The sequence below is a fragment of the Oreochromis niloticus genome, linkage group LG20, assembly GCF_001858045.2.
Source record: "Oreochromis niloticus isolate F11D_XX linkage group LG20, O_niloticus_UMD_NMBU, whole genome shotgun sequence".
Lineage (NCBI taxonomy): Eukaryota > Metazoa > Chordata > Actinopteri > Cichliformes > Cichlidae > Oreochromis > Oreochromis niloticus.
Window position 1 is genome coordinate 4,222,913 of NC_031984.2, and position 107,727 is coordinate 4,330,639.

General features: G+C 41.8%; 4 protein-coding genes across 9 annotated transcripts; 3 read left to right on the forward strand and 1 right to left on the reverse strand.

Annotated features, from left to right (window-relative positions):
* Window positions 1-10,101: 10,101 nt before the first annotated feature.
* On the forward strand, window positions 10,102-16,990 carry LOC102076042 (vitelline membrane outer layer protein 1). The gene is made up of 4 exons (XM_019349923.2): window positions 10,102-10,369; window positions 11,455-11,564; window positions 16,297-16,410; window positions 16,706-16,990. Exons 1-4 carry the CDS (start codon window positions 10,211-10,213, stop codon window positions 16,887-16,889), a joined length of 567 nt encoding a protein of 188 aa, XP_019205468.1. The 5' UTR covers window positions 10,102-10,210; the 3' UTR covers window positions 16,890-16,990.
* Window positions 16,991-24,771: 7,781 nt separating this feature from the next.
* LOC109196230 (vitelline membrane outer layer protein 1) lies at window positions 24,772-33,811 on the forward strand. The gene is made up of 4 exons (XM_019349922.2): window positions 24,772-25,040; window positions 28,180-28,289; window positions 33,041-33,154; window positions 33,527-33,811. Exons 1-4 carry the CDS (start codon window positions 24,882-24,884, stop codon window positions 33,708-33,710), a joined length of 567 nt encoding a protein of 188 aa, XP_019205467.1. The 5' UTR covers window positions 24,772-24,881; the 3' UTR covers window positions 33,711-33,811.
* On the reverse strand, window positions 33,642-71,232 carry LOC102082561 (retrovirus-related Pol polyprotein from transposon 412). 6 transcript variants are annotated; one of them, XM_025901632.1, is made up of 4 exons: window positions 71,162-71,232; window positions 70,931-71,018; window positions 48,808-49,751; window positions 33,642-47,673 (listed from the first exon to the last, which is right to left on the reverse strand). In XM_025901632.1, exon 4 carries the CDS (start codon window positions 45,352-45,354, stop codon window positions 40,714-40,716), a length of 4,641 nt encoding a protein of 1,546 aa, XP_025757417.1. In that variant the 5' UTR covers window positions 45,355-47,673; window positions 48,808-49,751; window positions 70,931-71,018; window positions 71,162-71,232; the 3' UTR covers window positions 33,642-40,713. The 6 variants fall into 6 exon arrangements, 3 of the variants coding, with proteins under 3 accessions (XP_025757417.1, XP_025757416.1, XP_025757419.1); XR_003215497.1 differs by having other exon boundaries at window positions 47,482-47,673; window positions 48,808-53,386; XR_003215495.1 differs by lacking the exons at window positions 70,931-71,018; window positions 71,162-71,232 and having other exon boundaries at window positions 33,642-39,635; window positions 40,182-47,673; window positions 48,808-52,086.
* An 11,416-nt stretch (window positions 71,233-82,648) lies between these two features.
* LOC102079354 (vitelline membrane outer layer protein 1) lies at window positions 82,649-90,507 on the forward strand. The gene is made up of 4 exons (XM_019349924.2): window positions 82,649-82,963; window positions 86,112-86,221; window positions 89,731-89,844; window positions 90,220-90,507. The coding sequence occupies exons 1-4, from the start codon at window positions 82,787-82,789 to the stop codon at window positions 90,401-90,403; spliced, it is 585 nt and encodes a 194-aa protein (XP_019205469.1). The 5' UTR covers window positions 82,649-82,786; the 3' UTR covers window positions 90,404-90,507.
* Window positions 90,508-107,727: the final 17,220 nt, after the last annotated feature.

Consider the following 107,727-nt stretch of genomic DNA (forward strand, 5'->3'; position numbering starts at 1 on the left):
TTCTTCTTCTTCTTATTAGGGCCCGAGCACAAAAGTGCGAAGGCCCTATTGTATCTGCTCTGTTTATTATTATTATTATTATTATTATTATTATTATTATTATTATTATTATTATTATTATTTCGGCAAATGAATCGGCCTTTTGAGGGCCTAAACATGCTCGAAAACTCATGAAATTTTGCACACGCGTCAGGTTGGTGAAATTTACGTATTTTAATGTCCGTAGACATGTCCAGGGAAAATTGGCTCAGTAGCGCCACCTAGAAAAATGAGAAACGCGAGCCCCCGAGATGGGTATGACCTACATGTATAAAACTCGGAACACATATCTAACGTTCGGAGACGCACATAAAAGTCTATTATGGCCATGTCCTAAACCCAACAGGAAGTCCGCCATTTGGAAGTGAAGGTGACATTTTGGCTCTAATTTTGCCATTTCCATGCCTCGAACTTTTGCGAACTCCTCATTGGAATTTCATCGTACAAGCTTCATATTTGGTCAGTGTCAACTACACACCTGGGCCATGTTAAATTGCGGAGCTTTTGAGTTTTCGGGTTACTGTGAGGCCGTGGCGCCACGGCGAATTTCGATGACTCGCCATGAAAATCTTATTGCCTCTCGTTCTGTCATACATTGTCCGACCTTGACCAAAGTGGACACATATGATAAGGCTCCACCCTGAACATATTTCAACTGCCATATTTGACACCAGGGACAGCGCCACCTAGTGGGAACAGGAAATGTCATGTTTTACACTTTGGGGTACAGTATTGTAATGGGTGACATCTGCAGCCTCAAATTTCTCCAGGAAAGCCTTAAGGAGTTGGTCTTGGGTTACAGAGAAAACTGTGAGTTTTCGCTGAAGGGTGTGACCCCAGCAGCATGGCGAACATTGAGGTCTCGCCATGAAGAAACAAATTAGTGTAACTCAATGAAATCCAATGTGATCAGTACCAGATTTTACAGGGATGATGTCAGACCCGCCCTGAACAGATTGATATGCCCATTGTCAGGAATACGTAGAGCGCCACCTAGTGGCACCAGGAAATGTCATGTCTTTCATTTTGTTGTACTGATTTTCACAGGTTCATCGTGGCCACCTGAAAAGCGGTGAATATCACCATCAGTCCCTCTTGATGCTTCAGTGAGAAAATTGTGACTTTAAACTGAACGGCGCACCCTGGTGGCAACGCAGTTCACCATGAAAGATGAAGTGGCTTTTGAGGGGCTTGAAAAGTTTAAAAAGTCTTGAAATTTGGCGCACAGCTCTAATGTGATGAGGGATTTCTTTTTATATGTTCATTTTCCTTGAACAGCGCAAAATGGCTCCACAGCGCCCCCTACAAAATTTCAAAACAACAGCCCCTGCTCTGTGTTTTATGTATGAGTTTGAAACCTGGCAAGCTTATTGGAGATATCAAGATATACAAAAAAGTCTCTTGGAGCAATATCCCAAATCCAACAGGAAGTCAGCCATTTTAAAATTAATGTGTAAATTTGGCGACATTTTCCCCTCTTTTCAGGCCTCATACTTTGACGAACTCCTCCAAGGGATTTCATTAGATTTACGCGATCTCCTGTGTGTGGAATCTAAAGACCTTTGTGATGTTAAATTGCGAAGCTTTTTACGTTCAGGGAAACGGGGTGGTCATGGCGGCACGTGGAGTTTCAATCACTCGCCAAAAAGCAGTAACCTGCTGTCGCTCAAAAACACAATGTCCAATCTCTCCCAAAGGTCGCAGGCGTGATGAGACTCGAGCTCGGAAATGTTTGTTATGCCATTTGTCAGTAATGGTTAGAGCGCCACCTAGTGGGACGACTATAACAATGGTTGAATGAGATGAAATTTTAGCTGGTGGTTAAATGCATGAATTCCATCAATGTGACATCAGATCGGAAGCGCTGGTTTTAGGTGTTGGGCTTGGCTCGACGCGCCGGGGGTGCGAGGGCCCTCATATCGCTGCTTGCAGCTTTAATTATTATTATTATTATTACGGCAAATGAATCGGGCTTTTGAGGGCCTAAACATGCTCAAAAACTCATGAAATTTTGCACACGTGTCAGGTCTGGTGAATATTTACGTATTTTAACGTCCGTAGACATGTCCAGGGAAAATTGGCTCAGTAGCGCCACCTAGAAAAATGAGAAACGCGAGCCCCCGAGATGGGTATGACCTACATGTATAAAACTCGGAACACATATCTAGCGTTAGGAGACGCACAAAAAAGTCTGTTATGGCCATGTCCTAAACCCAACAGGAAGTCTGCCATTTTGACGTGAATGTGACATTTTGACCAAACTTTTGCCATTTCCATGCCTCGAACTTTTGCGAACTCCTCCTTGGAATTTGGTCGTATAAGCTTCATATTTGGTCAGTGTCAACTACACACCTGGGCCATGTTAAATTGCGGAGCTTTTGAGTTTTCGCAATACGGTGAGGCCGTGGCGCCATGGAGAAATTCGGTGACTCGCCATGAAAATCTTATTGCCTCTCATTCCGTCATACATGGTCCCATCTGGACCAAAGAGCACACATATGATAAGGCTCCACCCCTGAACATATTTCAACTGCCATATTTGACACCAGGGACAGCGCCACCTAGTGGGAACAGGAAATGTCATGTTTTACCCTTTAGTTTACAGTATTGTGATCGGTGACATCTGCAGCCTCAAATTTCTCCAGGAAAGCCTTGAGCAGTTGGTCTAGGGTTACAGTGAAAACTGTGACTTTTCGTGAGAGGGTGTGACCCCTGCAGCATGGCGAACATTGATGTCTCGCCATGAAGAAACAACTTAGTATAAATCAATGAAATCCAGTCTGATCAGTACCAGACTTTAAAGGCATGATGTCAGACCCGCCCTGAACAGATTGATGTGCCCATTGTCAGGAATACGTAGAGCGCCACCTAGTGGAAACAGGAAATGTCATGTCTTTCACTTTGTTGTACTGATTTTCACGGGTCCATCATGGCAACCTCAAAAGCGGTGAATGTCACCATCAGTCCCTCATGATGCTTCAGTGAGAAAATTGTGACTTTAAACTGAACAGCGCACCCTGGTGGCAACGCAGATCACCATGAAAGATGATGCGGATTTTGAGGGGCTTGCAAAGTTTAAGAAGTCTTGAAATTTGGCGCACACCTCCAATGTGATGAGGGCTTTCTTGTTATGTGATCACTTTCCTTGAATAGGGCAAAATGGCTTTACAGCGCCCCCTACAAAATTTCAAAACAACAGCCCCTGCTCTGTGTTTTATCTATGAGTCTGAAACCTGGCAAGCTTATAGGAGATACCAAGATGTACAAAAAAGTCTCTTGGAGCAATATCCCAAATCCAACAGGAAGTCAGCCATTTTGAAATTAATGTGTAATTTTTGTGACATTTTCCCCTCTTTTCAGGCACCGTTCTTTGACGAACTCCTCCAAGGGATTTCCTCAGATTGACCCGATCTCCAGTGTGTGGAAACTAAAGACCTTTGTGATGTTAAATTGCGAAGCTTTTTACGTTCAGGGAAACGGGGTGGTCATGGCAGCACGTGGAGTTTCAATCACTCGCCAAAAAGCAGTAATCTGCTGTCACTCAAAAACACAATATTCAATCTCTCCCAAAGGTTGCAGGCGTGATGAGATTCGACCTGGGAAATGTTAGTTATGCCATTTGTCAGTAATGGTTAGAGCGCCACCTAGTGGGACGACTATAATAACGGTTGAATTAGATGAAATGTTAGCTGGTGGTTAAATGCATGAATTCCATCAATGTGACATCAGATCGGACGCACTGGTGTTAGTTGTTGGGCTTGGCTCGACGTGCTGGGGTGCGAGGGCCCTCATATCGCTGCTTGCAGCTTTAATTATTATTATTTTTCATTGAAATGAATTGACTTTTTGAGGGCTTTAACATGCTCAAAAACTCATGAAATTTTGCACACATGCCAGGTCTCGTGAAAAATTTCGTATTTTAATGGTTTTACATATGAGCATTGGAAAATTGCTCTAGAGCGCCACCTATGCCTTATAAAATGCAGCCCTACGAACACGTGGTTTGAGCTACATGTATGAAATCTGGCACACATGTGTATCATGCCAAGTCGAACAAAAAAGTCAATGGGACCATTGACACAAACCCAACAGGAAGTCCGCCATTTGGAGGTGAAGGTGACATTTTGGCTCTAATTTTGCCATTTCCATGCCTCAAACTTTTTCGAACTCCTCCTTGGGATTTGGTCGTATAAGCTTCATCTTTGGTCAGTGTCAACTACACACCTGGGCCATGTTAAATTGCGGAGCTTTTGAGTTTTCACAATACGGTGAAGCGGCGGCGCCACGGCGAATTTCGATGATTCGCCATGAAAATCTTATTGTCTCTCATTCCCTCATACATGGTCCGACGTGGACCAAAGAGCACTCATGTGACAAGGCTCCACCCCTGAACATATTTCAACTGCCATATTTGACACCAGGGACAGCGCCACCTAGTGGCAACAGGAAATGTCATTACTTATATTTTGTTGCACTGATTTTCACAGGTTCATCGTGGCCACTTCAAAAGCGGTGAATATCACCATCAGTCCCTCATGATGCTTACGTGAGAAAATTGTGACTTTAAACTGAACGGCGCACCCTGGTGGTAACGCGGTTCACCATGAAAAATGAAGTGGCTTTTGAGGGGCTTGGAAAGTTTAATATGTCTTGAAATTTGGCGCACTCCTTCAATGTTATGAGGGTTTTTTTGTTATTTTACCATTTTCATTGAATAGCGCAAAATGGCTCCATAGCGCCCCCTACAAAATTTCAAAACAACAGCCCCTGTTCTGTGTTTTATGTGTGAGTCTGAAACCTGGTGAGCTTATAGGAGATGTCAAGATGTACAAAAAAGTCTCTTGGAGCAATATCCCAAATCCAACAGGAAGTCAGCCATTTTAAAATGAATGTGTAATTTTGGCAAAGTTTTCCCCTCCTTTCAGGCACCGTACTTTGACGAACTCCTGTAAGGAATTTCATCAGATTGACCCGATCTCAAGCAGGTGTAATCTAAAGACCTTTGTGATGTTAAATTGCGAAGCTTTTTACGTTCAGGGAAACGGGGTGGTCATGGCGGCACGTGGAGTTTCAATCACTCGCCAAAAAGCAGTAATCTGCTGTCACTCAAAAACACAATGTCCAATCTCTCCCAAAGGTCGCAGGCATGATGAGACTTAAGCTCGGAAATGTTTGTTATGCCATTTGTCAGTAATGATTAGAGCGCCACCTAGTGGAACGACTATAATCATGATTGAATGAGATGAAATGTTAGCTGGTGGTTAAATGCATGAATTCCATCAATGTGACATCAGATCGGACGTGCTTGTTTAAGGTGTTTGGCGTGGCTCGACGCAATGGGGTGCGAGGGCCCTCATAACGCTGCTTGCAGCTTTAATTTGGTTTTGTAACCTTGTACAAGAGTTTATTAGGCAGAGTTTATGTGTTTTTATCTCAGAAAATATATTTAAAGGATTTGTACTGTTTTGGAAATATGTTTTATTTGGCCTGCACAAAAACTAAAGACAATTCAACTTTGATAACAGATATATGATTAATTTGTTAATTTTAATGGCTAAATTTCATATTCACTAGTCCAAATGTTTAGGAAGACATCCCTCTTTTTATGTATTCTCCTTTGAACTTGTACAGTATCTTAACTCAATCAAGAACTCCACTAACCCAAAAGCTATAAAAACTATTGGTGTTTGTGAAAAAATCAAGATCTTTCAATCACTTTATTCTTTGGCTTGATCAGTTACTTTCCCCTAGCATATTTATATTGTTGGTTCTGAATACTGTTCTTGTATTTGTTTGTCTATGCATACTATTCTTTTGTAAGTACAACACCATTATTGTGGTACTGTTTAATTCCATTTTGTATTGTACTGATGTTTAAATAAAGGTTTGAGGGGAAAAAAAAGCCAGAGTCAACGATCCTCAAGGGTCGCGTACTCAAAGACCGCTAAGGCCGGAAGTGAGAGGCTTGTGAAATGGGACGGTCTAGCCCAGGGGTGCCCAATCCCAGTCCTCGAGAGCTACCGTCCTGCAGCTTTTAGATGGATCCTTGTTCCGACACACCTGAATCAAATGAATGGCTTGTTATCAGGCATTTGCCAAACTTGATGGCATGCTGAAGAGGCAATCAAACCATTTGATTCAGCTGTGTTGGAGATTGTTGGGCTTCATTTCTTCTTCTTCATTATGGCCAATATTATATTTATTGTCAGATTATTATGATATATTACAGCAGTGAGCTTGAACTCTGTGTCAAAGATTAAAGTTGCAGTTATTTATATTTCCTATCACCTTAAATCTTCACTCAAAGGCAAGTATCTTTGACAGTGTATATATAGATGTATTATACATAAGAGACAAATATTGTTCATTTAATATGGTGGCATTATTAGCTCAATGCTTACATATATGTGTAAAAACAAAATGTATGAGCTGTGAAAACTGTTTCTGATAAAATGAAGAATAGACGGATATATTAAATATTCCTTTATTGGATGAGAAAATCATACCATGTTATAACTGCTTTAAGTCACACAGAATAGATATCAGAGCCTTAAACAGGCTGACTTCTGCTAAATGGGTCAAACTGGGCAGAAAGTACACAAACACATCCGAGATAGCAAGACGACATTGAATTGATGTTGATTTTTCATCCGATCCGTCGTTATGGTCATGGTTGAAATGCCAATGTTGTAACAACATTGAAATACTGTGGTAAACCGACAGTCTTACTATAGGGACGTTGTAATGATGTTGATTTACCGTTGTTTTCTGGAGGATTGAACCCACAGCCCTACGACTGCTCTACCTCCTGAGCTATAGCTGCCCCCTGCAACTTAAGCTTCTGAACCACAGGTGCTTATGTCCATTACACTGACTAACTGATGACAGTAATAGCATTAACTTTTCTAATGTTGGGACTTTCATTTTAGTTTAGGCAAGTCCTATAGGAGCAAACATATTTTCAGAAACCTCCAGTTCACATGCATACAGTTGCACATCCATCGCTGGGAGCTGCAGAGTCTCATTACAAAATGTGGCTCTGGCCACCAAACAGCTGAAGTTAAATGGTTCAGGGCTCTTGCCACATGGCACTACAAAAGAGCTACAGTGGTAATGCAGACCCTGCTTGGCATTTCTGCAAAATGAAAATTCCCAACTCTGGACAGAAAAAGTGAAAACAAAAAAAAGATCTACTAAGTAAGAGCAGAAAGGGGAAGAACTGGTTAATAAGCATTTGTCTCTTTTTTAGCTTCAGATTTTTATCTCTACAGTTTGGCTGATGGTAAGAAGAACGCTGGACAGAACAAAAAGAGCCCTAGGACACAGTTTTGCTCTAAAAGCTGCAGAAAGAGGCAATGAAATTTTATTTTTCGTTTACATTTCAGCAGACACTTTTACTCAAACTGGCCTACACACCAAACATGTTCTACAATGGAGTCGATGTGGGTTAAGTGTCTTGCCCAAAGACATTGACCGTCTGAGCCAAGATTTGAACTTCCAATCACCCAATTGCCAGTATTTCCAATCTACAGCCATCCCCTTTTGTCCTTTGATTACTCCAAAATGCTACAAGTAACTTCAAAATCTTACACCTGAATGTCAGTAAAGCGTCAGATAAATGTGTGAGCTGAATGCTGTTAAAAAATACTCACAGGAGACTTGATGTGTGCCCCTCGAGTGGGGCAGCTTTAGCTACAGATTAGCAATACTGATGACACAGACATACAAATATTGCATAAGTGTTTATGTCCACATATTAGGGAGCTCTGCTTTATGTGTCCAAGTCAAAACATATCTTTAGCTGAAGCTGCATGTATGTAATCATTTCAATATCCTTAAACATGAAAAAGTAGGGATTAGGCATTGCACAGCCTCGAACACAAAGGTTTTTGTGTGCCAGGCCTTTGGGTTATATATTTTTTGTTGAAGCTTGGCAGGCGTTTATTTGTGCTGATAAGTTTTAATGATTGTTTTCTGTTTGCCCAACCTTAAAACTGCAAGCATGGGACTGACTGGAAAAACAATTACTGCTCTGCTCTATCAGGATATTTGCTCACACATTTTATCTGGATCAGTCTATCATTTTGAACCAATTCCCGTCATTTTGAATCTGAAAACACGGACTGGAAAACTGGTGACCCTGTGGCTGGTCTAAAACCAGAAACTATCATTGACTACGTCTGAATGCAAAGGAACTTTCTGATACTAAACTGAATAAGACTGTTTACCAAATAATTGCCACATTTAACTATGCAATAGGTGTTGATATTGTAATAACTTGAGCAATCTAAAGTTAATATCTGCTGTCAGTGTAGGAGAATTGCCCTTTGTGTTTAGAGTTTGTCAGCTGTCTTCCGGTAAACAACACAATTGGACTGGCTTCAAGGCTTTAACCCAGATACAGACTGATTTTGTTTTAATTAAGTTAGTGGTTTCCAGTACAAGGTCAGTTTGAGCAACTCTTGACCAATGTTCCCTCTAAGCTGCGCACGTGCGCAATTGCACACTGTTGGCACAATCTCTGCGCACAGAAAATCTGTGTGGCGCAAAAACAAAAAAACAAACAAAAAAAACGAACCTGAATTGAAATTAAAATTAAAACTTTAACAATTCTGTTTTGCAGTGTTAGTCAGTAAGTGACTGGCTGCTCCCGTATGGGATTAGAACGATGCCACCTTATCCCATAGTCCAGCCAATAATGCGATTCACATTCGTATATACGCAGCTAATCAACGTCGTTGACAGGCTATGACAGCGTCCTTATTTGCCCTAGCAAAGCGGCGTGACTGATGTGGAGTGAAGCCACGTCAATGACAACGTGTACAAACATTGGAGATGTTTGTACACGTTGTACGACGGAACAATTGACAGAAGAAGTGTGGACTTTATACCAGTTTTTAAATTGCGTTGATAGGCCACGTAAAATCAGAGTTGTGATTAAAAAAAATGCAATGTTTGGTTTTCCTGAATACTATCATTGTTTATATTTAATGTGGTAAGAAACTGTAAAAACTGCCTTTTATAAGGAAAACGCTCGAAAGTGCTCTCCGCCTGGGGGGAGGAGGGAGGGGTTATGAGTGATGGAGGTGTTTGAGATGTGAGAGATTTGAGACGTTTAGCGCAAATCTTGTGTAGTTAGTGTGTAGTTAGTGTGTAGTGTAGTCAATAGTTTTGTTGTGTGCGTCAGAACAATGAGACGACTGCTGAATGTTACAGGAGTGATACATCTCCTGTGTCAGGCCTGCAGGTATCAGGCTGTTGTTCTCCTTTATCTCATAGTGCAGCGGTCCCCAACCTTTATTGCGCCATGGACCGGTTTATGCCCAAAAATATTTTCATGGACCGGTCTTTAAGGTGTCGCAAATAAATACAACAAAATAAAACTAGTACCGGTAGCGAAAAAAGAAGATTTATTCATAACACACGTGAAACGACCCAGAAAAACCAAGTAAACGACAAAAACGACAAAAAATAATGCTAGAAACCGATAAAAACCCTGAAAACCATACATTTCACACCCGAACCTCAACTCTCGGTTCGGCTCAACAACTCACGGACCGGTACTGGTCCGTGGCCCGGGGGTTGGGGACCGCTGTCATAGTGGACAGAAATTATTTTTTTACTGGCACAAATAATTTGTGTGGCATCAAATGTGATGCAGAACAGCTGATTGTTCTGTAAATATTTTGAAATGATTGTTTAGAAAAATTCCTTGGCTGCATTTTTAGGTAAACAGTTGCAAAAAACTTTGTTTGCTTAACTCAGTAACTTTTTTGATGAAGTAACTATATAATTAATTGCCCAACAGGGAAGAACTGGTTAATAAGCATTTGTCTCTGTACAGCCATCCCCTTTTGTCCTTTGATAACTCCAAAATGCTACAAGTAACTTTAAAATCTTACACCTGACTGTCAGTAAAGCGTCAGATAAATGTGTGAGCTGAATGCTGTTAAAAAATACTCACAGGAGACTTGATGTGTGCCCCTCGAGTGGGGCAGCTTTAGTTACAGATTAGCAATACTGATGACACAGACATACAAATATTGCATAAGTGTTTATGTCCACATATTAGGGAGCTCTGCTTCATGTGTCCAAGTCAAGAGACCTGTTAGAGATATAATTTTTCTGTTCGTTATCCTTCCCGCTTTGCTCTTGTCCATAAACCGCACAGATGCTGCGTCTGAGTCTGAGCACCACATGCCTGCTGCTGCTGTCGTGGGTGCACGTGGTGCCAGGACAGCTTTCTGTATCGTACGGCATGCCATGGGGCAACTGGGGTTCCACGGAGATGTGTCCTGTAGGCTCTTACGCTGTTGGCTTCAGCATCAAGGTGAGTGGTGAAGAGGATTCACTCCTGCTTTAAAGTCTCTTGTAATGGTTTACCTATAACAACACCTGCTCAAACCACTCTTCAAGCTGATGTTGGTAACCTTCTTATTTATGGTATGGTAATAACACGGTACATGGCACATTACTCTGCTCCATGGTACTTAAAATGTGTAAGAAGAGGATTGGTACATAAAAAATGTTTTTTTTATGTCTGTACATATGGGTTATTAAAAAGGGGTATTGTGTTTTCATTGGCGAATAATGGCGAATAATTCTTATCTCATAGCATGTTGAGATAAACTTCTTCTGATAAAGAGAATGAAAGAAAATGAATTACAAGTAAAAAATAAATAAAATTGAAACAATCAGGACAGACCTCAACATTAACATGTCCACAATATAATAATAAAATTTAAAATAATTAAATTCTTAAACCACGTCACAGCATTTTTTAAAAAAAAAAAAATCATTTAAATAAGTTTTAAAATCTGAATTTCAAACTAAAGTACCCAACCTAAAAAAAAAAAAGTTTGTAAGTCATCCCAGTCTGTGGTTGCATTGACTGAAAGGGCCGAGAACCAAGTGAGGAGGGACTGTTACCATGATCAGGTTTGCAGAACTGGTTTTGGACCTGCTCTGTCAGTCTCTCAAAGATAGCCGTTGTTACAAAGTCTAAACGTCATCAGCTTAAACTGCCGCAGCTTCTTGTCTATAGTGTGCATGCAGTTATTGGACAAGCACGCTCTGCCAGCTCTACTTGCCAATAACCACTGCGTAAATCCAGGTAGCTGAACAAAAGCCCTAGTAACAAGGTCTTTGATATTTCACTTGATTCTAGAGTTGTGGTTTGAGCAGTTCTGAGTATGACACAAATCTTCCATCTCAACAGGTTCTGCTGATTCAGGGTTTTATGAAACAGATTTAACTGTTGCTGTCGCTACTAACTTGTCCACACTCTGTGTCATCAAAGCTCAGTGCATGATGCGTCCATGTTTTGTGATCTGCTTGTGATGTATGAGAAAGTGCTGTCTAACGAACACCAACCATGATGGACTTCCTGTGGTTCTCCCTGTGGCTCTGTCTCAGGTGGAGACTTTTCAAGGCTCTGGAGACGACACGGCTGTTAACGGGATACGCTTGTACTGTTTTGACCCCAGCAGCAAACGGCGGACCACGGTGGAATCTGCTGTGGGGAGGTGAGGCAGCGGCGTCCTTCTGAACCTTGAGCCGTCGGTCACACCATTGACTGTATAAGAGAACTGGAGCGAGTGAGTGTGACGTCATCCATAGAAAATGACTTACTTCTCGAATGAAGCCTTTTCAGTCGCCCTTTTATTTCTCCGCCTCTTGCAACCAGTAGGTCATTTGTCGAAGTCAGTGAAAGTCATGATTCCTATGGCAACCACTCTGCCAATCAGGAGGGTTTTTTTCTTCTTGCAGCCAGCGGGCACTTTCAATGTGGATCACGGCGACGTCACGCTGACTGGGTCCAGCTCCTATATACAGTCAATGGGTCACACACACATAAACAGTGCAAGAAAATAAATAAGGTTCCGGTCCTCCGGGTATATATGGAGATATTTGATAAACGCAAACATTTTTTTCTGTTTTGCTCTTTCATCCACACAAAAACTGAGAAATTCATCATCAAACAAACAGAGAAATCTAAAAACTGCGGCCAATATGGAGATTTATAAAACCTTTGGATCTGCGTTTTCATGTGGATGCAAGGAGATTTACATCACAACCAGAGATATTTTAATACCATTACATCACTCAGCATGCATGGTTGCTAGGCAACGGAATGAACACCTGTTGGTTGGGCTCATACTAACACTTTCCAAATATACCTCTAAATAGTCCAAATATCTGTAATTTTTGGGGGCTGTCAGGTGATTAAATTTTTAATCACGATTAGTTGGATTTTGTTTGTAATTAACTCCTGATCAATCTCAAATTAATGGCAAATTTTTATATTTTCTTATTGTTAAAAATGTACATTTAAAATATATTTATCAGTTTCACATTGTGTATTAAGACAATTAAACATAAAATATGAAAAATATGAAAGAAGATGTAAAATTCAAGCCGAAGAGCAAAATCAGATTAGTAATTGAGCAGAATGAAACACCACATAGTCGACTACCACAATATAATGTAAAGTTTCAAGCATAAAGATAAAATGAAGAGCTGAAAACAGCTGAGCGCGTGCAACAAAATCACTGGTCATTCAAAGTTCACTTACTGAATCTTTTCAACTTAAACTAACTCACCACGACTGTGTTTAACCCACATTGATGAAAATACAAGATGATCCAAATAATCTAAATGAATACATATCTATGTTAAAATATCACTATGAGTGTAAGAAGCTACAAACAGAAAAATGGAGATATATCTAGAGATATACCCGCATACGTGTGAACAAGTCCTACATCCTGTAGGCGATCGTGGTTCAAGAGTTGGGAGTTCGCCTTGTAATCGGAAGGTTGCCGGTTCGAGCCCTTGTGTCCGTTGTGTCCTTGGGCAAGACACTTCACCCGTTGCCTACTGGTGGTGGTCAGAGGGCCCGGTGGCGCCAGTGTTCAGCAGCCTCGCCTCTGTCAGTGCGCCCCAGGGTGGCTGTGGCTACTATGTAGCTTGTCATCACCAGTGTGTGAATGCGTGTGTGAATGGGTGGATGTCTGGATATGTAAAGCGCTTTGGGGTCCTTAGGGACTGTTAAAGCGCTATATAAATACAGACCATTTACCATCCTTCATATATACTGTTTAAAATGTTTTAAAATCCAGTTTTCATGAAATACAATGAGGGGTCAAGTGTTATTTGTGTCTTAAACTGGGGAATAGGAAGAGGTGGAGCACTTTTGTGAGCTTGTGTGTGTGTGGATGTATTATGGTGTGTCTGTTTCTTGTTTTATTCTATATTTTCTTCTTTAAACTTCTTTTAAACTTAAAGACACCTAGCACTGCCCATAATAATTTTAAAAAATGTGTGTCATTATATTTCCAGTGTCCTGGTCACATATGCACATGTTAGCTGGTTGTGTTATTCTTTATGTAAAGCCCTTTGGGTTTTACATTAAAAGATACTCTACAAAGCCACTGACTGATTGGTTGATTTGGCACCATACTCTGAAATATGTTGTTAGCAAAAGAAGCGAAGTGTTCTTCTTTACTGACAAACTGAATCAAAACTTTTCTACAGCCACTGAGTATATTATTTATTTATTTTCTATTGTGTTTGGAGAGGGTGCAGAAAAGCATTTCACCACCTTATGAACAGTTAAAAGTCATTTGTTTCGATTTTTGAACTGCTAATTTTATTTGTATGTTTTTTAATGATAATTTATATTAATGTTTGGTTGTTGAAAGAACCTTGACAAAAACACCAAACCACCTGAACAACTCACAGACATCCTCAGCCTGTGGTGGAGCTTTGTTGTTGGACTGGAAGATTGATGGCGGTGGCTCAGGTGGTTGAACAGGTTGTCCAATGATCAAGAGGTCAGCAGCAGTGATGGGAATAACGGCGTTACAAGTAACGGCGTTACTAACGGCGTTACTTTTTTCAGTAACGAGTAATCTAACTAATTACTATTCCTATCGTTACAACGCCGTTACAGTTACTAACAAGGAAACGCGGTCCGTTACTATTTTTCAACAAACAGACGGTTAAAGCTGTGTTCAGCTTACTGCATCTTATATCAGCTGCACGGAAGTAGCTGTAAGTAATCTGGACGCTACAGCTTTAAGCAGCTGCGCGCTCCCGCGGACGCTAATCACGATCACTGTCTAGCACAACACCTGGAGCTCAGGGGGCAAAACAATCGAGTGCTGCTGTTTGACTGAGGAAGAATAAAGTAGTCGTGGTAAGTCAATCACGTGACCACTTAAAGACAAAGCAACAAGGTGATATATACCAGTTTTTAAATTGTGGCGATAGGCCACGTAAAACCAGAGTCGTGATAAACAAGATATACGCGACGTTTTTTCCTCAATAGTTTCGCCACATTAGCGCTAGCAAGCACTCTCTGCTTATGAGCAAAAAAACTAAACAAAACAGGGGAAGTTTTAGGAGTGACGTCGAGAGAGAGAGCAGAAAAAGAGAGCGAGTTTTGAGATGTGAGATTTGTGACGTTTAGCGTGTTTGGAGTGTGTAGTTAATGTGTTGTCTTGTGTAGTTAGTGTGTAGTGTTGTGGATAGTTTTGTGTTGTGTGTCAGAACAATGAGGCGACTGCTGTCTCCAGGTAGAAACAGCAGTGATACACCTGCTGCTGTCAGACCTGCAGGTATCAGGCTGTGATGTTCTCCTTTATAGTGGACAGAAATCATTTTTTTGGAGTGGCACAAATAATTTGTGTGGCATCTTATTGAAGAACAGCTGATTGTTCTGTAAATAGTTTGAAATGGTTATTTAAAAAATCAAGGTAAATGGATGCAAATAAATTTGTTGTTTGCAAAACTTGTGCATAGGATTTTAAAATTGACAATTAATATTTGCATTTAAAGTTATGAAATATGATTCATTAAAGATGTTTGTGGTTGTTACAGTAAAAATATAACTTTTTCTACTCTGATTTTATGGTTTTTGTCTGATTTTTAGATCAATTCTGGTTATACAGTATGACAAAATGAGAACATAACTGTAAATTCAGGCACGCAAGGTTGTGCTAAAAAGAATGATACCAAACAAGGCAAAGTGAATAGTTTTTAAAGGTAAAATGTGGAGGGAAAATCAAGAGTAGTAAAAAAATGGCCAATTATACCCTGGACCCCAGGGGGTTAAACGTTCTTTGTTTTTTTTTAAAGTAACGCAATAGTTACTTTTCCAAGTAATTAATTACTTTTAGAATATTGTAACTCAGTTACTAACTCAGTTACTTTTTTGAAGAAGTAACTAGTAACTATAATTGAATTACTTTTTCAAAGTAACTTGCCCAACACTGGTCAGCAGTTTGAATCCTACTCTTGCTAGTCATGTTGTTGTGTCCTTGGGCAAGACATTTAACATTCCTTGTCTCCAGTGTCGGCACCACTGGAGTGTGAGTGTTTCTCGTGATGGTCCTGGAGTTTCTAAAAATAGTTTGAGAGGCAGAGCTTTTAGTTTTCAAGCTTCTCGTTTGTGGAACCAGCTCCCAACTTTCATCTGTGATGCTGACACCTTGTCTATTTTTAAGACTAGACTTAAAACTTTCCTCTTTAATAAATCTTATACTTAGGAATTTAAATTTCTGCCATCCTCTCTCTGACTCAGCCTCCTTTTTCTTCTCTTCTTTTTCTTTCGCCCCTCTACTCTCGCATCTCTTTTTCAAATGCTGGCATGCCAATAAGCCTAACCCACCTGGGGAGAGTTTAGTCTATCCTGACTTCTCTCCTTGGGCATGCTAGCGTCTTTCTCCACCCTCACACATCATCGCACAGACAGTCATCGCTATCTTTTATTCTATTATTATTTAATCACGCCCACCCCCCTTAGCTCAGTTTTGCTGCTATAGGACTGACAGACTGCTGGAGGACAAACTGACCACATTTCTTTTCTGCTCTCTCTACTCTTTTCATATCTATTAGTCCTAATAATTATTACTGCCATTAACTCTGTTTCTCTCTCCATAGAAATGTCGACTGGCCCGCCTCCTGTTTTTGTGTTGGTGTGTCTCTTCTCTGTCAGCTCTGTAGCTCTGAAACAACGTTCGCTGTGAATTAGCGCTATATAAATAAACTGAATTGAATTGAATGGTCAGGGGGGGCCGTAGGCGCACACTGGCAGCAATGCTTCTGTCAGCCTGCCCCAGGACAGCTGTGGCTACATAGTAGTTTAGCATCACCAAGTATGAATGTGGAGTGAATGAATAATGGATACACCCTGTAAGCACTTTGGGTGTCTAGAAAAGCGCAGTATAAATCTAATCTATTATTATTATTCAGTTGGGGGGACTGGACTGCGGTAAAGAGCTGCGCCAGTGGATACCTGGACTCCTTTATGCTCCGCGTCGAGTCTTTCCAGATCGGGGATGATGACACATCCGTCAACAACATCAAGTAAGTGAACGCATCGCCCAGAGGAGACCTTGGGACGAGTCAAGTATGAAACTCTAACTACCTATGCTAATAAAGATTTATAGTGACTGTACAGTGTCAGTATAGTTTTCAAGCTCCTCTCAGATAGTTTTGAAACGTGAATAGGCCGGGGAACTCTGTAATCACCGAACCTCCCCAGAATCAGAAAAGAAAACTATCTGGCTGAGTTGGTTGGCATCTGAGAGGACAGTAAAGAGACAGACACACACAGAAAAACACTGGAATATCTGTCACCATTCAAAAACTTCTGTCACAGATTCACCTGCAGCGGCACCGGCGCTCAGCTGGTGGGTGATGGGATGCCGTGGGGCGAGTGGGGACACTGGAGCAGGAAGTGTCCCAAAGGCGTCATCTGTGGGCTGAGGACCCGCGTGGAGGATTGGCAGGGCGGGGGCGATGACACGGCGCTCAACGACGTGCAGTTCTTCTGCTGCAACTAAAAACCTCTCTGATGCTTCTCACACGGCAGCAACAGTCAAAAGGAGAGATCCTGACTGTGCAGTTTGTAATCAATAAAACCCACAGCTATGCTGGAAACCATTATGGACTCAGTGCTTTGATTTGACTGGAGCTCTTCCTCTTGTTTTGGACCAATAATCCACTAAACCACAGGTGTCAAACTCAATCCCTCAAGGCCAACACCATCCTGGTTTCCTGGATTTAATTGTTGTATTTCCTGCTGATCAACTGGGCCAGGTGTGTTTAAGCCAATAAGAAGCAGAAAGAGGAGGTTGGTGGAAAGCACAGTGGTTAGCACTGCTGCCTCATAATCAGAAGGTTCCAGGTTTGATTCCCAGCTGGGCCCTTTCTGTGCAAAATTTGCATGTTCTCCCCATACATGCATGGGTTTCCTCTGGGTACTCTGGTTTCCTCCCACAGTCCAAAAAAACATGCTGTAGGTTAATTGGAGTTTGTAAGTTGTCCTTCAGTGTGAGTGTGACTGATTCCCTCCCCCTGCACTCCCAGGGCTCCTTTGACAAAGAGATGCCAAATCTCAACAGGACTTCCCTGGTAAAATAAAGGTTGGAAAAAAAAAAAGAGGGCTTTCACTTTTATCCTGTTCCTGCTTTTAACTGGCTGGACACACCTGACCAGGTGTCTACAGATCCTTAAAAGGTCTTCAATTTAATTTAATTTAATTTAATTTAATTTAAATAAAGGCCTTAAAAAGTATAACATTGTCTCAAATTCTGGGTAACTGAGTCTTTCTTTTTTTGTCTCGTCAAAGCAATGTGCCTTCCTGTCACTTAAAAAACTTGAGTATGTGTCGAGGGCGATTTGGAGGCTTGAAATTAAGAAAGAATTGTAACAATAAACATTCTGATTACAATCTGGTCCTTGCGGTCCAAACTGATGCTGCTGCTGCAGGGCACAAATCTTCAAAACAATCAGTGTTTGAGTTAGGATTTTTTTAATAATATTTGAGAGGTGCTACATTTTCTGCTTTATCATTTCGACCTGTTCTTAGATTACTTAGTGTTTATAGATGTATGTCTGATAACCAGACATGATCTTTCTTTTCTGTCTACATGGTCTTAAATGAGCTTTTAAATGGTCTTAAAAAGACTCAAATTTAACTTCTATAAATCTGTGCACACCCTGTGATGGTAGAGCAGGTGTTTAACATGTTCTTGCTGATAATAATTTTTTTTCTGTGACATTTGGTATTTAACTAAAGTTATTCAAGTTATTAACTGGCAAATCAGATGCCCCAATAAAACCACCTTGGGGAATGTTCCAAAGTTTGGCCAATCACAGCAGGGCCTCTGTCAAGTTTGCTCCTGGTTGGCAGAGCAGTTGCCCTAAAAACAATGAGTCTCTCTGACTTGGAGCAATGAGTGCTGACTGATGTATTCTGGCTCCAACATGGCGACTGAAATAACCTCGTTTGATGAGCTGGAAATAAAAGTCATTTTCTTTGGGAGACGTCACGAGAGTTCGGCTCAGCTCGTAGATACAGTCGATGGTTTGCTCTTTACACTCAAAAAGGGTTTCTTACTTACATTTGGAGTTCATTTATATTAGTTCATATTATCACTCATCATATCTACTTTAAAAAGAAACACCCATAAGCAATCCCACGAGACAAACGTGCTGGCTGCTAATAAAGTTTACTTTTAAAGAATATTACTATCAGTCAAATACATAGTAAAGTAAGTAAAAATACAGATACATCAGTTTCACATGCTATTTCATTAAAATAAAATTAAAATGTGGATGGGCTTCCTCTGATGCTTAAAATTCAAACTGAAACGTTTGTTGTTTAAATAACAACAAATAATTATTCTCTCCTACCATAAACATGGTTCCATTTTACTTTTTGGCTTAAAATCGCAATATTAATAATAAAAATAAAAGAGTGTTAGGAATTAGAAAAGATGGATGCACAGGCCATCGCATCTTGGCCCCTCCAGCCTGCTGCCTGAGACCCAAGTCTCCCAAAGGTCTGTTTTGGAGAAGCAGGTGTCCAGGAAGGGACCCAGGATTGGGGCCGGAGGAAGAGTGAGGACTATAGTCAACCAAAAGCAGGTAAGTCTGGGTCCCGGTCAGTCAGGGTTGAGACAGGATGATAGGGTTAGGGCAGGTGGGGTAGGAAGGCGAGGTAAGGACAGGTTAAGGCAAGGGCACGGTGTCAGAAAAATAAAAAAATAAAAAAAAAAAAATAAAATAAAAATAAGAATACCAGGTTAACTGTCAGTCTGTGGGGCTACTTAAACTAGGCTTAAAAGCTTCCTTTTTGATAAAGCTTATAGTTAGAATGGCTTAGGATAATTATATATTTGTATAATTATATTGAAATGACTTTTGTTGTAAAGTGCCTTGACATGACATTTGTTGGGAATTGGCGCTATATAAATAAAAGTGAAATGAATTGAACTTCTCATTCAGGCCTCTGGGGTGAACGGTGTTCAGTGTGTTAATCCACAGCCTTTCAGATCTCCTCCTCTGTGCCGTGGACCACTGTGGCCCTCACATTTTTCCAACAAAGTAGGTAATGAGAGGAACATGGTTATCCTTTTGGGGGTTGATGTTATACCTGTGCTGTGTAAATCTGACCAGGATGGTGTTACCAGTCTCTCCCACATATTGCAGTCCGCCTTGCTGACATGTGATCAGATATACACAGTTTTTGGAGTGGGGACTGCCTCTACAACGGGTCAGGTACACATTTTTGTTTACTTTGTTTTGTAACCACTCCTTATGTTGAAAAAAAATTCCCCTTGAGCACTTGTTTTGGGGTTAGATAATGTTTTGAGTTTAGCATGTACTAAATAATCCTGTAAGTTCTTATTCCTCTGAAAAGCAGCAATGATTCTGTTGTCCTTTCAGAGGCTGGACTTAATTGTTTTTAATCTGTTTTACCAGCTGAACTGGTGAGGAGGAAAAAGTTGTGACCAGAGGCAGCATGGGATCCAGATTAACAGGCTTGCTCTGAAGGAAGACTTTGAAACAGCTCCTTAGGAAGGAGCGTGAGTACTTCTGGTGGACAAAGCTGAAAACAACACCTTAGTGGAAGTTTTAAAGTCTTGACTGCTGAGTGCAAATTCTGTGGAATCTGAGTAGTTGGGATTTGATTAAGACAGCATATGTGTGCTTGAAATGATAACTTGATATGTAAAGAAGTGCATGTGTGTCTGTTTTTTTGAAAAAGACTTTGTGTGTGTGAGATGTGTGAAGGTTAGGGCCTTTGTGAGTGTTGGTGTCTAAAAAATCAACTGATGTGGGGCTAATAGATTTTAATTTGATTGAGGGATTATCTGTGTTCAGTGTGTCCAGGAACTGTTCAAAGTCTTCCTCCGAGTGTGTCCAGATGCCCCAGATGTCATCCAGGTATCTGAAATAATGCGAGAGCTCCAGTCTCCCATTCATCCACAAAAATATCGGCATACGCTGGTGCAATTTTCTTTCCCATGGCTGTGCCTTTAATCTGCAAGAAGAATTCCTCCATCGAACTCAAAATCATTTTTAGTTAGATTGATCTCCAGCAGTTGAAGCAGTTCATTATCAGGTCTTTTTTTGTCAGGATATTTCTGGAAAATGTTTTTGACTGCTATCAGGGAAGAACTGGTTAATAAGCATTTGTCTCTTTCATATCAATGTTAGCATAAAGGCTGTCAATGTCTATTGTGAAAAGGAAGGAGTCTTCAGGGATTTTAGCCTTTTTGACTTGAAATCATGTCTTTTTAACATAACTGTCATGTTGATTAGAAAGAGGATTAAGAAAATGGTCTATATATTCAGCTGTGAAATATGTTTCACTGTTACAGTTAGAAACAATAGGTCTCCCTGGAGGGATTTCACCTGGTTTGCTCCTCTTTTCTGGTTCTTTATGGATTTTTGGTAACATGTAGAAGAGCCTTGCTCTTGGCTGTGTGGACCCCAGTAAATAATATTTTGTTTTGCATTGATAAACTTCTTATTATACAAGGTATCTGTAATATTGGTTACTATAGGGATTGTATCAATATATATAGGCTTGTTTAATTTGGAATAATAATTAGCATCATTAAGTTGTCTATATCCCTCCCATAAATATCGTTCCTTGTCCATCACAACTACAGAGCTCCCCTTATCTGCAGGTTTGATCACAATATTAGGATTTAGTCACAATTCTTTGAGAGCAGCTAATTCCTCTTTACTCAGATTAGGCTGGACTCTGTTCGGTTTGAATTCCTGATCAAAATGTTGTAGATCCTTATCAATTAGATGGAGCAACTGGGAAGGGAGCCTGCTGGCTGCTGGAGACCAATCGGACTTTAAAGTAAACTGTTGAGGCTCAGTATCAGGTTCATTTTCATAATAAACTGCAAGTTTAACCCTTCTGTGATATTGCTGCAAGTCATGTCTATATTGAAACATCATCTTTTTCTTGCTACAGCCCGTTGTGGGGATAAAAGTTAGACCCTTCTCTGACAAGATAAGCTGTGCATCAGTCAAACAGAGTTTTTTAGACAAATTGATCACTCTGTTATTCCCCTCCTGACCCATAAGGCTTCTGGGGACATCTATTTTACATGATCATACCAGTGGTTCAGGATGTTGGATGCTGTTTTGGTCCAGTGGATTAGGTCCTGCTCTGTCTCAAAGTCCCCCTGCAGAGCTGGAATGTGGTTATATGTTTTTTAGAATATAGTTATTCATGTGCAGTAAAACCATTTGCTCTCTAGGTGGAATAGAGGAAGAAAAGTTTATGATTGGCACAAAGACATCAGCTTCAGGACATTTCAGTTGAGCTGCATAGATTGCTCCTATCATGTCGTTAACAGCTGTGTCTTTATCTGACTATGATCTGTTATTTATGCCAAAAGACAAGATCAGTTTCTTGACCGTGCGATTGGTCGACATCTTATCAAAGATAGCCTGAGCATGTTACCATTTGGCCCCTGGGAAGCTGACCGTTTGAAGATCAGGAGCCCTAAGAGATGGAAGCGTGCTAATGTTAGAATCCCCCACAATAGCATGTTTTTTGTGGATGGTGAGTGACCAGTCAGTTGTTTTATTAAATGTGGAAGGGTGTCTGGTTGGCTTACTCACCCACTGTATTGTTGGTGGGCGATTATAGCATTAACTTTTCTAATGTTGGGACTTTCATTTTAGTTTAGGTAAGTCCTATAGGAGCAAACATATTTTCAGAAACCTCCAGTTCACATGCATACAGTTGCACATCCATCGCTGGGAGCTGCAGAGTCTCATTACAAAATGTGGCTCTGGCCACCAAACAGCTGAAGTCAAATGGTTCAGGGCTCTTGCCACATGGCACTACAAAAGAGCTACAGTGGTAATGCAGACCCTGCTTGGCATTTCTGCAAAATGAAAATTCCCAACTCTGGACAGAAAAAGTGAAAACAAAAAAAAGATCTACTAAGTAAGAGCAGAAAGGGGAAGAACTGGTTAATAAGCATTTGTCTCTTTTTTAGCTTCAGATTTTTATCTCTACAGTTTGGCTGATGGTAAGAAGAACGCTGGACAGAACAAAAAGAGCCCTAGGACACAGTTTTGCTCTAAAAGCTGCAGAAAGAGGCAATGAAATTTTATTTTTCGTTTACATTTCAGCAGACGCTTTTACTCAAACTGGCCTACACACCAAACATGTTCTACAATGGAGTCGATGTGGGTTAAGTGTCTTGCCCAAAGACATTGACTGTCTGAGCCAAGATTTGAACTTCCAATCACCCAATTGCCAGTATTTCCAATCTACAGCCATCCCCTTCTGTCCTTTGATTACTCCAAAATGCTACAAGTAACTTCAAAATCTTACACCTGACTGTCAGTAAAGCGTCAGATAAATGTGTAAACTGAATGCTGTTAAAAAATACTCACAGGAGACTTGATGTGTGCCCCTCGAGTGGGGCAGCTTTAGTTACAGATTAGCAATACTGATGACACAGACATACAAATATTGCATAAGTATTTATGTCCACATATTAGGGAGCTCTGCTTTATGTGTCCAAGTCAAAACATATCTTTAGCTGAAGCTGCATGTATGTAATCATTTCAATATCCTTAAACATGAAAAAGTAGGGATTAGGCATTGCACAGCCTCGAACACAAAGGTTTTTGTGTGCCAGGCCTTTGGGTTATATATTTTTTGTTGAAGCAAGCATGGGACTGACTGGAAAAACAATTACTGCTCTGCTCTGTCAGGATATTTGCTCACAGATTTTATCTGGGTCAGTCTATCATTTTGAACCAATTCCCGTCATTTTGAATCTGAAAACATGGACTGGAAAACTGGTGACCCTGTGGCTGGTCTAAAACCAAAAACTATCATTGACTACGTCTGAATGCAAAGGAACTTTCTGATACTAAACTGAATAAGACTGTTTACCAAATAATTGCCACATTTAACTATGCAATAGGTGTTGATATTGTAATAACTTGAGCAATCTAAAGTTAATATCTGCTGTCAGTGTAGGAGAATTGCCCTTTGTGTTTAGAGTTTGTCAGCTGTCTTCCTGTAAACAACAACAATTGGAACGGCTTCAAGACTGACTTTGTTCTAATTTCCGGAGTTAGTGGTTTCCAGTACAAGGTCAGTTTGAGCAACTCTTGACCAATGTTCCCTCTAAGCTGCGCACGTGCGCAGTTGCACACTGCTGGCACAATCTCTGCGCACAGAAAATCTGTGTGGCGCAAAAACAAACAAACAAACAAAAAAAACGAACCTGAATTGAAATTAAAATTAAAACTTTAACAATTCTGTTTTGCAGTGTTAATCAGTAAGTGACTGGCTGCTCCCGTATGGGATTAGAACGATGCCACCTTATCCCATAGTCCAGCCAATAATGCGATTTACATTCGTATATACGCAGCTAATCAACGTCATTGACAGGCTATGACAGCGTCCTTATTTGCCCTAGCAAAGCGACGTGGCTGATGTGGAGTGAAGCCACGTCAATGACAACATGTACAAACATTGGAGATGTTTGTACACGTTGTACGACGGAACAATTGACGGAAGAAGTGTGGACTTTATACCAGTTTTTAAATTGTGTTGATAGGCCACGTAAAACCAGAGTTGTGATAAAAAAAATATGCAATGTTTGGTTTTCCTGAATACTATCATTGTTTACATTTAAGAAACTGTAAAAACTGCGTTTTATAAGGAAAACGCTCGAAAGCACTCTCCACCTGGGGGGAGGAGGGAGGGGTTAGGAGTCACGGAGGTGTTTGAGATGTGAGAGATTTGAGACGTTTAGCGCAAATCTTGTGTAGTTAGTGTGTAGTGTAGTCAATAGTTTTGTTGTGTGTGTCAGAACAATGAGACGACTGCTGAATGTTACAGGTGTTACAGGAGTGATACATCTCCTGTTGTCAGGCCTGCAGGTATCAGGCTGCTGTTCTCCTTTATCGCATAGTGGACAGAAATTATTTTTTTAGTGGCACAAATAATTTGTGTGGCATCAAATGTGATGCAGAACAGCTGATTGTTCTGTAAATATTTTGAAATGTTTGTTTAGAAAAATTCCTTGGCTGCATTTTTAGGTAAACAGCTGCAAAAAACTTTGTTGTTTGCTTAACTCAGTAACTTTTTTGATGAAGTAACTATATAATTAATTGCCCAACAGGGAAGAACTGGTTAATAAGCATTTGTCTCTGTACAGCCATCCCCTTTTGTCCTTTGATAACTCCAAAATGCTACAAGTAACTTTAAAATCTTACACCTGACTGTCAGTAAAGTGTCAGATAAATGTGTGAGCTAAATGCTGTTAAAAAATACTCACAGGAGACTTGATGTGTGCCCCTCGAGTGGGGCAGCTTTAGTTACAGATTAACAATACTGATGACACAGATATACAAATATTGCATAAGTATTTATGTCCACATATTAGGGAGCTCTGCTTCATGTGTCCAAGTCAAGAGACCTGTTAGAGATATAACTTTTCTGTTCGTTATCCTTCCCGCTTTGCTCTTGTCCATAAACCGCACAGATGCTGCGTCTGAGTCTGAGCACGACATGCTTGCTGCTGCTGTCGTGGGTGCACGTGGTGCCAGGACAGCTTTCTGTACCGTACAGCACGCAGTGGGGGTACTGGGGTTCCACGGAGATGTGTCCTTTAGGCTCTTACGCTGTTGGCTTCAGCATCAAGGTGAGTGGTGAAGAGGATTCACTCCTGCTCTAATGTGTCTGGTAATGGTTTATCTATAACAACAACTGCTCAAACCGCTCTTCAAGCTGATGTTGGTAACCTTCTTATTAATGGTATGGTAATAACAAAGTAACGTGGTACATGTAACATGTACCACGTTACTTTGTTCCATGGTACTTAAAATGTGTAAGAAGAGGATTGGTACATAAAAAATGTTTTTTTTATGTCTGTACATATGGGTTATTAAAAAGGGGTATTGTGTTTTCAATGGCGAATAATGGCGAATAATTCTTATCTCATAGCATGTTGAGATAAACTTCATCTGATAAAGAGAACGAAAAAAATGAATTACAAGTAAAAAATAAATAAAATTGAAACAATCAGGACAGACATCAACATTAACATGTCCACAATATAATAATAAAATTTAAAATAATTAAATTCTTAAACAATGTCACAGCATTTTTTAAAAAGTCTATCATTTAAATAAGTTTTAAAATCTGCCTTTCAAACTAAAGTACCCAACCTAAAAAAAAAATTTGTAAGTCATCCCAGTCTGTGGTTGCATTGACTGAAAGGGCCGAGAACCAAGTGAGGAGGGACTGTTACCATGATCAGCTTTGCAGAACTGGTTTTGTTCAATAGTGGATGAAACAACAAAAGCTAGCTTACATAAGGAGGCGAGAGACAAAGGAGAAATTAACAGTAACAAGTACATTTTTGGTTGAGTGAATAATGAAGTCCATTTTAGTGAGGATTAACGGAATGGTGGGGAGATTTGAAGATGTATTTGTTAAAAATCCAGTGGTAGGGTGGAAAAGTAGTCCAATTTTTTCATTGGGTTATGAGGCCAATAGGTTAGATCTGGCCGAGTTCAGTCGCAGTTCAGCTTGACAAGTGTCCATGAGGACATCCCACAGATTTAGGTCAAAAGTCTCGTGCATGGATCAACAGGTTATCCAAGTAGACCACAATAGTGGAAATGTTGTCGATAGGTCTGTCAAGCGATTAAAACTTTCAATCGCGATTAATCGCAAAACGTCCGTAGTTAACTCACAATTCATTGCAATTTTTTTGTGATATTTTTTTATTGCTAAAAATTTATATTTAGAACAATTTATCCATTTCATACCTTTTTTTAAGACAACAAAATATAAAAACATTATACAAATACTTTGTAACCCTGTACATAGATAAGCTTTCTGAATAAAAAAAAATATGATGAAATAAGAAAAGAGCAAAATCAGATTAGTATACGACCAGACCGAGAGTCCTTATCCATGGCCTCACCAAACTCCTCCCAGGATCGAGTTTTTGCCTCCACAACCACCCGGGCTGCGTCTTGCTTGGACTGCCGGTACCTGTCAGCTGCCTCAGGAGTTCCACAGGCCTGCCAGGCCCGAAAGGACTCCTTCTTCAGCTTGACGGCATCCCTTACCTCTGGTGTCCACCACCGGGTTCGGGGATTGCCGCTTCGACAGGCACCGGAGACCTTACGATCGATACTCTGAACAGCCACAGAGACAATGGAGGTGGCGAACAGAGTCCATTCAGACTCAATGTCTCCGACCTCCCTCGGTACCTGTTCGAAGTTCTCCCAGATGTAGGAGTTGATGACCTCCCAGACAGAGGGTTCTGCCAGATGTTCCCAGCAAACCCTCACAGAATGTTTGGGCCTGCCGAGGCTTAGCTTAGCCCTTCTCTTCACCTGAGTGTCCAAAACACACGGCTGGAGGTCACCTGAGACAACTACAAGGTGTCCGGCCTAAGGTGTCCTGGTGCCACGTGTACTGGTGGACACCCTTTTGCTCGAACATGGTGTTCGTTAAGGACGAACTGTGACGAGCAGAGAAGTCCAACAACAGAACACCACTCAGGTTCGGATCAGGGGGGCTCTTCCTCCCAGTTACTCCCTTCCAGGTGTTACTGTCGTTACCCAAGTGAGTGTTGAAGTCTCCCAGTAGGACAATGGAGTCCCCTGAAGGTGTATTTTCCAGCACCCCTCCGAGAGACTCCAAGAAGTACTCTGAACTACTGCTCAGCCCGTAGGCTGAAACAACAGTCGTAGACCTGTCCCCCTGCCTGAAGGCGAAGTGCCTCTCACCATGGCAACTCCAGAGTGGCAAGTCCGACTATATCTAGCTGGTACCTTCCAGCCTCCTGCACAAGCTCAGGCTCCACCACACCCCCAGAGAAGTGACGTTCCATGTGCTAAAAGCCAGTTTCTGTGCTGTGGTTTGGGCCATTGGGGCTCCTGCCTTCGACCGCTGCCCAAACCACATTGCACCGGCTCCTTAAGGTCCCCCCTGCGGGTGGTGGGTCCATGGGGGGATATGAATAATACATAGTAGATAAATATATATATGTGATATAAATACATACACAGAAACACTTCATTTACAATTAGCAAAGATGACATAAATTAGAAAAACAGATAGATGAATAAAAATAGAAAAAATAGAAAATGGATAAATAAGTAAATGGATAAATAATTTACTCCATGTGGGAGTTCAGGGTAGCAATAGCTTTAGGAAAAAAGCTATTTTTAAGTCTATTTGTTTTTGTTCTCAAACACCTACAGCGCCTATCAGAGGGCAGCAGTTTAAACAACTTAAAGCCAGGGTGAAAGCTGTCTGTGATACTGTCTTTAATGCACTAAAGGTGACAGCCCTAGTTGTTGAGGACCTGCTCTGTCAGTCTCTCAAAGGAGCCGTTGTTACAAAGTCTAAACGTCATCAGCTTAAACTGCCACAGCCTCATGTCTACAATGTGCATGCAGTTATTAGACAAGCACCCTCTGCCAGCTCAACTTGCCAATAACCACTGCGTAAATCCAGGTAGCTGAACAAAAGCCCTAGTAACAAGGTCTTTGATATTTCACTTGATTCTAGAGTTGTGGTTTGAGAGGTTTTGAGCATGATACAAATCTTCCATCTCAACAGGTTCTGCTGATTCAGGGTTTTATGAAACAGATTTAACTGTTGCTGTCGCTACTAACTTGTCCACACTCTGTGTCATCAAAGCTCAGTGCATGATGCGTCCATGTTTTGTGATCTGCTTGTGATGTATGAGAAAGTGCTGTCTAACGAACACCAACCATGATGGACTTCCTGTGGTTCTCCCTGTGGCTCTGTCTCAGGTGGAGGCTTCGCAGGGCTCTGGAGACGACACGGCTGTTAACGGGATACGCTTGTACTGTTTTGACCCCAGCAGCAAACGGCGGACCACGGTGCAATCTGCTGTGGGGAGGTGAGGCAGCGGCGTCCTTCTGAACCTTGAGCCGTCGGTCACACCATTGACTGTATAAGAGAACTGGAGCGAGTGAGTGTGACGTCATCCATAGAAAATGACTTACTTCTCGAATGAAGCCTTTTCAGTCGCCCTTTTATTTCTCCGCCTCTTGCAACCAGTAGGTCATTTGTCGAAGTCAGTGAAAGTCATGATTCCTATGGCAACCACTCTGCCAATCAGGAGGGTTTTTTCCTTCTTGCAGCCAGCGGGCACTTTCAATGTAGATCACGGCGACGTCACGCTGACTGGGTCCAGCTCCTATATACAGTCAATGGGTCACACACATAAAGAGTGCAAGAAAATAAATAAGGTCCTGTCCCCACAACTCCAGGTATATATGGGGATATTTGATAAACACAAACATTTTTTTTCTGTTTTGCTCTTTCATCCACACAAAAACTGAGAAATTCATCATCAAACAAACAAAGAAATCTAAAAACTGTGGCCAATGTGGAGATTTTTAAAACCTTTGGATCTTCGTTTTCATGTGGATGGGGCAAGCCGGAGATTTACATCACAACCAGAGATATTTTAATACCATTACATCACTCAGCATGCATGGTTGCTAGGCAACAGAATGAACACTTGTTGGTTGGGCTCATACTAACACTTTCCAAATATATTTCTAAATAGTCCAAATATCTGTATTTTTGGGGGCTGTCAGGTGATTAAAATTTTTAATCCCAATTAGTTGGATTTTGTTTGTAATTAACTCCTGATCAATCTCAAATTAATGGCAAATTTTTATACTTTCTTATTGTTAAAAATGTACATTTAAAATATATTTATCAGTTTCACATTGTGTATTAAGACAATTAAACATAAAAAAACCTCTGAAAAATATGAAAGAAGATGTAAAATTCAAGCCGAAGAGCAAAATCAGATTAGTAATTGAGCAGAATGAAACAACACATAGTCGACTACCACAATATAATGTAAAGTTTCAAGCATAAAGATAAAATGAAGAGCTGAAAACAGCTGAGCATGCGCAACAAAATCACTGGTCATTCAAAGTTCACTTACTGAATCTTTTCAACTTAAACTAACTCACCACGACTGTGTTTAACCCACATTGATGAAAATACAAGATGATCCAAATAATCTAAATGAATACATATCTATGTTAAAATATCACTATGTGTAGAGTGTAAGAAGGTACAAACTCACCCGCACAGTGCAATAAGGTTATAACTACTTTGATTTTAACATTTTATTGCTGTTCTCTAGGACTCCAACTTCACTAACAAAAATAAAGGGCTGTCTGTGTGCCTGCTTTTGGAGGGACGGCTGAAAATACATGACATGGCTTATAAACTTGCCGTTAATAATTCTCCGTTCTTCATGTTTGCCTCGTGAATGCGCCAAGAAGATGCTTCTAGTCAAGTGTCCATCAGTGTTGGGCAAGTTACTTTGAAAAAGTAATTCAATTATAGTTACTAGTTACTTCTTCAAAAAAGTAACTGAGTTAGTAACTGAGTTACAATATTCTACAAGTAATTAATTACTTGAAAAGTAACTATTGCGTTACTTTAAAAAAACAAACAAAACGTTTAACCCTCATGGGTCCAGGGTATAATTGGCCATTTTTTACTACTTTTGATTTTCCCTCCACATTTTACCTTTAAAAACTATTTACTCTGCCCTGTTTGGTATCATCCTTTTCAGCACAACCTCACGTGTCTGAATTTACAGTCATGTTTTCATTTTGACATACTGTATTAACACAATTGATCTAAAATCAGACAAAAAACATAAAATCCGAGTAGAAAAAGTTATATTTTTTTACTGTAACAACCACAAACATATTTAATGAATCATATTTCATAACTTTAAATGCAAATATAAATTGTCAATTTTAAAATCATATGCACAAGTTTTGCAAAGAACAAAGTTATTTGCATCCATTTACCTTTTACCCTTTTTAAAATAACCATTTCAAACTATTTACAGAACAATCAGCTGTTCTGCATTCAATAAGATGCCTCACAAATTATTTGTGCCACTCCAAAAATAAATTTCTGTCCACTACAAAGGAGAACATCACAGCCTGATACCTGCAGGTCTGACAGCAGCAGGTGTATCACTGCTGTTTCTACCTGGAGACAGCAGTCGCCTCATTGTTCTGACACACAACACAAAACTATCCACAACACTACACACTAACTACACAAGACAACACATTAACTACACAAGACAACACATTAACTACACACCTCATACATGCTAAACGTCACAAATCTCTCACATCTCAAAAGTCTCTCTCTTTTTTTTCCTGCTCTCTCTCTCTCTCAAAACTTCCCCTGTTTTGTTTGCTCATAAGCAGAGAGTGCTTGCTAGCGCTAACGTGACGAAACTATTGAAGAAAAAACGCCGTATATATTGTTTATCATGACTCTGACACTGTGAGCGACATCAGACGTGTGCACTGTGGTCATGCCAGCACCGAATCCATCCAAGTTACATGGTTTATTAAAATAATCAAATTACAGCATTTACATTTATGTTAGACTACTTTTAAACTGCTTTAGCCCACTTACAATGAAAATGTTAGAAAAAAATCTACCCATTGGCCTGTGTAGCATGTTAACACTATTGGAAGTAAAAATAACTTGAACTCCAATTTCGAAAACACAACTTTCTTTCCTTTCTTTCTTTTTTTTTTTTTTTTATAAAGTTCTGACTTGTATTATGAGTCTGTGGTCTGGGAGAGAGTCCTGTAACTCTCTGTCTGCAAAATACAGTATATAATGACCAATGCTGGGCAATTAATTATATAGTTACTCCTCAAAAAAGTAACTCAGTTTGGCAAACAACAATGTTTTTTGCAGCTATTTTTTTAAATGCAGCCAATGCGTTTTTAAATAAACATAAACTATTTACAGAACAATCAGCTGTTCTGCATCACATTTGATGCCACACAAATTATTTGTGCCACTAAAAAAATAATTTCTGTCCACTATGCGATAAAGGAGAACAGCAGCCTGATACCTGCAGGCCTGACAACAGGAGATGTATCACTCCTGTAACACCTGTAACATTCAGCAGTCGCCTCATTGTTCTGACACACACAACAAAACTATTGACTACACTACACACTAACTAAACAAGATTTGCGCTAAAGGTCTCAAATCTCTCACATCTCAAAACACCGCCGTCACTCCTAAAACGTCCCCCCGTTTCTTAACAGCTAGATGCCATGTTGCCATATCATTTTTTGATTGGTCGACATGGTACTTTTTTGGACGAATAGGAAAGAGAGAGGGGGGTGGGGGTTTGTTTTTGCTCACAGGCGGAGAGCGCTTTCGAGCCTTTTTTCTTATAAAACGCCGTTTTTACAGTTTCTTCCCGCAGTAAATATAAACAACGATAGTATTCAGGAAGAAAAACAAACATTGCATATTTTTTTAACACAACTCTGGTTTTACGTGGCCGATCAACACAATTTAAAAACTGGTATAAAGTCCACACCTTTTCCGTCAATTGTTCCGTCTGTCCTGCTCACATCTCCAATGGTTGTACACGTTGTCATTAACGTGGCTTCACTCCACATCAGCCACGCGGCTTTGCTAGCTGAAACACCGGTGTCGCCATATAAGGACGCTGTCATAGCCTGTCAACCACGTTGATTAGCTGCGCATGTGAATGATGTGAATTCGCATCGGGCGAATGTGAATCGCGTGATTGGCTGGACTATGGGATAAGGTGTCATCGTTCTAATCCCACACTGGGGCAGCCAGTCACTTACTGACTAACACGGCAAAACAGAATTGTTAAAGTATTAATTTTAATTTCAATTCAGGTTAGATTTTTTTTTGTGCGCAATGCAGATTTTCTGTGCGCAGAGACCATGCCAGCAGTGCGCAATTGCGCACGTGCGGAGCTTAGAGGGATATTTAAAGGGGGATATTTTTTAAAACGGAGATATATCTAGAGATATACCCGCATACGTGTGAACAAGTCCTACATCCTTCATACATACTGTTTAAAATGTTTTAAAATCCAGTTTTCATGAAATACAATGAGGGGTCAAGTGTTATTTGTGTCTTAAACTGGGGAATAGGAAGAGGTGGAGCACTTTTGTGAGCTTGTGTGTGTGTGGATGTATTATGGTGTGTCAATAAGCCTAACCCACCTGGGGAGTGTTTAGTCTATCCTGAGTTGTCTCCTTGGGCATGCTAGCGTCTTTCTCCCTCCTCACACATCATCGCACAGACAGTCATCGCTATCTTTTATTCTATTATTATTTAATCACGCCCACTCCCCTTAGCTTAGTTTTGCTGCTATAGGCGTAGACTGCTGGAGGACAAACTGACCACATTTCTTTTCTGCTCTCTCTACTTTTTCATATCTGTTTTTTCCCTAATAATTATTACTTCCATCTGTTTCTCTCTCCATAGAAATGTCGACTGGCCCGCCTCCTGTTTTTGTGTTTGTGTGTCTCTTCTCTGTCAGCTCTGTAGCTCTGAAACAACGTTCGCTGTGAATTAGCGCTATATAAATAAACTAAATTGAATTGAATGGTCAGGGGGGGCCGTAGGCGCACACTGGCAGCAATGCTTCTGTCAGCCTGCCCCAGGACAGCTGTGGCTACATAGTAGTTTAGCATCACTAAGTATGAATGTGGAGTGAATAAATAATGGATACACCCTGTAAGCACTTTGGGTGTCTAGAAAAGGGCAGTATAAATTTAATCTATTATTATTATTCAGTTGGGGGGACTGGACTGCGGTAAAGAGCTGCGCAAGTGGATACCTGGACTCCTTCATGCTCCGCGTCGAGTCTTCACAGGGCGAGGGTGACGACACATCCGTCAACAACATCAAGTAAGTGAACGCATCGCCCAGAGGAGACCTTGGGTTGAGTCAAGCATCAAACTCTAACTACCTACGCTCTCTCCAGCATTTCATGAGTTGGTAAACAAACCAAACCTTTCTTTTTATGTCCAACGTCTCAAATGAAAGTTAAAGAATAATAATGTTTTATAGTGACTGTACAGTGTCAGTATAGTTTTCAAGCTCCTCTCAGATAGTTTTGAAACGTGAATAGGCCGGGGAACTCTGTAATCACTGAACCTCCCCAGAATCAGAAAGGAAAACTATCTGGCTGAGTTGGTTGGCATCTGAGAGGACAGTAAAGAGACAGACACACACAGAAAAACACTGGAACATCTGTCACCATTCAAAAACTTCTCTCAGATTCACCTGCAGCGGCACCGGCGCTCAGCTGGTGGGTGATGGGATGCCGTGGGGCGGGTGGGGACGCTGGAGCAGGAAGTGTCCCAAAGGCGTCATCTGTGGGCTGAGGACCCGCTTGGAGGATCCGCAGGGCAGGGGCGATGACACGGCGCTCAACGACGTGCAGTTCTTCTGCTGCAAATAAAAACCTCTCTGATGCTCTTCACATGGCAGCAACAGTCAAAAGGAGAGATCCTGACTGTGCAGTTTGTAATCAATAAAACCCACAGCTATGCTGGAACCCATTATGGACTCAGTGCTTTGATTTGACTGGAGCTCATCTTCTTGTTTTGGATCAATAATCCACTAAACCACAGGTGTCAAACTCAATCCCTCAAGGCCAACACCATCCTGGTTTCCTGGATTTAATTGTTGTACTTCCTGCTGATCACCTGGGCCAGGTGTGTTTAAGCCAATAAGAAGCAGAACGAGGAGGTTGGTGGAAAGCACAGTGGTTAGCACTGCTGCCTCATAATCAGAAGGTTCCAGGTTTGATTCCCAGCTGGGGCCTTCCTGTCTAGAATTTGCATGTTCTCCCCATACATGCGTGGGTCTCCTCCGGGTACTCTGGTTTTCTCCCACAGTCCAAAAAAAACATGCTGTAGGTTAATTGGAGTCTGTAAATTGTCCGTGAGTGTGTGACTGATTCCCTCCCCCTGCACTCCCAGGGCTCCTTTGATAAAGAGATGTCAAATCTCAACTGGACTTCCCTGGTAAAATAAAGGTTGGAGAAGAAAAAGAGGGCTTTCACTTCCTTCAAATGTCCCACTTTTATCCAGTTCCTGCTTTTAACTGGCTGGACACACCTGACCAGGTGTCTACAGATCCTTAAAAGGTCTTCAATTTAATTTAATTTAATTTAAATAAAGGCCTTAAAAAGTATAACATTGTCTCAAATTCTGGGTAACTGGGTCTTTCTTTTATGTCTCGTCAAAGCCATGTGCCTTCCTGTCACTTAAAAAAAAAACTTGAGTATGTGTCGAGGGCGATTTGGAGGCTTGAAATTAAGAAAGAATTGTAACAATAAACATTCTGATTACAATCTGGTCCTTGCGGTCCAAACTGATGCTGCTGCTGCAGGGCACAAATCTTCAAAACAATCAGTGTTTGAGTTAGGATTTTTTTAATAATATTTGAGAGGTGCTACATTTTCTGCTTTATCATTTCGACCTGTTCTTAGATTACTTAGTGTTTATAGATGTATGTCTGATAACCAGACATGATCTTTCTTTTCTGTTTACATGGTCTTAAATGAGCTTTTAAATGGTCTTAAAAAGACTTAAATTTAACTTCTATAAATCTGTACACACCCTGTGATGGTAGAGCAGGTGTTTAACATGTTCTTGCTGATAATAATTTTTTTTCTGTGACATTTGGTATTTAACTAAAGTTATTCAAGTTATTAACTGGCAAATCAGATGCCCCAATAAAACCACCTTGGGGAATGTTCCAAAGTTTGGCCAATCACAGCAGGGCCTCTGTCAAGTTTGCTCCTGGTTGGCAGAGCGGTTGTCCTAAAAACAATGAGTCTCTCTGACTTGGAGCAATGAGTGCTGACTGATGTATTCTGGCTCCAACATGGCGACTGAAATAACCTCGTTTGATGAGCTGGAAATAAAAGTCATTTTCTTTGGGAGACGTCACGAGAGTTCGGCTCAGCTCGTAGATACAGTCGATGGTTTGCTCTTTACACTCAAAAAGGGTTTCTTACTTACATTTGGAGTTCATTTATATTAGTTCATATTATCACTCATCATATCTACTTTAAAAAGAAACACCCATAAGCAATCCCACGAGACAAACATGCTGGCTGCTAATAAAGTTTACTTTTAAAGAATATTACTATCAGTCAAATACATAGTAAAGTAAGTAAAAATACAGATACATCAGTTTCACATGCTATTTCATTAAAATAAAATTAAAATGTGGATGGGCTTCTTCTGATGCTTAAAATTCAAACTGAAACGTTTGTTGTTTAAAAATAAAAACTAATTTGGACTGCACTTAAAAGGAAGTAGGGTTTTTGGGGACAATAACTATCCTCTCCTAGCATAAACATGGTTCCATTTTACTTTTTGGCTTAAAATCGCAATATTAATAATAAAAATAAAAGAGTGTTAGGAATTAGAAAAGATGGATGCACAGGCCATCACATCTTGGCCCCTCCAGCCTGCTGCCTGAGACCGAAGTCTCCCAAAGGTCTGTTTTGGAGAAGCAGGTGTCCAGGAAGGGACCCAGGAATGGGGTAGGAGGAAGAGTGAGGACTACAGTCAACCAAAAGCAGGTAAGTCAGGGTTGAGACAGGATGATAGGGTTAGGGCAGGTGGGGTAGGAAGGCAAGGTAAGGACAGGTTAAGGCTAGGGCACGGTGTCAGAAAAAAAGAAAAATAAAAAACTAAAAAAAAATAAAAATAAGAATACCAGGTTAACTGTCAGTCTGTGGGGCTACTTAAACTAGGCTTAAAACCTTCCTTTTTGATAAAGCTTATAGTTAGAATGTCTTAGGATATCCTGAGTTATCTCTGTAGTTATGCTGCTATAGGCTTAGACTGTTGGAGGACAATCTGACCACTTTTCTTCCCTCTTCTACTTTTATATTCTACTACTCTCCAGATATATTTTTTCTGCTGTTATTGTGATTGATAACCTTTGTTTTCTCTCAGTGTTTTTCTCACCATAGAAGCTCCACCCGGTCTGGTATCCTGCTCAACTATAATGCCCCCTGCTGGATGGGGAACATCGGTCCAGATGATGCTCTAAGTGACCGAGCATCCTCCATGCTGTCTCTTCTCTGTCTTCTCAGACCCCCAGACAGTCGTGGCAGATGACCGATTGTACTGAGCCAGGTTCTGGTTCTGGTTCTGCCGGAGGTTTCTTCTTGTTAAAGGGGAGTTTTTCCTCTCCATTGTTGCTACATGCTTGCTCAGTATGAGGGATTGCTATGGTTGGAGTCTGCATGATCAGGACACAACCTCACGTCAATGACTCAGCACAATCTGCTGGGATTCCTTACATAGAAAACCTTTAACTGATTGGAATGTTTGTATAATTATATTGAAATGACTTTTGTTGTAAAGTGCCTTGACATGACATTTGTTGGGAATTGGCGCTATATAAATAAAAGTGAAATGAATTGAACTTCTCATTCAGGCCTCTGGGGTGAACGGTGTTCAGTGTGTTAATCCACAGCCTTTCAGATCTCCTCCTCTGTGCCGTGGACCACTGTGGCCCTCACATTTTTCCAACAAAGTGGGTAATGAGAGGAACATGGTTATCCTTTTGGGGGTTGATGTTATACCTGTGCTGTGTAAATCTGACCAGGATGGTGTTACCGGTCTCTCCCACATATTGCAGTCCGCCTTGCTGACATGTGATCAGATATACACAGTTTTTGGAGTGGGGACTGCCTCTACAACGGGTCAGGTACACATTTTTGTTTACTTTGTTTTGTAACCACTCCTTATGTTGAAAGGCTGGACTCTGTTCGGTTTGAATTCCTCATCAAAATATTGTAGATCCTTATCAATTAGATGGAGCAACTGGGAAGGGAGCCTGCTGGCTGCTGGAGACCAATCGGACTTTAAAGTAAACTGTTGAGGCTCAGTATCAGGTTCATTTTCATAATAAACTGCAAGTTTAACCCTTCTGTGATATTGCTGCAAGTCATGTCTATATTGAAACATCATCTTTTTCTTGTTACAGCCCGTTGTGAGGATAAAAGTTAGACCTTTCTCTGACAAGATAAGCTGTGCATCAGTCAAACAGAGTTTTTTAGACAAATTGATGACTCTGTTATTCCCCTCCTGACCCATAAGGCTTCTGGGGACATCTATTTTACATGATCATACCAGTGGTTCAGGATGTTGGATGCTGTTTTGGTCCAGTGGATTAGGTCCTGCTCTGTCTCAAAGTCCCCCTGCAGAGCTGGAATGTGGTTATATGTTTTTTTTAGAAAATAGTTATTCATGTGCAGTAAAACCGTTTGCTCTCTAGGTGGGATAGAGGAAGAAAAGTTTATGATTGGCACAAAGACATCAGCTTCAGGACATTTCAGTTGAGCTGCATAGATTGCTCCTATCATGTCGTTAACAGCTGTGTCTTTATCAGACTATGATCTGTTATTTATGCCAAAGGACAAGATCAGTTTCTTGACTGTGCGATTGGTCGACATCTTATCAAAGATAGCTTGAGCATGTTACCAATTTGGGCCTTGGGAAGCTGTCCATTTGAAGATCAGGAGCCCTGAGAGATGGAAGCTTGCTAATGTTAGAATCCCCCACAATAGCATGTTTTTTGTGGATGGTGAGGGACCAGTCAGTTGTTTTATTAAATGTTGATGGGTGTCTGGTTGGCTTTCTCACCCACTGTATTGTTGGTGGGCAAGGTCTCAGATTGTGTGTTGTGAGATTATCAGGTGGTTGGTGTCTCCACTCGCACAGCGGTGATTGGTGTCAGTCTTGGTGCTTCAGAGGTTCTTGGTGTGGACGTTGTAGGTCGTGTGGAGGTGAGGATGAGATGTGTCTGCACACTGGACTCCAGCCTGTGCTTGATGGGGCTCGTTGACAATGTTACACCGTCTTCTTGTGCTGAGATGGTGAGTTGTCCTGTTCTCTGCTGCATTGGTGGCGAAGTGGTGTCTGTTGATTGTCTGGTATTTTTTCTATTGTCTGGAACGTAGCGGGCCGTTGGCTATTGGTAGGAGCACCTGTTTTGGCTTCGATCGTGGGAAATCCACCTCATCTGACTGTCGTTCTCTCTTGTGCCTGCAGGTCTCATCCCAGCCACTTCGGCAAAGGTTCGGCGTCTCTCCAGTGAATGCCACTGATGTGTGGATCTCTTCGGTGCTCGATGAGAGCGGCCCTGGTCCCTGTTCCTGCGGCAAGAATTCTTGGAGGCGAAACGAGTCCAGCTGGCCTCGTCTTCCAGCTCCGGACGCCACATCAGGTTCTGGTGTTGTTGGCGTTCAGTGAAATGACCAGATTTACTAAAATAAACTAAACTGTGCAGCTAAGCTAAACTAAAGATAAACTTAAAATAATCAAACTGTTGTGTCAAAGTTTCTTTTAATCACAACAAAACAAAAAGATTGCAGTTGTTGCAATGCATTTTGATCTCAATAGATGTTCATCAGGCAAGTCTGCAAAAGTTCGAAAAGTTCTCCATCCATGAAAAAGTCCGTTGCGCGCTAATACATACATTGTGAAGTCTGTGTTCAGGCGCTATATGAGTTACCAGCCGAAATAGCTCAGTTGGGAGAGCGCCAGACTGAAGATCTGGAGGGCCTTGATTCAATCCAGAGTTTTCCCCGCTTTGCTGGCCCTCAGTTCCACCTGGTAGGTGGGAAGGCTTTTAGAGACCTCGGTGACACAACTCTTGAGGGTACGGAGGATGCGAAAAATCTGGTTCTTAGAGAGCCTGCACTGCACCGGTGGGGCTTCACTCAGGTATGTGACAAAGTGTTTTCCTCGTTTTGAATAGGACACGATTGTGGAGACCTTGAAGGACCTCTCAGTCAGCTGTAACTTATGTAACACTGGTGGTGCAATACTAGTAGTGGGCATGTAAGACCTGTTAGTGTTACTTCTCGCCTTCTTTGTATGTAGTACGGGCAGTATAATTACCTTTAACCACAGTACGAGGACAGAAGGGAAATATGGGCCAGATCAGACAGGTTCTAGATTCGTAGGAGCCAAGGGTGTATGACAACAGAGGACTTGTACACAGTAAGTGTAGAAAACACAATTGCATTTATTAGCAATTATTAAAATTTAGCAGGTTGTGCACATTGAACAAAAGTAGAGCGCGCTTTTGAAAACAAAATAAAATAAAATAAACCCCACAAATGGTCGACCCAAGGATATATTGTCTTTTGTGTCTTTTTTAAAGTCAATTTCAGTCTGTCAATGTTCAACAGTCACTCAGTGTGTTTGTAACCAGTCGGGTTACAATCTACCAGTTCATCCGGCTCGTTGGGCTGGGCTCGCCATCCAGTACTGGAAAAGGGATCCTCGATTCTTCTCAGGTCCTCGAAACCAATCCAATCCAAATAAGCAAAGGAAAAAAACCTGACCTGGGGACCAGGCCAGAACACAGTAGTTCAACATTTAAGCTATGATATCTGTAACTTATTACTACCAGTAGTTGCTTGTAGTGTTTCTAAATTTCTTTCAAAATATGTTGTACAACAAGTTATTCTAATTTCAAAAGGGAAAAAGTGCATAGGAAACACACATTTAAAATAATACAAAATAGCTCAGCAGTGCATTAAAAATACACATTGGCTTGAGACTTATCAAGTTTCAGCTAAGTAAAGTGCAGGTGAAGGCACTTAATTTCACGTTGCTAATACTCAGTGTGCAGAACTATAATTAGCACCATGAGAACAGTGAACATGTGCTAATATAACTTCGCACAAAACCATACATTATACATCAATACCACAGTAATGTGACATGAACCTTTAAAGAACATTTCGTATAAAGTGCAGCAGACTCAGTGCTAATTGCTTTAGCCTCCGAAAGGGCACTTTCATTGCAAAATGGCTAGCGGAAGTTAGCATCGGAGCTAGCGGCAAGTAGCATGCTATGCTAGCGCACGTGCACTGCCTGGGACTTACCATGTGAAGCAACAAATGCTACACGGGGCTTCACAGTGCTCACGCTGGCTCACGGCCTCTGGAGTACAGTATCACTCTTATTATTCTCACTGAAAACAGGACTTTTACTATCCAGCTAGCTTCTTCACCGCACGGGTAACCGGACTGTTCACCGTCTGTGTCTCTGGCGCTTTCTGGCTGGCACACGCAGGCGCGCACAGGTGTCTGAGCAGCGCACACAGACTGGGGGAGGGGTCAGACCGGCCAATGATTGGTCGCTCAGTGGATCTAACAAACACACTCCACAGGACTAAGTCCTGCCTCCACACCATTTATATATTACATATACATACGTACATATTAATTAAACTTATGTTTACACGCTTTTTATCAGTATTTATTATATTTAAGTTCTTTTTATCAATATTTATTACCATTATGAAATTAGCATTTTAATCAAAAGAGTATTCATATTTATGCTTTTAATCCCGTTTTTAACACTGGGTTACACTATCCCCCCTTAGAATCATGCAAGTCCCTTTGCATGGGATAGCTAAACGGTAATGACAGGGGAACCCGCATTAATGGGGATGACCACAGAATCTTGTTCTGTCAAGGCATTGGTAAAAGCCAGGCTTAGACCTTGAAACAGGGACTGAGCAATGGAAACGAGGGGATTTCCCAACTGACTATATTGTAGTCGTTCTGGTTGGGTTCTTGTTCTCTCTGAGCGCCTTACAGCCGCTGCGGCTTCACTCTCAGTATTTGACTGACTTGAGTTGGCTTGATTATCACTTGAGTTGTCTTCCACTGGCCCATCACAGGTAGGTCCATCGGGTAAGTTAGAGTCACTCTCGCTTTCATTGTCGGTGTTTGAGTGTTCCACCATGGTTTCACTCTCCTCTAGGCTTCCACATCCAAGTGGATTTCCACTTTCAGGTAAGTTGTCACATCCGGTTAAATTGTCTCCTCCAGGCAAGTTGTCATGTTCATATAAGTTGTCACGTCCAGGCAAGTTGTCATGTTCATGTAAGTTGTCTCCTCCGGGCAAGTGAGTGTCAGCAATATTGTGATCATTAGGGTGTGTCTTTGGCTGGGGAATCTCATAGACTCGAGTGACCTTTATGGGCTCTTGAATAGGTTCCTCTCTGAACCAACAGACATCCTCATCCTCCAGTTCCGAATGATCACATTCTTCATGTTGTTTAGGTGATTGCCTTGTTTTTGGTTTGCGTACATGAGTTGGTTGGACAGGTTTCTCCTCAACAGGGGCAAGAAAACCACAAGGGAGCAAGAGATCGCGGTGGACTGTGCGGACTGGGCCCTCTTTCGTTAGGGGTTTTATACTGTAGACGGGCAAGTCACCTGCTTGGTTCACCACAATGTGAATATCAGTCTCCCACTTGTCGGCTAGCTTGTGCTTGCCTCTGAGACGGACTGCACGCACCAAAACTCTGTCACCTGGCTCTAGTTTTGAGGGTTTCACTCGCATATCAAACCTTGTTTTGTTTCTTTCTGCTATTTTGTTAGCATGGTCTGTTGCTAGTTTGTAGGTCTCTTGTAGAGTTGCCTTTAGTTTTGTTATGTACTGAGAATGCGACTTGAAACTTTTGTTGTTAAAGGGCAGCCCAAATGCTAGATCGACTGGCAATCTTGGCTGACGGCCAAACATCAACTCATATGGGGCAAAACCAGTTGTATCATTTTTCGTACAATTGTACGCATGAACAAGTGGTTTGACATAGTTGTGCCACTGAGTTTTGTCCTTTTCCTCAAGAGTACCTAGCATACCTAGTAACGTTCTATTGAAACGTTCTACCGGGTTCCCTCTGGGGTGATAGGGTGTTGTCCGAATTTTGCGAATGCCCATGATCTTGCAAAGCTCTTGGATAAGGTGGGACTCGAAGTCGGGACCTTGATCGCTATGCAATCGTTCGGGTATCCCGTAGTGGACTATGAAGTTGTCCCAAAGGGCTTTTGCAACGGTCTGAGCTTTCTGATTGCTGGCAGGGATGGCTAATGAATATTTCGTGAAATGATCAGTTAATACAAGCACATCCTTTACATTACTTCGATCAGGCTCAATGGACAGGAAGTCCATGCAGACTAATTCGAGGGGTCTGCTGGATTTGATATTCACAAGTGGAGCTGCTTTTTCTGGAGGAGTTTTGCGTCTTACACAGCGGTTGCATGTTTTGATCTTGTGTTCTATATATGCTGCCATGCGAGGCCAATAGAACCTTGTTCGGGCAAGATCTAAGGTACGCTCAGTGCCTAAATGGCCCATGTCACAGTGGAGGCTTTGGAAGACTGAGTCACGGAGCTGTTCAGGTAAGACAAGCTGGTAAGTAACATCTCCTCCATCTTGGCGAGTTCGGTACAGGATGTTATTGTGCATCGCCAATCGATTGAGCTCTCGGAGTAGAAGGTTGATGTCAGGAAGTTCGGCTCGCACAGTTGGTGGGACTTTCTCTCCAGTTTCAATTTGTGCAATGACTTCCCTCAGACAAGGGTCTGTTCTTTGTTCTTTTGTGATCTGTTCAGGGGACATATGGGGTATAACAGGAAGACCACCACAGTCATTTTCATTGACAAAGTCACCTGGAATGGCAGCTGCAGAAATGGCTAGCGAGTGAACCAAAGGGATGGTGTCATTTTGAGAGCTGCATACAAGGTGTTTCTCACAAATAGCAGACACTACTTCAGGACTCAAACTGCTGTCAGGTAGGGACAGGTGAGTCTGTGTGAACTGCTGTATGCGGTCGAACTCTTTTTGGGACACTGCATCGTTAAGCAACTCGCCATGTGGCCGTCTAGAAAGGCCATCTGCATCTGAGTTAAGCTTGCCTGCTCTGTACTGGAGCTTAAAGCTAAACGTTGACAGGGCAGCTAGCCATCTGTAACTCATGGCATCCATCTTTGCAGTAGTTAATATGTATGTCAGAGGATTACTGTCTGTCATGACAGTAAACTGATTTCCATATAAGTAATCTGCAAACTTTTCCGTCACTGCCCACTTCAAGGCTAAGAACTCTAGCTTATGGGCGGGATAACGAGATTCACTCCTGGACAACCCACGGCTTGCATAAGCTATCACCCTGGTCTGGCCATTCTGCTCTTGATAGAGCGCGGCGCCAAGCCCTGTAGTGCTGGCGTCGGTATGGAGCGTATATGGCAGTTTAGGGTCAGCAAAACCCAATACAGGTGCAGTACTGAGCTTTTCAATGATGGTTTTGAAAGCAAGATCACAAGAGGGAGTCCATCGCTCGCCGAAAGGTGTCTTGGGGTCATGGTACTTTACAGACTTAGCCTTAGGCTTTGTGCTTTTGCGCAAAGGAGGGTAGCCTGATGTTAAGTCAGTGAGGGGCTTAATGATACTCGAATAGTTCTTAATGAACCGCCTGTAGTACCCTGAAAAACCTAAGAATGAGCGAAGCTGTTTAAGATCACGAGGCACAGGCCAGGTACTTAAGGCTTCCACCTTTTCAGGGTCAGTCTCCACTCCCTTGCTGGACACAATGTGCCCAAGATATCTGACAGAAGTTTGGAAAAACTTGCATTTCTCGGGTGAGAGTTTGAGCCCATATTCTTTCAGGCGATCAAGAACTTTCATTAAGCGAGCCTCATGTTCTTCGAGCGTCTTGGAAAATACAATGATGTCATCAAGAAACACGATCACTTCACGCAGGTTCATGTCGCCCATACATTTTTCCATGAGTCGCTGGAACGTGCTGGGGGCGTTTGTAATGCCTTGGGGCATTCTATTAAATTCCCAAAAGCCGATGGGACATACGAACGCCGTCTTGGGTTTGTCCAGCTCCTCCATCTCAATTTGGTAGTACCCCGATTTTAAATCCAGGACAGAGAACCATTGTGACCCGATCAAGGTGGAAAACGTTTCCTCCAAATTGGGGAGAGCGTAAGCATCTCTTATAGTCTGCGCGTTAAGCTTTCTGTAGTCGATACAGAGGCGGACTTCACCATTTTTCTTCCGCACGACTACAATGGGTGAAGAGAAAGGGGAGGTAGATTCCCTGATCACACCAGCTTCTTGCAGTTCTTTGAGGTGCTTACGGACTGCTTCCAGGTCGTTCGGATGGATGGGACGCGCTCTGTGCTTGAACGGTGTTTCATCTGACAATCTGATTGTGTGTTTCACTTGACCTGTCTTTCCAAAGTCGAGATCATTTTGTGCGAACACTTCGGGCATTTGGCTTAGCTTTTCGGTTATGCGCTCCTTCCATTCAGCGCTAAGAGGGGAAGAGTCAAAGTTAAAGGTTACATTTGACTTCTGCTCAGTTCGGGATCTTGGAGTTCTCACTGAGTGTTCGTGAGATAGAACTCTTTGATATGCACTAACTTCTCCGATGACACAATTTAGAGGGATTGTCACATCATGTTCGGATTCATTGGTAAGTATAACTGGAACAAGGTAAGGTGCTCGTTCAGGTAGGTCTATGAGACAAGGTTTCACAAGAATGTCACCAGGTAAGGCTGACATTCGTGGATACTCTAACAAGACTGACTTTTCACCGTTACCGGCTGACACAGCTACAGCACCATCTAGAACAACAGTTTGGCCTGCTGGAATCAACTGTGGCTGTTTGTTGTGCATCGTCACTAAACCAAGACTACTGTCTTTGGACTGTTTGTGACGTGACTCAAGAACTTTTAGAACTGCCCTATAGCCATATGGCAGGTTCAGCTGCAGTTCATGGCATGCATCAGAGTACAGCTCATAAAGTACATCTAATGTGTTTGTCCCAATTAGCACTAAGGACTGAGAAGCTGTGCGCACATCGGGGACAACTAAGGCAAGTGTCGGCACTTCAGCTTCAATGCCAAGGAATTCTTTTGGGAAAGTGACATGCAGTTCAATGTAGCCTAAGTAAGGCACAGACTGACCGTTGGCACCCTCAACTTCTAAAAGTTCAAACAATGGCTTAATCTCATGAGAGGACAAATGCTGACGATAGTAGGACTCGGGGACTGTAGTCACCTGGGAACCAGTATCTAGCAAACAACTCACTGTGTGACCATTAACTTTCACTTGTGCAGTACTCTTTGTACCAATTAGACCTTTAGGAAGGTCAAAGGAATCTGTTCTTGTGTGTGACTTTAGGCTGGCACGCTTTTTAGGTGAAGCTTTTTGTTTAACCTGGGTGGGACGGGTTAACAAAGCATCAGCCTCCATTTGTCCCGCAACGGAGGCAGAATTTAGTTTAAAGAAAGCTGGTCATTCTGCCGGTCCCATATCTGCCTTCTCACTCTTAGTTCCTTTCGTTTTGCAACTACAAGGGCAGGATTGGGCTCCGATTCACAAGTGGCTACTATATGTCCATCCTCCCCACAGCGGAAGCAATACCAGGGCTTGGGCCTAGTACTGGGGCGGCTGGTTGGAGGTGAGTTTTCAGGTTTGGCATGGTCAGGTTTTTTATTTTCAGGTTTCCTTGTTCGAACTGTCTTCATTGTTGCTTGTTTCTTTGGCTTCACGACGGCAGCTAATTGGCTTTTTAGATCGGCAACTTGTTTTTTGAGCTCTTCTAGACTATCTGACTCTGCTTGACGAATATCTGCATTTGTTTGAGTGACCGTCTGTTCATGAGACACTGCTTTTGGTTTTGTGGCACTAAAGTGTTTCTTCATTCGTGTGCTTTTAACTTCTTGTCGGTTTTCTGCAGTACGCAGGAGAAGCAATAGCTCTGCATAAGTGGGTGGCTCCTTATGCTTTAGCTCCAACTGCAACTCCGTTAGCAAGTTATCATCCCAGCAGCCTCTGTAAAACTGTTTAAGAAGCTGCTTGTTTACTTCATGTGGTTCAAGCCCACCTCTGCGCACGGTGTGATTGAGCGCCACCTGCAAACGAAGCAGATAAGCAGAGGGCTTTTCACCGTGATCTTGGAGGGTGTTCATAAAGCGTACAAACAGTTCCTCACCGTCTTCGACGGTGCCAAAAGCTGAATCCAGAAGTTTAAGATAGTCTGCAGGAGTGGCTTCTGGCCCAAGAGGGCGGATGACATCAGAAGCGGGAGCAAGGAGACTTTCAAGAATCTTACGAGTTTTTTCCAGCTCAGACAATGAAGCATCTTCCATCAACAAGTCAACGTGAGAACGCCATGTTTCATAGTCAGCTTCGCTGTAGGGTCTGGGCATCTTGCCAGAGAAAGCTCTGAGTCTTAATGTGGAGTGAGCATGTGATGTCTTCTCAACACTCTTGACAACATGCTCAACTACTATTTTCTGAACCTCTGGTGGGTTGAGGTCAGTTGGGCTCAACATTTGAGGTGTCAAGTTTGGTCTCATGGGGCGTTGGAATGTGCCCTGAATGGGTTCAGGAGGGTGAGGCAGTTCAGTTAAGACTGAAGGTGAGGCTCCAAGTTGTGTGGATCCTACCACAGGGCAAGTCTGATCAGCAGTATCATTTTCGGGGTTTATCTCAGCTGTCTCAGCAGCTTCGATGGTCTTCCCTATTGTGGACATGGCCTCCCGCAACACTTCTTCGAAATCCTTCCCACTTAACTTGGCTAAACCCTTCAGGTTGCTAATGTAAGCCTCAGTAACACTGCGCCCTACGGTTTTAGTATAGACGTCCGTTAAGGCTCGAATGCGGTAACTGACATCTGGATTGTCAGTGGATTGTAAGAGGTAAGGCAGCTTAGGTGCTAATATTTCAATGGATGCACCGGACTCAAACTCTACAATCTGACTTTTGTGGAATGCAGAAGAGTCATCATCGACAGCGAGCACTCTACGAATAGTACCATGTTGCTCCAGAAACTCAAATACCTCTTTGTCTTCCTCTCTATCTGTAACACCGCTAACAATAATGGCATTTGGTACTTTAACGGCATACTTCTCGACAATATCCATTTTCACCGTATGTGAGGGACTGATCAAAGGTCAAAGAGGATTCCAATGTTGTCACACAACACTCTTGGCTCCTGGCTGGCTCGCCACTTTTGTAACTTATGTAACACTGGTGGTGCAATACTAGTAGTGGGCATGTAAGACCTGTTAGTGTTACTTCTCGCCTTCTTTGTATGTAGTACGGGCAGTATAATTACCTTTAACCACAGTACGAGGACAGAAGGGAAATATGGGCCAGATCAGACAGGTTCTAGATTCGTAGGAGCCAAGGGTGTATGACAACAGAGGACTTGTACACAGTAAGTGTAGAAAACACAATTGCATTTATTAGCAATTATTAAAATTTAGCAGGTTGTGCACATTGAACAAAAGTAGAGCGCGCTTTTGAAAACAAAATAAAATAAAATAAACCCCACAAATGGTCGACCCAAGGATATATTGTCTTTTGTGTCTTTTTTAAAGTCAATTTCAGTCTGTCAATGTTCAACAGTCACTCAGTGTGTTTGTAACCAGTCGGGTTACAATCTACCAGTTCATCCGGCTCGTTGGGCTGGGCTCGCCATCCAGTACTGGAAAAGGGATCCTCGATTCTTCTCAGGTCCTCGAAACCAATCCAATCCAAATAAGCAAAGGAAAAAAACCTGACCTGGGGACCAGGCCAGAACACAGTAGTTCAACATTTAAGCTATGATATCTGTAACTTATTACTACCAGTAGTTGCTTGTAGTGTTTCTAAATTTCTTTCAAAATATGTTGTACAACAAGTTATTCTAATTTCAAAAGGGAAAAAGTGCATAGGAAACACACATTTAAAATAATACAAAATAGCTCAGCAGTGCATTAAAAATACACATTGGCTTGAGACTTATCAAGTTTCAGCTAAGTAAAGTGCAGGTGAAGGCACTTAATTTCACGTTGCTAATACTCAGTGTGCAGAACTATAATTAGCACCATGAGAACAGTGAACATGTGCTAATATAACTTCGCACAAAACCATACATTATACATCAATACCACAGTAATGTGACATGAACCTTTAAAGAACATTTCGTATAAAGTGCAGCAGACTCAGTGCTAATTGCTTTAGCCTCCGAAAGGGCACTTTCATTGCAAAATGGCTAGTGGAAGTTAGCATCGGAGCTAGCGGCAAGTAGCATGCTATGCTAGCGCACGTGCACTGCCTGGGACTTACCATGTGAAGCAACAAATGCTACACGGGGCTTCACAGTGCTCACGCTGGCTCACGGCCTCTGGAGTACAGTATCACTCTTATTATTCTCACTGAAAACAGGACTTTTACTATCCAGCTAGCTTCTTCACCGCACGGGTAACCGGACCGTTCACCGTCTGTGTCTCTGGCGCTTTCTGGCTGGCACACGCAGGCGCGCACAGGTGTCTGAGCAGCGCACACAGACTGGGGGAGGGGTCAGACCGGCCAATGATTGGTCGCTCAGTGGATCTAACAAACACACTCCACAGGACTAAGTCCTGCCTCCACACCATTTATATATTACATATACATATGTACATATTAATTAAACTTATGTTTACACGCTTTTTATCAGTATTTATTATATTTAAGTTCTTTTTATCAATATTTATTACCATTATGAAATTAGCATTTTAATCAAAAGAGTATTCATATTTATGCTTTTAATCCCGTTTTTAACACTGGGTTACACAGCTCTGATGCCCACCTGGAATGAAAGTCAGCTGACATCAGTGAAATCTCACAGCAAAGCACATTTGCTGACATCCACATCAGCCGATGATAATTTACCTGTATATTCGTTGAACATCGTCAAGGAAGAGCAGGTCATGTGTCTGACGGGCTTGATATCCCATGAAGGACAGGAACCGCTTCACAGTTTAGACCCTCGCACGTACAGCATATTTTTCAAACTTGGTTGGATTAATTCAGCTCAGGGACACTTTGTAGTCAGCCAGGTGTTTACCTGTAAGAACGACCAGAAAAGAAAAGCATTATCGCCTGAAGCAACATGAATCATAAAGGAGCGACTATAACAATCTCATGCTTACCCATGGATCGGGGAAAATGTTTCCACCTTTCCTCAAGGTTTGATGCTCTGATTCGGGGTAGGTCCACCCTGGCTGCAGCTTGTCCTGCGTCTTCCACCGACAGCTACAATCTCCCTAGAACCAACACTGGGTAGCGCTGTACTATGGCCTCTGTTACCCCCAGAGCCATGTCTGATTCTGGGGGGACGTGGACCTCCGTTACCCCCAGAGTCGTGTCTGATTCTAGGGGGACCTAGGCTGCCATTACTTCCTGAGCCGTGCCTGATTCTGGGGGGACACGGGCCTCCGTTACCCTCTGAGCCATGCCTGATTCTGGGGGGATGCGGGCCTCCATTAACCCCTGAGCCGTGCCTGATTCTGGGGGGACGCGGGCCTCCGTTACCCTCTCAGCCATGCCTGATTCTGGGGGGATGCGGGCCTCCGTTACCTCCTGAGCCGTGCCTGATTCTGGAGGGACGCGGGCCTCCGTTACCCCTGGAGCCATGCCTGATTCTAGGGAAGCCTGTGCAGGACAGGCCCAGTTTCCCTCTCCGTCAAAACTGCAGAACCGAACAGAAGAACACCTTACCTGTTGCTGACACGGAGTTTCACTGACACAGGCAGCATCTCTTTTTGTCCTGCACCTAATGAGAGACACCTGCTGCCGCTGTCAGGAGCTGATGGGGTTTTCATTCGCATCTAAAACTAAATATAAGACCAACAACAATTAAACTAAGAACTGTACAAATTAGAAACTCAACAAGGAACGTTTGAAAGTACAAAGGGGGCGCCTATCAAAATTAAATGTTGCATAAAGGGAAAACACTGGGAGAGCGAAAGAAAGACAAAGAGTCAAGAAACTAAGACCAAGAAGAAAGAAAGACAAGGAGTAAGAAACAAACCAAAAAAAAAAGAGACACAGAGGGGACATGCACTGGGGCCTGATGAAGACACAGATATGTTGAAACGCATAGCCAAAGAAGATGCATGTAGAACGTAACACTAAAAACTAGGTAAAGCAAATTATAATACCAATTAGAAGGACAAGTAAAGTAAAGGAGGCATGTAACTAAACTAAAACTAAACTCAGATGAAACTAAAGCTAAATTAAGTTAGAATATCTTAACAAAAACTAAGTAAAGTAAATCATAGAGCCCTGCAGCAAAACATAGGATGGACCGTGCACCACTGTCTCTTCTTTAGAAGAGGCAGTTTCAGTTCAAAACCCTAACTCTATTATTCCAGCAGACGATAGCTGTTCTTTTTTTTTCAGTTGAAACTTGTAAAAGATGATGGAATAGGTTCTGTGACGTATACATGATTATCAATTTTTATAAACATTTGTATTATATTATATTGTATATTGTGTTTTATTAATTATTTGTACTCTTATGATGTGTTCTCAATTTAAATGTTACATAAATTCAAAATAAGAACATATTTGTGAATATCATATTTTTGTAATTTTTTCATACATGTTTGTTTTGGTTCGTTTAATATATTTAAAAAATCAAGTACAAAAGTTTTTTGTGAACCTCATACACGGCAGAACACAAAGTTGATCAAGATCTTAATGGTTTTTAGTGGCTCTTAAAAGAGCCATTTTGGGCGATTCCCATGGAGCCGCTTCTCTCAGTCCAATTTCCAGTTTCTTCTGTATCTAGTCAAGTGGCAGTGATGACATATCTCGCTGTGGTCCATACATGCAGGAAAGCCAGCGACGAGGTCGTGGGATAGAGGGAGTAGTAATCGCTGGCAGCCTGCACATTCATCAGTGAAGGTTGTTCAGATCGATGTGTTCTGCCATTCCATTATGTTCCCTTACAGTGTGTGTGTGGTGAAAGCACGGTGGGAGTTTTGTCGGGTTTCTGTCCGTGGTTGCAGTGCGAGAGTCATGCAGCGCAGTGTTTCCAAGACAACAGAAGCTGCTAATGTTTCTTAATTATTCACAACGAGGTTTCACGCCACAGCGAAATGGACAGGAGGAAGCAGTGCAATGGAATGCAATTGAGTCAATCTGAACACCCCTTAAGGTATGCTTATAAAATGACCAGTTTACTTTAAAAAGTTTATTTCTCTAAGTTTCTGACTATGCTGAAAAATTAGCTTGAATATTTCAACACTTAATGACTAATCAAAAACAAAATGATCAACTAATTTTGTGTTTGTTAATTTTGTTGACAACTTGAAAACTTCTGCAAAACTGTATTTTTAAAGACATCTAAATCTGAGTTTAAACTCACCCAAACTCTAACCTGCTTAAATACTTACACTGGATCAAAGTTTCTGAAAGAAAATCTCAGAATAATTTGAGATTTTTCTGCCTCTTCACTGAGATTACGCCAGATACAGAGTTCTAAAATGTAAAACGGATGCTCTAGTGAACAGCAACCAATGAATGAATAGAATATGTTCATGGGAGATGGCCTGGCGTTTTCAGACCTTCATATAACTGAAACAATATTCCTGATGACAATTATACGGGACATAACAAACTATTATTAATTGCCTGCCAAACTGGCCAGTGAACTTTTTTTCCTTGCAACCAAAGTAAAATTTATCCCACACAGATCGGTGTTCACTAATAACCTTAGGTGAAAAAGGGATTTGAAAATGACATTGTGGGAAAAAAAGTTTCCTCCTGTCCTTCTCCTTTCATGTCATCCATTCTGTTTTCCCACCGTCGTTTGTTGTTAAGGACTTGTGTTTGAGATTGAAATGATCTTTTGACTCCAGGTAAGCATATTTTCTCTATTTAACCATTGAAGGTTATACATCCAGTGATGTTCTTTTTTTGTCTCAATGAATCTATTTATCAAACTTTGTGCATGTTTTATTAAAACATAAACAGCTTTCTTTCATTCATTTCCTTTTTATTTCAACATAGAGTTTACATTGATTGTTGAAGAGTTTTGCTCTCACACATCTGGCATTTTTATATAAGCAATCATGACTTTTCAAGGTTAAATGACTGAATTCAAATTGGGTTGGCCTTCAGATGCTGATGGCCAACATGGTAACATGGTATTTGACTGTAAGTGAATGTCGTCAGGCGTAGAAATTATCTGGTACAGTAATCCCAGCTGTCACCAATGTCACACCACAAGTTTCGAGAACCATAATGAGCACAGTTACGTTTGGAATTGCAGTATAACCCTTTACTTGTTTTTCCGAGTGGCAGTGGGGGGCTGCAGTAATTCCAGCTGTTCGCAGTGTTGCACCAGTAGTAATCCCAACCGTGATGACCACAGGTGTGGTCACTGTTACATCTCTGTCCTTCTACCGTTATGTCTGAGTATGTTGGCGAGCACCGTACAGTTACGTATCCGGTGGAGCAATAGTAGTCTTTAGCTTGATCTACGTACAGGCAGGAGGTTGAGCAGTCATCTAGGACCTCTGGTTTAAGTCTGCAGACGAGCTCCTGGGATGTTTGTCTTTTGCGTCGCAGCTCATCCCTCGCCGGCCCATAGAAGGGAGTATCAAGCAAGCAAGAAAGTCCACTGGCAAATTTTATGTCCTCCATTCCTGTCAGCCATGTTTGTATGGATTTGTAAAAGAAGTCTACTTTGATGTCTGTGATCCTGACTCTTTTTGTAGGATGCACCATTCCCTCGTCATCGGAGTGGCTCAAGGCGGTGCGAAGAACATTCATGGCATCTGGAGACATGCTGAGTCGGTTTCCCATCGGCAGCTGAACTGTGTTACGCAGCTTCTTCGCCAGTTTCTCCGATTTACGCTTTTTGCTATTTGGAAAAAAGCAGTCATCAGCAAAAATGTTTAAGTTGGTGCTGGCGTAGAGGACAGACAGGCGCCGTGTCAGCTGTTGAACTGATTTGACTGTGATAATGCCATGAGGTTCATTTACTCCTATGTAACCAAAAGAGAAGGACTCCTCTTCATCTGGATGATCGTAACACACTGCTGTCCAAATATGTGTGGGGACTGTCACCCTGTTGTAGTCCCTTTCAGATGGATCATCAAAAATCCCCAGCCTTGGTATTCTGTTGTGTGCTGAGGGTACAGTCCCTGTCACCAGGTAAGCTGTACCTACTGGGTCTTGGTCTTTTAAAATTCGAATCACTGCAGCCTCCCATTCTTTCCAGTGGACCCGGTTGAAGCAGGCGTCCATGGGGGCACTGTTGGTGAGGGTGAAGGTGGCGGTGCGCCCTCGACCACACTGGTAGCCGTTTGGGTTCAGGTGACCTCGGTCATAGCCAGTGTGCGAGTAGTCATCATCAACAGCTTGTTTGGCTTTGACATTTTGTGACTCGCTTGCAGTGTACTTTTTCATGTAAACCACGGTTGAATCATGATAAGCCCCTCAATCCTCCTGGTCCACCCTACACACACAATGAACAAGGTAATAAAAACAGTACGGCGATTGTTAAAAGTAAAAAACCCACCCTGCCTCTGCTGTGAGGAAACAGTATATTGGGGACTCATTCATACCAGGTGCCAGCTCAGCCACCAGGGCATCACCACAGCACCCACCCAGACCAGGGCAGCCCAGGGTCCACCTCACAGCCATTGAGTGCTTGCCAGTGAGGGCAAGCACTGTGGCAATAAGCACAGACCAAGCCAGCTAAACCCTGGCATGATGAACCCCCATGGGGAAACACAGGAGTTAAAACGAATAAAAGAATAAATAACCAGGTAAAATCATCTACAAGCAGAGTTAACTGGAATAAAACCAAATAAATGAATAAATATCCAGGTAAGATAATCTAAAAACCATATTAAAAAGGTGGGTCTTTAACCCCCTTTTAAAAACCTCTATGATCTCTGCAGCCCTGAGGCTCTCCGGCAGGCTGTTCCACAGGTGAGGACCGTAATGGTGGAACGAGGTCCTACCGTAAGTCATGTTCCTCACCCTGGGGAACAACTGAAAAGCCAGAGGACCTCAGGGTCCACAAGGGCTCATACTTTAAAAGTAGATCACTAAGATAAGAAGGCCCAAGACCATTTGAACATTTAAAAACTAATAAGCCAACCTTAAAATCAATCCTAAAATTCACAGGGAGCCAATGCAGCAATTTTAAAACCGGTGTAATGTGTTCCCGCCCCCTGGTCCTTGTTTTTGGAGTAAACCAGAGAGCAGGGCATTACAATAATCTAACCGGCTGAAAATAAAGGCATGCATCAGCACCTCTGTGCTGGTAAGAGAGAGGAAAGGGCGGAGTCTGGCAATATTTGAGATGATAAAAACCTGTCTTAATGACATTTCCTGAGAGACCCACCAGACTCCTGAGTCTGTCTAATAAAATCTGGTGATGTATACTGTATCAAAAGCAGCACTAAGATCCAGTAGCACCAGGACAGAAAGTTTCTGTCTATCAAAGTTCTTAAGTCATTAAAAATCTTTAAAAGGGCCGTCTCAGGGCTGTGGTTTGTCCTAAAGCCAGATTGAATTCTTTCTAAAATCTTTTGCTAATTTAAAAAAAACCTTGCAGTTGAATAAAAACAATTTTCTCAATAATTTTACTTAAAAACGGTAAGTTGGATACAGGTCTGTAATTATCAAGAACATTTGTATCTAAATTACTCTTCTTCAGAAGGGGCTTCACCACAGCCCAAAGTGCAGACTCCGGAGACAGACGTCAACTCAAAAAACAGCTTTAATGCTGAACTCAAAAGTGTAACAAAACTAGGAATTAGTGATGTGACGTTCTGTATCGAGGCTTCGAAGCGTGTGTCGAGTAATGGAGGGGGCGTTTCCGCGAAGCGCGTATCGAGGCTTGCTTCATTTATGGGAGGAGTTGAAAATGATGACGTCCGAAGCCTCGCTGCCTGGCTGTACCACGTGACTGGTTCATGAAGCGGTTCGAACTTTGCCGCGAGCTATGACAGCAATATAAACCCCTTAGACTTCATTCAAAATGTGGGTGTTTGATGGAGAGTTGCGGTTAGTGAGAGTTTGGAGAAAGTTTGGAGGTTTATGAGAGTGAGGAGAGAAAGTCAGGAGAGAATGGAGCCAGCTAAGAAGAGGAGGATGTCCTCCCCTGTGTGGGAACATTTTGATTTTATTCCTCCCAACAAGGTATGTACATTTCTACAGATGATGTATTTTCATAATACTGATGGTCCAATACAATTTATGTTAAGCTGTCTTTACTTTTGTAAAAGGTGAAGTGTTTGCTATGTGCCAGGGAGCTGAGATATAACAACAACACCTCATCCATGCTCAGGCACTGCAGAGCTTTGCATGAGAATAAGGGTTAACGGATTGTGGAGCAAGACCAGGTGAGCCATCAAATGCCATGATAATATAGCATGCAGTAATCTTACTAAATGATATAACAATATTATACAACTGTAATAAGTTACGTGTGTGATATTTATATTTGTGCTTTGTTTTTATTGTCTTTCCTCAGGCGAACAATCTCCAATAGATGAAGACCTGGTTAGCATGGTGATTGAGGACCCCCAGCCATTTAGCATTGTGGAGGACAAAAGAATTAAAAGATATGTTAAATCATTAAATCCTAGCTATGTCCTCCCCACTAAAAAGGTCATAAAAGCAGTGAAACTTTAGTTTTTACAGAATAAAATGTGAAGAGGCAGGACTGAGGCTCAAAGCCTCAGTGTGTAGCTGTCCATACCTCAACGTTACAAAAGCACAACCACTGTCCATACCTCACCTCACAGTAAATGATCATTTCCATTTTAAGCATTTTCAAATAATCATTTTCCATACTGCCAGTATAAATATACACAGTATACTGCCATCACTACAATATACATGTTTTACACACTCCTTTTGTTGTTGACATTTACAGGCTGTGTGCAAAATGCCACACTCTTCAAATTCATGCCAACTAATATTTTCACGTCCACTAGATGTCCTACTAGAGCAAATGAAGCTTCACGAAGCTTTGCGCTGGGGTGAACCAATTGGATGAAAAGCTTCAGTGCTTCATGAAGCTTCATCTGCCCATCACTACTAGGAATACAAAATACACTTACGCAGCCAGAACACACAGCTAGATAAGGGTAGATCACGACACGGACACAGAGAAACACAGGGCTTAAATACACAGAGGGAGCAATCAGGGAATGAGTAACAGGAGGGAAACACAGCTGGGGCAAATCAGGCCTAACGAAACAGGGGAAGCAAAACCAGATGCATTAACAGGAGACACGGACTTTCAAAGTAAAACAGGAAACATAACACAGACTGAACTACAGACACAGACTCTGACTGGACACAGGGAGACAGCAACTAGAGAACACAGAGACATAAACCATAAGACAGAACTTAACAAAGAAACCAAAGACTAGAAATGATAAATAATAAATAATTTGGCTTGGCCCTGGCTTATCGAAGAATTAAGGAAGCGGAACCGGCTGTTCAAACCCCCACAAGGCTGCCCGCTGGGATTGAAACGATGGGACGAGGCGTGAGTTTCTCAAAATGGGCTCATTGAGTGCAGCACGGATAAGATCTTGGGGAACCACACGGCTGCCGTGAATACTCAGAACAAGACCTCTGAGTGAAAAACTGGATTACATCTGGAGGGGCTCGCTCGGAATAACACCTTGAGCGAAATTGGATCACATCTTGGGAAGTGCACTGCGGTCATGAGTTCTCAGAGCCTGCTCTTTGAGGACAAGAATGACAACATCACGGAACGTAAGTTTGGATAACATCATAGAAAGCTCACGGCTCTCCAGCGGGAGATTGAGAGACCAGTGTTGGACTGTTAGAACAGCTTTGAAATTCATATGAGTTGTTCGCACTAAAGTAAAAACCACCATCACTTCATGCGGATACCCCTTCGGCGCCAGCTGCGGTCTCAAGGCTGGAGCTGAACATAACACCCTGATAACGACTGTGTTTAGACTGTTCCCCCCATTCCATGCAAGGCCACCTGGGTTGGCTGGAAGACTGTTTACTTAGCCTGGCAGGGCGAAGGACACTGTCTCAGCTGTACTCTGGACACACATACACTGATATGCATACACTGATCCCCCCTCCCTTTCCGAACGCCTTCGATGCTTGTGCCCTACCGGGGAAGATGGCAGTCGACTGGACCAGCGCAGACATGCTGCAGGACCGGATGCGCTGTCTACACCGGCTCTCTCTTACCCTTTACCCGCCCCTGTTGCTTGTCTTGTGTTTCTATGGTGTATTGATAGTCATGTGCTTTTTGTGCTGAGGTGTTTTTTCTGTTATCAAACTGTTCTCCCACTAGGAGCTCAGTCTGAGTGGAGTTTTTTTCTCCTCCTCTCTCCTCATGTTATGTATTTTCGTTGTTTTTTTTCTTCCTATCAGCCTACCTTTCTGACATGTCTCCCCAATGTGATGTTTGTGTAAAGTTGGTCAGAAGGTTCCTTTGTAAGTGCGCATGCGCCATTAGCGTGCTGCCTGCTGTAACCCTAATTTCATTTGGGATTAATAAAGTATTCTGATTCTGATAATATAATAAACTCAAAACCCTGGGTCAACGACCCAGGCATCCTAACACTATATTTAAAAGCTCAGACTAAAAGAAACCATAAAATGTTTTTTTAAAATGAAGAGGGAATGGGATCTAAAAGGCAGGTTGTTGGGTTTACTTGGGGAAAAACTCGACCAAGCATCTTTGCATCAACCAGGACAAAACTCTCCAGTGTTTCCTCAGGTAAGAGCAATGCTGGTGATCCATTGAGATTAACATCATGTAATGATAAAAGCTTGGATCTTGTAGCATTGACTTTATTCGTGAAGTGGTCTGCAAAGTCCTCACATGCAGCATTAGATAATGGCACAGAGGACTTGCTGAAATCCTTATTTATTATAAGAGTGATTGTTTTGAAAAGAAACTTTGGGTTATTTTTATTTTCAGTTATGAGGTTTGAGAAATATAGTGTTCTTGCCCATTTAATTGAGTTATTGTAAATTTTGAGTTGTTCTTTAAAAATGTCCTGATGAATTATTGGTTTTGTTTTTCTCTATCTCCTCTCAGTAGTGCTGGGCGATATGGAAAAAATATTTATCACGATATGAATTATTTTATATCACGATAACGATATATATCACGATATACCACCTGACCTGTGGTGATCTAGAAATTACGCAGTCTGTAAACAGCAAGTGCTGAGGGTGCAGTCTTTGCTTTGAGTTACCGTAAAGTATGTCGCAAATCCGGGTGCACGTACAGCAGCACCATGTCGCAAAACCACAAGACAGAGTTTCTTTGTGAAAAATATCATTTTTTTAGACTTTATTTTCTCTTGCATAAAGTTAAGAGCATGTATAGTGAGAAGACAACACTAATATATTTGCCACAGGCTATTTAGCCTTTTAAGACCTACCATAGAACAAAGCCCGCCAGAGCTTATGTTTATATTTTTACACGCTGTAGTGTCATTTGTGTTAGCATTTCAAGTTTCCATACATCAACACAACTGTTAGAGCCCAAATTTGAATAATATGTATGCATTAAGTCCATAGTAACTACATAAATTGCAAAAAAGTGTAGTGCAATAAACTACAAAAAAACTGAAAATCGTTTTTGTTTTTTTACATATATTTCTAGTTAGAAAAATTTAAGAGGTGTATCCTTCAAAACTGTAAATACAAAAAAGTTGCACAAAATAGTTTCCAACCACGAGAAATTTATTTTGAGTGTCTTCATAGTTTTATTTTTGAGATACACTAATTTTTATATACTACAGGAAAAATGAAAATAAATATTATAATGCTTCAAAATAAACTATTTCCGACAGTGTAATTTGAGTTCTAAGCATCCAAGAAATGATACAGAAAAGCATAAAGTGAAACATGACTTTTAAAAACACCAACATAGGCTTATAAGGCCCTTTCGCGAAAATGACATCACTTCCGGTTTCGGGCAGGTAATGGCGGACATGCGATAGTTGCTCTGACATATATGCCAACGTAGGAAGTGTTATTGAACATCGGCAAAGCGTGTTTCTGGAATATTATCTTTTTGTTGCTGCAAGTGCTTCTTATGCAATTTTTGCAAAGCTATATGTGGAAGGAAACCGTGACCTAGGACAAGCTAATGGCATTAGATGTACGTACAACTCCTCCGGTTTCACATGCAAAATAAATTATTGCGCTACCTCACGTGGTTCCAGTTCTACATGGATTTAAAAATAGTTAGGTAAAACGAGGTGTGCCTGCTCCGACCAGTTGTAAAGGGTTAATGATATATTTTATGTAATAATTTATAAAATCTGGGTTAGAAACGATAGAAGACAAATGGCACGATAGACACTTTTCTATCGTCCACACGATATATATAGTCATATCGCCCAGCACTACCTCTCAGCTCTCCTGTAATTTCTTTTTAAACTTCTGATATAGTCATTTCTTCATTTTAGATGTTAATGTTTTTAATTTCAGTGGAGCAATAGACTGTAGTCTATTATTAAAATCATCAGTAATAAAAATCACAAGATGCAGGTCAAATCTGAACAGGAGTTTGTCTAAAAACATCAATAACATGTGCAGCCACTTCAGGAGTTATATACCGCTTCCTCACAGTTCTCACTCAGTTGAAAGGGGAGTGTTGCGTAAAAAGGTGTTTTTTGGAGTTTTCTACCCTAGTCCAACGTTATTCCTTCATTAAAAATGAGCCAGAAGTGGGTTGTTTTTTTTTTATTTCATTGAAGCATTTTAGAGCAGCTTGCGATCTCTCCCGACCATAATTCAGAACCGTCTGGACGGTGGTTTTGATGAGTCTCCGCTCTTTTGACAAATCTACGCCCACTAGCTGACGTAAATACGAAGTGTATTTTATGGTCCTCCCACTGCGTGCTCAACTGACCCATGGCTGCATCAGAAGGGAAGGAGAAAGCTTTGATATTTAATATTACAGTGTTACATATTGAGGCCAATACCAAAAAATACAAAAGACAACAAATAACAACACTTTTCCATTTGGCATCAGTTTCAACATTCAATAGGTATGAAAAGCTGCTCTTGTCAGTAAGTCTTTCTAAGTTCATCTTTTAAACAGCCATAAACTATCCTTGTTATTTTCTAAATTGGGGGGGTAATAAAATATTACAGTATAATATTAAATATGAGAATTGTGTTTCTTCTCATTCATTATTAGTAATATCAAAGGGAACTTTTACTTAATTCATTAAAATTCAGACCAAATAGAAAATAAAGGTATGTAAAAAAATTACCCTAACTTATTGTGAGTAGTGTAAATGCACACCTTTGAGTACAGTGTTCCCCCCAAAATTCGCGGGGGACAACCGGGAATAGTTTGAGAACGCGAATATGTGTAAGTCCTTCTCCCCTCCAATACAAACGACAAACCTTAAAATTTCACCCAAAACATTGCAGAAACATTTCAGATCTTTTCTGAAACATTTCTTAAAAAATATTACAGTAGTTGTGTCCACACACTTATTCTTCATTTTCTTTAAGGTGCACAATACGTAACCGTTTCTAACTACACCAACAATGTTTATCCCGCAATCAAACTAATCGCGCCAGCTGTCGGCAGTTACCAGTGATTCCTGATATTAGGGACAAAACAGGTTTTAATTTTCTAAAATATATTTTTTTATTTTTCAAAAACATATTTATAAATAATTGTTACACAGAGTGTTGGCTGTCTCACCATGTTTTGGTACAATCTCCCATGTAACAGTTGGTGAAATGTTAGTATTTGACCACTAGGCGGAGCTCTTGTAATGATAATTTAATTAATGCATTTTATTTTGTATGTTTTATTTTTATGTTGAGCATGTTAACATTTTCCTATTTGCATACCGGATTGGTGTAAAGTTACTTTGATACATGGAAAATAACCGGTTAATTCTGTAAGTATAAGGTAAGGGCAGAGGTCACTTCCTGTTTTGGGAAGTAAGGTCAGAGAAGCTGCTCATGGTGATGGTCTAGCCGTGTAATAGTCAAGCTAAGGAAGAAATAATAAGTCCTAAGTTCCAGTTACACCGGTTTGTCTACTTGCAGGCCAAAGTGGTATGTTTGTTTATATTTTGTGAATTTTATATTGCAATATGTTTTAATGCTGAAATATAATTTTCTTGTACATTTGTATTCACCAGTTCTACGGTGTACCTGTGTACGTTAAAAGAAGCACAGTAAACATCAGTGAGGAAGAACTCTTGTGTCTCTCGTGTATGTGTACAAGCCGGCATATCCCAGGTGTAACATTTTTTAATAATTTATGTTTTTGTCAACACCGTCAGACACAGAAATGCAAAAATATGTATTTTAAATTAAGTTGTTTCAGCTATTTTGACTATTAGCAGCTTCTCTGTTCTACTGTTTATGCACATATGTTTTCAAACTAATTATACCATGTTTAAAAGTAAGATTGTTTTGGCTTTTTATTACATACATATTTTCAGAAGCTTGTATTTAATCTCTATAAGAAACAATTATATTTAGCAGCATGCAAATGACACATTTATTGAGAAAATTACGCACTTTTATTGGAAGATCATGAGGTAGGAAAATATATGGTTCTTCAAAAGAGTAAAATAAAAAAAAACTCCATATTATGGAGTTGACAAGGTGCTGACGGTGGTGACACAAATCTGATGGTGGTGACACACTAGTAGAAAACAAGATATTATTTCTTTCAAAATGACCATTAAACCTTAACAACTTACGTAATATCACAAGACACATCATAACAATTCTGTTTTTGCACATGTCAAGTACATCTACATCTTAATAGTTCACCAGCAAGTAGCTGCCTACTACTCCTTGATTCCTAAAGCTCTCTGTGGTTGTGTGTTTAGACCCCGCTGTACTTTCTCTCCTTTTGTGTCTCTGTGCTTGTTTCCAAAACCTTCTCTTCTGCCTTTTTTCTCGTTCTTTCACATCACTGATGTTCTTTATTTTTCCCTCTTTCACTCTATTTCTCCATCTTTCCCTTTCCTTTATGAGAAACTCTTTCTTCAACTCAGGCTGACTATTTTTTTTTTTGCTCCTTTTTTGATCCTCCCTGTTCCTTCTCTTTCATTCCTTTAGTTACAGGTTCCCCTTTGCCATTCTAGCCTGAAATGTACCATCTTGTAATTACTATACTTTTTCGGAACCATATTCATTTATACAGATTAAGGATGAATATTCACAACACAATCATGTATTAAGCAACAGAAATGCTATCCGGTCTTTAAGTCTGACGTCATTAGCCATTTCCAGGTCCAAACTCCGCTGCAGATCCCAAAGTCAAAGGAACTCTGCGGCATCACTGAGAGTTACATACTATCTAAATTCTTTCATCTTTAATAAAATGATCAGTGTGGCTGAGTTAGAAGTTAGCTCACTGGTTTCCACCTACATTCCAACATAAATGAAGACAGAAAACTAAACAGCAGTGACTTTTGTCGGGTTACTGAAGTTGGACTAGCTGGTATATAATGATGTGCTATGTGTAGTGGCGAATTTCTGTCCCAAGCTTTGAAAAAATAATTCTTCCACTTCTTAATGTGAGCTGTCCAGATTTATTTCTGACGCGTACATACAAACAGATGATGTCACGGTCAAAAAACCATTTGCTGCTACAGCGCACATTTCCATTGCTGTTCTGGCTGCATCCTAACCTGCTACCACACATGCGCTGTAACGTTTTCTTACCCGACACAAATTAAACGCGCAGCATCTACTCTCTAACAACATGTTATACAAAATCAAACATGTAACATAATAGCTGAAACAGTATCAAAAATATTTTGCAATAGATTGGCTCTAACATTTCCAGCCCCATAATTGGAGGGCGTGAAGACTGACAATTATTGAACACTTACAAAAGAGCCAAATAACATCAATACTTTCTGTATCACACATGGTCATTCAAATTATCTTTCACAAAACCTGTAACCGATCAGAACATACACGGTATTTTCTCATTCCAGTTTACATGACATTCTCACAGATCAAGCATAGCTTGTCAATGGGTCTTTCTAAGGTGTTAGTCTTTGTCTTGATGATCACACGCCGCACCAGACCCTTAGCATCTGGAATGACACGAAGAACTCTCCCCAACACCCACGAGCTTCTTGGCGCTGACTCATCGACCACCATTACAACGTCCCCCACAGTTAAGTTTTTTCTGACCTGAGTCCACCTTTGACGCTCTTGAAGCATAGGCAAGTACTCGCGCACCCACCTCTTCCAAAACAAGTCAGCAAGATATTGCACTTGCTTCCAACGGCGGCGGGAGTATGAGTCTTCCTTTCTGAAAAGTCCAGGAGGCAAAACCGGCTTTTTCTTCATCAGTAGCAAGTGGTTAGGAGTCAGTGGTTCCAGGTCTGTTGGATCATCTGTTACTGTAGTAAGCGGTCTGTCATTTAGTACCGACTCCACTTCACACATCAGTGTCAGTAAACCTTCATCATTGACCAACTGTTCCTTCAGTATAGACCTCAGAACCTTCCTCACGGTTCTGATCTGCCTTTCCCATATCCCTCCAAAGTGAGAACCAGCGGGTGGGTTAAATACCCACTGGATTCCCTTTTGCATGAGACAATCTAGGATCTTTGACTGATTCCACTCTTGAATGGCTTCGCGTAACTCCCGTTCAGCAGCAACTAGGTTGGTGCCATTATCTGAACGCATGACAGATACCTGACCTCTTCTGCACACAAAGCGTCTGATGGCGTTCAGACATGAATCAGTATCCAAGGTGTGTGCAATTTCAATGTGTACTGCTCTCGTTGTAAGACAGGTAAACAAGCACAATCAGCTGGATTGATTGCTGTACCAACGTACCTCCACTGCTGAGGCTTTGTTAGCTCTCTAATGACCGCAATGCGATTGGCCACGAATGTCTTGAAGCGAAGATTCTCATTTTCAATATACTTCAACACAGTTGTGCTGTCAGTCCAGAACGTAGATTCATGAAGATTCATCTTAAGCTCTCTTCTTAACATTTTGTCTGTCTTTGCAGCAACCACAGCTGCAGTCAACTCTATTCGTGGAATAGTGGTTTGCTTCAGGGGCGCCACTCGGGATTTTCCCATCATTAACGTACAGTGAACACGTCCGTCTTTACTGGTCATCCTCAAGTATGACGCTGTTCCATATCCACATTCGCTCCCATCAGAAAAATGGTGGAGCTGTGCTGTTGCGACAGGACCGAAGTCCAATGGTCTGACACACCTGGGTACGGTTACCTCTGACAGCTGGCACAGCTCTTGTAACCACTTGTTCCACTTACGACTGAGCTGTTCTGGGATCTCATCATCCCAAGCAAGACCCTCCCTGCATAACTGCTGCAAGATCATTTTTGCAGGGAGAGTTCCTGGGGAAAGGAATCCCAGTGGGTCATAGATGGAGCTGGTGACGGAAAGTATCCCACGTCTCGTCACAGGTCTGTCTTTGATGTTAATCCTGAACTTGAATGCATCAGACTCAGGGCACCATAGAACTCCTAAAGCACGTTCCATAGGCAGCAGGTCATGGTTCAAGTTCAGGTCTCTGACATCTTTAGCTCTCTCATGCTCAGGGATGAATGTGAGCAAGGCACGACTGTTGCTTGTCCATTTCGTTAGGTGAAATCCTCCACCAGAGCACAATTCAGTGAGGTCTGTGTATAACTCCATACCTTGAGTTTCCGTGGCAACAGACTTCAAGCAGTCGTCAACATAAAAATTTTCCAGAACTGTGCTTACAGCTTCAGGTGATGATTTGCTGCGGTTCTCCTCTGCTGTTCTTCGCAGTGCATAGTTGGCACAACTGGGAGAAGAAGTCGCACCAAAGATGTGCACCATCATCCGGTACTCAGCAATGTCTCGATTGAGGTCCCCTGCTGGCCACCACAGAAAGCGCTGCAGGTCAGCATCGTCATCCGGTACGCGCACCTGATGGTACATTGCTTCGATATCTGCTGTAAAGGCAATAGGCTCTTCCCTGAACCGTGTCAGCACTCCGATCAACGAGTTTGTTAAATCTGGCCCTTGTAGAAGTTCACTATTCAGTGAAACTCCTTGGTAGCTGGCAGCGCAGTCAAAGACGACCCTCAGCTTCTTTTTTTGTGGATGGTATACCCCATGGTGGGGAATATACCACTGTTTGCCATCCTTGCGGTTTAACTGTGTTGTTGGAACCTCAACGGCATATCCCTTGCTCAACATGTCACTCATGAAGGCAGTGTATTCTTCATGGAGTGCAGGATTCCTTTTCAGCTTACGCTGAAGGCTCAGTGCACGCTGTAATACTGCACTTCGATTGTTCGGCATCTGAACACACAGCTTCTTCGTAGGAAGACTTATGGAATAGTGTCCATCAACGAGATGAGTAGAGCTTGACACAGACTCCATGAAGTGGTGGTCCTCTTGAGACATTCCTGCTTTATCATCACAGTGACGCTCTGGAAAGTCGTGGTTATACTGTCGTACAAGCAGTTGTTCCACGTTGTCGATGACTATTCTGTTCACAGTAGCACATGGTTGTACATCATTGGCTGCAGTATCTGTTTCTCTGAGTGGTCCATTCAGAATCCATCCAAGTGCTGTCTTTACGGCATATGGACCATTGTCCTCACTTGGGATCACCTTCCATGGCTCCAATATGGTGTATTCTTTAGTTCCAATGAGAAGCTCCACTTCAGCGTCAATATGAGGCAACTTCACCTCGCGAAGGTACGGCCACTTGTCAACCTCTTTCTGAAGTGGGATGTTCTCTCTGGAAACAGGAATACTTTTCTGTGTGAAGACCTTTGACAGTGCGATAAAGTTGTTGTCTGCCAGACTGCTGACTTCTAATTCTGTGAGCACATAACTCTCCTCTCGACTTTTGGAATTTATGGTCCTCAACGTCAGCTCAGTTCGTCTGCCTTGCACCTTCAACTGCCTTGCCAAGGCGTCGGTGCAGAACGATGCAGAGCTACCTGGGTCAATGAAAGCGTAAACCTCCACAGCCTTGTTACTCTTGCAGGACTTCACCCTTACAGGTACAATGGCAAGCACGCAGCTGCCTCCAGCCCCAGTACAGGCACTTGTCTCCTTTTCTTCAGACAACCCTGCTGGGCCTTTAGCAGTGCTATCCGTATTGACCTCAGTGGGAGGCTTCTCTTCCTCATAACTTGAGAAGTGCAACAAACTTGGATGCTTGAGTGAACAAACCTCGCACACCATCTTCTTTTTGCAATCTCTGCTCATGTGACCTTTTAGCAGGCATCCAAAGCAAAGTCCGTTTTTCTTCAAATAGTCCACTCTATCCTTATGAGTCTCCTCTCTAATCTTGTGACACTCTTGCAGTGTATGAAGTTTCCCACAGAACATGCAAGGTCTTGTGAAGGCGCAATTGAGTGACAGGTCACTCTGGTTCTTACTCACTCTGCTTCTTTTGTCCATTTCTGAACCTTGGTTAACCTTGATAGCAAAGCTGCTCCCATGTCTAATGTCTTTCTTCAACTTGTTTCCTTGCTGTGGCTTTTTTATGACCTTGTCTGACACTGCTGTTTCAAGATCGCCAAAGAGTGGGTCGGACATGATCTTTGCTTGGCATTCAACGAAGGCCACCAGCTCTGTGAATCTTACTCTGTTGCAGCGCCGCTCCTGGATGTCATATGCATGGGTTCTCCAGCGCTCTCTTATTTTAAATGGCAACTTGGAAATGATGACCCTCATAGTTGCTGGGTTGTCCATTTCTTCCATATAGTCGACATCCTCCATGGCATTACGACAGCTCACCAGGAATACGGAGAATGCGCTCAATGCCTTTCCATCTTCAGCCTTAATTTGTGGCCACTTTGACACCTTTTCGATTAGCGTGCTAGCAATCTGTAGCTCGTTTCCATATTTATCTTGAAGCAGCTGCAGGGCCCTTTCATACCCCCGATGTTCAGGCATATGCTGACAACTCCTCACAAGATCACGAGGCTCGCCTCGAGTATACTGCTCCAGAAAGTATAGCTTATCTGAATTGCTATCAGCTCTGGTGTCGATAGCGTGCATGAATGCCCTCATAAACGACCTGTACTCCAAAGGATCTCCGTGGAACACTGGCACTTCCCTTTGTGGTAACCGAGCCAGCTGTTGGTTCTTTACAAGCATCTCTGTGATATCTGCCTGTTTCTGCATAACTTGATGAAGCTCACTTGGTCTGGTCTCCTGAAGTGAGACACCCTCTTGGCGTTGGCTCGGCCCCTGCAGTGGAGTTCTATGTGTCTTAGGTATGGCCCCTGCTGCAGCACCTGGATCACCAGGATTCCTCCGAGAGGCAGACCTCTCTATCTCTGTTGGCTTCCCTGGTGTGTGTTTTACGTTGCCATGACCATTTTCGTTGTTCATTTTCAGGAGGTCACGCCATGGCGTTACCGTAAGTCTGGTTTCACTCACGTGAGACTTAACACCTTCACATTCCTCATACACTTTCACTTTGGCAGTAGACACTGCAATGGCTGTTTCAATATCCAGCCTTTCTTTTGCAGCTTTAATTTCTGCTTCTTTTAACTCTAGAGCCTGTTTTTCTTTCAGAGACGCTGCTCGTGCCATCAGAGCTGCTCTGTTAGCTTCTTCCTTGATGCGCTCTGATGATGCTGTCGACACCCTTGACGTGTTGGATACTTTAGACGTGGTTGACGCTCTAGATGCTTTTGACACTCTGGATGCACTGTCCATTGGCGTTATCTCTTGATCACATGTTTGTGCTTCAATCCATGTATTAACTCTATTAATGAACTGCAAACATCGTTCTGACATTGGCTGAAACCAAAGTTGCTGGTCAGCCTCCTTTTCCTCCTCATCTTTAATACACAGCAACACTGCATAATTGCATTCTTGAAACTCTTCATACAACTTCTTGTAAGCCTTCAGTGACCCTCTCACATCATTTACAGCCGGCAGAATTTCACGGCTCAAAAGTCGCTCAGTTTCATCTTCCTGTGCTGTCACTTGTCCTAATTTGCCTCTTCTCACCTTTGTGAGCTGATGCGGTTTGAACTCCAGACCCTTGTCTGTCATCGCCCTCTGGCTGTCATCACGCGTAACTACATCCACACTGTCGTTAATGCCGTCCACCATTGTAATTATATAACACCGCTAATCCGTAATGATTTTTCTTCGGCACAGCTGTCGGGTGGTGTACTGCACAAACTCCTTTATGCTACTTCCACAGGTAAGATGCATCTGAAAAAACACTTTTTACTTAGCTGTTCGCCGTGTTGTTGTGCGTAGGCGTCCTTATGCCGATGATCCGGTGACTTTTCTATGACTCAGTCGGTGGCTCCACCGTGCAAACATTCCTCCGTTATTCGCTGGTTTTTTGACTTTTATGTAGTGGCGAATTTCTGTCCCAAGCTTTGAAAAAATAATTCTTCCACTTCTTAATGTGAGCTGTCCAGATTTATTTCTGACACGTACATACAAACAGATGATGTCACGGTCAAAAACCCATTTGCTGCTACAGCGCACATTTCCATTGCTGTTCTGGCTGCATCCTAACCTGCTACCACACATGCGCTGTAACGTTTTCTTACCCGACACAAATTAAACGCGCAGCATCTACTCTCTAACAACATGTTATACAAAATCAAACATGTAACATAATAGCTGAAACAGTATCAAAAATATTTTGCAATAGATTGGCTCTAACACTATGTGATCACTAGTGACACAGCTATGTTAGCATAACATAAACACACTGAAGCATGAGGATGAACACTAGCTTTTTTCCACTTGATAAAAGTTAATGCAAGGGTTTCTGATGGTTAGGCCCACAGTGATCACTGACTGTTTTTAGGGGCTTGTTCAGATTAAATAGAGCAAGATAAAAAGCATTAAAACATTTTAACAGCACAACAGGCTTAATAAACACAGAGTAGTTTGGGCCCGGAAGCAGGATTCATACATCATCACTTAAAGACCAGCTCTCGGGGCAGAGATAGCCCAGTAGTGCCACACGATCGGAAGGTTGGGCGTTCAAATCCAACCAACAGCAGCTATCCTGGATTTGTAGCTGCCCACTGCATCACTGAGTGAATGGGTTAAATGCAGAGGACTAAGCTTTTACCCAAATGATTAATAATGTATACATAAACAATGAGATTCAAGATAAGGCAAATTTGAGAATATTCGACACATCTGTAAAGCAGAAATATCAGTAAAATACACAGGAAGTAATATGATTGAAATATTAATAAAAATAACTTAATATAATTGATGAATAGGACACTTTTGTGGCATTTGTCAACACCATTAGAAAAAGGGTCAAAACAAACCGTCAGACAAATATCCTGATGGTGTTGACATCTGATGGTGCTGACAAAATACCCTACTTTCTCTCATAACACATGTTTTTCTGACAGAAGCCATCTTGTTTTTCATCATTTGCTTATGGCCTCTACAATCTAACTAAATTAAGCTCTTTTTACAAAAAAAATAATAATCTTGCATTACATCGACTTTGGTTTTGACGCACTATGGTTGTGACACAGAGTTTTATCAGAAAGGTATGTCATAAATAAAATAAAAATTTAAAAGAATTATCACAGCAGTGACCTCATGGCATGTGTATCAAACAGGAAGTGGTAAAGGGGTCCTAAGCTACCCACAATAATTCCTGATTTTTTTGTACTTTTAAAAAAATGTGATGGTGTTGACAAAAACTCTGGACACGATTTTAATCACTTAAAAAATATGCAAAAATACATTTTCAATGTCATATTTTGATATTATATAAGGTATTGACTTAAATACTTAGTGACGAGAGCCATGATGTTTAATTTTACATTACTTTTATTTTTTTTCTGTATTTTAATAGTATCACACCTGCTTCTGGACAATGGATTTTTAAGGTAGTGGTAATCTATTGTACCATTTAAAATAAATATATATGTATAAAAAATGCAAAATCATACTTTTGTTGTATAAACATTGCCTTGGTTTGTCTTTTAGTCAGTTGGGTTAACACTTGTATTCATATTTTTAACACCAAAATTGGGTTTTACCTGGCGGACATGTTTTGTTTATCTCAAGAATGACAAATGACAAGAGCTGGAGAAAGTTCCCAGGGAGAGGAAAGTCTGGACATTTTTGCCAAAGTGAGTTCAGATCGAATGCGGTGCGTTCCTTGTATTGCTTCGTATCGCTTCCACTGTGTGTGAAATGATACTGGAGTTCGGCTTCAGTGGCCAGGGTTTACCGATTAGATGATTTCAGCCATTGGAGCCGTTAAAAATGTGCGAGCGGTGCTCGTATCAACCATAGACACAAATTAAAATATCAACCTCGGGGCGCCGGTCTTGTTCCACCATCGGATCATCGTCCATTAGCGTTCAAATACTATGTTAGAGCGAACACACACTGTGTTGGACAGAAAAATCAACGCATTGTCTGTGTTTATGTGCTAAACCTGGAGGAGTCACGTGACTGAGAAAAGATCTGCGAATATGTGAAACCAAAATTTTGACATGCGAATAAGAGGGGGAAGACTACTGAATTTTTGATGATGGCATTTTTAGTCTATAATTTAATAATAAAAACAAACATGGTTTTGTTTTAAAGAGGTTATCAATTGAATTTTACAGTAAACTTTTTGCAGAGATTATTTATTAACATTCTCGGGTCAAAGAATTGGACACAATACATGAACACATTTTTTTAAAAACTATACTCTGTGTGTCTGAATTTCATTATAAGTTAATGGTTTTTGTTTCTGGATGTAAAACAAAATCAGTGAAATATACTTAAGTTTATTCCAAAATCTTTTCTAAAATTCCTTAAATATAACTTACTTTACCATCAAATTTATTCTGTGTACATCTTTATGAACAAAGCTTGTTCATTGAAAGAAAGTCCATTACTCAAGCAACCAACAATTTGCAGCTCATCTTCTGGATATCTCAAAAATATACACTTGTTAACAGGAGAAGGCACAGTCTTACTAATGATAATTTAAACCAAACAAAGTTTCCCATAAAGCGATAGTAATAACAGTTTACCTGCGGCTCAATGAACCAGTTCCCAGTTTTCCGTCCCTCCTGGTTGGGGCACGTATAGTCAAAGGTGTAGGCGCTGTAGAGCGGGATCCTGTGGGTAGTAGAATACAGCGAAGCAAAGAAGTACGAGCTATCGTAAAACTTTTGACATATTTTATGGGCATTTTGATCAAAACCTTGAGGCTGTCTCCCTTTGTAGAAGAACTCTGAACAGTATATAAAGTCATTGACAACCTCTGTTAGTGTAGGTAGAACACCACACAGAGCCAGAGCGAGGACAGCCCAGACTATCATGACTGCGGTCTGACTACAGTCAGAGAGGCAGATGTTTTAAACAACAAACCGTCACTCGACTGTTTGATCTGCCTTTTTTTTTTTTTCTACAAACTGCAGTGATGCAACTATTTACATTCAATTCTGTCCCTGGGGGACTTTGCTCCCTTCCTTCCTCATGCAAGATTAAGAAGGTAAAATTCTAAAGTATAATGAAAAACATAAAAAAGTAAAATTTCAACAATCTGTAAGAGAAATGTTAAAGGGGGTTATTGTTTGTTTTGGGGGTAATAATAATAATTCTGATCTCCCAGAATGTAAAGATAAACATGGTACAAATTTTTGGGCTTAAAACTGTGGTATTTGTTGACATTTTCACAGACTTTAAACTTTTTTCTCCTCTCATTTGAAGCTCTAGTAGACAGGGCAGATGCTGTTCCTTGTTTTGCAACATGAGCCAGTCTTGAGCCTTTGCAAAATGATCTGCACATTTTTGGTGGAGCTTCTGTTGGATTTATATTTTATTATTGTCATTTGTATTGGGAAATATCTAACCATATATGCTTAGAGGCGTATAATCGATTGTGTAGTGATAGGATGTGTGATCCTTAGTGGTCAGCAAAGACTTTGTGTGCATACCAGAGTGTTCTGGCATTCACACCTACACCCTGGGAGCATGGGAGAGGTCGTACCTTCTTTTATTGTTTTATGGTAGGATAAACATATTGTAACGATGGTTAAATGTTATTTTACAGTGACAGGTTGGTTATCTCTGCATGCTGTTGTTATTTCTTTAAGATACATGTTTGGTTGTGCTGCAGGAAAAAGGGAGTTAATGTATGCAGGAAGGGGAGGGGGTTCTTCATTGTTGTGTGACTGTATGGGGCTGAAGTGAGGTGTTATACGAGGGCACTCCCCCTGAGTTAACGGCCCGTTTGCCTGTGTTATGGAATAAACGGACAAACTGACTTCAAACGTCTGGTTCTTGAGAACGTTACACTGGTGTCAGAAGTGAAGAAAGAACACCTAAAACGCCCGACACCCTGTTGCTGGCGACGCTGACTGTCACGAGACACGAGGATGTTGCCGGACAAGATTAAGAAGGAGACAGAGGAGAGGGAGGAGAGGGAAGTTCGTCCGCGCTCGCCTGCCCATAGAGTGAGGGAAACAGCGCTGCGGCTGTCTGCTGAGGCTGGATTTTCTCCAGGTTTGACTAGGCTCGGGACCTTTTTGCACCGTGGCCGCGATTCCGGTGGGAGGGAGTCGACCTCGCTTGGCGCGCCGTCACATGATGTAAACAAACATGGCGGCGCCCAGCAAGCTGCGGCGAACATAAAAACGCCTAAGTTCAGCGGCAAGACGCCATGGGAAGTGTTTATTGCACAGTTTGAGCTGTTAGCTGTTGCAGATGGCTGGTCTGAGGAACATAAAGCTCTCCAATTGGCTTTGTGCCTGTGTGAGGATTCAGCTGCATGCCTGCTGCTGCTGACCGAGGAGCAAAGGGGAGATTATAATGCTCTGGTTGGGGCAGTTCAGAGACATTTCGGGCAGTATAACCAGCCGGTGCTGCTGAGGTCGGGGTTCCACAACAGACGCAGATTGCCAGGAGAGCCCCTTCGCATTTTGGCCCATGAAGTCTAGTGTCTTTGCCGGAGGGCGTATGACAGCATGCCACCATCAGGCATGCAGGCGAAGTTAGCTCGGGACCAGTTCCTGCAGGCCCTGAGCCCTAAAGAGCTCCGTATGCAAACTCAGCTTGCTCAACCGGTCATCGCTGTGGGCTGGACCCAGGTTGACGACTTTTGACATGTTCCAGTGATGATTGCGGGGGTGTCCTGTACGGCCCTTCTGGACACGGGGTCCAATGCAACACTGGTCCGACCTGATGTAGTCCCAACCGGAGCTGCTGTGCAACCAACTAATGTGCGACTTAAGAGGGGAGTGTTCCAGTTTAAGGTGGGGGACCTCAGTGTGCCTTATGCTGCCTGGGTGGCTGACGTGCAGGACGCCTGCATCTTTGGGCTGGATTTTTTGTGAGCCATTGGTGGTGTATTGGACTTGGGCAAAGGCTTCCTCATACTCCCTGATGGGAAGAAGGTGCAGCTTATTCCTCCACCGGTCTGCCCAGCATGTGCCGCAGCGTCCACCTCCACCGCATACCCACCAGCAGAACAGCAAGCGGGGGAGGAGGAGAGGCTCTCAGCAGTGAGGAGCATCTGGTCAAAGAACTGTGAAGGGCTGAGTCCACGGCAGCAAGAGAGTCTATGGCAGGTACTAAAAGAGTTTAGAGACATTTTTGCCCTGGAAGAAAGTGATGTTGGCTTGACACACTTGGTAGATAGAGCACGTCATTGAGACCGGGGATGCCCAGCCTATTAAAGTGCGCCCCCCGCCGCCTGCCCCTGGCTCATCAGGAGGCTGCTGACAGAGAGTTGCGTGAAATGATGAAGGCGGGCATCATAGAGCCATCTAATAGCCCGTGGGCCTCCGCTGTGGTGATGGTGCCTAAGAAAAACAACCTAAGGATGCGTTTCTGCGTGGACTGCAGATTACTCAACAAAGTGACAAAAAAGGACTCTTACCCCCTTCCCAGGATTGACGAGTCTCTCGATTTAGTAGCCGGATCCTCCTGGTTCTCCACCCTGGTCGCTGAGGTCAGCTGTGCTGGAAGCCTGCCATGGGAGCACTGGCTCCGGCCACTTTGGGGTCTCCAAGCCCCTACGCCACCTCTGCCAGGGCTACTACTGGGGTCAGCAGCGGAGGGATGTGAAAGACTTTTGCCGCAGCTGTGATGCATGTTCCTCGCACAAAGGGCCACAGGACCAGTCCCGGGCTCAGCTTCAGCAGCAACCAGCAGGAGCTCCAATGGAGCGAGTAGCTGTGGACGTCATGGGCCCATTTCCTCATACAGACAGAGGAAACCGCTATGTCCTTGTGGCCATGGACTATTTTACCAAGTGGCCAGAAGCATATGCCATCCCAGATCAGGAGGCTGAGACTGTCGCTGATGTATTAGTGGAGGGGATGTTCAGCCGCTTTGGAACAGCAGAGACCCTCCACAGTGACCAGGGGCGTAACTTTGAGTCCAAGGTATTTGCTGCCACGTGTGAACGCCTTGGGATTAAGAAGACCCGCACCACCCCACTTCACCCCCAAAGTGATGGACTGGTGGAAAGGTTTAACAGGACGCTGGCCCAGCAGCTAGCCATCCTTACCTCAGAACACCAACAGGACTGGGACTACCATCTTCCCCTTATCCTCATGGCCTACAGGTCGGCAGTGCAAGACTCCACCCAATGTACGCCTGCCCTGCTCATGTTAGGGAGAGAGCTGAGAACTCCTGCCGAGTTGGCTTTTGGGAAGCCCCCGGGCGCGCCAGAGGTGCCACCAGGCCGGGACTACGCAAGGAAGCTGCAGGACCGGCTGGATTCTGTACATTCCTACGCCCGGGAGCAGCTGGTGAAGGCAGGCCTGCGCCAAAAGAGGAATTATGACATCACCACTAAGGGGAGGCACTTCCATGCTGGGGAGCTGGTGTGGGTCTACAGTCCAAAGAGAAAGAAAGGACGGTGCCCTAAACTGGATAGCAGCTGGGTGGGGCTCTACATAAACATGAAAAGTAAAGAAAAGATAAAAAAAATAAAATGAAAGGAGTGATCCCTCAAACAGAGACCCAAAGAAAGCTAAAATGTAATGTACCCAGCACAAGCCTAAATCAATTGTGCAGGTGCAGACCCTTGAATACTAAACAATTGCAGCTGAGAACAGGTGGGTCTTTAACCTGGTACGGATAAAGCACTTTTGCCGAGTATGAGCATCATACGAGTAATATGAGTCCATATCTGTGCTCAGATTTAATACAAATTCTCATTGGGAAGCTGACCGTGTCTGTGTTCTCCCGGAGCCACCATACTCCCGAATTTCTCCTGATATCTGATGACGTCGCCTTTCATAAACACGCCCTGTTCACCTACTTGATTCGTATGTCTATGAGGAAAACAATCAGCTGTAATTAGTGATGCACGCGGCAGCAGCGAGCCACAAGTTTTCAGACGTCTTTATGTGACTGACGGAAGGTGCAGTTTCAATTACTTTTTACATCCTCCATTAAGGATTAAAAAATGTTTCAACCAACCTCACATCTAGTTTCTAATCAATAAATATAACAATTTCTGATCAACCCATATCAATTTGCCAGTAAGTGACGCGACTATTTACCTTGGATTTCCTAACTTCTTGACTTTGCTCCCATTCGGTAGGCTTGCAAAAACATTGTGATAAACACTTAAAATTTCAACATTCTGTTGCAAAATCATTACAAATTATAAAAATAGGGCCTCATTCACAGTTTTCCCTTTTATTTCTTGACTTGGTTTTTATAAGCTACCCAAAGCAAACTTAAAATTGGCTTTCACAACTATTATCTTCCGCTTTGTTTTGTGCGATTGTGGCGAATTCATTTTTTTGATCAATGTCTTTCTTAATGTTTTTAAAAAATATTTAAAAGCAAACTTGGAGTCCCAATGAAATACTGATAATATTGAAGTTTCAATACACCAAACAGAAATAAGAAAATATGTCTGATTAATTCAGTAGTTCTCAAAGTGTGGGGTGCGCCTCAGTCTGGTCTTAACTACATCTTCCTTTTCAGAAGGCAGAATTTCCAGAGTTCTGAGTACAATCGAAAGCACCACAACTGCAGTTTTCATGTTGGATGTAAAAAGCGCACATGACGCTGTGACGTAGGCTAGAATCATGGCGGCGGTCAACGACGGTCCAGGCGTGGGATTTCTCTTGTGGAAATATGCACCTTATCTTTTCCTTTCTATTGGTAGGTGGCACAGTGCACTGGCAAGTAAGCAAGCTAGAAGACTGGCAATCTTGCTGGGTATCCAGTTACGGAAGCAACACATTAACAAGAGAATTCTGAGTAAAACCAAAGTTACCTTCCCTAGTAACTAGTTACTTTGAAAGTAATGAATAACTTTAAGTAACTGAGTTACTTTTGATAGAAGTAACTAGTAATGTAACTAAGTTATTAATTTAAAGTAACTTACCCAACACTGCCTACCGCACATGTGCGAAATGTATCTACTTCCACTCAAGTTTTTGCCAGATAGCGATTCTTTTAAGATGTTAAAAACAACAATAATTACATCTTAAAATGAAACGGTTAAGGTTTGGGTTAGAGTCAGGGTTTGTTTATGTTTACGCCCCAAAAAAATCCTGACATCCAAACATTTATTTTTTTGGGGACGTCCAAACATTAGTTACCCCCCCAGCAGATTCAATTTCGGTGCCCGGGATGCCACAAGTACGAGCCCATGGGCTGCTGCTTACTGCTGTACCTGGTGGGTGGAGTGTTCTGAGGGCGTGTGGATATTCCAATATTCCGGCTTGTGACGTAGAAAGCCGATCAGAAACAGCTCAATCAGAGACTGAATGCAAGATCAATTAAGAAACCTCTATCTCACTCAAAACAGCATGGATGGGGGGGGGGGGGGTTTGCCAAATTTGTATGCATGTATATGCACCAGAGACACACAATAACACCCCAAATCCCAGGAAAAGTGATTTTTTCATAATATTTCCCCTTTAACTGTTGAGGATTCACTCATTGCTGCCATTCCTTTAACATGGGGAATTTTTAGGCTGCATTTATTAGTCTGTTTACTATGTGGACTTACTGTGGTTCTGCTTCAATGTGCACAGATGTTTCCAGTATTATTGTGCATTAACTCAATTTAATAAAACACTTGATAAAACGGCATGTTGTTATTGCAGCCTAGAGAGCTTCTGCTTCTCAGTATGAAGTTCCTCGTTCAATTCCAGCTGGGACCTTCCTGTGTGAAGTTTCCATGTTCTCCCTGTTCCTGTGTGGGTTTACTCTAATCTAGTTTATTCCACAGTCCAAAAATATGCTGCTGGTTAATTAGACACTAAAGTTCCCCTATGAATGCTTGTGTGGCCCTGTGATCAGCTGGCAACTATCCAGCATCGCTGGCCCTTAAGGGACCAAGAACAAGAAAATGAAAACAAAAACTCTCAATTATGTCTTTTCACTAAAGTACTCACCAGATGTAGTGCACTACGTGGTTCCTTTTTAAACTAGCATTTTCTAATTCTGAACAAGTAGTAAAATGTACTCAAAATCTGACTTTAGAGTGAACTCCCTGAAAAATTTCTTGTGCAGTTAACTTAAACCAAAGATAACTTCAAATATTAAGTTTCGTATATCTTATATTTAATTAGACTGTACTCAAAAAGGTGAAGTTTTTCTACCTTCAGAAACTTAAGAAAGTGCAATCACTTGAAGAAAAAGTTTTAAGGACAACCAACTTATCCGGTTTTTCAGCGCAGTTACTTGGTGTCCACCATACTCCCAGGGCTGTGTGGGTGGTAGCTCCTATACTGAACCGTTTGTGAAGGTTGGACCAAACTGTTTGAACTTCTATTGAAAGAAAAGTTAAGCACAAATTTTAAAACACAAATAATTGACAGGTTGAATTTCTAGGCTCGAAGGGGGGGGGGGTTAAATGCAAAACCTCACTGCCTTATCAGAAACATGCCTAAAGTGGTTTTTCTATTTCTTTGAGGCATTTTTGAGCAATTTGCAATTTCTCTTCCAGTTTTTAGCACATTCAAAATGCACGGTTGAGCGTGACTGCGCCCTCTCTACATGAGGGTGACCACAAGCCTATGTGCATTTTATAGCCCTCTGTTTTCTAGCGAACCACAGGCTTAGTCCCTCTCACTATGTGCTGACGGGGAGTGACTAAGCTTTGATTGACAGTTAGGCACATTTTAAGCTTCTTAAAAGAAAACTTGAATTAAGCATACGTTTTTAGAAGGGTTTTTTTTATAATGCTGATGAACAGAGTAATTTTAAGCTAAAAAAATGGTACCATGTTTGTCTATACTGTACATGTTATGAGATAAGATTTATTACCCTGAAAAAGCACATTAAATCCCCTTTAAGGGGTGTTCAGATTAAACGCAGCGTGTTCCATCGCATCGCTTCCCCCGAGTCTGTTTATCTACAGGTAGAATGTTCCAAACGCCATAGGGGGGTCGGTGTGGCGCACACAAGGACTTGTGAAAGTTCAGCTGCTCGCCTCTAACCGAGCTGATTCCAGTGCTCGTGTTAAATGAGGTTGAGCTTTTTATCACCTTCTTAAACCACAACAGCCGTGGATTTTGCCGTTTGGTGTGTTTAGTTACCTGCTCAGCAGATTTTTGGATTGTTAGAACACAATCCAAATGGCCAGTTTTTTTTATTCATCTCAAGGTATTGTAGGTTTAAATGGCTTTAATACTTGCCAATCACTTTGAGAGCTAAGCTATAATCAACAGAGAGCAACCACGCAAAGTTTTTGTTTGTTTTTTTTGCTCCATATGTTGTAGCAGTTAGTGAACAAGACTGAGAATGGGACTCAGAGTTGGATGTCAAAACGATAATATACAATCTCACAAAATTCATCTTATTTGTTTGGACAGATGGTCGTTTACCTGTGGCTTAGCCCACACAGTCATGACTGTGGTCCAAGAACAGTGACAGTGATTTCATAAAGCAAACTGACACATGATTGGTTTGATCAGCCACACTTTTCACAAACAATTTTCCACTAATTGTTGTAACTATTTTAAAGTGGATTTCCTAACTTCTTGGCTTTGCTCCCGTTTTGCACATTTTAATTATTCCATTCTGTGCTATTGAACGTAATAAGCCATATCGGTATTGCGAGTGCGCATGCTCACGATGGCGGCTTGGACCCCAGGTCACAGCTTTTGGACGAAAAAACAAACCCCCGGCTCAACTGCAAACAGCGTATGCATGCGTGTGTTTTCATTAATACAGAGGCTGTTAAAGCCACTTAAAGGCTGTTTTTGGCGGATTTTTCAAATAAGCCTGGTACTCATTGTGTTGTGCTTGGCTGTGGAAACGGCAGTTACCACACTGAACGGTGGAGAATGCAAAACGAACCAGTGTATGAATGATACGGATCCTTGTAATGAACCACCATTTATTCTATATACATTACATACTCAAAGCGCTTTTACACTACAGTTTCTGCCAGCTACCCATTCGTTCACACAAGCACACAATGGTGGGGGAGCGGCCACGCCGCTTTACCAAGCCCACTAGGGGCAATTAAGGGGGTTCAGTGTCCAAGGACACTTTGACATGTGGCTGGAGGATCGAACCCACAGCCCTACGACTGCTCTACCTCCTGAGCTATAGCTGCCCCCCGCAACTGAAGCTTCTGAACCACAGGTGCTTATGTCCATTACACTGACTAACTGATGACAATAATAGCATTAACTTTTCTAATGCTGATTTCTTTTCTGCAGCCTTTCATTTTAGTTTAGGTAAGTCCTATAGGAGCAAACATATTTTCAGAAACCTCCAGTTCACATGCATACAGTTGCACATCCATCGCTGGGAGCTGCCGAGTCTCATTACAAAATGTGGCTCTGGCCACCAAACAGCTGAAGTCAAATGGTTCAGGGCTCTTGCCACATGGTACTACACAAGAGCTACAGTGGTAATGCAGACCCTGCTTGGCATTTCTGCAAAATGAAAATTCTGGACAGAAAAAGTGAAAACAAAAGAAAATCTAACTAAGTAAGTAAGAACAGGTTAATAAGCATTTGTCTCTTTTTTAGCTCGAGATTTTTATCTCTACAGTTTGGCTGATTGTAAGAAGAATGCTGGACAGAACAAAAAGAGCCCTAGGACACAGTTTTGCTCTAAAAGCTGCAGAAAGAGGCAATGAAATTTTATTTTTCGTTTACATTTCAGCAGACGGTTTACTCAAACTGGCCTACACACCAAACATGTTTTACAATGGAGTCGATGTGGGTTAAGAGCCCGTGGGGGCTCGGGGGTTGGGAAGCGCATCTATAACCGGAAGGTCGCCGGTTCAATCCCCGGACTCTCTGTCCTGGTCGTTGTGTCCTTGGGCAAGACACGTTACCCTACCGCCGATGGCGTGATATGGCAGCCTCGCTTTTGTCAGTCTGCCCCAGGGCAGCTGTGGCTACAACAGTAGCTTGCCTCCACCAGTGTGTGAATGTGAGAGTGAATGAATAGTGGCATTGTAAAGCGCTTTGGGTGCCTTGAAAAGCACTATATAAATCCAATCCATTATTAAGTGTCTTGACCAAAGACATTGACTGTCTGATCCAAGATTTGAACTTCCAATCCCCCAATTGCCAGTATTTCCAATCTACAGCCATCCCCTTTTGTCCTTTGATAACTCCAAAATGCTACAAGTAACTTCAAAATCTTACACCTGACTGTCAGTAAAGCGTCAGATAAATGTGTAAACTGAATGCTGTTAAAAAATACTCACAGGAGACTTGATGTGTGCCCCTCGAGTGGGGCAGCTTTAGTTACAGATTAGCAATACTGATGACACAGACATACAAATATTGCGTAAGTATTTATGTCCACATATTAGGGAGCTCTGCTTTATGTGTCCAAGTCAAAACATATCTTTAGCTGAAGCTGCATGTATGTAATCATTTCAATATCCTTAAACATGAAAAAGTAGGGATTAGGCATTGCACAGCTTCGAACACAAAGGTTTTTGTGTGCCAGGCCTTTGGGTTATATATTTTTTGTTGAAGCAAGCATGGGACTGACTGGAAAAACAATTACTGCTCTGCTCTGTCAGGATATTTGCTCACAGATTTTATCTGGGTCAGTCTATCATTTTGAACCAATTCCCGTCATTTTGAATCTGAAAACACGGACTGGAAAACTGGTGACCCTGTGGCTGGTCTAAAACCAAAAACTATCATTGACTACGTCTGAATGCAAAGGAACTTTCTGATACTAAACTGAATAAGACTGTTTACCAAATAATTGCCACATTTAACTATGCAATAGGTGTTGATATTGTAATAACTTGAGCAATTAAAAGTTAATATCTGCTGTCAGTGTAGCAGAATTGCCCTTTGTGTTTGGAGTTTGTCAGCTGTCTTCCTGTAAACAGCACAATTGGAACGGCTTCAAGACTTTAACCCAGATACAGACTGATTTTGTTCTAATTTCCGGAGTTAGTAGTTTCCAGTACAAGGTCACTTTGAGCAACTCTTGACCAATGTTCCCTCTAAGCTGCGCACGTGCGCAATTGCACACTGCTGGCACAATCTCTGCGCACAGAAAATCTGTGTGCCGCAAAAACAAACAAACAAACAAAAAAAACGAACCTGAATTGAAATTAAAATTAAAACTTTAACACTGCAAAACAGAATTGTTAATCAGTGTTAATCAGACTGGCTGCTCCCGTATGGGATTAGAACGATGCCACCTAATCCCACAGTCCAGCCAATAATGCGATTTACATTCGTATATACGCAGCTAATCAACGTCATTGACAGGCTATGACAGCGTCCTTATTTGCCCTAGCAAAGCGGCGTGACTGATGTGGAGTGAAGCCACGTCAAAGACAACGTGTACAACCATTGGAGATGTGAGCAGGACAGACGGAACAATTGACGGAAGAAGTGTGGACTTTATACCAGTTTTAAAATTGTGTTGATCGGCCACGTAAAACCAAAGTAGTGATAAAAAAAATATGCAATGTTTGGTTTTCCTGAATACTATTATTGTTTATATTTAATGCGGGAAGAAACTGTAAAAACTGCGTTTTATATGGAAAACGCTCGAAAGCACTCTCCACCTGGGGGGAGGAGGGAGGGGTTAGGAGTCACGGAGGTGTTTGAGATGTGAGAGATTTGAGACGTTTAGCGCAAATCTTGTGTAGTTAGTGTGTAGTGTAGTAAACAGCTGCAAAAAACTTTGTTGTTTGCATAACTCAGTGACTTTTTTGATGAAGTAACTATATAATTAATTGCCCAACATTGGTCTTTATATACTGTATTTTGCAGACAGAGAGTTACTTAAGCAACTTAAGCTTGTGAACCAAAGGTGCTTATGTCCATTACACTGACTAACTGATGACAGTAATAGCATAGTAATGTTGGGACTTTCATTTTAGTTTAGGTAAGTCCTATAGGAGCAAACATATTTTCAGAAACCTCCAGTTCACATGCATACAGTTGCACATCCATCGCTGGGAGCTGCAGAGTCTCATCACAAAATGTGGCTCTGGCCACCAAACAGCTGAAGTCAAATGGTTCAGGGCTCTTGCCACATGGCACTACAAAAGAGCTACAGTGGTAATGCAGACCCTGCTTGGCATTTCTGCAAAATGAAAATTCCCAACTCTGGACAGAAAAAGTGAAAACAAAAAAAAAGATCTACTAAGTAAGAGCAGAAAGGGGAAGAACTGGTTAATAAGCATTTGTCTCTGTACAGCCATCCCCTTTTGTCCTTTGATAACTCAAAGGACAAAAAAAAATACTCACAGGAGACTTGATGTGTGCCCCTCGAGTGGGGCAGCTTTAGTTACAGATTAGCAATACTGATGACACAGATGTACAAATATTGCATAAGTCTTTATGTCCACATATTAGGGAGCTCTGCTTCATGTGTCCAAGTCAAGAGACCTGTTAGAGATATAATTTTTCTGTTCATTATCCTTCCCGCTTTGCTCCTGTCCATAAACCGCACAGATGCTGCGTCTGAGTCTGAGCACCACATACCTGCTGCTGCTGTCGTGGGTGCATGTGGTGCCAGGACATACCACTACCACCTACCAGCTTGATGTACCGTACAGCACGCAGTGGGGGGACTGGGGTGCCACGGAGATGTGTCCTTTAGGCTCTTACGCTGTTGGCTTCAGCATCAAGGTGAGTGGTGAAGAGGATTCACTCCTGCTTTAAAGTCTCTGGTAATGGTTTATCTATAACAACAACTGCTCAAACCGCTCTTCAAGCTGATGTTGGTAACCTTCTTATTAATGGTATGGTAATAACAAAGTAACGTGGTACATGTAACATGTACCACGTTACTTTGTTCCATGGTACTTAAAATGTGTAAGGATTGGTACATAAAAAATGTTTTTTTTATGTCTGTACATATGGGTTATTAAAAAGGGGTATTGTGTTTTCATTGGCAAATAATTCTTATCTCATAGCATGTTGAGATAAACTTCTTCTGATAAAGAGAACGAAAGAAAATGAATTACAAGTAAAAAATAAATAAATTGAAACAATCAGGACAGACATCAACATTAACATGTCCACAATATAATAATAAAATTAAAAATAATTAAATTCTTAAACAATGTCACAGCATTTTTTTTTTTTAAAAATCTATCATTTAAATAAGTTTTAAAATCTGCCTTTCAAACCTAAAGTAGTAAAAAAAAATTGTAAATCATCCTAGTCTGTGGTTGCATTGACTGAAAGGGCCGAGAACCAAGTGAGGAGGGACTGTTACCATGATCAGGTTTGTAGAACTGGTAGTGGATGAAACAACAAAAGCTAGCTTACATAAGGAGGCGAGAGACAAAGGAGAAATTAACAGTAACAAGTACATTTTTGGTTGAGTGAATAATGAAGTCCATTTTAGTGAGGATTAACGGAATGGTGGGGAGATTTGAAGATGTTTTTGTTAAAAATCCAGTGGTAGGGTGGAAATGGGTGTCCAATAATCCAATTTTTTCATTGGGTTATGAGGCCAATAGGTTAGATCTGGCCGAGTTCAGTCGCAGTTCAGCTTGACAAGTGTCCATGAGGACATCCCACAGATTTAGGTCAAAAGTCTCGTGCATGGATCAACAGGTTATCCAAGTAGACCACAATAGTGGAAATGTTGTCGATAGGTCTGTCAAGCGATTAAAATTTTCAATCGAGATTAATCGCAAAATGTCCGTAGTTAACTCACAATTCATTGCAAATTTTTTGTGATATTTTTTTATTGCAAAAAATTTATATTTAGAACAATTTATCCATTTCATAACTTTTTTTAAGACAACAAAATATAAAACATTATACAAATACTTTGTAACCCTGTATCTAGAAAAGCTTTCTGAATAAAAAAAATATGATGAAATAAGAAAATGTGAAATTCAAGCCAAAGAGCAAAATGAAATTAATATATTGACCAGACCGAGAGTCCTTATCCATGGCCTCACCAAACTCCTCCCAGGATCGAGTTTTTGCCTCCACAACCAACCGGGCTGCGTCTTGCTTGGACTGCCGGTACCTGTCAGCTGCCTCAGGAGTTCCACAGGCCTGCCAGGCCCGATAGGACTCCTTCTTCAGCTTGACGGCATCCCTTACCTCTGGTGTCAACCACCGGGTTCAGGGATTGCCGCTTCGACAGGCACCGGAGACCTTACGACCAATACTCTGAACAGCCACAGAGACAATGGAGGTGGCAAACAGAGTCCATTCAGACTCAATGTCTCCGACCTCCCTCGGTACCTGTTCGAAGTTCTCCCAGATGTAGGAGTTGATGACCTCCCAGACAGAGGGTTCTGCCAGATGTTCCCAGCAAACCCTCACAGAACGTTTGGGCCTGCCGAGTCTCCAGCTTCCGCCCCTGCCAGCGCATCCAACACACCACCAGGTGGTGATCAGTTGACAGCTTAGCCCTTCTCTTCACCCGAGTGTCCAAAACACATGGCTGGAGGTCACCTGAGACAACTACAAGGTGTCCGGCCTAAGGTGTCCTGGTGCCACGTGTACTGGTGGACACCCTTTTGCTCGAACATGGTGTTCGTTAAGGACGAACTGTGACGAGCAGAGAAGTCCAACAACAGAACACCACTCAGGTTCGGATCAGGGGGGCTCTTCCTCCCAGTTACTCCCTTCCAGGTGTTACTGTCGTTACCCAAGTGAGTGTTGAAGTCTCCCAGTAGGACAATGGAGTCCCCCGAAGGTGTATTTTCCAGCACCCCTCCGAGAGACTCCAAGAAGTACTCTGAACTACTGCTCAGCCCGTAGGCTGTAACAACAGTCGTAGACCTGTCCCCCCCGCCTGAAGGCGAAGTGCCTCTCACCATGGCAACTCCAGAGTGGCAAGCCCGACTATATCTAGCTGGTACCTTCCAGCCTCCTGCACAAGCTCAGGCTCCACCACACCCCCAGAGAAGTGACGTCCCATGTGCTAAAAGCCAGTTTCTGTGCCGTGGTTTGAGCCATTGGGGCTCCTGCCTTCGACCGCTGCCCAAACCACATTGCACCGGCTCCTTATGGTCCCCCCTGCGGTGGTGGGTCCATGGGGGGATATGTATAATACATGGTAGATAAATATATATATGTGATATAAATACATACACAGACACACTTAATTTACAATTAGCAAAGATGACATAAATTAGAAAAATAAATGGATAAATAATTTACTCCATGTAGGAGTTCAGGGTAGCAATAGCTTTAGGAAAAAAGCTATTTTTAAGTCTATTTGTTTTTGTTCTCAAACACCTACAGCGCCTATCAGAGGGCAGCAGTTTAAACAACTTAAAGCCAGGGTGAAAGCTGTCTGTGATACTGTCTTTAATGCGCTAAAGGTGACAGCCCTAGTTGTTGAGGACCTGCTCTGTCAGTCTCTCAAAGGTAGCCGTTGTTACAAAGTCTAAACGTCATCAGCTTAAACTGCCACAGCCTCTTGTCTACAGTGTGCATGCAGTTATTAGACAAGCACCCTCTGCCAGCTCAACTTGCCAATAACCACTGCGTAAATCCAGGTAGCTGAACAAAAGCCCTAGTAACAAGGTCTTTGATATTTCACTTGATTCTAGAGTTGTGGTTTGAGAGGTTTTGAGCATGATACAAATCTTCCATCTCAACAGGTTCTGCTGATTCAGGGTTTTATGAAACAGATTTAACTGTTGCTGTCGCTACTAACTTGTCCACACTCTGTGTCATCAAAGCTCAGTGCATGATGCGTCCATGTTTTGTGATCTGCTTGTGATGTATGAGAAAGTGCTGTCTAACGAACACCAACCATGATGGACTTCCTGTGGTTCTCCCTGTGGCTCTGTCTCAGGTGGAGGCTTCGCAGGGCTCTGGAGACGACACGGCTGTTAACGGGATACGCTTGTACTGTTTTGACCCCAGCAGCAAACGGCGGACCACGGTGCAATCTGCTGTGGGGAGGTGAGGTAGCGGCGTCCTTCTGAACCTTGAGCCGTCGGTCACACCATTGACTGTATAAGAGAACTGGAACGAGTGAGTGTGACGTCATCCATAGAAAATGACTTACTTCTCGAATGAAGCCTTTTCAGTCGCCCTTTTATTTCTCCGCCTCTTGCAACCAGTAGGTCATTTGTCGAAGTCAGTGAAAGTCATGATTCCTATGGCAACCACTCTGCCAATCAGGAGGGTTTTTTCCTTCTTGCAGCCGTGATCTTTCAATGTAGATCACGGCGACGTCACGCTGACTGGGTCCAGCTCCTATATACAGTCAATGGGTCACACACATAAACAGTGCAAGAAAATAAATAAGGTCCTGTCCCCACAACTCCAGGTATATATGGGGATATTTGATAAACACAAACATTTTTTTCTGTTTTGCTCTTTCATCCACACAAAAACTGAGAAATTCATCATCAAACAAACAAAGAAATCTAAAAACTGCGGCCAATGTGGAGATTTTTAAAACCTTTGGATCTTCGTTTTCATGTGGATGGGGCAAGCCGGAGATTTACATCACAACCAGAGATATTTTAATACCATTACATCACTCAGCATGCATGGTTGCTAGGCAACAGAATGAACACTTGTTGGTTGGGCTCATACTAACACTTTCCAAATATATTTCTAAATAGTCCAAATATCTGTAATTTTTGGGGGCTGTCAGGTGATTAAAATTTTTAATCACGATTAGTCGGATTTTGTTTGTAATTAACTCCTGATCAATCTCAAATTAATGGCAAATTTTCATACTTTCTTATTGTTCAAAATGTACATTTAAAATATATTTATCAGTTTCACATTGTGTATTAAGACAATTAAACATAAAAACTCTGAAAAATATGAAAGAAGATGTAAAATTCAAGCCAAAAAGCAAAATCAGATTAGTAATTGAGCAGAATGAAACACCACACAGTCGACTACCACAATATAATGTAAAGTTTCAAGCATAAAGATAAAATGAAGAGCTGAAAACAGCTGAGCATGCGCAACAAAATCACTGGTCATTCAAAGTTCACTTACTGAATCTTTTCAACTTAAACTAACTCACCACGACTGTGTTTAACCCACATTGATGAAAATACAAGATGATCCAAATAATCTAAATGAATACATATCTATGTTAAAATATCACTATGTGTAGAGTGTAAGAAGGTACAAACTCGCCCGCACAGTGCAATAAGGTTATAACTACTTTGATTTTAACATTTTATTGCTGTTCTCTAGGACTCCAACTTCACTAACAAAAATAAAGGGCTGTCTGTGTGCCTGCTTTTGGAGGGACGGCTGAAAATACATGACATGGCTTATAAACTTGCCGTTAATAATTCTCCGTTCTTCATGTTTGCCTCGTGAATGCGCCAAGAAGATGCTTCTAGTCAAGTGTCCATAGCATTAAAACGGCTCTCAGAGTCCTCTTTCTCTCTCTCTCTCTCTCTCTCTTCAAGTTGCACGTGATTGGCAAGTCTGTTGTTACTAGGCAGAGTAGGGAGGAGCAGGAGTTACTCGCTCACAAAGCAGCTGCTGCAGGACAAAGTTGATTCTTTTGATGTGTGATTGATGGAGCCTTAGAACTGAACAAGCTTCTCGGATGAGAGGTGAAACATCTTCAAGCAACTTAAAGAAGTCCAGATGCTTTTCTTTCCAAGCTCCTTAGATGATGGAGTCAAAAAAAAAAAAAAAAACTTGACGGCGTTAAAGGGCGTTTGCGTTAACGTGACAAAAACGCGCCAAAGGTGACAGCCCTAGTATTTTTCTTTCCAAACCTAACTCTTTGATCACGCTGAGGACCAAATATGAAGGAGCGCTCTTCTCTTAGCTCGGCTGTTTCATACCAACTTTCTCTCCCTAATCAAAGACTTTAGCTGTGAGCAAGCAGCGCCGTGTCGGATTAAACCTGAACGCACCGTGAGACGACTAGAGGGAAATTTGTAGAGGGAGGTTGTTTTGTCAGGGGGTGGAAACATTTAAACAAGGTTTAAAAGGAATTCTACCTTTTTATCAGTCCAAAAAAACCCACTTTGGCCCCACAGCTTTTTCAGTGCAGAAGTGATTGAACAGACAACAATCGCTCCAATTGGCTGATGTAGTCACGTGGGCGTTTTAATCTACGGGGTCATGAAAATAGAAATGCATTTTAAAACAGTCATGTGGGGAGGGGGATATATCTAAAGATTGAGATATATGTGGACATTTCATTAGCGTCCACAAACAATAAGTTTCTAATTGGGTCAAGATGGCCGCTTAAGGGCTCACAGCTGTGCCCAATCATTATGATATAAAACAGTTCAGCCCGAAGGGGATATTTTTAAAAACGGAGATATATCTAGAGATATACCCGCATACGTGTGGACAAGTCCTACATCCTTCATATATACTGTTTAAAATGTTTTAAAATCCAGTTTTCATGAAATACAATGAGGGGTCAAGTGTTATTTGTGTCTTAAACTGGGGAATAGGAAGAGGTGGAGCACTTTTGTGAGCTTGTGTGTGTGTGGAGGTATGTTTGTGTGTCTGTTTAATGTGTTTCTTGTTTTATACTATATTTTCTTATTTAAACTTCTTTTAAACTTAAAGACACCTAGCACTGCCCATGAGAATCACTTATTATAATAATTTTTAAAAATGTGCGTCATTATATTTCCGGTGTCCTGGTCACACGTGCACATGTTAGCTGATTGTGTTATTCTTTTATGTAAAGCGAGATACTCTACAAAGCCACTGACTCACTGGTTGATTTGGCACCATACTTTCAAATATGTTGTTAGCAAAAATAGCGAAGTGTTCTTCTTTACTGACAAACTGAATCAAAAATTTTCTGCAGCCACTGAATATATTATTTATTTATTTTCTCTTGTGTTCGGAGAGGGTGCAGAAAAGCATTTCACCATCTTATGAACAGTTAAAAGTCATTTGTTTCGATTTTTGAACTGCTTATTTTATTTGTATGTTTTTTTTAATGATAATTTATATTAATGTTAGGTTGCTGAAAGCAGTGGCGGTCCTAGCCTGTTTGGCGTTGAGCTTTGTTGTTGAACTGGAAGATTGACGGCGGTGGCTCAGGTGGTTGAACAGGTTGTCCAATGATCAAGAGGTCAGCGGTTTAAATCCTACTCTTGCTAGTCATGTTGTTGTGTCCTTGGGCAAGACATTTAACCTTCCTTGTCTCCAGTGTCCGCCTTCTGTTTTTGTGTTTGTGTGTCTCTTCTCTGTGAGCTCTGTAGCTGTGAAACAACGTTCGCTGTGAATTAGCACTATATAAATAAACTGAATTGAATTGAATGGTCAGGGGGGGCCGTAGGCGCACACTGGCAGCCATGCTTCTGTCAGCCTGCCCCAGGACAGCTGTGGCTACATAGTAGTTTAGCATCACCAAGTATGAATGGGGAGTGAATGAATAATGGATACACCCTGTAAGCACTTTGGGTGTCTAGAAAAGGGCAGTATAAATTTAATCTATTATTATTATTCAGTTGGGGGGACTGGACTGCGGTGAAGAGCTGCGAAAGTGGATACCTGGCCTCCTTCATGCTCCGGGTCGAGTCTTCACAGGGCGTGGGTGACGACACATCCGTCAACAACATCAAGTAAGTGAACGCATCGCCCAGAGGAGACCTTGGGACGAGTCAAGCATCAAACTCTAACTACCTACGCTCTCTCCAGCATTTCATGAGTTGGTAAACAAACCAAACCTTTCTTTTTATGTCCAACGTCTCAAATGAAAGTTAAAGAATAATAATGTTTTATAGTGACTGTACAGTGTCAGTATAGTTTTCAAGCTCCTCTCAGATAGTTTTGAAACGTGAATAGGCCGGGGAACTCTGTAATCACCGAACCTCCACCAGAATCAGAAAGGAAAACTATCTGGCTGAGTTGGTTGGCATCTGAGAGGACAGTAAAGAGACAGACACACACAGAAAAACACTGGAACATCTGTCACCATTCAAAAACTTCTCTCACAGATTCATCTGCAGCGGCACCGGCGCTCAGCTGGAGGGTGATGGGATGCAGTGGGGCGAGTGGGGACACTGGAGCAGGAAGTGTCCCAAAGGCGCTATCTGTGGGCTGAGGACCCGCTTGGAGGATCCGCAGGGCGGGGGCGATGACACGGCGCTCAACGACGTGCAGTTCTTCTGCTGCAAATAAAAACCTCTGTGATGCTCTTCACATGGCAGCAACAGTCAAAAGGAGAGATCCTGCTGAGTGTGCAGTTTGTAATCAATAAAACCCACAGCTATGCTGGAACCCATTATGGACTCAGTGCTTTGATTTGACTGGAGCTCATCTTCTTGTTTTGGACCAATAATCCACTAAACCACAGGTGTCAAACTCAATCCCTCAAGGCCAACACCATCCTGGTTTCCTGGATTTAATTGTTGTACTTCCTGCTGATCACCTGGGCCAGATGTGTTTAAGCCAATAAGAAGCAGAACGAGGTGGTTGGTGGAAAGCACAGTGGTTAGCACTGCTGCCTCATAATCAGAAGGTTCCAGGTTTGATTCCCAGCTGGGGCCTTCCTGTCTAGAATTTGCATGTTCTCCCCATTAGGGATGGGTATCGAAAACCGGTTCTTGTTGGGAACCGGTTCCCACTGTTTCAATTCCTTGGAATCGTTTGCCATTTTTGCAAACGATTCCCTTATCGATTCCAGTCGCTCCGAATGACGTCACCACGTTGCGGAGCGTCATTTACCTGGCAGGAAACATGGCGGCTCAAACGCTCAAAAGTTTGTTTATACTTTACGAGAACGGATGACAACAGGGCAACTTGCAATACTTGCAAAGTTGATATTTCACTTAAGGGAGGAAACACTACAAATCTGCAAAAGCATTTGCTCACAAAACACGCGATGACCTTAAATGAATGTCGTGTTTTTAATTCCGCTCCGGACTCGTGAATCTGAACTCAGCAGCAGCGGTAACGTTTGCACGTCCTCTCCCGTTAATGCGGCAGGTAAATAATCAACTAACAGTGCATATTATTTTAGCGCGATCTGCTTTATTACAAAACCTGCCATTACTGTGCATTTAGGTGACCGTGATGAGAGAGACAGACAGAGTCTGGCTGGCTCAGCTGCTGGCAGTTCTCGCTGCAGTCTACCGTTAGCGTCTACTTTCAGGCCAGGATGAATGTCACCGAGCAGTGACTAAGTTTGTGGTCAAAGCCTTGCACCCATTTGTCACAGCAGATGCCCCCGATTTTCGGTAAGTGAAGGTGTTTAATTGTAGGCAGGGACATTACTGGATATTCTTGTGTAATTGCTACAGAATAATTTATGTTATACTTTGTTATTGCTACAGAAGAATATTTATTTTATTATTTTACATTTACATTTTTTTTTCCTGGGGACCCTGTGACACCCCATTGAAGGCTGGTTCTCTTGAGATCGCACTGTTGGGTTTGTAAGGCCATGTTACTCCTAAATTTCTATCTTGTTCAAAGAGAAGATAAAAACAAAGTTCTAAGCTAATCGACCTGAGTGTTCTCCTTTTTTAAAAGAATCGATAAGAGAATCGATAAAGAATCGAATCGTTAAACAGAATCGAAAATGGAATCGGAATCGTTAAAATCTTATCAATACCCATCCCTACTCCCCATACATGCGTGGGTCTCCTCCGGGTACTCTGGTTTCCTCCCACAGTCCAAAAAAAACATGCTGTAGGTTAATTGGAGTCTGTAAATTGTCCGTGAGTGTGTGACTGATTCCCTCCCCCTGCACTCCCAGGGCTCGTTTGATAAAGAGATGTCAAATCTCAACTGGACTTCCCTGGTAAAATAAAGGTTGGAGAAGAAAAAGAGGGCTTTCACTTCCTTCAAATGTCCCACTTTTATCCAGTTCCTGCTTTTAACTGGCTGGACACCTCTGATCAGGTTTCTACAGATCCTTAAAAGGTCTTCAATTTAATTTAATTTAATTTAATTTAATTTAAATAAAGGCCTTAAAAAGTATAACATTGTCTCAAATTCTGGGTAACTGAGTCTTTCTTTTTTTGTCTCGTCAAAGCAATGTGCCTTCCTGTCACTTAAAAAACTTGAGTATGTGTCGAGGGCGATTTGGAGGCTTGAAATTCAGAAAGAATTGTAACAATAAACATTCTGATTACAATCTGGTCCTTGCGGTCCAAACTGATGCTGCTGCTGCAGGGCACAAATCTTCAAAACAATCAGTGTTTGAGTTAGGATTTTTTTAATAATATTTGAGAGGTGCTACATTTTCTGCTTTATCATTTTGATGTGTTCTTAGATTACTTAGTGTTTATAGATGTATGTCTGATAACCAGACATGATCTTTCTTTTCTGTTTACATGGTCGTAAATGAGCTTTTAAATGGTCTTAAAAAGACTTAAATTTAACTTCTATAAATCTGTACACACCCTGTGATGGTAGAGCAGGTGTTTAACATGTTCTTGCTGATAATAATTTTTTTTCTGTGACATTTGGTATTTAACTAAAGTTATAAAGTTAATAATTATTAACTGGCAAATCAGATGCCCCAATAAAACCACCTTGGGGAACATTCCAGTTCAAGTTTGGCCAATCACAGCAGGGCCTCTGTCAAGTTTGCTCCTGGTTGGCAGAGCGGTTGTCCTAAAAACAATGAGTCTCTCTGACTTGGAGCAATGAGTGCTGACTGATGTATTCTGGCTCCAACATGGCGACTGAAATAACCTCGTTTGATGAGCTGGAAATAAAAGTCATTTTCTTTGGGAGACGTCACGAGAGTTCGGCCCAGCATATAGATACAGTCAATGGTTTGCTCTTTACACTCAAAAAGGTTTTCTTACTTATATTTGGAGTTCATTTATATTAGTTCATATTATCACTCATCATATCTACTTTAAAAAGAAACACCCATAAGCAATCCCACGAGACAAACGTGCTGGCTGCTAATAAAGTTTACTTTTAAAGAATATTACTATCAGTCAAATACATAGTAAAGTAAGTAAAAATACAGATACATCAGTTTCACATGCTATTTCATTAAAATAAAATTAAAATGTGGATGGGCTTCTTCTGATGCTTAAAATTCAAACTGAAACGTTTGTTGTTTAAAAATAAAAACTAATTTGGACTGCACTTAAAAGGAAGTAGGGTTTTTGGGGACAATAATTATTCTCTCCTAGCATAAACATGGTTCCATTTTACTTTTTGGCTTAAAATCGCAATATTAATAATAAAAATAAAAGAGTGTTAGGAATTAGAAAAGATGGATGCACAGGCCATCACATCTTGGCCCCTCCAGCCTGCTGCCTGAGACCGAAGTCTCCCAAAGGTCTGTTTTGGAGAAGCAGGTGTCCAGGAAGGGACCCAGGATTGGGGTCGGAGGAAGAGTGAGGACTATAGTCAACCAAAAGCAGGTAAGTCTGGGTCCCAATCAGTCAGGGTTGGGGCAGGATGATAGGGTTAGGGCAGGTGGGGTAGGAAGACGAGGTAAGGACAGGTTAAGGCTAGGGCACGGTGTCAGAAAAAAAAAAACTAAAGAAAAAAAAAAAAAGAATACCAGGTTAACTGTCAGTCTGTGGGGCTACTTAAACTAGGCTTAAAACCTTCCTTTTTGATAAAGCTTATAGTTAGAATGTCTTAGGATATCCTGAGTTATCTCTGTAGTTATGCTGCTATAGGCTTAGACTGTTGGAGGACAGTCTGACCACTTTTCTTCCCTCTTCTACTTTTATATTCTACTACTAACTGAAACTTGGGTTCATGTGAAATTTCCAGCAAACATGATTGACATTCCCGGCTACAGTTGTTTTAGAAAGGATAGGCTGTATGGTAAAGGTGGTGGGTTTCTGATTTTCATTAAAGAAAAGTACAAATGTAGTGAAATACAAATGAATACTCCTCTTGAATGTTTAGCTTTACAGGTGATTCTTTCTCCCCAAATGTGTTTTAATATTGTTGTCCTACATAACCCACCATCACATAGTGTCTCATTTTATGATCAGTTACAAGATGCAGTAAAAGAATTGAATTGTTGTAGAGAAACAATATTTTATGGTGACTTTAACATCAACTGGCTGGATAAAACTAATAACCAAAAATTAAAAATTATTATGTCAAAATTTCAATTTAAGCAAATAATTAAAGGACCCACAAGAGTCACCAAAAATAGTAGAACTCTAATTGATATGGTATTCACTAATAAAATAGATAGGATAACAAAAACATATAATTTATTAACTGGTCTGTCTGATCATAATATTATTTTAACTGTTAGGAAATTTACTAAACGCTTGCAGTATTATAGTACAAACAGCCCTGACCACGTAAAGACATTTATTACCAAGTCTGAAATTGTAAAGTTTGAACAGGAGCTTGCGAATTGCAACTGGGATCATCTTATAAAAATAGATGATTTGGAGTTGTGTTGCAATTCGGAGCAATGTGTTTGCAATTTGGAGCTCATTGCTAAAGATGAATGGGCAAAAATGCCTGTAGAGACATCCAAAAAGCTGGTCTGCAATTATAGGAAGCGTTTGATTGCTGTAATAGCCAATAAAGGCTTTTCTATTGATTATTGAGAAGGGTATGAATAATTCTGGACATGATACTTTTTGCTAAAATATAAATAAAACCTGAGAAATATTTTTTTCCACAATGATGCGTCTTGTAAATCGTCTTATTGTCTTTGGGGAGACACCTGTGTCATTTCTGCTCAAAAAAAAGAACTTGCTTGTTGAACAAAAGTAACTTTAAGTCAAAATTTGGCAGGGGTATGAATAATTATGGGCTTAATTGTATGTTGGAAAATAGAATCGGTATTCCCTAAGGATCTGTTCTTTTTTTTTTTCTTTTTTTTCTTTTTTTTAACCTGTCCCGTTTGGTTCTTTTGCCATCAGAATTATTGTCTAAAGGCGAAGAAAGATGCCCAACGGATTTACTTTACCAAATTGACCATCCCAGCCTTGCCGTAATGGTCCATTTGATTCACCTTTTATTGTTTATTTTATTTTCACTTGCTGAATACGGGACAGACTTGACTGGAGGAAAGAAAGGGGAGAAAGAAAGAGGGAAAGAAAAACAGCTGAGAAGAGGGATGGGGAAAAAGGGCAAAAAACAAAAACCAACAGAATAAGCAGACAAAAAATACATATATCGATCACCTGGATCACCTGTTGAGAAAGAAAAAAGAAAGCAAGCAGAAGAAAACGAGAGTAATAAACAACATCACAATGATATATGGGAATATGACAGTAAATACTAAATATTAAACATTATTGTGCAGCATGTAAGATCAACAGTGCACAGTGTGCTTTGAGGTAGGAGCCAAAAAGGGTGTAGTTTGTGTGTGTGAGCACCCGTGTGTACACCTGTGAGCATGGACGCGCTTGTTTTTTTTCTAAAAGGTTCCTTCATGTAATGATCGGCTAGAGGGTGTGGGGGGGCCACTGCCCCGTCCTCCAGGGCATGAAGCAGGTATGGAGGAGATCAAAACTCCAGACATCCAGAGGCCCCCAGAACACAAGAGACCAAGGAAGACCAACAGACGGGCAGCCGCGCCACTATCCCAGAAAGAGCTGAGGAGAGTCCCAGATGAGGATCTGTTCTTGGCCCATTGCTATTTAGTTTGTTTATAAATGATTTGCCTGCCAGTTGTCCAAAAGTTAACTGCCAACTTTATGCAGATGATGCAGTTATACACGTACCAGCTAAGTCACCTGGTGAAGCAGTAGACACCTTTACGGCACATCTAAATGATGTCCAAAAATGGCTGGAACAAAATCATCTTGTATTGAACTTAAAAACAACTGTTTCTATGTGTTTTTCGATTAGGAAACGAAGTTCATCTGATAATTTTAAAATCAACCTAGGGAACGAAGAAATAAAGGAGGTCAAAGATTTTACGTTTTTAGGAATAATCTTGGATCCACATCTTAAATTTGACAAGCATGTAAAGAAGATCTCTAAGACGGTCAAGGCTAATCTGAATTGTTTTAAGTTAATTTGGCACTATATACCCACTTCAGCAGCTATTTCAGCAGTTATTTATGCATTCTATGATATTTTCTCATTTTTCATATTGTATGACCGTTTGGACCCAAGCAGCACCATCTACAATTCAGCCTGTGGTGTCCTTATATAACCAATCTTTAAAAATAATGGCTAAAAAATCTGTTCAGTGGCATCACTGTCACATTTTAAGAAAGAGGAAACCAGCGGATGTCGCGCTAAACAACAGAAGCACGTTTAAGCTTGATCAGCTGTTGTTAGAATTAATTTAATATTAATTTCTAGTATCAGCTGATGTTTGCTGGAGCCACAGCTGTAAAGCTGCTGGTCATGATATCGGTTTGGTTATCTGGTGAGAGGGAAACATGCAGATGAAACCAGGAGATGTCCTTACTGAATCATCAGAGCTGAACAGGTGATGGAGAAACAGGTTTACCTTTTAGGTGACATGAATGAGTTGAAGGGAAGTTATGAACTGTTTCTGAGAGACAAATAACCCCAGGATCCTTTTCTAAGTAGCTGACAGCTGATAACTGTGCAGGGGCGGGTCTAGCAAAGTTTTTGCCAGGGGGGCCAGGTAGGGCATTAACAGGGAGAGGGGGGCACAAAGAAATACTTTTCTTACTTACTCTCATTTAAAATGTCTCTTATCTGAATCTTACAACCAAAGTTTTTATCTGATGTAAAATGCATAGAAATCATACATATACCAACAAGACAGTGTACATCACTGTCACAACAGTGTTTGCTTTCATTCAAAGGCTTTATGGCTTTTCCTATAATACCTGGTGGGCCAGTCTCTAGTCCAAGTGGCCGGGCCAATTTTTTGTCCCCGTCCAGCCCTGGGCATGACACCCAGTGAATTAATCTAAGAAGGTGCATTAAAAAATAAATGGCCGGGCCACATTAGTTGTGCCCTTCTTAATGACGGTATCTTAGCCTTGTAATTGGCTAAAAATAACTTAGCCTACTGGTTAGAGGGACATTGCTAGCTGGCGGTTTTTTCAAGTGATGTTGAAATTTCCACATTCCGACACTTCAAATGCTTCAGGAGCTGTCCACTCAGCGCAGCATCAGCACCACGGAAATACAGGTGACATTGCTAATGGCTGCTGAGCGATGGACTGAACTGATAACAAAAGAAATAGCTGATGTAGCGACAACAAAGGAGACTGAACTGAGGTCGACTGAGCAGGAGACTGAACTGAGGTAGAGCTAGATGTCTCGAGACTGGTCTTGGTCTCTAGACCACTTTTACGTGGTCTTGCTCTTGTCTTGGTCTTGACGGACTTTGGTCTTGGTCTTGTCTTGGTCTCGCTGTCTTGGTCTTGCTGTCTCAGATCGACATAGTGTTCGGGAGATTTGGAGTCAACCATCGGCGGAGCGGGGGGTGGCTTACTGGGCTTAAGCCCGGGTCATTTTTTTTCAGAAGCCCGGGGTCTTTTGCAGTGTAATTTGTTTCAAAGTTAGATGCCTGACTGACAACTGTATAAAACAAAAACTACACACAATATTCGAAGCACATCGCGCAGGTCGTAAATTCCCCCTAATTTTGGTATGATCCGAGCTCAGGCACTAGGCGACTGAGCACAACACTTCCCGTATAGTCAAAATCTCTACCATTGGCCAAATTCATATCGTTTCTACCATATACCGTTTGTACCGCCCACCCCTAGGCTGAGCTGTGATTTTTGGCTGCATTTACGTTTCTCTAAGAGAAATTTAGAATCAGCAGACAGTGTCTTACATTTTACACTGAAGCCATGCTGCTTCTTTAAAAAAACGCACAGACACAACATCGGGCTGGTTTCTGGAACATAACAATGAGTTTAGTTGACTCAGATGGCCTCAACAGTCACCAGATCTCAGTCAAACAGACCATTGCAAAAGACACTGTGCACAAATCTGCATCAGCTGCATGATTCTGTCACGTCAACACAGAGCTAAATCTTTGAGAAATGTTTCAAGCATCTGTTTAAAATTCTGCCTCTGAGAATTTCATGTAACTGCAAAAGATTTGCCTTTCTCACCAAGTTTCTGCAGCTCCATCCTCTCAGCACAAACAAAAGGAATAGTTTTTTTTTTAAAAAAAAGGTTGATATTGTTAAAAAGCAAGACAGGAACTCTGGAGCAAAGTCTAGAGTTGTTCCTAATTAAATGGCATCATTAACAGGTTCTTGTCCATCAACATATTCATGTGTGACCCGGTCGAAACCGAGGCACAGTGACGAAGATCAAACATTTAAACCTTGACAACCACTTCAGTTTGAATCCACAAATCCATGTTTATAATGAGCTGCATGAAAATATCTCCAGTCTTCATCCTGCTGTGAAAGACAGGAAGCACGACACATGCTAGCTCAATCAATCGATCAATTTCTCATCAGATATGGTTCCCAAGTGTTTCTAAAAACAGACAAGCACAGAGGGAAACTGTGAGAAAAGGTTTACTGAGGATACAGGTGTTCCTAGTGAGAAGCTTCATCAGCTCCTGAAGGCTAGAAAGGAATATACCTCTGACGTACGTCACGTCTTTTACTAAAGTGCACATAAAAAGGCTGAAGAGACTTTTCAGAGTCCTTTTCAGAGCCTAAAAATCCCTGAACCAAATCGACTCGGATGGCGCTATTTAATGTTAGGTCGTTGACGAATAAGACTTTTATTGTGAGCGATTTTTTTACTGTTACAGGACTGGATTTGCTATTCATGACGGAAACTTGGATTCGTCCCGGTGAGTCTTTCCCTTTCTCAGAGCTCCTTCCTCCGAATTGTGCCTTTTTTAGCTCACCGAGACCTTCGGGCAGGGGTGGAGGACTGGCAGTGGTCTTTAGGAATAAATTCCGAGTACGGCACCTGCCCTCCCCTATGTTCCCTAGCTTTGAAGCCCAGCTGCTGGAACTTGCTGGTACCCCCTTGACTCTCTGTGTTGTGATTTACCGTCCCCCGAAATATAATAAGACTTTCATTAACGACTTTGGTGACTTTTTAGCATCTCTTTACCTAAATTATGATCGTGTTCTTATCACTGGTGATTTTAACATTCACATTTGTTGCAAAGATGATGTGTTTGCCAAAGATTTTCTAACCTTAGTTGACTCTTTTAATCTTATCCAGTGGGTTGATGCACCTACCCACCTTAAAGGTCATACTCTTGATTTGATTTTTTCTTATGGACTGGACATTTGCATCAGGGACATCAGCAACATTGGAATTTCCGATCATTTCCCAGTCATCTTTGATGCTGATCTATGCAAATTGGACCAGGGCTTTGAGGTTCCTCGACGTCTTGTGCGCATTATCAATCCTGGGACTGTAGCTGAATTTTCAGCTGCTTTCTCTAAATCTGTTCTCCCTGACATTGATTGTTCTACACCCTCTTCAGTTGATGATTTTGCTAGCTCCTTTCTCTCTACCTGCTCCTCTTTACTGGACGTTGTGGCTCCTATGAAAGTAAAAAGGCCTAGAAGCTGCTCTCAGCCGTGGCTAAATGAGTCTTTACGCGCTTTACGACGCGTTTACCGCCAGGCTGAAAGGCGGTGGAAAAAAGATGGGCTCCAGGTGTCTTTTGATATCCTTCGCAGGACCCGCCTGGAATTTCAGAAATCTGCCAAGTTGGCTAAAACGGCTTTTCTGTCGGGTGTCATTGCGGATAACAGTCACAACCCACGCTTTTTATTTAAAACTTTTAACTCATTGATCAATCCTTGTCCTGAAACGCCTAGATTGGCTTCCTTAGCCCTTTGTGAAAAATTTTTAACTCATTTTACAGGCAGAATCTTATCTCTTAGAGTCTCACACCCCCCTGTGATGAGTCAGGCCCCAGCATTAAGATGCTCTACTAACCTCAATCAGTTTAATCCAGTTTCGCTTCCTACTCTTAAGGGTATAGTTGATCACCTAAAAAACTCAAACGCTGCTCATGACATCCTTCCATCTCGCATTATTAAAGACGGGTTTAACATTATCGGGCCCTGTATCTTATCATTAATTAACCTGTCATTGTTATCGGGTTGTGTTCCGGCTGCCTTTAAACACGCTGTAGTGCAACCTATACTCAAAAAGAGCTCCCTTGATCAGAATGACCTCGCTAACTTTAGACCTATTTCTAAGCTCCCATTTCTGTCTAAAATCCTAGAGAAGATTGTTCATTCCCAACTTCAAGCTTATTTGGATGCAAATAATATCAGGGAAAAATTCCAGTCGGGGTTTAAGCCACGCCATAGCACAGAAACTGCATTACTGAGAGTCTTTAATGATCTTCTCTCAATTGCTGATTCAGGGCGCCCTGTGGTGTTAATTTTGCTTGATTTGTCCTCTGCTTTTGATTTGGTGGACCATAATGTCCTTTTAATGAGGCTTGAGCATCTGGTGGGAATCACAGGCAGTGCCCTTAGCTGGTTTAAATCCTATCTCTCAGAAAGGTCTTTTTCTGTCACCATGGGTACCTATGCCTCCTCCATTGCCCCTGTTACCTCTGGTGTCCCCCAGGGGTCTGTGCTGGGTCCCATGCTGTTCTTTTTATATTTGTTACCCTTGGACCGAATCTTTGATAAATACAATTTCTCTTTTCACTTTTATGCGGATGACATTCAAATCTATTTTGAACTAGCTGAGGATGTCACGTCGTCATTGCAACACTTCTCTGATTGTATGAATGAAGTTAAAAACTGGTTACTGAGCAATTCTCTTATACTAAATGATAAGAAGACTGAAATTCTAATCTTTGATACTCCCTTCACTCGGGCTGAATCAATCAATTTTTGGGCCCTTTGCTGACTCCCTTTCTGACACTGTGAGGGACCTGGGTGTTGTCTTGGATAGTTCCTTCAAGTTGGACAAACATGTGTCCTCCGTAGTTAAATCGAGTTTCAATCAACTACGTCTAATCTCTAAGGCCAAGCCCTACATACCACATAAGGACCTGGAGAAACTTATCCATGCCTTTGTTACATCAAGGTTAGATTATTGTAATTCCCTCTATACTGGTCTCCATTCTGCCCTTATTCATAAACTGCAGCTTGTTCAAAATGCGGCTGCGCGTCTCTTAACTGGAACTGGCAGGTTTGAGTCTATTACTCCAGTTCTTTCCGACCTGCACTGGCTCCCTATTAAATTTCGTATTGATTTTAAAATTTTATTGCTCACTTTTAAAATCATAAACAACACCGCGCCCAGCTATCTTACGGATCTCCTCAGCTTTTATATCCCTGGGAGAGCGCTTAGATCAGCAGGCCAAATGCTCCTGGTGCGACCGAGATCTCGGCTCAAGACCAGAGGTGGCCGCGCATTCGCCGCTGTCGCACCCTACCTCTGGAATAACCTCCCCCTAGCTATTCGGGCGTCTGATTCAATTCAATCTTTTAAATCTCGATTAAAAACTTATTTGTTTAGCCTTGCTTTCCCCAGCTCTTAGAGCCCACATCCTTAGTGTATTGGAACTTATTTTTATTACTTGTTAATGATTATAATGTTTTAACCTTCAGCCTTTCGGGTTGTGCCTACTATGCCTGGTGTATTATTGGTTAGTTATGTCACCTGCCTGTGTATTTATGTGTATTTTGTATTTTATGCTTTATATTTGTATTTATTATTGCTCTTAACTCATTTTGTGAAGCACTTTGGCATGCCTGTGGTTTTTAAATGTGCTATATAAATAAAATTGTATTGTATTGTATTGAACCAGCTCTATAAGCCATTTTCACACATGCACTGTAGCCCTGAAGTCTTCTAGACAACATCTGATGGAGGTGAAAATGAGAACAAAAAGGCCTGACGCAGTTGGATTGGACATTAAAGACTCTTTTACCTGCCAGGTCCCTATTGCACCAATGTAAGAACAGCAGCAGGTAATAGTCTGCTGCACTGAACGAGCATCACGTCTGCTTCCTTATGTGTGATTTACACTGGCAGCTTCCTCGTTTAAACCATACGCAGCATTTCCATCCGAATTAGAATACTTCCTCCTGTTTTCTACATATTAAAAAAGATCAAATGTCAAACATTGTTCTAGAATAACACTCTGGACACGGCCATGTGACGTCATGTGTGCAAAAGACATCAGAAACAGGCATTAATTAAACATGTGAGTCTGAGAGAATGCTTCAAGAGACACTTGAAAACCTCAGCTCTCAAACAAACAGGACAGAGATCTGAATGAGGGTGGGGGAGGTTCAATTTCAGGTAACGTTGAGGCAGTTGCCATGTTGCAACGAGCTTAACTTCTGTCTCGCTAGCTTGCACTGCGCTCAGTGGATCTGCGCTCGACAGTGCAGCCTAGGCGGAGTAGTTGAACACAGATCCACTGAGCTCTCAACACAGACAACATCTTCAGAAGAGAAGTTGATAAAATAAATTATTACAATAAATAAAATTTTGTATTGTTCGATACATATGCGTACCGAACCAAAAGCACTGTATCAACGGTTCAATACCGATACGAGTAATATATATATATATATATATATTTTGTTTTGTTTTGTTTTGATCTATAAAGTTTATGATCCACATGTTTGATTGGCCTAAATATTATGCCGGATGCGCTTCCTGACACCCTGTCCATTTTGCTGGGCTTGGGACTGACATTTTCATTAGTTTCCCATATTTTTGTGTTTTTTCATTACCTTCACCTCATCTATAATTGCATTTTTGATTAAGTGTAGGGATAAGTGATCCAACCGTATATTTGGACTGGATGTCAGTTTGATCTGTTCATTCATTCTTAACAGATCAACACAAAACATAAAAACTAATCAAATTCAGTAGAAAAATGTCATACAGCCTTCCTCATTTTCTGATTGCAGAGATGGATAATGAGACAATCACGCATGCACGCTCGCGCCTGCATCCACCTCAAACCTAACCTGAACGTGCATGTCTTTGGACTGTGGGAGGGGCTGAATTGACGGGTGGATGCAGGAAGAGTAACCCTGATTAATATTGTTTCACTTTCAGTTGCATCGAGTCAGGTGTCTGTGAGGAATGAACACAGTGAAAGCAGGTAAGGGAGACACCTGAACAAGGGCGTAGATTTGGTTTTGGCATTGGTGGGGACGGATGATTCAACCACCGAACCCTGCCCTGTTTCTTTTCTTTTTCCTTTTTGTCTTTGCTTCTTGATAAAAGGGGACAAATATACTTGCCTACATATGCTATTCTACATGCTTTTAAACCATTTAAAATTACAATTCAATATCCAGCGATTCAATAATCACTGGATATTGGTGGGGACATGTCCCTTCCGTCCATGCCAAATCTACGCCCTTGCACCTGAACATACAGTAAACACTCCCACACTGAGCTGAAATCAAAGCAACGCAAATAAATTATGTCAACAACGGGAATACATCTTTAATTTTATTTTACAAAGCACAGTTTAAATCCAGCCTAATGTTGTCTTAGTGAAACAGTTTCCTCACAATCACCGAGTTGTTTTTAGGCACTAATCCAAACCAGTGGCTGGAAGTGTATGTAAAAGCTGAGTAAAAATAAAAAAGTGCAAAAACACAACAGTGTCAACAGGATGAAAATTAGGCTTCAAAACCTTAACGTCAAACAGAAAAGTGATTAACCAGAAGTGCGAGATGGTAGAAAATTGGCCTGGTGGGGAAAATCACCCCTTCACAGGCCAAAAACAAAAGTATGTACAGTAGTATTTAAATATATAGTGTCAACTACAATGTATTGAAGTCACTCATGCAGACCTGTGCTGAAGCTCAGGAAAAGCAGGAGGATGAGGGCCAGCAGGAGTCAAGAGCGAACGAAAGAAGGACAGGGACAATGAATTGCTTGAATTAATAAGAGAGGACATTAGAGTCCAACGGGAAATGGAGGAACGCAGAGCCGAGAGAATGGACAGGCTGTTGGGTATACTCGAAAAACTAGTTGAAAAGAAAAATGAGTAGAGTTCTGTGAATAACAATTACTGTACATAGTGCTTTGTTATGTATATTTTGTGTTACAAACTATGTACAGCCCATAAAAAAAGATGGGATGTAGGGAAAGAAAGGTCACAGTACATAGAACAATTTTATTTACAATATTTTGTTACAAATTGTGTGTAGCCGAAAAAAAAATGTTTGATGTACAAAAAATGAAAAAAATGTGGAATATCACAACTGTAGTTGCATAATTTCTCCCACTATGTACAGCAATTTCATGGTATCTGACCCATTACATCGTCCAAACAAAGATAAGGGCCGCATTGAAAAGTAAAACTGCACAGGATCATTGGTCAGCACATTATCATTACAGCCCAGGATTAACCTGAGTGTCCCAGTGTGCACAGGCACTGTTAAGCAGGCCTGATATTTGGCTGAGCAGGAAGTCCCGGGCAGTGCTGCTGAATCTACTGGACCAGGACCAAAGACATGAAGGAGGTGCCACAAGTAGGACCCTTGGTTTGCGTTTCCAGCTACAGAGTGGAGCATCATACAGGGTGGTCTCCAGAAGTTGGTCTTTGATGCTCGTTTCCACTGTCCACCGCATCATCTCTCACTTGGGTTTGCAGGGCTGATGTGACTGACAGTTGCCACATCACTGAAATGTATACAAAACGTTGCACGACCAAAGTGGTGCAAACAATCCTGGTAATACAGATACGACAAGTAACATTGTAGCAATAAAAAATGCACTACTAAAGAATACCTGCCTGTTCACAATAACTGTGGTCCAGGGGTACCTCTTCAGGGCAGACACCTCAGCAGATAGATGGTCCTGCCAGATTGCACCACTGACTGCCTCCACCCTGGAGTCATGCACTGACCCCGGCCAGCCCTCATATGTATCGATGAAGCTGCCCTGATGGTCACAAACCGCCTGCAAGATTATGGAGGGGAACAATTTCCTGTTCCTGTAGCACTGACCATCAGGGCCACTGGGAGGCTTGATGCGGACATGGCAGTCATTTGCACCAGCAGCTTTTAGAAAGTCTCTGTGTCCTGCCATCTCTGCAAACCCATGGGACACGGCGTCCAGATCTTCAGGGGTCCGAGGGAGGTGGATGACCTGATGGCGAATGGCCACCACCTCCTCTGTGACCCTGTGGACAATGCGGTGAACAGTGGAAAGAGGCATTTGCGAAAACTCTGGAAACAACTCTGTAGGAAGCTCCACTCGCCAGCCAGAAAAGGAACACAAGGACCTCAATTGTGGCACCCCAGCCATGTCTCCGAACCTGGTTAAGTACATTCAGCAACACTTTCAGAGACTCCCTGTTCAGGCGAAAATCAGGCCTGGTGTCCTCATTATTGAAATACCTGTCCAGGGCTGAGACACTCAGGTTAATCATGCAGTACAGTGGTCTGGTCTGGGGAAGGAAATTAAGGGAAATAACAGCAATTGTTTTATTCTTGTTATTATTATGAATATTGCTATTGGTTATTCTTTACAGTAATTATTTTACGTGTGACAAGATTCTTTTGATTGTTGCACTTGAGTGCAATGTACTACAATGTACTGGTTCACTGTACAGTATGACAGAGCATATAATCCTATGGTCACATCATGTCTACAGTGGTAAATATAGCATTTTTACGCTAGTAAACACATGCACATGTGACATATATGAATGGGATGAAGTGACGGCATTAATTTCTCAATGTATCTTAACGTGGTTAGCTGTTAGTCTTCATTTAGGACACAGATGACACACGCAAGAATGTTGTCCGTATCCATGTTGCCGATCAGGGGAAGTGGTAAGGGCTGGAGCGGCTGGTAAAGCAAATCTGAAGGCTAGAATGTCCCATTTCACAAGCCTCGCACGTCCAGCCTTCACGGCCTTGGAGGATGCAGACCCTGACAGGTGAGACAGACATGTTAGACAAATGGTTGTTTGCCAAAATTCATAAGAACATGTATCTACTACGTAGTGTATCTTTTTAGATACCATTTGTTACTTTTCAAATTCTATATTTATTAAGTTATGCAGGCTTGTTTGCACAACAAGGCTAGATAATTATATAAACTTTTCTGAATCTAAATAGTGTACTTTGATCGAATTAAAAAATAAGTGTAGTAAAGGTCTATGATGATTTTTAGTGCTGCTATCATCTAGTTTTGATTCTGGTTCTGTCTTGGGGGTGACCATGGCTCAAGAGTTGGGAGTTTGTCTTGTAACCAGAAGGTTGCCGGTTCAAGCCCCCGGCTCCAACAGTCTCGGTCGTTGTGTCCATGGGCAAGACACCGTTGCCTACTGGTGGTGGTCAGAGGGCCCGGTGGCGCCAGTGTCCGGCAGCCTCACCTCTGTCAGTGCGCCCCAGGGCAGCTGTAGCTACAATGTAGCTTGCCATCACCAGTGTGTGAATGGGTGGATGACTGAATGTAGTGTAAAGCGCTTTGGGGTCCTTAGGGACTAGTAAAGCGCTATACAAATACAGGCCATTTACCATTTTGGTTAAGTCCTAAGTAGTCCTGATTTTGAACTGTTGTAGTCCTACTTTAATTCCGGATCAGTTCTGGGTCTGGTTGAATTTGGGTTTAGTCCTCCTGTCTTGATACAGCCTTAATTTTGTTCTGCCTTGCTGCTTAATTAAAAAAAATAGTTTAAGGTGTCCTGCATATGTGATTTTTTTTTTCCTAAGTCATTCTTTTTTGAGCAAAACTCAGCAAGTCTTTCAGTCATTTCTAACACCCCCCCCATCCCGCATGCACACTACCCTTTAGGACTAAGCCCCAGGTGTATAAAATGTATGGCTCCGCCTCTGCTTGCAAGTAAATCGATCGATCGCTGACTGTCTTGTTTTCTTCATGAGGAATAAGTCTCTAAACCAGCAGGGCTTGTGGAAACACAGACCCAACAGTCACTCGAACTGAAAACATCCAGAGAACATCCTGTGGATTTAATAAGGACAACCTCAAAGAGAAAACTAACGGGAAAGGTGCAGAGACCATAGCAGTCACCAGGGGGCGCCCTTCACTGAAACTTCAACTGCAGCCATCTGTCCTGCTCTTTTCTGTTTTAAATCAAATCCAGTAGCAGATCTAGAAAGTTTTACATGGGGGCGGGGTCAAAGGAGGGGCAAGAGGTCTAGGCAGGTGGCACATACCTCTTCAGCTAAGTATGTGAAAATGCCCTATATGTAAATGGAGTCGACAAAATATCTACAAAAACCTTTAAAACTATTTATTGTATCAGCATCTCTACTAAGAAAACAAAGTCAGGGTGATTTTTTACAAGCAAGTAGAAAAACTTTGCAGTTTTCCTGCAAAACTCACTGGCAAGACATTAACAATCATGCACAGGTCAAAAGTCTATGAAGGTGTCCCTGTCCTGCCCTGTGCTCGCGTCTTATATATCAAAGCAGAATAATCAGAAAATCCTCACTATAGAGGACAGAGATCAGTTATAAATAAGTTACAAAATATCTGTATATAATTAAGACACATTAAAAATAAACTGCTGAAGGCAGAATCCATCCATGCATCCATCCTCTTTTGCTTAACCAATTCAGGGTCGCAGGCGAGGATAAGTCAGTAAGTGGACAACTCAGACCTAAGTAGAGTGACCAGGTATCCCTCATGAT

What these genes read in the sequence shown, in the direction of transcription:
- LOC102076042 (XM_019349923.2), top strand. Translation starts at nt 10,211, where the DNA reads ATGCTGCGTCTGAGTCTGAGCACCACATGCCTGCTGCTGCTGTCGTGG. An exon ending in CTGTTGGCTTCAGCATCAAG is followed by an intron (nt 10,370 to 11,454) that starts GTGAGTGGTGAA and finishes GCTCTGTCTCAG; the next exon opens with GTGGAGACTTTTCAAGGCTC. An exon ending in GTGGAATCTGCTGTGGGGAG is followed by an intron (nt 11,565 to 16,296) that starts GTGAGGCAGCGG and finishes ATTATTATTCAG; the next exon opens with TTGGGGGGACTGGACTGCGG.
- LOC102079354 (XM_019349924.2), top strand. Translation starts at nt 82,787, where the DNA reads ATGCTGCGTCTGAGTCTGAGCACCACATACCTGCTGCTGCTGTCGTGG. An exon ending in GTGCAATCTGCTGTGGGGAG is followed by an intron (nt 86,222 to 89,730) that starts GTGAGGTAGCGG and finishes ATTATTATTCAG; the next exon opens with TTGGGGGGACTGGACTGCGG. An exon ending in ACATCCGTCAACAACATCAA is followed by an intron (nt 89,845 to 90,219) that starts GTAAGTGAACGC and finishes CTTCTCTCACAG; the next exon opens with ATTCATCTGCAGCGGCACCG.
- LOC102082561 (XM_025901632.1), bottom strand. Translation starts at nt 45,354, where the DNA reads ATGGAGGCTGATGCTTTGTTAACCCGTCCCACCCAGGTTAAACAAAAA.
- LOC109196230 (XM_019349922.2), top strand. Translation starts at nt 24,882, where the DNA reads ATGCTGCGTCTGAGTCTGAGCACGACATGCTTGCTGCTGCTGTCGTGG. An exon ending in CTGTTGGCTTCAGCATCAAG is followed by an intron (nt 25,041 to 28,179) that starts GTGAGTGGTGAA and finishes GCTCTGTCTCAG; the next exon opens with GTGGAGGCTTCGCAGGGCTC. An exon ending in GTGCAATCTGCTGTGGGGAG is followed by an intron (nt 28,290 to 33,040) that starts GTGAGGCAGCGG and finishes ATTATTATTCAG; the next exon opens with TTGGGGGGACTGGACTGCGG.